The sequence below is a fragment of the Sturnus vulgaris genome, chromosome 5, assembly GCF_052056855.1.
Source record: "Sturnus vulgaris isolate bStuVul1 chromosome 5, bStuVul1.hap1, whole genome shotgun sequence".
NCBI classification, from domain to species: Eukaryota; Metazoa; Chordata; class Aves; order Passeriformes; family Sturnidae; genus Sturnus; species Sturnus vulgaris.
The window spans coordinates 66,671,944-66,816,122 of NC_142247.1; the positions used below are offsets into that span (position 1 = coordinate 66,671,944).

At 39.9% G+C, this 144,179-nt stretch overlaps 5 protein-coding genes and 1 long non-coding RNA gene across 6 annotated transcripts; all 6 read left to right on the forward strand.

Moving 5' to 3' along the window:
• Positions 1-227: 227 nt before the first annotated feature.
• Positions 228-97,995, forward strand: LOC148223745 (uncharacterized). The gene is made up of 3 exons (XR_015804200.1): positions 228-349; positions 59,204-59,275; positions 97,422-97,995. It is a non-coding gene; the product is annotated as an uncharacterized LOC148223745 (long non-coding RNA).
• Positions 63,307-65,076, forward strand: LOC148223746 (uncharacterized). Its single transcript, XM_088166036.1, has 2 exons — positions 63,307-65,015; positions 65,060-65,076. The coding sequence occupies exons 1-2, from the start codon at positions 63,764-63,766 to the stop codon at positions 65,074-65,076; spliced, it is 1,269 nt and encodes a 422-aa protein (XP_088022162.1). The 5' UTR covers positions 63,307-63,763.
• Positions 64,751-66,467, forward strand: LOC148223747 (inositol 1,4,5-trisphosphate receptor-interacting protein-like 1). The gene has a single exon (XM_088166147.1). It carries the CDS (start codon positions 65,156-65,158, stop codon positions 66,290-66,292), a length of 1,137 nt encoding a protein of 378 aa, XP_088022273.1. The 5' UTR covers positions 64,751-65,155; the 3' UTR covers positions 66,293-66,467.
• On the forward strand, positions 69,471-70,811 carry LOC148223748 (uncharacterized; the record flags this gene model as incomplete). Its single annotated transcript, XM_088166038.1, has 1 exon — positions 69,471-70,811. A coding segment is annotated over exon 1 (987 nt), but the record flags the coding sequence as incomplete, so codon positions are not given.
• On the forward strand, positions 70,812-72,353 carry LOC148223749 (inositol 1,4,5-trisphosphate receptor-interacting protein-like 1). The gene has a single exon (XM_088166039.1). The coding sequence runs from the start codon at positions 71,217-71,219 to the stop codon at positions 72,351-72,353; it is 1,137 nt and encodes a 378-aa protein (XP_088022165.1). The 5' UTR covers positions 70,812-71,216.
• Positions 76,126-79,166, forward strand: LOC148223750 (uncharacterized). Its single transcript, XM_088166148.1, has one exon. It carries the CDS (start codon positions 76,126-76,128, stop codon positions 78,637-78,639), a length of 2,514 nt encoding a protein of 837 aa, XP_088022274.1. The 3' UTR covers positions 78,640-79,166.
• Positions 97,996-144,179: the final 46,184 nt, after the last annotated feature.

The window sequence follows — 144,179 nt, forward strand, 5'->3', positions numbered from 1 at the left end:
GATGAGATGCCTTCCTCTGTTAAAAATATATGCAACTATATATTGTTGCTCATAATGCATATTAGCAATTCCTTTTCTGTAGGTGTAGAACAGGTGACCTTACCCCTGGTGAGTCACAGTTGTACTAATTACTGAAGTGGAATAGCTTTGTCCTCAATGGCTCATAGCTGTGACTAATAAAGGTAAATGTGATAAAAGGGGTGGGCTGGCTGATCATATGAATTTTGGAGGCATAGGGCCTGGAGAAAGAGGACCTTGAGGAGCTCTGAGGAAGAAGGAACAATCCAGAGAAACCCAAAGAAGAATGAAACAAGGAAGAGAGCTGCTGCTGTAAAAGATCTGCTGTGAGGTCAGTCTGGGTCTGATGGAGTCAGAGCCTGCTGCTGGAGCCTGCAGTCATAGCTGAGCTGGGTGAAAGCTGTGCTCAGAGTCTGCAAACCAATACTTGCAGTCCTATTCCAGCAGGAAGTAGCCAGCAGTCAGAATCTGCAGCTGGACCCTACAGTGGGAACTGGCTGTAGTCAGAGTCAGGATGGCAAAGCTGCAAAGAATAATAAATTAGAACCCTTTTCATGTTGTTGAGTGAGAGTCTGTGTCTTGGGTCATTTCTACCCCTAACAAGAGGTTGGCTGCAACACCTTTCCTTTGGTAGATATGTAAATTCAGCATATATTTGAGTTAAAATAAAAATAATGAAATTATTTAAGCTATTATATTAATACTGAAATTTTGCATGTCAGTACTTTTTTTGCAGCTTCATAAAAACTGTTATCTACATTATTATGAAGAGTTTCATCACCTTCAATTGTTTTAACCTTTTCTTGCTATTCCTAGTTATGGATTGAAATATAAAGTAATAGAAAAGGACTTCTGGGAAAGATTAAATAAGTAAAAAATTTTAAATCCTTTTTCTTTCTCCCCACTTAATTTGATAAAAAGCATGAGAAAACAAAACAATTCTGTGGGCTATAAAAAGTATTTGAATGTGCAAGCTGTCATTGTAGGAACATCAGCTAAAATTATCAAAGTTAGATGCAGAAATATGGGAGCTTACATTAGATTTCAAGCTGGCTAGCTCAGAAATCTGAGTCTAATGTCAAGGGGCTGTAATGTACTTTTAAGCATTTTTCACTATTCACAGAGGACTAGTTCTCTGCAATGTGTTTTGCTTCCACATAATAACAGTCAGCAGAACCACTCATATGTGTGAGAATTCAGAGAAAATGTTTTAAAAAATGATATATTTTGATATGAAAAGAAAATGGAAAAATAGTAATGCCCCATCTCCAACACAGTCAGATGTGAAGAAGTTGATCACCAAGATGTTCAACCAAGAAAACCTTTATTGTGGAATGATTTATTTTTAATAAATTACTTCTGCATAGGATTTCCTCTTACAAGTTGTAGAGGCTGCCCAAAAAGATTGAAACTGCAAGTAAGGCCAAGTTGTGCAAGCAGAACAAGGAGAAAAAGAAGTGTAAGGAATTGACTGTAAGCTCTTGTAAATCTGTTTAGTTCCACTCAGCTCAACTGACCCAAGTGAGTGTATGCCAGCCAAGGAAGTTGCTCTGTGGTTATAGAAAGTGTGAAGAGATAATGAAAGTCAATCTATCTGGTGTCTAAGTCTCTTTGTTACTCTTCAAAAATCCATCTGCTGCCTCTGTATGATGTCCCATTATGGTGGCTATTATGTGTTCTGCATGGCTAATTGATTAGCTCTAATCTAACACACCAGTTGCCCTAAAGCAGATTAATATAATCATTTTAGTTTTCACTGCAGCACTGCTTTTGTTCAGTTCTTAATTCTTGTATATGGCTCCTATGAAACCAAGGATCTGTATCTTCCACCCAGGTGACCTCATACCTGGCATCACACACATTTCAAGGGCAGCGAAGGTGGGTGACATCCTTAAATCCTTTCTGTCTTCCACTAAAATGGACTTCTATAACAAATCTTATTCCATATGAACAGTAATGGTTAGAATCAGAAATGAAGGATGATATTCATCTAATCTGGCTCTGGGATCCAAACAACTTAACAGGAGTTAAAATGGCCAGGAGTTTGTTGTACTCCTGATTCCTCAGTGCAAGAAGGCATGTGCTCTGCTCCCTAGAGCAGATCAGGAGAAAAACAAACTGAATAAATCAAAGTTACTCTTGGGATGGCTTGGAAAGTGCCTCTCTGGTCTGTTGTTTTATCTGTATCTGTCCTCAAGGTTTTGAGTGGACTTGAAGAACTGAATCAGAAGTTTTCTAAGAAAATAATTTAGGACAATTTGAGGGGAAAAAACACGGTTCTATATTGATCCCAAATTCTAGTGAGCATGTATCATTTTTAGCAATGTATTTATTAGGAGAGTGAAGTGTCTGATTAGAAGAATGCAGACTGTGATGGTTAGGGCATCCATCAGAAGTGATGGTCAAAAGTAATTCTGTAGTTAAATCATCTGTAGTTAAGTCCATCTGTGTAAACAGAAGTAAAAATATCACAAGTGGGCTTTATACTGTGTATTGTAAAAAGAGAATATCTGTGGTCTTCTTCTGAATGTAACATGCTCATCTTGCATTTTCATCAAAGCCCACATCTAATTTATGCCATCTTTTGCATCACTGCTGACAGTGATCTAAAGACTTCTTTTGTGACAGAGTTGACTACACAATTTCCAGTTTCCTATGACAAAAATCCTTCATCTTCAAATTCACTAACTACTGTGGTCTTTTGGGTTTTGTTAATTTATAATATCATTTTAGTCTTACTTATACCAAATGTAGATAGGAAATTCAGGAATGACTTATAACAGATATACACCAAGGCTAATGGAATCTAAGTCACAAAAAGAATTTGCTTTTCACCAAGGTTTCACATAAAGATTTGTTTTATTGATACCTTCTTAAAACAAGCTAGTTATCTGGGAATCCTCTGCTGTTAAAAAAAAGATAAGAAAAAGCCATTATACTCTTAATGGCATTAATGAAGGCTTGAAGAAAATTTTGAAGAAAAGGAGTAATAAATTCAAAATGAAACGAATTAAGGAAAAAAGTCAAATTAAAATAAGACAAAACCACAGATTGGCCCAGATGTTTCTATTAAAGATACTCAATCTCCCTTTGATAAAACACTCCAATTTCTCATGAGGAAAAATGCAGTAAATATCTGGACTTCAGTAAAGTATTTGAGACTGGGTCACAGGAAATTTCTTGGGCTGAAGACAACTAATACAAGAACTGGAACCTGGCTAAGGAATTGTTTAGATGGAAGATGACAAGCTGTACCTAACTGAGAAGCCTTGGATCACATGGATATTGCAGTGGGATTGCTCGAGGATCAAACCTGGACTAACTTAATGTAATGTTTTCATTATGACTTTGGCACAGAAACCCAGAAGTGAGCTAATAAAACATGACAACGCAGCATTTGAAGTCATTGTCACTGCAGTGAAAAATGGTGATGCCATAAAGAAAGAATTGGAAAGCCTTTTGTTAGAGAGATAGAAATGGGAGAAAATTCTGTGCCATGAAAAGTGAGAAGACTTATTTAGGCAGTAATAAAACTTTCTGCTGGAAGGGTTGGATGCTGAGGGTTTGAAAGCAACAAGGAAGAGAAGCAGAGTAGAAATCACAGCATGAGTGTGAACTGCTGGTGTTGCAGAGCTGTGAGAAGGCATTTGGGATCCATAGAGAATGAGGAAAAAAAGGCCTGGGTGCAAGGTCATGGCCAGATTTCATCTGGTGCAGTGCATGCATTCTGATACTCAGACAGTAGAAAGAGAGACTAAATTGGGGGACAATGCCAGGCAGCACCATAATATGGAAGTAATTTGAATGCTTCTAAGTACCAGTTATAGAAGAATAGAATCTTAGAAAGGTTTGGGTTGGAAGGTTTTTCTTAAAGATCATCTAGCTCCAACCCCCCTGACATGGGCAGGGACAATTCTGGTTTGTTCTTTATTGTCACTGCCTATGGTTCAGCCTTGCTGCCTCTGCAGAGCTATGGCCAGGTGAGAGCACTTCAATAGCACAGAAAGCCTGGCCAGCAGTGTTTCTTCAAAAAACCCACATTGTGCTGAAAAATAACCGGAGAAGGCCGAAAAAATAATGTTAGTGTTTGAATATCTTTCACTGGGAGATTTTCTGTATAAGCTACTTCACAACCTCATTGTGTCTGTGTTTTCTATATACAGCATCATTCTCTATTAGGATCTGATTCCAAAAAATTGAGTAAATTAGTGTGGTAGCAGTACATTCCAGTGTTGCCTGAAAGCTCAGTCCACTCTATGCTCCTATTAGAACTGCTTCTAGTTCATTTCCAAGCCAGACAGACAAATTCAAATATCTTACTTATCCTGTGAATGGAAAATGTTGAGAATCACCTTGCCCATTTTGGTTACAAAGACTGTAAAAGCTTTCCATTCCAAATGACCTGTTTTTTTCTATGATATAAAGAGTGAATAATTTTAAATTGAGCTGCTGATACATTATCTGCTCAATCCATCTATAAAACTCTACTCCCTGGATAAAGAAGTGAAAGCAGCCTAGTATTAAAAATAATAATAAAACAATACAGCAGAGGCTGTAATATAAAACTTTACTGTCTGAGAGAAGGCAGTGAACCAGGACTTCAGCATTGCTTACATCCCTCTTTTCACTAAAGGACACAAAGCCCTTAGTCAGCCTGATTATTAGATTAGGCTATTATGAGGAATTGATCTGTCTAATGAAGTCTATATTTTTTTCATATTTCTATTCCTCTTGCAGTAGGATGTTTGTTGGTTACTTTTCAGTGTTTTCTTTGAGAACATTTTTCATTATATTTCCTTCCAAAGGGATTTTCCAGTACTGGGTGAAAAACATCACCCAGATTAAAGTGCTGGCTGATGCTTTTCAGTAAATACTTTATTTCTAAAATTGCTTTAAAATAAATAAAATTTAAGAACCCCCAAACTTCAGCATTACCAAATTAGGAATCTGAAAGGTAGTTTCAACTAAAACAAAAAACTGGAGGGGAAAAAACCCATCAGTTTATCTTTTTGAGTCATAAGCAAATATGTTTCTAATTCCAGTTTGAAATTATATTCTACATTTCAAAAGTTGAATTAAATGTAAAGAAAACAAGCATGTTTTGAAAAGGACTCAAGAGCTAAACAGAACCTTCCTGGGTGCCACACTGTTGAGGTTTTTGATCTGGGTGCTTTTTTACTTAGCCTAAAATTCAGATCCTGGACATATATTTTGATTTCTCTTTAAGTTTGGCTACTAACACCAGGAGCCCAGAGTTAGTCTGGCTCCAGTGCTTGGAGGCTCTTCAGCTGAGCAGGGTCAGTAAATATCTGGGAGCATTTCAGCCTGGGGGATTACAGCCATGCCAGTGCTTCCCAGCAGAGCTGCTGCAAGGAGCTCGTTTAATACCTGCTGCCTGTAAAAAGAATTAAGCTCTAACTGGGGGCTTGCCACAGGACCTGTGCCCAGGTTTGCTGGAGAAGCAGAAGCTCAGACATTTTTCTTTCTTCAGGCACGTCTAAGCCCCTTAGCTGGAGTTAGCTGTTGCTGGGAAAAGAGGTGTTTAAGGGTTTTAAAGAGGGGAGGAGAAGAAAACCTGCTCACACCGCTGGTGTTTCTGTAACCTGTGCATGAACTTTTTAATCAAGTAGCTTTGTTCATAAGCCTTAGGTATCTGGCATAGAACAGCTTCATCACTAGTGCCAAAAGAACCCCATGTGGTTTAGAAAAAGTACTCCGTCCCCTCAGCTCCTCACAGCCCCTTAAATACACTAATCCAAGAAATAAATATATAGATGTGTTGTAAAAACTCATATTATCCAAAAATTTGTTTTTAAAGCCTCAATTGCTGAATAGTAAGATTTGAGGATCCGTTTCATCAAAATGTTTTGGAAGGATAAAAGAAAAACAGGTTTTGTGTGTAGAAAGTAAATACCAAGCAGGGTGTTTCAAAAAAGCTAAGTATTTTGGTTTTAATAAAAAACCTTTTGTGTTTTTTCTCAACTCAGAAATAACAGCAGGTCAGTTAAAAAGTCAGGCTACTTGCCTGATCAAAATAAAAGGCAGATCCATCTGCTACAACCCTACTGTCTTCTTAGGGGGGGGAAGTAATATTGCAGTTGAAACTCCAAGTGCAATCATAAGGAGATCTGTTTTTGTGGAAGGGAGGCAAAGAGTGAATTCCACCTGTTTGGGTTAGGAACAAGTGTGTGGTCTGGTGATGGCCCAGGTTCAACTCCTTTGAAGACTTGTCCAAGGTAATGGTCCTCTCTTTGGAGCAAGATTTTTATGGAACAGGTCTTAGGTTTTACAGTAACACATTTGGGTCTTTTGGGAAGGGAACCTCCAAGGGATCTCCAGATCACAGAAGCAAAATGCCATAAGGTGGTTTCTTACCTGTCTCTGTAACTCCAAATATCATCATATTATTTTAAGACTTGAAATAGCTGACAGATTTCTGGAAATTCAGCTCCAAGCCGTATGTCCATGTAAGATCAGTTTCCATTAAACATAGATAAAACATCAGCTTACAGGCTGTGGCAGAGAAAAGCTTGGAAATTCAAACCATAGCAACTTCAGCAATAAAAAGCAAATAGAAGATATTTGAAAACCATGCTTGGAAAATATTATAGATTTTGAGTCTCATGTAAGCCAATAACTGATTTTTCAAGTGTTTGGGAATGATAACAATTAATATTGCCTATAGAATTCCTGATAATATTACTCAATATCCTTAGTAACTCCTGAGGGATATCTTCTCATCCTTGGAATTTGTTCCTGTTCATTTTTAAAGAATTCTTCTTTGTTTCTCGGCCTTCACTGAGCAAAGCACGCATTAAATGAAGACTGTTTGAAAAAAGATTTATGCAGATGATGTTGCAACACCACTTAAATGAAATCCAAATATTCCTATTGAAAGCAATTGATGATACAGGAATATTTAGGTCAATCCAGCAAGAAGCTGGCAGGGTAGTTAATTTTCAGTCTGCATACAGGTGCCTATGATATTTTTCCTTTATTTGTTTTAGTGAGGTTCTTTCAAAAAATTGTTTAAATTCACATTCAAAAATAAACTTGGTTGTATTATTTTGGCTCCTACTTAAAAGATATGTCCCAGATTAATATCAGCCAGAAAAACTAACTTGTGACTTCAGGGAGAAAAACTGGTTGATGGCTGATAATCAACTTGAAATCTGCTGCCATAGACCTCTGCTAACACAGAGAATGGGAAATCACTGCATGCAAGGACTCAGCTGATCAAATCTTTTCTAGGAGTGGAGCAATCAGCTCATTGGTAATAGAATTTGCCCACAGATGATATAAATCCTGTAAATGTCTGAATTTAGAGTTAACAATGAAGCTTATACCTGTTACACCTCAAGAATGAGGAGAACTAAACAGAGAGGCTTAAGCCAGAGGCCAGTGTTGGAATGAGCATCCTTTTCTAACATACATGGTTTCCAGCCCTCTCTTGTCTTTTTTCATTTAGTACTTATGAGTAAATTGTTAAATCAATCCTTTTCCATTACAATTCATTATTTTTTTCATCAAAATATATTCTATAATTCAATTTGTGGGTAGTCTAAAAAAATTTCTAGCACTAATGAGCTTTTTTAGACTTGAAAATATTTCCCATTTTCTAAACTGAGGAGTTACATTTCCTTGACAGGATACTTGAACTGGGTGACTCATATGATCCAGAAACATTTTCATTATGAAAACTTAATTATGAAAATAAAATATAAAGTCTACATCTGTGTATGGCAAATATGAACAGATAAAAATCCATATCTGTCAGATATGTTGTTATAAGCTATGTAGTATGTTGCTAAATTTCTAAAGCCTGGACTTGGCTAAATTTAGGCTATGCTCCCACTTTTAAATGATTAAATTTTTGGCATGTAAAATGTCCTGTTGAGCTTCTCAGGTTTATGAAATTATGACATTTTTGAGGGAATATCTGATCCAAGCTTGTCCATTTAACTTTAACAGAATTTTTATTATTATACATCCATAACTAAAGACATGCATCAGTTCTCTTGTCATACAAAGTTACTAAGAGAGTGACCTGAAGTTTACATTTATTTGCTTTAATGAGACTTTACCATGCTTAAATTAGTATATTGAACAAAAAGTGAAGAGCTTTAATCTAAATAAAGTATATTGCAGTAAGTAAACAAGGGTGTCATGTAAGAGGGGAGAAAAGACAACAAGGGTTAAACATTACTTTGAATATTTGGATTGAAAATATGTTAACAAAGTGAGTTTGTTTTAAAAAGCAAGGATTTTCTGTCTGAGTGGGTCCTTTTGTGGCTGCAAAGATTTATATAGTTTTAAAGCTATTTTCTAGCATTAAATGCCTTCTTACTTAGCATGACAAGAAGCAAATAAAAGCTGTCTGATGTGCTCAGCAAGAACCTAATCCAGCTGGACAGAATGAGGTACAAATGCAATTAATATCTCTTTACCAGCAAATATATTATGTTTTATAGGGTCTTATTTTTCAGAAATTATTCAAGTAAAGCATCCTGATCAGTATCTAGCCTACAAGGCAAGATATCTTTTAACCATTAGGAATTCTCTGAGCAATTGAATTTGCATTTTGTAGGCTCAGCTGCTAAAACTAACTGGAGATTTTTGGTTCTACTTCTTAGATATCTCAGTTAGAAACTGATTTTCCCGGTTAGTGCTCACCACTCCTTCAAATTATGTCTCCATTAAAATTACACAAGCTGGACTGAAAACCTCCTTCTCTTATCATCTTGCTTTTAGCAGCTTTCTCTGCAGTAGGATAGCTCTTCTAAAGATAGTGAGGATGTTCTGGCCTTTCTTTGGCACTGTTTTGAACAGAACACAAGAATTGGCATGATTTCCACATCTGTGGATATGCCAGAGGATGCCAAAGACCAGCTCTCCATGAACAGTCTTCTATTTGTTATTCTTCTGCTGCTCATCCTGCCTCTATGGCCTCTGGAATAAGCTTTTTTGCTGTCTGGACTTTCTCTGTTCCTAATGCTACTTCCTGGAGGAAGAAGGTTAAAGTATTCTAAACGGCTTGAGAAGAAAGTTAATGCTGAAAAATAAAGAAAAAGGAGAGATGATCTCTACTCTAAAGCTTTGAGTATTTTCCACTTCTTTCAAAGGTCTGAATGAGACCTTGGCAAAGCTAAAAGGCCATGAAAGGACAAAAGCCATTTCGTTTTTGTACTGTTTCTCTGTGTGGGGTTTGGTTTTTTGTTTTTCATGTGTTTCAGACAATAGCCCCTGGACAGGAAAGGTTGATGGACTTTTTGTTTGGTTGGATTGTTCAGGTGCCAACTCCAGTACCTGTGGAGAAGGACAGTAATTTTTGAAAGTCAGCAGTGAATGCTTTTTTTTTTTTTTTTAAATACATTTTTAGCAGTGTGTCATATCTTCGGCAGATGTCAACAACAGAACTCCAGGAACAAATGCAACTTCAGGAATTTATATCAGACTAGATCAGGCATCTTTCCTTCTCCATCATTTTTTCAAAAGCATCTAGGCATGTGGCTATAAGCTAGGAGCCAGGGGAATAAGTATTAATTTTTACTCTTTTCCTCTGTAACTGTGGATGTTTGGAGGCAAGCAAGCCTCTAAAATCAGCAGTAACTTTCAGATGTTATTGCTCTGACACAGAATATCAAAAGATGATTTTTAGTTCCCATGCTGTTTAGTTATCAAGCAAACAAAGGAAACTATGTTATACAAGTTGTTATACCTTCCAGCCTGAATTTAACATTCATAAACTACAGATTACAACTGTACATGGGAAAAAAATTAATATCCACGCATTGTATGTTATATTCTGTGCACTTTCCATTTTTTCTGCCACTTGAGATAGGATTTCAAAGTCACGTCTCACCCTTCATTCACAGGGCTTATGCAAGCTTGCATTGATGGATGAAACTCATACTCACCATGTGTATGGGAAAAAGCACTTTGTGTAATCCTCATAAATCCTGTAGTGATGTGAGTGCAGTTTCAGCTGGGATATTCTGAAGGAAAATGGAAGATCAAATTCCAACTGCATGTGTTAATTAGATAATATTCCTTTCTGTGCAACTGTTATCTCAGGGGATTCTTATAATGATAGACAAATGTGTAGTTGATTGGGATATTCAGTGATTGTCTCTGGAGGCCCAAGTCCTACCAAGAGTCACATGGGTTAAGTTATCCCTCTTAATTTGCTATTAGACAAAACCATGACTTAATGTGGTAAAAGTGGTTCTTTTTGTTCACAGAGAGGTCACAGGCTGCACTGACAGAGATGCTGTGAGGTTTGTGAGGAGGAATCCAGCAGAGCTTCTTCTCCTACTATGCCTTGCTTAAGCAAATGCATCTCCATGGGGTAGTGAGGAGAAAAACTGGAAGAGCACCAGGAGCTATTTACACAACTGGAACCATTCCATCCTCAGTCAAGTGAAGCAAATAGCTGTAAAAGCCTTCTCTATTTCAGCCATCCAAGAACAACACCACAAAGTGGACATCACCAGAAGTCAGTTGCCATGGGCACACAAGTGTCTAACTGGGAGAACACCCACAGACACTGAACTTTGGTTCACAAACCCCAACTCTTTAGTGCAAGTGCTGCTGTCACTCAGCTTTGGAAGCAGCCTAGGAGCTTTGGAGGAAATATGTGGAGGCACTGCATCAGTCCAGTGACAGGTCCATGTCACCTCTGAGATGAGACAGGATAGAGGCAAATACAGCATGCAGTTTAGACAGAGGAAGGATGTCTTGTTTTCTCACCCCAGGCTCCACAGACACTGGTTTCAGATGAGCTCTTCAAGTCTGTATAGATAACCTAACACAGCCTGCCCAGTGTTCAAGTCCCAGGGAGGCTTTAGATGAATTCTGATAGGGATGCATAATTGTGGTAATTAATTTGAGAACCAGAACCAAAAACTGGAGTGACACAGTTTCTGGGAGCACATCTAACCTTTAAAATCTTATTCATATTTTTTCAGTTTTGAACATGGCTAGCAGATTTCTTCCTGTGCTTGACTAACCATAAAGCCCAAGGGCAACCAAACAGAATTTGACCAAACCAGCTGGACAGTAAGTTCATACTTTTACACTTTATTAAAGCTGGACTAAATTAAAGAGGCAATTTTTCTTGTAGATGCTCCTGCATGTTCCTTTTATTTTAGAAACAAATTGCTAATTTCTTTTTTTTTTCCATTTGAATGAGGCACAAACATAAATTCCTATAACGACACAGCCATTTGGTGCCAAATGCAATAAAATGTCATGACAACAAAAGAAATGATTATTCATAAGTCATTACTTAGTTCTGTTGCCTCCCTTACTTCCCTCTCTCTCTGCCTCCAGCCTTCCTTTCTACCCCTCATAAAAGAATTGATTGGAAGAGGGATTCTTAATCCATGGCCAATGCCTTTCCCCAGGCTTTTTTTCTTTTTCTTTCTCTTTTTATTTTTTTTTTTTTTGGGGCTTACATGGACTTTCTGAAGAATCCAAACCTTTACGAGCTGCCAAAGGAGAGGTTTTATCTCAGAGTCCAATGATCTAAACTGAAACACATTCACCTAAAGAACGTGCTCCACAATAGCCTCCCACAACAATTTTACGACCCAGCCAACAGAGGTCAAGACTGTTACTCTTTGGAAAACATGACCTGCATCTATGTTAGCTTGAGAAGTGATCTCCAAAATAAGCAGTTCAAGTATTTAGTCTAGGAACACCTACTTATTGTAGGTCATTTTTTTTTGTTCAGCTTCTCTCTAAGTGAATTCTACTTATATATTCAATTTTGGCTTTAGGAAACATCTTACCATGGGAGTTGTATTTCTTCAAATAAAGTATATCACAGTAGATTCAGTGCAGAACACGGTCTGACTTGATGTTACCAGGCAGTAAAAACAATATCCTCTACCCAATATATATTTTGTCATTCTCTGATTGGGCTTCCTTCAGATTTCTCCCTTCTTGCATTCCCAAAAAATGCTCGTGTGCTCGTGCATTCATCAGCAATTATTTTCTCACTGTATCAGGAAGCCCATACATCAATAGCTACAATAAGAATTAGAAGATTAAGAGAATTTTCACAATAAATAAACTGCAAAATACTGATGTGTGAACACAGTAATGAGACTCTGAGCTGTGTGGTACATCTGAGAAAATTGAGAAGCTTGGATTAGGCTAGGTTAGATTAAATCTAAGAATAAGATTTACTCTGAAAGCTGGGTAATTTCGAATGTTTTTTCTCTCCTTTTTTTTGGAAAATGGTAGCACTCTTGACTTCTCTGTCCAGGAAATTTTATGAGTTTGGAAGGAAAAAGGCTAGTCTCTTAAGTCTGCCTTAAAGAGAAACAGAAACAATGTCTTCATTTTTACTTAGTAATAATAGAATTCATGCAGAATTTGGAAAATACAGGATCAAATTTTGTTTCTAACAGCAAAAAATAATTTAAATTTTTCTCCTCCCACAGCAGTCCTTTCATCACTTGCAATCACTGTTCAGTGAAACAAAGTATGATTTCAAGTGAGTATGGCAATCTTATGTCAGAAATGTTGGAGGTTCCTCCAGTCTCTCCTTTGAGAACTTTGATTTAAATATATATCCTTCCATATAAAAATATCAGCACTGACTATCCCACACACTTTTTTTGAGGTGTTCACTTGGGAAGGGGTAGTTATGCTCCAACTTTTTGAATTTTAATCTATGGAAAGAGAAAGAGCTGAACCATAATGCTGCACTTATGACATTCTTCTGAGTGGGATGAAGTAGGTTCAAATGTCCTCAGCAGTGTTGCATTGAACCTCACCCTAAAATCCTGTAAAGTCCTAAATGCCTTGAATCTTGCCCAGGGTTTGATAGCTTACACTGGCAGGATATTGAGTCAGAATGGCATGAGGCTGTTTTCCAGGAGTAGCTTTTTTCAGGACTGTATTTTAGGTTGGGTTGCTGGACAAAGGAACAGGTTTTCAATTGTTAACCTTTCCAGACCTGAACTGATTTACCACTTGCAGCACATTGTCAACCACCACCTTCTTTTTCTCCCTCTCTCCTTTTTATCCAGTAGTGGAACTAAAATAAACAAATTTACAGGCCTGCTCTTTTCACAGTCCCCTCAAATCCATGCCATTTTAGTAATTGCTGTCAAGCTTTTTGTGAACCTCACACTTAAGACAACTGCAGGGAAGTCTGAAAGAAGGAGAAGACAAAGAGTAGCTGTGTCCATCAAGACACAGGGGTGGCACAGAGCACACCCTGGGCTGTGCCACTCAGGATTGGAGTGCCAGGCAGCAGAAACCCAAAGTGAGCAGGGATACAGGGATACAGCTGATGCTTTGACATCAGGAAAGAGATAACAGGCACAGGATGACCTGTCAGTGCTCAGCTTGGTGGGATGAATGGAGACCCCTCCACTGATGCCAGTCACATCACCTGCAAGACAGGGGCTGTCATTATTTTGTCAGTCATGTATAAAATAGGACTTTGGAGAAGCAGTCTGGTACCTCTGAAGAGGCTGCACTGTTCAAGAATTATATGTGATATATTTTATGGTTTGGATGCTCAGGGGTATGTCTGTAACTCAATTCCCCTCCAGTTTTTACGTAACATTACTGGCTGTTTTCCCTTTCCCAGAATGATTCACATGAAAAGGCCGGCCAATTTTTATCTATTAAAAAAGAATCAAGATTATAAGAACTGTAAAATTATGTAAAATGCTCAGCCAAAATGTCTCTCAGTGATCAGTTTAAAATCGTCCCCACAGTAGGAAAAGACATATCTTCAGTTCAAAGGAGGCAAGGGACCATCTTGTACAACTCCTTAAAGAGCTGCTGAATTAGACTGGGTTGTGATATTACCATAATGGTCACATTTAACACAGTATATGCTGCAGTAATTCCCATGAGTTGGCCTTTAAATTGCCTCAGCTACTGTAGCAGAACAAACTAGTGCAGAAACAATGATAAATTTTCACATATTACACTTCCAATGACTGTGGCAGTGGTCTCGTTGCAATAAACACAGCGAGGGTCACAGCCTCTGAACAAATTTGCTGGTTAACACCATTGCAGCTATCTCTGTCAGAGAAGATTGAATGGTTATTTTTAAATTTTATTTATTTTTTACATTTTATTTTATTTGGAAGTCACTGGGAAGACTGTGACAAGTCCTATCCCATTGTTACACTGCCATTAAGTCACACTAATTCCCCGGGGAATTTTTAAGAGCTTTGCTGATTCTGCATGCCCAGCTGTGTGAACAGAGCTTAGGAACTTGGGTTGCATGTGGAAAAAAATGCTTTTCTCCCATAGCTTTGTGGTAATTGACTTTGGGAAAAAGAGAACTTCAACTTTGCACATTTTAAGTCATATAAGGAGGCTGCAATAATTACATCGAGTAAAATTATCTGCTTCTGAAAGCTGCAATCTGGGCATGTTCCTAAAATACCCACAGACTGAGTAACTGTGCTGACCATGTATTAAAGCTGTGTGGAATCTTCAAGCTATGTTTACAATTTAATTGACAAAAAAGTCGATATTCACAATATATACAGTCAAGACTGTAATGAAATCATGCTGTACTTTCCCTGCTTCATTACAAAAGTCTCAAGACACGACAAAAAAAATTTAAAGATTCAGTGTATTATTCTTTTTTCTCAGAAAAAAGTATCTCTGGGGGAAGCCATATTGTATTGTTTTAAGGCCCAGCTTTAATGAGTGGTAGTTCAGGATATTTGGAGCCTACTGGGATTGTGCTGTTTGTTTGTGATCTTACCCCCATTGCTGGTTTGGAGCAGCAGGAGATGGTGCTGCAGACAGTTCTGGCATTCATGTTGCAGTTCACTTCTTCACCAGAGTAACTTAAAAAAAAAATAAGAAAAGGAAAGGAAACTTACTCTAGGTCCATGTTAAAAAAAAAAAAAAAAAAAAAAAAAAAAGAGAGAGAGAGAAAGAAAAATAAAAATATTAAAAACTATGCATTCACTTAGACATTTTTGGTCACAAGTCCCCAGTTTGTTTTGCATGTAAAATAATTAAGGTGGGACAGTTTTGATCTCTTTGCAGAAGAACATTGCAATACTAATATCACAAGGAAAGTGACTTTGCTGGAGGTGAATTTATTTCACATTTATTTTCACATTGAGGAGATCTGATCCTTCTCCTGAATGGTTTTGTCATTCAAGTTATTACTCTGTCGAGACCACTGGTCTAAATTCAAGTGACATATTTGACTTATTATTTTGTACTCTTTTTTTCTGGTTTTATTCCCTTTGTGGATGTCTTTTCAGAAGGACATCAACTTGCTTGTCCATATTTTCGAACTCTTGTAAGTCTTTTTCTACAGTTTCTCACATACCAAAGGAGATACCAATCTCAACTCCAGGGCTGTTATCTGGTAACCAATTTAACAGTAGTCATCTTTGCAAAATTACCTTTCAGGCATTTTATTTTTTTAGATTTTCCTAACCCATGGCAGAAAAATGAACATAATAGAGAGTATTGAACATTTTATGGGGTGTGTTTGAATGAGTGTCTGGGAAAAGTCAGGCTTCCACAGGGCAGATCAGCCACCACTGGAGTAGGAGAAATGTGCTCTGCTCCATTCATGTCCCACCTCATCACTCTTTTTTTTGGATGAGAGCAGAATTAGCTTGAGTGTCCTTTCTCCAAAGGAAATTGTGAAAGCCACCAGTATGGGCAGGGGATAATAACAGTGTGGCCAATGGTAATTTCTTTATAACTTTTAAAACTAACGTGTATTTCTGCCTAAAAAGCAAAACCTAACAATTCTACCCTATTATCTGCTCTCAGGGTTTAAGCCAGGCTTATTTCTTTCATCTTGACCAACACATTCTAGAAAAGCTCCTTTTAATACAGTTGAGGCTATGTCAGTATAGACAATGTTTCTCCAGGTGACACCTTACAAAATTTCCTTTCCCTGGGCTGATACTCCACTGTTCAGTTCCTCTGTTTCCACTTTCCTTGTGCTTCAGCTGCAGACTCTCTGGCTGTGTCTGAGTTGTAAAAATGGACAAAGGCCATTCTGTGCCCCTGACCCCCAATGCTATGGCATGGCCTGACTTCACACACTGGGTCTTGCTTCTCTCCAAAGAACACCTGGATGAAAATACCCAAACTTCCCATGGGAAACAGGCATGTGCAGTCTCTTGAAAGGTGCCCAGGTATTGTCTGGATAACACTAAATGGCACAAGGCAGAGCAGTGGCAGGGATCATGGCAACTGTTAAATAACAGTGTAATATTGGTATTACCAATACAAAACGTGCTCATGCTCTGACCTGTTCCCTGGTTCTGTACACTGCTAGTGTATAGCCATAATCTCTGGAGCTGGGGCCAGCTTTTATTTTTGTTGGTGAATCAGTGTTAGCCCAACAGGTTCTTTATTACTGACGAAAGCTCTTTGGAATGATGGAAAAGGTATCCTGTTACTATAGTACACTTCAGATTTTCCTGGGAAACTTAGCTTGTGAAATTAGAGTAAGATGAAAACGACTTTGCAGTGATATTTTTCTGCATTTTAAAAAATTATTATTTTTCTTTCTGTAACCTGAAACAAAAAGTCTTGAAGTCTTCTGAGTGAAACTACTAAAACCATCTGTAATATTTTCTGTTCAGCTGGAAAACAGAGAATCATTTTTCTTTCTGAGTACCATCGAAAGTGTGGCCGTCCACACAGCCCCTGTCAAGAAATAATATGGATGATCTAAGAGAAAGAAAAGCAAATCAGGAAACTGCCTGCAGAGATAAGAGGGAGGAGGATTTAAAAGGATAGTGTTTCCATAAATCAAGGCAACCGGTGACAGCTTTAAAGTAAGGGTCAAAAACATTGCGAGAGGTGTCACTTGGCTAAGAAGTTAATCCAAGTTTCCATCTCTCTGCCTTTAGTGCTTGTTCAAGTGGAAGTTAAAGATCTCATGGCATTATTTTGGGATCATAAGAGATTGATATCCTGCCCAAATTCTCTCTTTCAGGATCATCAGAGACCTTTGCACCAGTATCAATACACACAGATTTACGTGATTGCAATAAACAAAGGGCCACATTTGTCTGCATACCATTGCTACAGTTTATCCTGTTCACATGGCAGCAGAGAATTTTAAATTGGCACAAGAATTCTGGGTAGTATACACTGCAAAACTCATCAGGATGGGTTTGCAATAAGAAAAAAAAATATAACTCTATCACAGAGGATTCCAAGCAGCCATGAGAACTGACCATCAGGGAGTCTCCCAATCCCAACTGAACCAAATAAGAGGTTTGGCACAAATTTCTCAAAAATTCCCTGAGATACACTGTCTATGGAAAGATGCTGTCACATCTTAATAGAAATTACTATTTCCACCTCAGAAAGGTGGAAACAGCTCTTGGGAGTCTGAAACTAAAGAGCTGAAATGCCAACATTATAATTTAAGGACTGTGATTTTTTCATTGCTTTACAGAGTAAGTAGCCTTTACTCATGGGACATCCTTTCATGTAGGATTATTTCCTTGCAAATGAATTCAGTTGGTAGGTTTTGAAATGGAAAGTGCATGAGATAATTGGCCTGAGGATGTGGCAAATGGTTCTTGTGTGTCAATGAAGCAGAAGTCAAACACCTGTGCTGCTCCCACAGCATATCATCAACAGCAAAGATATGATGTAAAAGTGCAATTAAAAAAAAATCTTTAAAATAATATGCTGTAAGTCAACTAAACTCTAGCAAGTTTAGGTATGACCCAATCCTGAATCATCCTTCTTTAATTTTACTGGCAGTCAGTTAAAATGTTAAAGAGTTTAATAAACAAGAGATCTATCCAGTGAGTAATTTTGAAAGTAAAGACCTAATTTAATATTGCTCTGTTTAAAAATAGAAAAAAAAAATGGTTCCATGCTCAGAAAAAATAGATATATACAAACTCAGTAGGGAAGCATGGTGCTCAGGAAGAGGAAACTGAAGGCAGTGATAATATGATTGCATTGCTGTAATGCTGCCATGAGTGTTACCCTTCTACTTTCATTACCCAAATGGAAAAGGGGGGGAATGAAAAAGATTGAGGAAGTGACATTTTTCAGTATTAATAGCAAAAAAAGGAAATTAACCGAAAGGCACTTAATAGCTGGAAAAAATTGAAAATTCTGAGTCTGATTTTCCTCTTACCCCAGTCTTATACCAGTAGACTGCTGGAAAAGTCTCAGGGCTTGATTCCCAGAATGATGATGAAGTGGAAAGGAGTTTCTTTAGGTGGCTGAGTTCCTGTCTAAATGATTATTTGAATGCTAAAGAGATTTTGGTTTAAGTGGACTTTTGGTAATCTGCAGTCTTGCAGAGAAACCTTTATTATTCAAATCCAAATATAATAAGTCTTTTTTCGAAGACTCCTTTGGCTTCCACCAGCTATATTCTGACATATCCCTGTGGAGTGAAAGCAGTTCTTTCTAAAGGGAACAATATTGCAGGTGTAAGGTGGAATTTAAGTGGCTGCTCTAAGGGAGCACACAAGCTGGAGAGGTTGTGATGGGGGATGCCAATTCACACAATCCCTGGGGAGGCAACAAGGCGATTTGCATCTGCATGAGATGATTTCAGTTTTAAAGTGAAACACATGTGCTAGTGAGTTTGAGGCAAAGTGACAGTATCTTTGTAATAGAACTGGAAATTATGAGCAGCAGGAGTGGCCTGACCCTACAGAGCACTAATGTTTAATCTGCTTAGGGAGATAACAATCAAGGAAGAATCAATAACATAAAAACAGTGGGGTTTCTTCCTAGGTAACAAGCAAATAAAGGAGAAAAAAGGCTTCCTGATTGATGCCTCAGTGATTCCCCAGACCATGGCAACTGCCTTTGCTTTGATGGCTAATTCCTGGTGGGCACGGGGAGGTGGCTTTTCTAAAAAGGTGTTGAGGTAGCACAAGGGCTTAAACATTTGAAGAGTGTTCAGCTGCAGTCATGACAACTGAATGCAGATTCAAGGCTATGACTGAAATCTGTGCAATACTATGACATCAGTGATTTCTTACAGTGAGAAAGCTGTCAGGATTAATTCAGAAAGAAAGCAGAACACAGTCCAAAGGGTCATTACTGAAGTACTGCATGTTTGGAGTCATTAGGAGACAAATTAAGCATAAAATGGTATTTGAAAATATGCAAATCCCTGCCATTAATAACAATTTTGAATTGTAATGGAAAATTGTTAGTTTAGTCAGGGAACCTTTACATTGCATGGAGATTGTAACAGTCTGCTGTTACATGAGTATTGTTAATGATCTTTAAAATAGTCATGGGCAGCACAGCTGGAGAGAGTAGGCATCACAGCTGTTTGGGAATTTATTTAAGCTCATATGATTGCACTGAGTACCAGAGTGGCTATTGCCACCTCACTGATGAATGTCTCACTGTAAATAAATCCCCTGTAATTTCTTAAGTGTTGTTTCCTGTTATCCAAGAACAGAGGGAAGCAGAAGAGTGTCAAAATGTCAATGGGATGCCAGAAAGAAAATATTACCTCTCCTATCTAAAGAAATAAATTACTTTTTATAGAAATGCTGTGTTAAAATGTGACTCTTCAGATAAATTATATTTCTTTAAAAAGCTTTTGGAAAAGCATTGTAAAAGATTTAATAAGATGACTCATGTTTGAATACATTAAAATTAATAATATTTTTAAATTAAGTTTGTTTGAGATAGAGCAAAAACATTACTTAGGGATCTGAGAAAAAAAGTTTCATTCTTAAATGGAAGCAAGAGCTTCTTTGAGCAGGGAACAAAGCAATCAATAGCTCACAATTAGCTGCAGATTGCAGCGCACTTTGAACAAGAACTAGAATTCCGATATTGCAGGTAGGGTAAATTGACCTCATTGTGATTTTCTGTGAGTCCAGGATGAGGGTGGGAGCCGAGCTGGAACATGTTTGGTGTCTCCAGGAGAAAGAGGCCAAGCTGGCCTGACAAAGCTGCTGTCAGTGCCCCGAGGTGTCTGTCTGCTGTGACAGGGACATCGCAGGCTGCAGATCTCCCTTTACAGACTGAAGGTTCCCCATGGAAAACTACAGCTTCAAATCCTGGTGCTCCACTGTCTTCCCACACTGCTGCTCTGTGTGTTTTGTGCAAAAATTTTGGTTCTTGGTCATGAAGCTGTTCCATTTTCAGCTTTACACTTGAGTTTGTATCTCCTGCCTCACATTTGATGGGCACAGAGGACTCCTCTTGTCCTGCAGCAGGACACAGGTCACTGTCCCTCATGGGAACAATTGCATTTCTGGAAGATGTTCAGGCTCTGTGATGAGGGAAGGTCAAAATTTGCCTCCCTCATCCCCAGGTGGGTGGGAATGGATGGCAGGCAGCTCTCATCTCTTCTAGCCAGAGCTAAGCAGAAAGCAATCAATGCCTGTAATAAAGATGGCATCAATCATTTTCATGTTCTCAGGGAAAATGTGGACCAGTTTGATTCCTGCCCTGGGAGCAGCTATGCACTGCTCCCTGCTTAGGCTCACATTGGCTTTAAAACTGAGCTCAATTCAAACCTTTTTCTTTTTTTTTTTTGTTTTCTTTTTTTTTTTTTTTTTTCCCTTTAATAATATCTTTTGTAAAATTCAATCCAATTACTCCAGTTCCTGTTTTCCAGGACAGTTCAAGTGTTCTGGCTGCATTACTCAAGTCAGGCTTTGGCTGGTTGGCATTTCTGTCTCTGGGGCGTTTTGCTGGATTACTCCTCTAGTGTCTGTGCTGCTACACTGTGGGGACTGAAAAGTGCCAGAACAAATGCAGGAGGATGTGCCAGCTCTTGGTACACACCAAAGAATCCTGAAGCAACAACAACATTTGGCAGAAACAGAGACATTGTTAATAAAGCAAGCCACTAAAATCTGTGTTTAATCACCAGAGCACCATCTCCCCACTTGTAAGAGAATTTTCAAATGAGAGGAAAACTGAAAAGGCAGCTTAAAGAGTCACACAGAGTGGGAACAAAGTATGAGATCAGAGGTTTAACTCCTTAAAGCAGAATTTTGCTTCTTAAGCCACTTTCCTTCTACAAGTTGGAAAAGGATCATGCTCAGATGTGTATGCTTTTATCACAATGTGAGTGAAATGGTGAAATGGCCATATTTTAGTTAAGTCCCCAGATAACCACTAAACCATGCTTGTGTTGAAAGATTTTTTTAAAATATAGAAGTAAAAAAGAGCTATTAATGCTACTTCTGCTGGTTGCCAGCACAGATTTCTTTCCTACAGATCATTATCTAGTATTTTGGGTGGGATAGCAAAGTCACTGACAGCTCTGGTAAAGACAGCTCCTTCTTTTGCTGTGAATAATCCACACTAAGGTTCTGCCTCAGATTTGTATTTGTCTATAGGTCTAATTTATAACTTCCCACCACACACGCCACTGAAAAGGAAGTTTCATACTTAGAAATTGCTGCAATAGCATAGGAATGCAAACTAGTCAGCAAGATATGACAGATAGAAAGGCCATAGTGGCATGTTTCTAATCTTCCTCATTTCACAAGAGTGTTTTGTGGGTGTATTGTTTTGTTTTGCTTTATTCCTTCCAGGTTAGGTAAGTCAGTTGTTGATTTTAAGGTATGCAAAACACGAGACAACTGGAGATGTGAATGCACCACTCTAAACAGAAATGTGAGCCCTAGTTTTCCATCCCAGATCTGCAATGCTATGAACACAGCTTTTGAGAATCACATACTCATGTGGGATTAATCAGTGTTGCTCACTGAAGATTGGTGAATTTACAACTGAGAATGGAGACCCTCTTCTAAGCCATTGGCAGTACAATGATTACTTTCCACTGAAACACAGTGTGCAGTTGTGAAATGTTTGCCAGGTAAAGTTGAAAAGAGTAAATAAAGTTATATATGTGTAATCCTTCAGCTAGACAGTTTTATAGGCCAGGTTCGGTTTCTAGGATCACTAATAAAAACAAATTATATCTGCCAATGAGTATCTTGGTAAAATTATAGTGAACTGTCTAGGTGCTCCTGCAATCAAGGAGACAAATACACCATTTTTTGAATGTGGACTTAGAAATGCACAGCAATAAAAAATAGCATTATATACAATCAGAAGTTATTCTTTGTGCAAAGTACTTCCGAAAACATTTTAAGTCTTCTTTAATTTCTTGGGAAGCAACTGCCTGGGCAACTGGCTGCTTCCCAGACACTCTATATTAATGCTCCATTCACAATTTACAATTTCCAAGGCTTTGACAAGTCATGAAATTTAGTAAGGACACATCTAAGTTTCATCTGACCCAGAAATGTGAGCTGCCATTCACTGTGCTGAGTTCTCTTGCTCTACTAATCATCTTTATTTTCCAGTGATTTCTGCATTTTACTGAGAATGCATGTAGGATGCAGGACCACACACAGTTCTTCCTGCTAGGAGGAGACTTAATAGTCTCTTCTATGTTTCCTTATGGTTTGTGACTATTGCACCACTAAGCCACAAAATGTTGCCTTAAATTAGGGCAACACCTCAGCCCAGGCATGCCTAAACATAATTAGTTTGTTCAGATTTTCACAGATGAATATTATTAAAGCTGTAATTTCTTCCAGGTTACAACAAGCTAACTCAAACAGAAATGTTCCCAAACATTCCCAAGAAAAATCCAAATTGAACAAGATTCAAGGTTTCTCCTCAGACTCGTTAATGTAGTTCCCATCTTCATTATTATAGTCCAACAGAGAGTTCCTCCATGCTTTGTTTTCCATCTCTCTGAATGTGTTCTACTGTTGGCTTGTGGGTTTTTTGTTTTGTGTTTTTTGTTTGGTTTTATTACCATTCAGTTTTCAAATACTAGAAGTACATATATTGGAAATATCAAGCACTATTTCAAGGCAGACAGAAAGAGGCACAGAGTAACTCAAATCACATCAAGCATTTCCAAAAACCCCTCAATGTCCAAAAGTAAACACACTGTGCTCATGCTGCTCAAAGAAAAGCTTGTAGTTCCTAAATATTAAAAAACCAGAGGAGCAAGAAGAAATTCTTGGCCAATTTCTGTATTTTTTCCCTCAAGGATTCTGTGACCTTGCTGATTGAAAGCTGAGATTTTGGGGAATGGGGTAAAAAAAAAGTACAGAATCCTGACCCTTATAAGCACCCCATGCAGCTGTAAAAATGAGGCAGCAAGGGATAAATATTGTTCAGTTACAACAACAAGATTGTTCATTGGTTTTACTGAGTTACCTTGGTATTAAAAAAATCCAACTGGGCCTTGATGTGAACAGTTGTCTCCCAAATATACACCTTGCTTTCCAAAAGTTGCATTGTGTTCTTTTATATAATGTTAGCTTTTCTTTTCAATTGAATAAATGAACGTGAACAGAAAAGGTTTCATGCAAATGAAACTAAGAACACATGTTGTATTAGCACAAAAATGGTGCTGGCCCATTTTGTTTCCAAAGGGATCTCTCCACACCTGCTATTACTTCCATCAGACTAAGACCAGCCTCCCATCATGGCCTGGACAGCATTCCATTTGGAACTGCTGTCTAACCAAATCTTTAGGCAGCCAAACAGAGCACTTTTGGACTGAGCACCTTCAGGGATACTTTTTGACTGTGGAGCACAGAGCCAAAACCAGGGGTGAGCTGGCCTCAAGGGTGTTAGTGTGGAGTGCTACCAGCTACTGCTGTCCACTGCTGACTTACATGGATACACTCCCAGCTGTTCTCCTGCATCTGTGCATTTCAGCAAGAGTAGGTGGAAAGCCTGTCCCCCTGAAGGGCTATTTAGAACAATCAAAAGACTGGTATAAGTAAAATTTAATGTAGTGCAGATTTTGGTTGTATAAAATGTGTCTAAATTTAGGAATATATATGCAGACTTTTATATATTCAGTAGGTGTCTAAAATCATAATTATCAACAGATGTTTTGCTATGATACCATTGACAGCACGTGGAAAAGCCATTCAGCTGCTCTGAGAGCAGACACCTATGGCATGACTCGTTTGCAGGATGTATATGTATCACATATGTGTATGCATGTGCCACACATGACATGCTGCTTCTCAGATGATGCAGAACAATGGGGAGATGAATGACAGTGACAACTCAGCCTGGCTGAGATTCTATGAAATATTCCAAATGGGATTAGGTTAGATTAGATTAGATTAGATTAGATTAGATTAGGCAACCTGGCTTTTGGCCAGCTGTGATTTCTAGTTTGTATTGTATTCAATTAATTTATCTAAATGTAGGCATCTGACACTGTTGAAATGCTGTAGGGAGTTGGAGACTTTCACAGGACTGAGAGATTCAACAAAAGACTTACAGGGGAGGCACATCCTTCTCAATTGGCAGGGGGAGGCCAAGCAGCTGCCACAAGGAACCTGAAATGCCACCAGACATCAAACCAGATTAAATCCTGTGCTAGGTCTCCGTTGGCTTCTATGAGAGAGAGAACAATATTTCTCACTCACCTGAAGATATTTACATCATATTCTCCTAAATTTAGGGGTCCAGATTTAGATCTGAGCTCTACAAATTACTAACTGCTTAGTTGTTAAAAGTTTTTGTTTCCTCTCAGTTTTAAAATTCAAAGTAATTTTTTTTTGGAGGTTGCATGGCAGAACGCTATCCTGATTTAGGTCATGGAAGTAACAGTAAGGAAACTTCTCTGATTTATATTCAGAAAATCTATCTATTAATCCCTTTTAAAAGAATTCCTTCTTGTTCTGGTATATATATCTTCTTCTCTAGTTTTTCAGCTTTATATAAGTAATACAATTATTTTTAAGGTGCTAAGGTAAAAGGATAATATCAAGATAATCATTCAACATTCTAATTAAAAATGAATGATGGTAAAATGTGGGAGATGACAGCTGACAGATTGCCCATAAAAACCAGCAAACATTGTGATCATTGATAGTTTGGTTGGTGGACCTCATACACAGGGCTATGGATTAAGCCTAACAGAAGAATGAGATCTGGAAAGGAATGAAAGAGAATATTGGGCTTCTTGTCCCTAATATGATGAAGGATACTGGTTTAATAATTTCCCTGAACAGGTCATCACCAGTGGAAAGAGAGATCTAAAAACACGAACCCTTGCTCAGGATTTAGTAGTCTTAATGGCTACAAGCCAGAATGGTCTGAAATCACTTCATCTAATTACAAGAGAGAATGTGGCTTAAGTTTAAATTATTCTAATATTAGCTATAAACCTACTGTACATCCAGATGTTTGCTATGAATATTCTTTGCTTTGCTGAACCTCCATCACTTATTCCCTTATACATTCTAGTTACAAAGTAAAGTTTTCTGCTAAAGAGCTCTTTCTAGTTACAGTACTGTAAAACTGCTCTGAGTTTTTCTTTTGGCACAAAGTAAAAGTGTTGTTTACCACAGCAATTTCAGCTTTATAGAAATAATTTTCTATGTGTTTTTGCAGCAGATGGGTTTATGTCCATGATACAAAAATGAACACGAAATTATAGATGAGAGAAAAAGAAATTGGCTAAAGTTCTCAGCTCTTTATCTGAAATGTTCAGCATAGCAAGCCTGCAGATGCTGTACATCCCATGCAGTGCTTCTCCAATTCCCATTTGTTTGTTTCCATTTTTCTGAAGTTTCATTTGTTTTGTTTACCTTAGATTGGTTTGTATGGAGTTTTATCCATGTACCAGATAACAAAACTTTAGAGTGACCAGACAGAAAAAAGTCAGCCAAACTCTAGTCATCACTGCTGAGTGAAAAAAATTCTCCAAGTGAAAAGACCAGAATAATTGTTTCAGGCAAATGAAGCAAAAAGCTATTAGCTTGGCTTGCTGTGCTAGATTTCTGAGGAACATGTGAAACAATTTTAATTTAAGGAAAACAAGTCCTAGAGAGTGGAACTGCTTATCCAGTGACTGATAAGGGGCATTGGTTGACTCTAGGGATGTACAGTAAGATGCTGTGTTTGCAATACTTAGATCTCCAAGACTTTCAGGTGCCAGTGTTCATTAACTGTACACATTTCTCTGTGAATAGAAAATATTTCATAACAAAGTAAATTAATTGAAGTTTTCCAGAGCCTCCACACTCAGAGAACCATCATTAAAAATGTATCCCTTTATGTTTTAAAGACATTTGCAGCATTATCCAACTCCCTTTATATGTAACAGACTGCACTCAGTGGATGATATTGTAATGGGTGACTTGAGTCACTGTGCAGAGGGAGCCTAGACTACAGTACCTATAAAATTCCACTATGTATGTGAGGTGAACAAGGCAAACCTCACCTCCAGCCTGGAATTCAGGGTCTCTCACCTCTAAGGAAAGCCCTTCACACTTGATACTCCCTAAAAACGCTATTTTAAAAAAAAATTAGGCACAGAATAATAAAATACTGATTTTACTGTGGATGAATTTGTGGTGCAGATCCATACCCTTAGGATTGTGTATGGAGGCAATGTTCTACTGCCAGTGACTATGTTACCAGTGCTTAATATTTAAAAATACTAAGCTAAAAGTAAACAAAAATACAGAACTGTGATAGCCATCACAATATGCAAAAAGTAGGTTATACATTCACTCATAAAGGAGAAACTCTATCAATGATATTCTGTAAACATTTAGATAATGATAGACTCTAACCACAGAAGAGGAAAAATCAACTTCCAGATTAAAAAAAATCAAGTTCCAGTTAAATGGCTTACACATAGATTTCTATTAATGTGACCTTTGTAGGGTTTAATAGTTCAGGCTCTTCTCATTAAATTGTGTAGCTTTTTGTTGTTACAACAGAGAATTCAAACTCCTGAGTTGCCATTGGAAGTACCTAAAGAGGCATTACCATTTTTATTCCAAACATTTAAATAACCTCTGTAATGGGTCATTTGTTGGCTCACTGCTCAGATATCAGTCTGTTCCATGCTCTAGTTACAATGAGCAAGGATCTGCTTTCCAAGCTTTTTCTGAGGTTTTACTGGGCCTTTGCAATGTACAAATCTTGTGACCAACAAAGTGTTAAAAGCATTCACTTTACAAATAACCCATGACATATGCACCTGATCACATCATGTGGGGGGAAAAAAAAGATATTTTGTTTATTTTAGAATTATTTTATTAGACAAAAGTTTTGCTTTCAGTAAAGAAGTTTTTGTCTCATTATTTGGAAAAATCAGCTATTTTAGAACATTGAATTTTTCATTTAAGCCTGCTTTTCACATTCTTGAAGAAGTGCCAAATGGGCATCCCAGAGCCTGAAATATCCCTTTTATACACAATGTATACAGAAGCTTCCCAAGCACATGGTTTAGACTTGAGCCCTTCTCTATCTCAGATGTCCTATGGTGAAACAGAAATGTGTGACTGCTTTCTGGAAGTACTTTGGATGTCAGTGGTGGAATATCTCTGGTATCTTAGCACCATGCTCCTGAGGATTTACTCAGTGTGCTAGGCCAACTTATGTCAATTTGAAGCCAAGTTGGCTGCACTGATCCTTTTACTGGAGGTATTTAATTTAGGGCGTGTGTTGTTGTATTGAAATTGGCACTTTAGAGAAAAAAGTTCCATGACCCATTAAAATGTCTGCTAAAACAGTAGTGGGCCATCTGATTTTCACTGTTTTAAAATAGGGACACAAAGAGAGTGTGAGATATCAATGCTGCTAAACCTAGAACCTGAAATATCAGCTAGGTATGTGATGATTGCTTTGATAATTAGACAGAAGACAGTAAATTCTTGAAGCTGCTCAATCTCAGAGATCTTTTATCTAAATCAGTTAATTTCTATATATGGAACTGTGAAAATCTCACTAAAGTAACATAGATAAAGATTTTAATAATTCTGAAGAATTTGTAACAGCCTAAACATGTTCATCTAAATTCCTGACAATTGTTCCAAGCTCCAAACACTTTGTAGAAATTGTGTCATTGGCCAACCTGAAGAAAGGAAAGGATTGTAAAACTCCTCCACGATGATGGGAAGAGATAGGAATATTTCTAAATAGTTCTATAAATACAGAGTATTATCAGTGACCTTTATAATGAAGTGACTACTTCTGCTCATTACAGTAAAAGCACATCTCGTTGTATACATGAAGGAGAAAAAAAAGCAACTTTAGCCTTTAAGGTAATATTATTCAGTCACTGAACCTCTTCTCTGAGGCTTTTATAGTGCTTGGGGCACATTAAGACCCTTAACCTTTCTCCACTGATGATTATATGAGCATTGTCCTAAGTGATTAAGACTCACAATGATGCAGGGAAATGAACAAATAACATCTGACAGACTGGAAGAGAAAAAGTCTGGGTTGGAGGAAGTGCCTTATCACCCAGCTCACAATCCCTGCCTGAATACAGGCTTGGAGTGCCAACACCACATTCCAAAAGAGTTCTGCTTTGGGAGAAGCATCCTACTCAAGAAATGCATTGTGGTATTTTGTTGTTTTTTCCACTTCCAAGTGGTTTTTATACACTTGATATTTAGTCTGGCTTATGAAGAAAGACAAAGCAAGACCAAATGAAGTAACAAAGGAGCAAACTTCCCTCATTTGCCCCTACTTTCGGACACAAGTAATGTGTCTGGGACTCTACCTTGCTGGGCAGATCTGCATTTGCAAGTAAATGCACTGAGACAATGGGTGTTATTTGCCTTTTTTCTTTATGCAGAGCATCTTCAATCCCACATTGTACTAGACAGCCTTAAATTACATTTAATATTTGACATCATGGACATTCACAACCTACTTCTCCTGCAATATATGAAATTTTGCTCTGTGACCCCTCAATGTAAATAGGAGCTTTTTACCATTTATAGAAGATAACAAAGGATGAAACTGTTCCCGTTGATTAGAAATTCCATCAGTGGTTGAAAGAATGTCTAAAAGTAAAAATACCTTTTGATTCACAAAGCAACACAGTAGTGATGCTTTAGGCACTCAAACACTACAATACAACAATACAACTGCAATCAAACTAGAGCATTTGTAAGGGTTTTTTTTTATAATTCTTGTATTCTTTTTTAATATTTCCTACCAGTACTTTAGTGTGAAAACAGCATGCGTGCTTACTGTGGAATTGGACGTGTTTGAATGACAGAACAGGTTTTCCTCAATAAGCCTTTAGCGGGAAATATTTTAACACATTGCACTTTACGCTCACTTAAATGTGTGCAATTCTGTTTATTATTTGAAGATAAAAAAAGAGAGAGGTGGGTGATGATTTCAGGTCTGTATCAACTCAGGAATTCAAAGCAGTTGTCTTCTGTGTAAGTCCTCTGAGAGAAGGTAATCACCACCAAACCAACTCTCTAGGGCTGGATTGAGTAAGGTGGGAATCAAACTCATTTCCTCCATTTCTTTGGGGCAATTTCAATGAAGATAAGAGGATTAAGCAAGTTTACTAGCAGGCCCATCTTAGCAATATATGAAATAGAATTATTTTCCAAGAAAAAAAATTTAAATCATTCAGGTCAGACCAAATACATGTTGTAGTTCATTTATCAAAAGTAGTAAGTATTAATGCTATGTAAACAGTGACTATTTGGCAGCAGCATGGGAACCACTCGTATATTTTTCATCAGTTAGATTACAATTCAGTCATTGAACCAAAATTCAGGTTCAATTCAGAAACTATAGTAATCAATTTAAACACAGCAATTTAAACCGTGTTGTTTAAATCCCCTTCAACAATAAACTTTTGGAATTCATAGCTGGGACATTTTTGTTTCTCAGTGCACATGTTGCCATTCTTGGGAATCAGGCATCAAGGGCCCTTGCATCACAGGATGGAATTCACCTTGTCGAATTAATCTTCTGCACACCTTCACCTATATATTGTCACTTCTCCAGCTCCAGCTGCCTCGTTTTTTTCAATCCTAATCTTCCAGGTGCAGCAATTTTCAATGCAATGAGTACTTCAGGATTTATTTCCCTGGGACAGTGTGGTTCTAAGTCATGCCTTACCATCTAGGAGAAATTCCTATTTTCTTCAGAGCTTGATCTGAGCACTGGAATTTAGCAAGAACACACCATTGCTTTCAAACCCTTTATTCCTCTCAAAATATAGACTCTGCAATGAACTTACTTGCAACACTGATTTATTTGGGTTTTTTCTTGAACATGTGTTATGTACTCCCCCAGATTTATCTAATCACTTTGAGTTCTGGACTTAATAGGAAGATGAATTCTATTCCAGTTAAGCAAAAGAGTAAGTACTTAATTATGAAACTGGAAATACTTACAAAATAAATTGATAAAAATAAGGAAACAATTTTAAAATGTGTCATCCTAGCTGTCATATGAGAGGGTATTTCTAAACTAGTGAACTGAGGAGTTGCTGAATGAATTTATTCTTCCACTGCATTTTTGCTTTTCACGTACATTTGAGGAACTTCTGCTGAGTGCTGACAAAGTTACAATCTATGTCTTAGGAATCTTTTTATTTCTCTACTGTTTGAGAGCCCCAGGAACAGCATGGCCTTTCTTCAATTGCTTGCTGTCTATCAGAACACAGAAGGAATGTTCCTAAGCTTATTTGAGAATAAATCTCTTGAGGTACAGAGGAATCATGGAGTGCTGATTCTTCTGTTCTGTTTACCTTTTCCATCAGGAAATCAGCTGAACTGCAGTGATAAAAATGAGTTACAGTAGTAAACCTACAATGTACCATTCTGTAAGCTACATATCATGAGATGTTTCTGGCACAATGAGCTATTTTATTTCTGGTTTACTGGCACATTATAGAGACTGCATATAATACATTAATACACTTTTGGGGCTGGGTCATTGTGTCACAGTCCTATTCAGGGAAGCACTTAAGCATCTGTCTAATAAGAATCATGTGCCTAGGTCCCACAGGTGCCAATGGAAATTAAGCAACTACTCCAGTGCTGACTTGAACAGAGATTTATTCTTAAACCATGTTTCTATAATAAAATATTTTCCTTTAAACTAATCAAGGGTGGAATAAACGAAAATAAAATTCTTCCTATACAGGATTTTAGTTGGTTTTTCTGCTGTTTGTTTTGATTTTGAGGCTGGTTTTCTTTAAAGAAGCTTTTTCAGAGTATGTCAGGGTTTCCTATTAAATGCGTTTATGTACAATTATGCAAATATTAACATTTACTTAAAGTCTCTGAGATAGATAACAGTTGCTATTTGTACAGAGATTAATCTGATAATCTTTCACTGAAATATTTTCACCTTCATTTCTGAAAAACACTGATTATCAGCTCACAGCAAAGACACTCTAATTAGTATTACCAGGTGAAGGTGAAATATCTACACCTATCTGTATATCCATCTGTATATGTACAAATCATAATAGCATAGCCAAGGTCTCTAATTCAGATGCTCTTTAAAGCCTTACACAACCTCTTGCTTTTCTTTAAAATCCTGGGGCTTTTGGAGTTCACCTTATTCCTTGCTCAAGCCTGTCTCCACACTTGTCTCATCTCCACTGTGAAATTGTCTACAGCTCAGCCAAGCTGCTGTGAAAGGTTAGGCCAGAAATCATTGCTGCCTCTACTTGCTTTCCCAAACTAAGTCCTTTCAAAAAAAGAGCAAGTCCTCCTTTTCAGAACAAAATCCTGGAAGCAGAAACCCCAAAATTTTGCAGTTTCCACTCTACAGCTTTCTGTTTTCAGCTTCCTCTTTCAGTAATCTCCCTTATTCTCTTCTTGTTCTCCTGTCTCCCTCTCTCCTTAAGCCCATCTGTCCCCTCAGACTTACAGAACTTTTCCATGAGGTCTCCATCAAGGAACTGGTTTTCTTGTTCTCAAGAAACGAGCAGCATAAAGTTGGCATTCTCCTGTCATGTCACCTCCCAGTTTTAATAAAAAAAACCTTTCAAGAACGTAAAAATGAAAGGAAAAGGAATTATGTTTCCAACCAGAAGCCAGAATTAATTCAAGAAGTGTATTGGAGAAATAGGTGGTTCTTATTCCATTTCCAGGCTAGCCGGGAGCCTGGGTCTCATTTCAGAGCTGGTAATTTCTAATGCTTTTGGAAAAAACAGACAGCCTGCTGTTCCCAGTAATTTTTATAATATTTTCCAGCACTGGAAATTGTTGACTAGCATGGCCTTTGAACAAAAACATTCACTATGCTAAATTTAGGCTACAGTCCTGTTGAAAGTGTATTTTAAAAGAGCAATTACTAGATCAGAACCAGTTCAACCATCAGCTAGATCAGAATAAGTCTTTACTAGACTTTCAGAATGTGTTCTCTTCTGGAAGGACAGATACAAGCAATTTGTCCAGCTGGTACCTTTTATCTACACCACAGACTGAGTGCTTTGGAGGGAAATAGTTCTGAGAAGTGTCTTTCTCTTGGTCTTGGCATCAGGCATTAATCACAGGAATTGCATGGGTTTAGAAACAGAGAGTTTGCCAGACTGGGGAAGACCGAATAAACAAATGTACAACCCCAGGAAGGTGTCTACAGAAAAGAAGAATTTTTGATATATATCTGAATAGAGATAACATTTGATGGGCTCCAGCTAACTCGGCACTCAGACAAATTTCCCAGGCTTTTTTGCCACAGATACTTTGTCTCTCCTTCTTAATGACAGAATAAATTTACATAATCTAGATCACCTTCTACATGCCAAATGTGGAATTCAGACTGAGGATGCAATTTAGACCTCCAGTGTAGTTTGAAATGACCTGAAGTGCTGCTTCAGAAGATCATTGGTAGCATGTCACATTTGTCAGTATCTGTATCTTGTTACTCTCAGAATGGCTTTAGATGCCTAAATCTGAGCTACTGAGCTGAATTTATTTTGTCTCTATAGAAGTGAATTGTATGGCCTCAAATCCTATTGATGATGTTGACTATATTGCTAATAAATAAGAAAGGATATTAAATACAGCACAGGAAAATGTCTTCCTTGTAAATCTATTAATCTTGATCTAAATGCCATGCCAAGTCTGTTTTTATAAAATGTCACAGTATCTACACTGTATGAAGAGAGGATGCCTACTGGACCTTCAACCCATATAACCAGGGGCTGAAAAATAAATGTGGAGATGAAACTGTTATGTATAGGCAGCCAAGGGCTGTTAAGGAAATTAAATAATATTGGTCTACCTGGTGATCACTAATAGTGGTCAAAGGTCTTATCTTGATGCTAGCTTGCTTGTTTGTAAGCGACCCAGGGAACAATTATAATGCTTTGAAAGTTAAAGGGATAACCTTGTGGATGTGACATGAGAAGCAGCATGGAAGGGAATATGAATATAATCTTTCTGAAGCTGAGCAAGTGACCATATTTTGACATGTTGGAAAGGAAAGAATTTCTGTTCTTGTAAGGCTGAGGTTAGAGTCAGTTCCATTAAACAGAGCTACAAAAAGAAGCCTTTAAAAAATCATACAGTTTTCAAAAATGCATACATTCCAATCAGGCCTCTTCCATGGGATTTCTGGTATAAAGCTAGTAATTATATTGGAATTTCAGAAACAACTTGTAGAGCTCCCAAAACACAGGGAGGAGTCCCTCCCAGGGCTGGAATATTAAGTTGGCTGGAAGAGTTGTTGGCTTTACAAAACACCCAGGACCATATTGTGATCATATTGAGGCTTTTATACATTTTTTTAAGATTTACATTAGAGCTCTGGACGGATACAGGCCACTTATCAGATAACTCACAGGAAAATAACTTGTTTAGTGTGACAGGCTTTCTTGAGGCTGCCAGATATGTTCCATGAGCACACACAGTCTGACTTCTAAAAATGCAGTTTCTTAAAACCTCATTAGTGGCTGTAACTATGCAAAATATCATTGCATCATGAAAAATACAGCCATACTATCAATTATTTGTGCACAGATCTATGTTTAAAACACAAAGAATCAAGTTTCATTTACTGTGTTAATTTAAGACATTCATTTCATACATCAAGGTCTATGGAAAGAATTCAAAGTGAAACTATTTCTGACAAGTCAGTTTAATAGAATAAACCCTATCTAGTGTATACTTTATTCCAAGTTAGCTGTTAACAACCCTACCCCGCAGCCTCAGGTGTGAATTTTAATAGCACAAAGAAACTTCATGGGAAAAGAGTCCTTGACACTGAAGTTGTTTATGTGCTTTAAAGATATTAATGTTTCAGGTATGGATCCAACGCCTCCACAGTTCTCAATGATGAAATATTCGCTGCAGGTTACTGTAACTGGAACAGATTGCATCTTTTAATGATTCTTCTACAGGACGCCAAGCAGGCTCATGTTTAACTGTAGATTTAAAGGAAAAAACATAGCATGCTGATAATTGCATATAGGAAGTTAGCATGTTTCCTTTAGAAGTCCCACCTTTCATGAGAACCCAACACCAACACCAGAATTTTCTTTCAACAGATCACTTTTTGCTTTCCATTTAGACACAAGAGCAGTGTTTCAACACCAAGGAGACCCTGCTGGGAGCAGATAAGTCTGTTGACTGTTGAGCAATCAAAACTCCTTCTCATTTCTCTTTCTAAATGGACCCTTGTGTGTACACAAAATCTGGTTAATTTACATTGGAAAGAAATTTAAAAATTTGTTTTCCTTTCAGTTACTATCATTTGAAAGACCCAAAAGCTGAAATATTTCATGTTTTTCTTTAGAACTTGTTGGAAAATTTAATTTACATCATTAATTCAGGAGTGGTTTATTGAACTGAGATTGTTTTGAAGCATTTACAGTTCAATGACCATTTTGCTAACTCCAAGAAAGGGTTGAATGGAATTTTCCCTAAGCTCTCCTTCTCTGTAAAAAAACAGTTAAGCCACAGCTTCCATGGTCTCCCTTGGAAGTGTGATTCATCTGGTAGGCTGTAATTCCTGATTCAATGAGGTCCCAGAGCTTTAGCTGGGCTAAACTTTTAGGATCACAGTGAGGAGTCCACTGGTCCTGAACCTCAGTTTTCCACAACGGTCTGCATTTAATCAGTTTTTCATGATCTTTTATGGTTTTGTTGTTTTCAGGGACAGTCCTTCTTGAAGAGAGGTGCAAAAGACTCAGTTTTAGTGAAACTTCAAGACCTGTTTCCCTGTATGTCAGATTTTGTAAATAAGGAGAAAAGAAGCCCAAAACCAAACAAAAAAACCCATAAATGAACACTGCAAATTTCTGATCCATGTGATACTTTTGGAAGTCTGTGATTCTGATTAAATCCATTCCTGTAGTAAAATACAACTTCTCAGAAACTGGCCTGTCTGCCTTTTATGAATGCAGATTTCCTTTGCTGTCATCTTCAGAAATCATGTTGATTTGGAATAGGAAAATTGTCTTAGATGATTTACAAATTTGTTTCTGGGTGAAATCAAGGTTATTTTTTCCACAGACATGAAAGAAGTACTGCATGCTCCTAAGTGACTGAGTGTAGATCCAATGGCTCAGTGACTTGAGTACACAACCTAATTAGGATTTAAGAAAGTTATTGCACATATTTTCATATTTGAGCTCATATGTCTACATATTTGAGCTCATTCTGTTTCAGATGTGAGGCAGTTCAAAAATCTCACAAATATTTATAACCTCACAACTGGTGGTGGGCTAAAAATATCCATTATTTCCAGAAAACAGTGACAGACAGTAATGAGTTAAAAGATGATAATTGAGTCTTGTATTCCACGTACTGGTACTATGATTTTGAATATTGGATAAACAACATCCATGTATTTCTATTTTTGTCTGTCTTCCTTCCTTTCCTTTCTTTCTTCCTTTCTCATGTAGTTTAATAAATCACTTTTTTTCCTTACCCTGTGTTACACACCTGAAAATGTGCAGTGTTCCAGAGGCAATGGTTTAATTGCTGCTGGATCTAATCTCCATACATTTAGAGACTTTGCTCAAAACAAAGCATGATATGCATTGCCTCCTTAATGCAGGTAAATTATACCTCAGAATGATGGTTGTTCTATTTTTGTTATGTTTTGTTTCCAACCCCAGATTTTCCAAGGCTTTTGGGTATATAAATTAAAGCTTGCTGTCAGACACACCTTCTAAACTAAACACTGCCTTATTTTCTTATCGTATTTGGAAATCAGTCATTTTTCCACACCTTTCTTTCCTACTCTACAGAAATGAACTTGTTATCGTTTAAAAATACATACTGTTTTCATGAAGTGAGATAAGATACACTCATGAATCTCCCTCCAAGCTATTGGAGTTATCTTTATATCAAATATAGCAAGACTTTTGGTTTGAATCCAAGAACTGTCAATTATCAGCAACTACTCGGCCCTCTTTTGCTTGTGATTTTATCTTCTGTCATCCTATTGTGTTCTATGCTGCAACAATTAGTTTCTTTAACCTCTCTGATCAAAACTCTTTGTCTTTATCTTAACTGCTCTAAATATCAGGAGGTTTTTTTAATATTTTAAGGAGTTCTATCCTTTTTGAGTCCTACTGTTGCTTGCTTGCTTGCTTTCATGACTTTTCATGTGTCCTGGTTTGAAAGACAGGTGTCTTCCAAGAAAGGCAGGAGTCTCTTTTTAAAATGGAAAATGTAAACCCCCTTCCTCCAAATTATTATAATTTTGAAATTAAGGGACTCTCAGGCAAAGATATGGGAATAGGAATAACAGTTCTTTACTAGGAAAATTAAAATAGAAATACAGTATTACAGAGGACAAACTGAAAAAAATACTGCCAGAGTCAGGATACAACCTGACACCCCTTCAGTCAGTCAGGGTGTTGGTAGCAGCCCCATTAAATGGTGGCTGCATCCTCCTGGATGACAGATGTGGTTCTGTTGAAGCAGTGCTCCTGTAGAAGGGTGTAGTTTTCCTCCAAAGATCCAGTGATGCTGTGGAAAGGTTCAGTTTTTCCTCTGGGATCCAATGGAGAAAGGCTGCTCTGATGTTCCAGATCTCAGTTTTTATCTAGGTAGGAAAGGCTTGGCTCCTCCCCCTGGCTGGAGCATCTCCCAATGGGATGATGGAATTTTATCAGCCATGCAGTGGGACCCAGTGGCCCATTAACAGGAGATATCTCCCTGGAGGGAGGATGGGTTGAGGAAAAGATAAAGAGCACTGCCCCACCTGGTTTAACAGATGGTGGTAGAATACACAGCCCTGGTCACATTGCAACCCAAGACATCATGTCAGGCAGAATACTCATTATCATGTAGCATTTCTTTCACTGCTGAAACCAACCTGTACTACTAAAAGGTGAACTTGGTGCTCATTAGCTGTCATGCCAGGCTGCATTGCCTTCTCATGAAATTTGCAATCAGCACACATAAACCTGTGCCCCTGAATGTGCCACTGGAGTCCCAAAGTCAGAGAAAAATAAAATTATCATAGCTCCAAACTGATTTTTTTTTTTTTTTTAAATTCTCATTGTGGTATAAATACATCTCTTCAAAAGCTGGACAGATTTGGAGTAGAGGCCTCAGGAATGTTTCTCTGATCACTTCAGTGCTATTTGCAAGTTCCTAATCATATCTGACAATGAAAGTATAAACACTTGTGCTCGGATTTCTGCAGCTGACATCAAGAGCTGAGTTTGCAAATGTCAATAGACAGAAATAAGGACTTCCAGGATGTGATACACTTGACCTATTTTTGACATTTATTTTAAGATGTGATGAAATATATATCTGCTAACTAGCTCTGCTGTGTGCAAAGAGAGTCTCAGGTGACCAGCCACAGGTTTTGATGTCGAGATTTTGTCAGTTATAGCAAACACTTACTTACACTCTGCATGAATAATTTGAATCCTTAACACTTATAAAGGCAACACAAAGCAAACTATGTATGCAGAAGAGATCAAAAAATAAAAGTTACCAAGAACACAATGGTATTGATAATACTAATGAATCTAACTGGTGGTATCAATCCAGTGTAAGATCTAGAATTTGAACAAAAAGTCTCAGAATGCTCAGCCAAATACTAGAAATTTGGTAATTTTTCAACCAGAACAGAATTTCCTGGATTTCTTCAGAAGATTCATTGTTTTAAATCCCCAAATAACATCTAATAAACACAGTCTTATTTTATTTCATCAAATAAAATACCATTTCTTTACTACAAGTCCATTTTCATCTGACATACAGAAGATTATTTCAGAACTTTATTGTCTTCTCTAATAAGAAAAAATGAATGGTTTGTATAAAAAAATCCCATATTCTGCTCTCAACAAACAATGATCTATTTGTTTGTGCAAAAGTGAAATTATAAAGTCTGAGATGTATATTTATATGAACATAAGACGTTTAGAAATGTCTTCTTACAGATAAGATTCACTCAAAACATTTATTTGAAGTAATATATCATATTAGACACTGGCCAGATTTAAAGTACATATTAACCATGGTTCATTGTCATTTTTCTAGACCTGATAACAGCAATATAAAACCGAAGGACTGTAACAGTTTAACTATTATTTTTATTTTCTTCTTTTTGATCAAACATGCTGTATTACTTACATATCCCACCAAAGTTTGCATTTTAGTATTTCTACCCACAGCCGCAGGAACTCTAAAACATTTTGTGTAACTGAAAAATAAAAAAAAAATAGAAGGGCTTGTACACCTCAGTTTAACATAAATCTAGAAATATTGCATGAGATGAAATAAATGTTGGGCAGATAAAACTTGCAGAACCTGAAAGTTTTCTCCTAACCAAAACCAAGTGTCTCAATTTGTTAGACCTCCAGGATAATCATGATCTTTCCAGGCAGATTTATATTTATTGTGGTATTAGATAGCCCATTTCCACTAGCAAGATCTTTAATGTTTCCACTGGGACATGCTCTGAAAATTTAAGGACCTCTCTTGCCTGTGTTTGTGAGTGTGATTAAAGCATGGTCAGTGTTGGGAGTGCTGGATTGGTTTGAGTGGGTTTTTTACCCAACCTATTCAAAGCAATGACACACAGAGAAATTTATTCTTTACAGTGATAAAACCTAAAGATTTATTCTCACAAGCAAAATGAGGGTTAAACTGGGTTAAGTGCATCTGTATTAGACATTTCCTCCTTTTGTCCATGAAGATTTCAAATTGGCAGCATTTTAATGAGCTTAATTTAGTCATATAAGCACTTTCAGTCACGTTGAAAATGTCAAAATCTCAGTATTGTGTGTAATGACTGACAGTACAATTGTGCATGATTACACACAGAAGGTGGAGCTGGGGCTTGGTGGTTTTTATGGCTGGTCAAAATTATCATCCAGAAAGAGTACTTTTATGTCAAAGCATATGAATGTGTCTCAGTATTACAGCATTCACAATGAAGTTTATCATCCTCCAGTGGTCTCTTCTTGAAAGGTCAGCATATAAATTTTGTGTTATTTAAAGGTATAAGATTTTGTGGCTAAAGGTATGAATTTGCCTAGTAGAACTCTTTCCCCATCTGCTCACATTAAATGGATGAGAGATTCATTTGCTTTTCACAATTTTAAGAGTTTAAATAGATATAAAAATACCAATATGCTTTTTTATTATCATTATTATTTAATTATCTCAGGTCTTTAGTGGTACTGCACTTGCTAGTACTTAAATTTCAGGGAATGTATTTGTTCAGCTTATGAATTTTAATTGAATATCCTTTTCATAAAATGGTAATTCTACCTTCAAAAAAAAAAGTTAACTGGAACCAAGAAATAATTTAAGAAGTCAGGTGATATTATCTTAATTTCAGAATATGGACATGAGCATTCAAATGTTACCTTCTGTTTCAGCTAATTCTAATCTCTGCCAGGGCAAAGGCAACAGAAAACCAGCTTTACTCTGAACAAGCCTGCTTGGTCCATACCAATTATTGCAGTCAGCCAGGTAATTAATCCCAGAGAATTTTCCTCTTCTGCAGAATTCCTGCTTATCATCCTTCTCTGTATGTGAAGGCTTTCTGGCCAGGCACTGCAGTAGGCAAGCCAGTGTCTATAAGAGCACTACTTTTGTCAGGAAGGATGCAGAGAAGTTCTTGAAAAGACTGGCACATCTCATAAATACAGAATCATATTTATTTCCTTAAACTTTTTACTATATTTATCCGGAAGCATTTTTCAGTTGCTTCTGCTTCTTGACAATACTTGATCGCTTACTACAAATGCTTAAAATTTTGTGATTATTTGCTGATGGACTTGTTGAATTGCTCTCTGTACCAGGTCTGCCTAGGATGGCATTAATCCACCACACTGTTAATTATGTGGAGCAGGTAACACCTGATTAAGTGGAGGATTCATTTAAGAAAATAACTTTTCTGAGTCCAAAACAGGGTTCCCTGTGACTGCCTGGTTTAACTTACTGAGAATTGTTTCTCAAGACAGAGTAAAGAAGGAATCATCTTTGGTAAGTTTCTCCCCTTTTTCTTTAAGCTCTTGTCTTAAACTTTTTTGTAAACATTTCTATTTAATTCAAGAAGATCCTTTCCACTTTGATGGTATGTATTGCCTCTTAGTTAAGAGTCCAGCTTAGCCAAAACATCCATATCCCAAAAAAGTTCCATGTGTGTTTAGAACACCTGACAGTTTCAGCAAGGGGTGTAGCCATTCATGAGTAAATAAGTGATTTCTTGGCAAATAGAGATGCCATTCAGATCATGAGGTTACTTTTTAGAACACTGAATCTGTGCCAATGAAAAAGTATGACAGCATTGCAATGGTTTCTCTTAGCGTTAAAACAAGAGTAGTAAAGGTAACACAGAGAAATGAGAGAATAAAAAGGGGTTATTCCTTTCCTCCCCCACCCTCCCAAGCTGTCAATGTAATATCAGGAAGATGAGGGAGAATTTAAAAGACAAAAGGAGAGGGGAGAAATAAAGCAGACACTAGCAAAGCAAATAGGCTGAAATGATTCACCAGATCAACTCCAAAGTCCTTGAGGAAGTTGAAAGCCTCAGGAGACCAATTAATTTAAATTTGAATTAAAAAAAAAATATATATATATATATATATATATGTAAGCAAAACCTGTCTTAGGATCAGAGTTCTCAAACTAGAGACACAGAGAATGGAAAAGAAGAGCAGGCATATTGCCAGGCAGATTCCCACAAGAAGCAGTGGCAGTTTAGAGTCAAGAAGTTTCTATCTGTCCTAGAAGTAATTTTGATTAGGGGCACAGAGGGACCGCACACGCAGAAGCAGAAAATAGGGACTATAGTTCCTGTGAGCCATAGAGACAAATAATTATTACTGTGTCCTATCCCAAGGCCCCCCCGCTGAGAAGCAAAGGAAAAATAGTTTGAGAATCACTGACCTATCTAGAAAAAAATGTGTGTTATTGCTGCCTAAAGAATAATCCCTCCAGTACCCCCTGCTGCTGCCTCCAGGGAACTTGTTTGGTTGTGAAACTGGGTGGCCCAGAGCCTAATAAATTACTTAAAGCCAAGAGAAGAGGACTATATTTTCTTTGAGTTATGCCAAAACTATTAAACATTATGTGAATAAGTTACCTCGCCTACCAGTCATCATTCTTATCTCAGCAAGAACTATGCCATCAAACAAAAATTCTCTCCTTGTCACCATTACCAGTTATTACCAGTGTCTTAGTAAACACGTCCTAACCTCATGGCTTTCTTCTAAGCTGAGTATTTCCTTATTCACCTGTGACACATCCAGTCCTCTTTGTCTTCTGACATTTTCTCCTCTTCCAGCCGTGTATTTCTGGATGCTTCCTTAAGCCTCATGTCACACTGTAAATAAGCTGTCACTCTCTATAGTGCCTCCTAGGACAGATTCTGTAGGCAAAAGATCTTATTCATGGCAAAAGCAGGACTAAACCGAGGCTCTGAACACCTAGGGGTCAAAAGTATTTCCAGAGAAGCATATTAATGTGTCTGTAACTACTATGCACAGCAGCAGAGTATTATATTCAGTATTATATTCAGTGCTTCATTCAAGCTTCTTATTCCCCTTCCATCCTTGCCCAGGGCTTAAAAGATAGGCAAAGCTTTGACGATTTCCGCTGCTGCATGAGTGTTATCCAAAGTGTACAGCATAAATCAGGGCAGGGGATGAATAGTTGATTGTCTCTGTTCTAAATATTATCCTTTCAGCAGTACAGAAGAGGGCTCCAAGCCCTAGGGGACTCTTCAGCCATGATTGTTGCAAAGAGACATAGTTCTTTTGAGGAAACCAGAATGCTTCCATTAACTCGCCCATCTCTGAAACTGCATCTTTATCGAATTTCCAAAGTTACATAATATCCCTTTCTGCTACTAAAAAAAGAGATGTGAATGAAGTTTTTGTGCTTTTTTTTTTTGTTGGTTAGGCCAATATCCCAGGAAATACAAAGGTTGAGTGTATCTACCATCTGAGCTGTGTTCAGGAAACCATAATTATTTAAAGCCATACTTTTCCCAAGTTAGTCAGAACCCCTTTACTGCCATTGGTGAAAGGAAAACTAGATGAGGGCTGGTTATGAAGTGGTATAAAGCACAATGAGTTGAATTGTGTATTACGTACCTCCTCAAATAAGTGATGGGAGAACAAAAGAGGCTTTAAGTTACTTTGGTGCTTTTTATATACTAGACCCTGCCAGAGAGCTGATTAGTCAGTAATGAGTTAGAACCAAGTAGAAGAAGTTGTATGCAAGAGTAAAGTTAATGCACAGGTTTCTTGTCTGGAGTTGCTGTCAGTTTCTGTCAAAAGGGCATTACACAGCTGTGTTAATGTAGTTTGTGTGTGCAGAGAGAGAATATGATCTAAAATATTGCAATGTATTTAATATCTTTTTTCAGATATTTATTCTGAATTTGGCCAGTGAAAACACCTAAGAGATTCCATGGAAAGTTAATAAAACCTAATAATTCACTAAGGATTGTGGCATATGATATAAAGAAAATAAATTTAAATTATTCATTATACTATTAATGAAGTATATTTTATACTCAAATTTTCAAAATTCTTAACATGAATTCCTCTCCAATTTTAAGACATGGTCAGTGACCATTGTCTTGCATGAAGAACTGCATCAGAGACCAATTATATCATCTCTGCAGGCAGGGGAAAACCAAAGGAGAAAACACAGGTGACACAAACAGAGCTTCAAAGAGGAGTCTAATTTTCAGTGTGGAGCAGGAAATTCAGTTCAGCTATGGTGTTTGCTACAGGTAATCTTGGTTCATACATAAATTATAAGCTCCAGAAATAGTAAAGGAAGTTGAGGTCAAGCAAATGTGTCCTTCTGACTTATTTGTATGTTTTTCCTGCAACCTGCTTTGGAACAAACAGAGCAATCACAGGTCAAACAGAGGGCTTCTGCCTTCCAGGCACAGGTCTTGAGTTTATGGCCTGCCCAAAAACCTAAGTGCTGAAAAAGTAAGAAAACCCTGAACCCCTCTAGGTATAAGAGACCACTTTAATGGGTTGCCCATGGAAAAGGAAATTTTATATATCTTAAGGGTGACACATCATTTAAGCTGTCACATAGACCTGTAATGGTTCTGTAATCAGCAAAAACCAGGCTAAATTTAATTTCATATCTACTTGATGCCTATCAACACATACTTAGATTTGCTTCCAGCCATGAATATTTTCCCCCCTTTCAAATTCAGAAGCACTGACACATGGCTTGTCTAATATCTGGGAGGTTATAATAAAGAAATAATTGATGATTGATTCTTTGCAAATATTCCCTAAAGGCTGACTTGATTATATTGCAATCACCTGTTCCCCCCCTCAAATTCCTCCTCCTGATACTTCTGCTATGAATTGCAGGGAAATTCCCAGCCAGCAATGAACATCAGTGATTATGTGAGTAGGTTTAGGAATATCACAATTTATAAAATTCAGTCTTCTCAAGCCAGTTTCTTTGACTGTATATGTAATTAACAATCAATTAATAATGTGTGATTAAGTCCTCTAATTTCAGCAATTTCAAGATTAGAAATATAAGGTCATTCCAACCCGAAGATAACAAAATGACATCTCAGGGATGGATTCACCTTAGCATAAGAGAGGAATATAAGATGGATAAGAAGAAGCATCTTCTGGAAGTAGGTTTTCCTCCTTTGTCTATGAAGGTAGACTAAAGATTACAGCACCAAAGACAAGGTTGGGTGGGATGAATCTGATTCCACCTGACCATGTCAAGGCAGCACATGAGGTACCAGCAGTTTTATCCTCACTATCTATTGAAAAGGAAAGAGAATATGTCTCATAAAACAGAAGTATGTGCAGGTTTTGGCTGGGGTCAGGTTAATTCTCTTCACTGTGGCTGGTACAGGGCTGTGTTTCAGATTTGTCTTGGACACGGGGTTGATGATACAGAGATGTTTTTGTTATTGCTGAGCAGGACTTGCACAGAGCCAAGGTCTTTTCTGCTTCTTGTACAGCCACACTGGCAAGGAGGCTGGGAGGAGACACAGCTGGGACAGGTGACCCAAACTGACCAAAGGGATGTTCCAGACCATATGATATTGTGGGCAGCATATAAGATGAGGGGAAGAAGGAAGAATGGAGGGGCTCATTTGGAGTGATGGTGTTTTTCTTTCCATCCTGCTCTCCCTGCCTGCCCATGGGTAGAGGGGATTTAATTCCTTTTTTTGCTTGCATGTCCAGCTTTTGTGTCCTTTTATTAAAGTGTCTGTATCTCAACCCATGAGTTTTCTGGCTTTTATACCCTTCCAATTCTCTCTCTGATCTTGCTGGTGGGGAAAGAAGTGAGTGGCTGGGTGGGACCTGGTTGCAGCTGGGGTTAAACCACAGCAAGTAAAGGGGAGCTGACACAGAGAGTGAGCAGTTTTCAAAGATAATATAGAAAATCTCAGAATTAGAAACTGCATGTTTCTTAACCTTGAGCAATATTTTGGGGTTTTCCCTATCATTCCTAATTTCATGATGTACTATATTTTAGAAATATATTATGTATTAAAATTATCTATAACTTCTTTTGTACACTAAATCTAAAAGAAAACTGTCCATATATATATATATATATATATACATATAAGAATATTACATTGACACCAAATATCAAATGTACGGAGTCAAGAGTCTTATAAAAATAAATCAAAATTATGTTAAAAGTCAATTCCAGATTCCAACAAATAAAAGACAAATACCAATGTAACTGTAGATTCCAAAAATGAATAAATGAAACATCATTTTGACTGGAATTGCTCTGCCTTGCAAATGAATCCAAGTGATACATTCCTATTATGTCTTCCTGGAAAATATTTATTCTAATTTAATTAATTCAGAAAAAGGCATTAATCACTGAAAAAAAAGAGGCTGAGTAATTTATAGAAAAAGAATCAGAAGTACAGAGGAAATGTGGAAGAGAGAATTTCTCCAGCACATGAAAACATTTGAAACTTTTACAATTAAAATCTTCAGTTGAGGATTTAGTCCAGAATTAACTGGCATAACTCCACTGAAATCAAAGTAGCTATGGCAATTTGCATCAGCTGAGGACCTGACCCATGCTCATTCTGTAAAGTAAAATTCCTTCTGTCTTCTAGAAATCATTACTATGAATGTGTGATACTTTGTAGGTGGATAATTCTACTAGTGTACAAAGCCAGTTTCAAGATATGGATCTAAAGTATCCTCACTATATTTACGTGTCTTGATTTTGGTCCATCTGGAGTTTTATTTCGCTTAACACAGCAAAGCTGAGCAGTTGTTGATTTTTTTTAATTTAATATTTAAGTTTTCCTTATATGTTTTGTTATATCTCTTAATTTTTGTATATACTTGAGTTGTAATTTATTTAACTTTCCAAAGTGTCTGAATTTATTTCCATCTGTCTAGCCATCTAAAAGTGGTTCCAGTTGCCCTTCCTAATCTTCTGCTGCTACTTTTATGCTTCCTCACAAAACTGGCTGCTTCTCTACTACTGTTCAACCTACACCTAATACTTGCTGCTGCCAAAAGGAGAACTTCCATCAATCTGCAAATGAAATACCTGTTCATAAGTACGTGTCTAGTGATCCACAGCTGTTCTGGAAGGTATTTTAAGCAAAGATAGGTCAGCACTATCATCATATGAGATCTTTGTTTATGCCTTGGAATACGTGTTTTTTCTTGTTTCAAGTTCCAGGCACACAGATTGTATCTGAACTGAGTGAAAGTTTAGTGACTGATAAACCTTGGCAATAGCACTTTTACCCTGAGTCATATGTTAAAAAAACCCCAGCTATTGACATTTCATTTTGAAGAGTTCAGGCACCCGAAAGTTTTACTGCCAATGACTAAGTTGGATATTCCATTTGGAACAAGAAAACAAAACCTGTATTTTGGACGAGAGAAATTTTCAGAGGAGGCATCCACACACACAAACACAAGCATGCAGTGTCAAAGTCTGTGTTTACCTTAATCTCTCTGCAGGGAGTAGTCTTAAAACACATCCCAAGACCATTCAGTAAATACAGTTAATGAAATCCTTTTGGAGCCAAGGTTTCAAACTATGCTAATTTGTAGTAATATTTATCACACTGAGTTCCCTTCATGGATGCCAGATGGATATGCTTTAGCACACATGGAACTGCTCAGACAAAATATCTTCTCCAAAAGGTAAGAATTTGACTGTCTTCTTAGCCTGATGAGACAATAGAAGACTCAAACTGTCTTGGAGATAACTGAGGTAGTCTGGAAATACACTTCTCAATCAGCACAATAAAGAGCAAAGAACACTTATGATACAAGACTTATTAATTAACATCTGCTCTTGGATAGCACAGTTTGTGCTTTCACTCAAGTATCTTAGACTACCATATAAAATCTGAATTTTTACGACATATTTCAGTGTACTATGTCTGTAAAATGTCATTTGTACAGATGCTAAACCACTCTGGGATTTATTTGTCAGGGAAGTCTTGGAGCTGGATTCAAATGCTGAAATGGAAGTACAATTGCAATTGGAAAATGTAGGCTGATTGTAAAAGTGCAGTTGGATAGTGAGAGAAGACTTCATCAAGCCAGTGTCAGGATATGAAGGCCACTGCAAAGTCACTTGAAAGGTGATGGAGAAAACAGACATTCCTGAGTAACCATAAAATCATAGATCTCCTGAGTTAGGAGGGACCCAAAAGGATTATCAAGTCCAACTCCTGGTCCTGCACACCAATCACACCCAGTGCCTGAGAGCATTGTCCAAACACTTCTTAAGTTCTGCCAGGCTTGGTGCTGTGACCACTTCCCTGGGGAGCCTGTCCCAGTGCCCAGCCACCCTCTGGGTGAAAGAACCTTCTCCTGATATCCAGCCTAAACCTCCCCTGACACAACTTCCATCCATTCCCTCACGTCCTGTCAGTGGTCACCAGAGAAAAGAGATGAGTGCCTGCCCCTCTGCTTCCCCTCCTGAGGAAGTTACAGACCGTCATGAGGTCTCTCCTCAGTCTCCTCCAGGCTGAACAAGCCAAGTGACCTCAGCTGCTCCTTGTATGGCTTCTCCTGCAGGCCCTTCACCATCTTCACTTACCCTTATTCACAAAAAGGGTTTCAGACGCGAGGCACCAAAGCTTGAGGTTCCTGCATATTTATTAGATGGACCTAAAAAGTCATGGCAGGGTTCTGATTCAAGTCCACCTCACCCTTAGTATCTGACACTAATGCTGAAGCCTTTGTGCCTTATTCTTGTAAGAGCATACCGGTATATTTAATGACCCCTGTGCTCTAAGCATAACATCATCTCTGGCAGAACAAATTCCTGAGCATCCAACTCTGCTTTTGATTTGCTTCAGAGTGAAAAATGCAGTGTTTTTTTGACCTCTTTTACTAGTAAGTGAAAGAAAATCACTTTGAAAGAGCTCTTTTGAGGTCTAGAATTGCACTGTATATCCAATATGTATGCAATGACCTTCTGCAAGAGAACAATATGTTCTTAAGCGTTATACAAGACTGGGCACATAATCAACATCCAGAAGAGAATAAGAAAGAGCAGAAACATCCTGAACTAGCTGCTGTGTGTTGTTCAGACAATGACACAACATATCTATCACAGGCTCTAGTGCAAGGAACAGATCAGAGGTTATTTTTCTGAAAATCGCCTTGGCCTTCCTCTGGTTTGAAGGCCTGGTACACAGGAAGGTTTAGATTACTTATTAGGGAAAAAAATCTTCACTGAGAGGATGGTCAGGTGTTGGAATAAGCTGCCCAGGGCAGTGGTGGAAATGCCACTCCTGAAAATGTTCAATAAAAGCACATGGATGTGGCCCTTGGGGACACTGTTTAGTGGTGAACAGAGTGGTGCTGGGTTAAGGGCTGTACTGAATCACAGAGGTCTTTTTCAACCTTAATGATTCTAGGATTAGGATTCTAAGTGCATCAGTTTTGCTCTCTGTACTACCATTAGTGTTCAGGTGCCTGTAAAGATAGCAGTGGCCTGGAGTGAGCAAGCAACTGATTTACCTAACTCTAACACAGGGTCTGGAAGCACCTTGCTTCTGGAGATCAAGAAATCAGAAGGAGAAAAGGTGATCAGAAGGTCATGGAACAGGCAGTGAGCAGCAAGACTAAAGATGAAGAATGGCCAGGCACAAGGAGAAAACCTTCAGGATAAATGAATATGAGCTTTTCCACTTCAGGATATTCACAAGAGGACTGCACTGGAGTCTTCTTTCTATTATCAACTCAAGTCTCATAAAAAAGCTTTTGTAACCCTTGGTCAGCAAAATCATTTGTGTAGAAGCCATTTTTCCTGTGACAGTCTCCCAGTTCATAAGCCAAGATCGTGCTACTCTTTTAATGAGAGCAGAGAGAGTAATATTTAAAAGGAGTAAAAATGAAGGTGGAAACAACATTCAGGGGAGAAATTTTTCATTATTTGATATTTTGAAAGAAAGGAAATTGGAAGATGTGAGTGAACTTCTTATTAAACAAAAATCAGAAAGCATTAGAATAATTTTCTTTAGCCTGAAAAAGTATTGGAAAAAAGGAATCAAATTCTGTTTACCACAAAGTATCTTCAACAAAAAGAATTCAATAATACATCTTTTTTTTAAAAAAAACCAATTGGAACACACAGAAACAGAGAGCTGAATGAAGCCAGAAAATGAAATGAAACATTTTTTTAAAAGTTGTTTTGAAACACTAGCGTAATTTCCATTTCCTAAGTATTTCTGGGGGTTTTGGGTTTTTTCATTTAATGCTTGCCACAATGCATATTTTTCCCTTCTTAAACAGAGGCTTCTGGCCACTTAAACAAAACTATTACATTGCTCTGCTGATGCTAAAGATACTTATAAGCAGGCTGACCTGAAAAAACAAACAAACAAACAAAAAAAAACCCCAAAAACCCAAAACTGTTTTTTCACAGATTTTAGATTGTAAACAGTGTTTCTCTTCTGATGGCGAAGGAAGAGAAATCCACCCTGGCAAAACCTTTTCAGAGGTGGGGGAAGGAAGACAAGGAGTGTGGAGATAGAGGAAAAAGAGAGGCCTAGAGCAGAACTGCCAACAATGTGGAGGATAAGCTTTGCATCTGGCATGAAAAGAGCCAAGCCTTGTGTTCCTCTTCTGAATTGGGCAAATTTCCCCGAGTTCTGGCCTTTTTTGGGTTTGGCATTCCTACCTAAAAATTAAATCCTGAACCTGAGAAGTTTGTTCAACAAAAGTTTTGTCACTTCAGAGTAAGAGACAGACCAAATTATATACTTGTGTTTTGAGGATAATAATATTTATTTCAAGCTGTGTGGAAAATTGAGGTATTATCATTGAAATGGTAAGGAAAATCAGGACATCTGTTTCATAGCAGGACAGGTAGAGGACAGAGAATAAAGATGTGTTTAAACATTAGGAATATGACTTGAGACTTCTTCAATGGAAAGATTTACTTAATAGGCACTCTATAAATTCTGTTTATGGCTGCCTGGACAAATGTACGTCTTTTGGGAGAAATGTGTATTTTATACTCTGAATTATTTCTCCCCACTGAGCCTAAATGACTAGTTCAGGTGAAGATGTACCTATCAGGCACTGAAACCTGGTGAGCTGCATCCAATATTTAATTATCCTCTAGTCACTGACTAGTCAGCAAATACTCATTTGAAAGCCAGTTTCAAAGGAAAATCTAATTTTGAGATTCTAGAATGACCATTTGGAGCATGACAGTCTTCTCTGGGTTATGCAGATAACACAGGAAGACTTTTCATAAGTTATATTTAGATTTTTTTTTCTTTTATTTGGATATCTATAAAACCAACCAAATATTCTAATAACCATAAAAAACCCCAAACCCAAATGCCTACCCACTGACCCTACTGGTCAAAACAGTATATTTAAACACTTTTGATTATATCAATTATACTGGCTAAAACTGGTCACCATCTGAAACATTTTTAGCTAATTGATTAAGAATTGTGCTAAAGGCAAACAGGGAATACTCTTTCTAGTGTTTCAAATAATGTTTCAGCACCTTTTCCTGCACCTAAAATAGCTCTCTATGAAATCAGCTTATCAATCCAAGAGGTGTGCAAGTACTACAGTAATTTTACAAGTAGTTATTCAAAGGGAGAGAGAAACTGACCAGGCTTATTTCAGTGCCTAGTCCACCCTGATGATTTGTTTTTACCATACAACTGTCCTTTCACCCTGTATTACTTTACAACATGCATAGCTGGGCTCCTAGCTGGAGTTGAAGCTGCAATGAAATGCAGTTAAATGCAATCCCTATTCCTAAAGCTACACAAAGACTTCTCTGAGACCTCTTTCAGTTCAATTTACCTCTCTGTTTTAATTTTTCCATCTGGAATAGCTTGTTTCTTCTCAGTCCAAGTAGTACTCCAAAACGATTTTTTTCCCCAGAAAATCCAATCTTCAAAAATAAGGGATGGCATTTTGCATTATTAGGAAGGCTTACCACTGAATCTCAAAACACATCATGACTGAAGGATTTGGATGGCAGACACTTGAAATGTAATAGGCAGGTCAGAGCCTTACTGGCAAACAAGTGCAAACTTCATATATTTCACATCAGCCCAATTCTCAAGCCTGTCAAGGCCAAATGATAGCAATACTGGGGGATGTCAGACATTGCAGAGTTCTTCATAACAACACTGCAGGAAAGTTAACATATTTCCCTGTAGAAGATTTGTATTACCTGCAAGAAGAAAAGGCCTCCCCATTCTCCTGTGAATGAAAGTTGTAGTGGAAATGGAACAATTAGAGCACTGTTAGGATGGAGCAGCATTAGGGGAAAAGTCTGGGGCAGCTGCTCTGTCCCAGTGCAAGGAATCAGCAAACACCAGAAGTGGTAAAATCCCTTTTTCCCAAATATCTGCTTCCCTTCTTGTAGGACTGGCTAATGGAAGCAAAGTCCTTTGGCTGTGAAAAGCAGTATCTGGCACTGCAAGACACTTCCACCTATTTTGTCACAGTCTCAGTGTTGAATCATTGAATCAATTCTATTTTTTCATGGCTGTCCTTTCTCCAGACTACTGGTCAATATTTGCCCAGAAAATAGAGCTACAAAGTGGAATTTCTTCTTTCCTCTACCACTGCACAATTCAACATAACATCTCTGAGTCTGTCCCAGTGACACAGGGAAAGAACCATTAAATGCCAAAGTGATCTTAGCCCTGCTGTTGAGTTTTTGCTACATGAACCCACTGAGTCCCACAGTGCTCACAGGCAGTTCCTTGCTGAGCAGAGTGCCAAACTTAGCACTGTCCTGCAATGATGTTTGCTAGTCTTGGTATTATCACATTCATTGCAGAGACCACAAGGAATAGGAGTTTAAACCACCAAGAACAGAAGAGATTAATTGAATTAGGTCACTAGAGTGCACTCTGAGAGAGCTGGATATTTTTTGAGCCCTTGGCATTTGCTCCGTATATCATATAAAGAAGTGGTTTAATCTCTTCTTTCTCTGCCAAATGTGTATAACATTTTTTTGCACCAAACTGGGAGCTAAGGACAAGTTTGTTCTTGTTGAAGCTGTGCACAAATACTGTTGCAGTAAGAATCAGAGGGACACCAACAAATGAGATTCCTCTGTGGAAACTTCAGATAGTGTGGAGTAAATGAGGCATAGTGCTATACTGAAGGGTAACAAATGGAAAGGAATCCCAGCAGTCTCACTCATGGAATATTGCTCATCCTGTGCTCTGCTGGATGCAGCCATACTGCAGGAAAGAGAGGCTCACACAATTGCAATACACTTGTGCAAGGGGGCATGATCTGATTCTGAGTCTTGTTGACATGTCAAAGCAGGGACTTGGGATGGACTGTGTTATTTCATAGTTTTACTCTCTGCTCATGCCTACACCCCAGACCAGTTTAGTATTTAAGTTGGTTTATTATTTTTGCTCTCAGCCTATGAAAGGGTTTTGCAATATTATCCATTTGTCTTGCAAATAATGTCCATTTCCAGGTAATTATGAGTAGCTCTTTGAACGTAGTATATATGTCCAGATGGAAAGGTTTTCTTACAATGATTATTTCATATCATAACCAAATTTTGTTCTGTTTTACTCAATACAGAAATTAAGTAAAATACAGCATTCTTCTTACATCTGTGTTCATTGGCATGAATAAGAGTTTTCTACACACAGGTAGATCAGGAGTCAGACCTTGCAAAAATAATAACATGAGTACAAACCCCACAGGAATCTGCAGTGCTGTTGAGGTGTTTGCTTTCTGATTCATTGGCAATGTGGAAAACATAACCAGCTAGGCACTGGCTAAGGATTACAGGTCCTATTACAGGCCCTATTTCTAACCTACTGGAGTAATCTATGAATTTAAAATACTGCAAAGAACAGTTTGCTTCTTTTCTTTGCCAGCTTCAAGTTTCCAAGTGCTCAGTCTGCCAGTCAATAATTTATTTTCTTTTGAATTCTATGACTTCATTAAAGTGCTTATAATATTTTTTTTGTCTGGTTACATTTATTTTAATTCCTTAACTATTATTCTTGATCTAGCATAACCTTTGAGTCTAATCAAGCTTCTGTTGGTTTGTTTTTCAAAGGCAGTTGACCAAGGCCAGACTTCTTAAAAAAAACCCAAAACCATAATATGCAATTTATGCTAGGGTTTTTTCCAATTTTCTCATAAATATAAGAAAACTAAATTATTACCTTCTTACTCTGTACTTTCCTAAGTCAAAGCTGGAAAAATGGAGAAGAAAAAGGGTAAAATATTAAAAAAATCAAGTTGCAGCAAGTAGTTGCAGACACACACTTCAAAATTTTCAGTGAATCCAACACATTTTGGCATTAGCTCTGCTTTTCCTGTAATGCAGGAAAAAAGTCTTAGTGCCAGGTTACACTTGTATTTGAATTCAACTCAGGATATTACCCAGAAATCCAAACCAAGTGTGATTATTGATAGTCTCAGCATGTGTAGTGGAAGACAGCTGAGTGATAATGGATTTGTGTATATTATGGTATCTCATCAAGCAGTATGGTACCTCATCAACTCTTGGATGTATTTGTGCCTTGTACTACTTATCTCTGGCATGTCAAAAAGACATCTTGAGTACTTTAAGATGTGAAGCATGATGTGTGTATTTCCTCTCCAAGGAGCATGCTTTCCTCATTAGCATGAGGAGCACTTGCACATGCTTGGGGAGGGATTCTCGGGATCTAGGTCAGGTGGAGCTACACAGTTTTACACATTAACACTTACTGTACTGTACCATTCACATTATCTACTGCAAAATGATCACACTTCTCAGACAGATGAGGAGAAAGCACCACAAACCAGTGTTTGAAGCATTAAAATCTTTTCCTTTTGTAAATTAACAGCTTAAATGACCTATGAAGGTAACTGCAGCAAGAGATATGAGTAAGGATGAGTTCAAACAGCTACTTACTCATGTGCACTGCAATGCTTTAGACAACACAGGATGTGCAGTCTTGTCATAAGGATATTTCTCAAATGCTTACATGGTTCAATCAGTGTAGTGGGGATACTCATGCATTTGACAAAATTCAGAGCTGCCTTTTAGATCAGACCTCTGAGATTTTCAAGATCTGCCATCACAGTGGCTGTTGTGTACCCAAGCTACAAGAACATCACTAGAAACTTAGGGCCTTCATGCAGGAATACAACACTGCAAAGGGCTTATCATCCTCAGTCAGATCAGTGTAAATACCCTGAAGATTCCCATGATAATGTCATGGCAGATGTGTTGTTTTGGAGATGAACGTGTGGCTTCTGGAAGCTTCAAGAAACAGACAGCTGTGATCAATATGAATCCTATCTCTCGTGGAATATTACAGACGTAATGAAGAATGTGTTGGAAGAGGATGTATCTGAGGGATGAAAAGTTTTAGGGAAAGGATCCCAGGTTTAATTTGCTGTGCTAGTACTGTCCACGAGACCCTTTCAGAAAAGCCCAGAGTATTGGCCCTGTGACAGGCCTCAGCAGCACGTGCATGACCTCTGGTTTTCCATTCCCATACTATCACCTCTTTCCCCCAAGCAATGACTGTCCACACCATACCCTCCTCCCACCTTCCACCAGAATACTCTGGGGTAAAAATGAGAATCCAATATTTCTACCTGTCTGTAAATGTCTGTGGTTGGTACTGTGAACAGAGTAATAACAAAATGTTCCTACCAGCAGATCAGTGATGGAGCAGCCACACGTGGGGCAGCACAGTCTAAACCACAGTGTGTGTATGGAGCATGGAGGTGGCACCTGAGACTTGGAAATGTTTGGTTTAAAAGATAATGGATGGCATATAGAGGCTACATTCTCCTGCACAGCAGGGAACCAGCCTCATGGAAGTGATGGGGTTCTGCACAGCAAGGACAAAACCTGTTGGGAGAGGCAACAAAGATGATTTGTGGAACACATCTCCTATGAGGAAAAGCTGAGGGCATTGTTCACCCTGGAGAAAAGAAGGCTTCAAAGTGATCTTAGAGTGGCCTTCCAGAGCATAAAAGGTGTCTACAAGAAAGCTGGAGAGGGACTTTTTCCAAGGACATGTAGAGACAGGACAGGTGGGGACGGCTTTAAACTGAAAGAGGATAGATTTAGATAGGTATTAGGAAGTAAGTATTTTCTGTGAGAGTGGTTTGGCACTGGCACAGGTTGCCCAGAGAAGCTGTGGATGCCCCATCCCTGAAGTGTTCAAGCCCAGGCTGGATGGCATTTGGAGCAACCTGATCTAGTGGAAAGTGCCCCTGTCTGTGGCAGAAGGATTGAAACTAGGTGATCTGTAATGCCTCTTCCAGCCTCAACCACTCTATAATTCTGTGATTTTAAAGTGTAGCTACTCTGAAAACAGTCACCAGTTTCCTCTCTTATTCCTTGTTCACTAGGATAAAACATGGAACATCTTTGTCCATATTCACTTATCTTAGGGGGGTCAACAGTGCAGATATAAAGGCTACACAGCTTTCTTGGCCTCAGACTGAGAAGCATTAGTACAGAGAGCAAAGGAAATGATTCCTAGTTGAGAAGTGGGAACAGATTCTTATGTTCCTCTTCTGCTATCATACATAGGGAAAAAGTACATTTTGGTTTCTGGACCAATGTCTTCCCAGGAGTTTATACTGATTAAAAACAATCGCTTACAGCAAAAAGAAATCCAAATCAAAAGAATCCAGCCTATAAATATTTGTGTCAGAGTCAAAGCCACAGAAAGATGAGTATGAAACAAGTTTTTTTTAAAAAAAGGCTAGTACAATGGCTGGCACGTGAGGCAGACTGAGTTCTATAATGCACACACAACCCCACTAGGAGGATTCTGCAATAGGAAAAGGTGATGCAACAGAAGACTTTTGCAGAGATACCCAAAGGAAGAAGAGACCTTCTTTCTTTCTGTGTGCACAAAAAATTCTAGGTTGGGCTTTTTCCACCTGGATGGGAGAGGAGCCTCCTTGGGCCAAAGGTTCAAACAATACATGGCTGTTGGTGCAGAAGTGCTGTTCCCAGGAAAAAAACAGGATGTTTTCTCTGTTTTGCTGCAGGACTGTAACACTTTGTGTTTTATTGGATACAAATAAACTTATTTCAAATGTATTTAAGTCATAGGAAAGGAGACAACAGTCACAATTGACTTTCCACAGATCTTCCCTATTCATATTCTTCTAATCAAGGCAACATTCAGCTTTCTTTTCTCTTCCACTGAAAGCAGAGATGCAACTTGCACAAGTGCCTGCAAATTTCACTGATTTAAAGTCTTTACAGATGAACTTTGTATAAACTTTAAAAGGACTCCAGCTCACTTTCAATGTTCAGGGATAGGAGAGGGACAAAGCAACACAGCCCTGAGGTAGGCACTTCCAATGCATATTTTAAGTTTATTAATGGCATATGCTGCTCAGAAATAAGAATAAAATTCCATAATTTTGAATAAATGGTGGGGGGGGGGGGTTTCCTTCTTGAAGACACAGAATAATTGTCATAATTGTTCCACATTAGCTACAGCTGGACAAAACTTAAGATGTGTATTCAAAATTTATTTATGTGACATGATATTTGAATGTCAGGAGATTTCTGTAAGTCTAATTTTTAAAAGAATAAACATTATATATAATATTTACAGGCTCTAAAAAGGTATTTAAAATAAATTCTTTTTCAGCAAAAAAGAAACATTAAGAAAATTAATGTCCTATGTGACTAACCCAGTGCAGAGACACCCACATGATGCATCTCATATTTGGTGTTATTTGTAATTACACATATACAAACCACATTTTGGATACTCCATACAGTTTGAAAGAGTAACACATTTTAAAATATTCTAGATACAGTCTGCTTCTCAGATATTTCTGCACAATAGAGCAGTACTAATCAGCCTAACTCAAAGAATGCTTTTTTAAAAGCTGCTGTGGATTTCACGTTGTGATTAGAAAGGAATTCTCATCCCCTGCATCTTAATTAGTCACGGAGTTTTGAGACTCTCACACTGTGTGCAACCCTGTGCTGCAGAGAGATTTCCTTCAGCCTAAACAGAGGATTCAGAAAGAGGAAAAGGAAGAGGTTCTATGTCAATACATACAGGAGAGATTTCAGGCACCACATTGGTCTTGTATTCTTTAGGTCTTATTCCCAATCCCCTCACTTGTCTGTATTTACAGAGAAGTACTATGGTAGCCTGAAACTGTTGCAAGAAAATAAATATTCACCTTGAACAACTCTAAAACCAAAAGCCATTTCCTGGAATGCACTGGAAGTCAAGGAGCCAGTGGGGCATGTGCTCAGGAAGACTGGTGAGCTGAGGAAAGCTGGACTCGATGTAGAGGTATAAAAACCACATGAGAGGAAGAGGAAACTGAGCAGCTATGAGGGCAGTCACAATCCTGCCACACTTTGCCAGGACTGGCTGCAAACGTGCATCCTCCCCTCCTTCTAAACACAGGCTGAAGGATATCTGAGAAATCCCTGTATGCCTAAAGGAACAAAGCATCTTTCATTATGAGCTAAATGATACAGAGAGAGGTCCCAGAAGAACCGTGGTTGAAAACAGAGAAGTATTTGAACATTTATAATTCAAGGTCATATGAATGCTTGTCACATCATGTCCTGAAATCATACAATATTTTGTTGTCCAATTACTCCATTCTTACCTGAAGGCTTCTTGAGTTTGCTGTAGTCATGCAGTAAATCTCTGCTTTTGTGCTTCTTTTACAGTTCATTTCTTCTCCCTCATTGCTTCATTTCAGAAATGAGGAAGGAGAAGGGAGAGGGGAAATAAAAGCATAAAAGCATATCTGGAAAATGCATTCAATGATCAATTAAATCTGAGCAAGAAGCCTTCAGGAAGAGGGCAGACTGGAAAGTGAGGATCACCTCTTATGAATCACAGGTCAAATCTCATAAAGACAGACAGATAAAGGATGCATCTGCTCCATTGTCATTGTGTTTCATGGGTGTAAATGCAGAGAAAAATGTTCAGGCTAGCTGAGTCACACTCCTGGGCAGGAAGGATCACTGAGAAAGGGACATTGTGACAATGTGGATACCCATCCTTCATAACTTTGAGTCTCATATGGGCAAGATAGCCATGTTGAAGATCTCAACAATCAGAGGCCTTCAGATACTATCATGTCACACTTTTGAAAGGGATAGGAAGCATGACAGCAACTCAGTATTACACTTGCCATTTCCCAGCCTCCCTCATGCTCACTGTTGTACATTTTATCCAAGTAAGGAGGAAGAAGTCAAGACCAAATGGTTGATTTGGCTGCTTCAGATACTTGTTCAGAAAGATCTGAGGATAAAGAATATAGCAAATACATTCTTTTTCCATACTGTAATTCAGCCTTGTTTCATTCCCATCTCCAGTATGGCCTGGAAGTTCCCTAGCTCTCCTTTCAGGAAAGAACTTTTCCTCATAAGAACAGGCTGTTCAGAAATAGCAGAACAAAAGCCCATCATATTCAGGTTTAGTAGGGGCTGTTTCAGATCCTTTCTAAAGGAGCAGGTTTCTATCCCAAAAGCTGAAAATATATGAGCACAGATACAGGGTGGCTCTTCTCAGACTGTGAAGAAACATGCTGGCATTAGTTCAAAATAATGTCTCAGACTTCAGTTTCTTTAATCCTTAACCATGCAATTTTTTCATCGGTAAATTAAACCTTTTCTTATCACTTTACCCTTCCGGGCAACTGTTTACATGCAGCACACAACATCACTGATAAAAGAATGGAACAGTTCCTGGAACAAAAAATTTCACTGCATTCTCTCCTGAAAACCCTGAAGTATTTATTGCCCTTACATTCAGCAGGGAGGAATCAAGCTGCAAGAGAGCAAGATGTTCATGTAATGCTTCTCCTTAATGTTTTATTGGCTAGAATGGAATTCCCCCTTTTTCCTTCTCCCTTCCTCATCACTCAACACAGCTTCCTAGGAGCCAAATCACTTAATCCAGCAAACTCATACCATCCCTAACACCTCCTCCTTTCTCTTCACACATTTAAACTTTCACCTTCATATTACCTCATGAGAATAATTTTTAAAATTTTACTGTAGGTTTTGAGAGTGATGAAAGTTGCCATCATGTTTTGTTCCTACAGACTCTTTAATCTTTCAGGTCTTTTCCTTTCATATGCTGGTTTTATATTGTGGATTTACAAGCATTTTATTTTAGCTCTTCCATTACCATCATCTATTAAAATGCACAGACTTGAGGAGACCTTCAATGGCTTCATTGCAGCTCTGTAGCTGTTTGTATTTACCCTTAATGAAGTCAGATTTCAGGATCAGAGACTTCAAAACCTGTTGTTCAGGAAGCTGCATAGTGGTTTCCATGGAAGATTTTTCTGTAGAAGCAAAAGATGCATGTACAACTAAAGTAGAAATTCACAGCATTTCAGGAAAGCCCTGAAAGTGCAACTTGTGCTTTCCTGAGTAATTAGGAGATAAAACTGTCTTGTAATGTCTGCTGAACAACTGATGGCTATCAGAATTGTAAAAAAAAATTTTTATCTTTATCTTTTATCCAGGACTACTGAACTAAATAAACTGTTTCAGTTGTGTTGAGGAAGAGACAAAGGGAGAAAATAGAGAATAGAAATGTGAGTAATATTTTTCACTGATAATTTGTTTTCTGCTCATAACTTACAAGACATAAATAAAGATGAAAGGTGTTGTCATTAAGAATTAGAATAAGTGGGTTTCTTGGCAGAACCAAAGAAAAAATATATTAATATGCCCACCAATAAAATCTATAAGTAACAGTCAAATCACAATAAAACTAATTTGCCAAAATAGTAATAGATGTAATAGTAAAAACAATCCATGCTTTTTGATTTTTGACATCACTCTTCAGCCAAGTCATGCTGTCCATCTTTTCAATGTTTAAGGAATCTAATTTGAGAGTAACAATGGCTACAAAGTAACTGCAAATTCATGAGAAACATAAATATAAAACAATGATTTACATTTTCCTAGAAGGAAAAATTCACAATGAATATGACAAAAGAAAGCAAGTAGAGGAGCTGGTTTTAAATTGCATGTTACTGCAATGAAAGAAAACCATCCTTAACTGGGCTGTTATCTGTGCCTTTAACACAGTGATGCCTGTTATCATTCTTATAAAATAGTGTCTGGAAGCCTTTCCTTTACAAACTTGCTTGTCAGGTATATGCAACTGTGCTCTTAAATAGAATGTAAGCCCACAATAGATTTAACTTTTTTCATTTGGTAAAAATGCATTCCTTGAATTTTTTTTTCATTTTATCTCAAGGGCTGTGTCTCTGGCCACAGAGATGTGGGCTATAAGATGTATCAAAGTAATTTTCTTGCCTCAGTGTGCTGTGTTCATGTCCAGAGAATGGTCTGTTGTCAGAATCCTTTCTGAAGATGCAGTTAGTTGAAAATTGCAGGTGCAGGTTCTTGCAACTACTCTAACCATTTGTGCATCCTTCTGAGGGAAGCAAAGTCTGAAATGTAGGAGTGGCAGTATTTTGAAGGCAAGTGCAATATACTGAGGGTAATTTGTTTGGAAAGGTAGGGATAGCACGAGCCTATAATTTCGCAAAGCCTACTTTGAGAAAGGAAGAGCTGCATGCCTTAAGGTGCTAAATATGATCAGCATGTTCCATTCTGAACACCTGGACATGCTTGAAAAATGCAGGATGTGTCTCCATCCAGGCTGGAGAGAAGGAGCCCACTACTGCAGGGTGGAATGGGTTCCTTTGTGCAAGTCAGCACAAGTCCCAAATGCCTGAGGTGGTTTTGAAGGTATGCAGCTTCTAGACACAAACTATTTCCAGAGTGTTTGGTTAGTGCTGCCTGTTCCTCAGAGTATGGACTGATTTCCACACTTCATTCCTCACATCTATTTCTTTCATAAGACTGTCCTGGGGTGATTTTATGATGCTTGTGTCCCCATTTGTCTATTTAGTCCACAAATAAGTTGAAGACTGGTTGTGAGAGCGAAGGGTGGGAGAGAACAAGCACAGAGTTTGTTATCAGAAATTGCACTTGCTCCTCCACATCCTTCTCCTGGACTGTGTTTTCTGGAGTGGACAGTGGGAGAGAGCTCTCCTTTACTTTTGGTTAGTTTTTAACTAGCTGAGGCAGAGAAGTTCCTTAGACTGTTTTTTTTAAATTTTTTTCTTGGAACTGATTGAACCTGCTGTGGACTGAAAACCCAGAGGAGCACCAGGAGCTCACACCTGTGTCCCACCAGGCCTGGCCTGGGCCGTGGCATTCCCCAGCACAGGAGGGACTGAGAACAGCCTGAGTGAGCTGAGCAGTGCTGTGATCAGCATCAGAGGAACTCTTCCCAATAAACAGCTCCATCATATCCAGTCCCAAGGATCTTCAATCAGAAAAAAGCAAGGGAGGAGGCTGGTACTGAGGATGGCATCTGAATGCAGACATGTCTAAACAAAAAAGTTTCTCTCAGAATGGCTGTCATGCTAAAGAGTAGCCAGTTGCAGCAAGTGTCAGAAGGAGCATATCTTTATGTGTTGTTGGAGGGGAGCACATTAGAGTGGAATGAGCTAAGCTTCAGAAGTTCTCTATTTCAAGGACTTTCCTTTTTCCATTTTAAAGCTTGTATTTCTTTGTTAGAGTGGCTTGCCCATTCTTCAGGCTATTGATCAGCCATCTCTAGCATAAGAAGTAGTTTGTATGGGCCTGAGGATTTTTACGCTTCTGTGCAAACCATAAGTTGGTTGTGTGTGATCTTTTGTCAGTCAATAAACAGATCTTTGGAAGTGTTCCTAATTCAGGAGAGAAACCCTGCCATCTTTGTTTTCACAAAACATCTGTGAGGCAGGGCAGTGCTGGTGTAAAAAGAAGTGTAGGCCTTAAGACTGGATAATGTTAAATGTCCTGTGTATCATTTAAGCAGTGTGGATTTCTTTATTTCTCACTAAATCAGTAAATAAATATTAGCTGATATGACATGCTGCCCTGTCCTCATTTGAAAGACAGGTGTCTGCTGGGGAAAGCAGGGCCTTCCCTTGAAATGGAAAAAGTAAATCCTCTGAATTAGTATAATTTTGAAATTAAGGGCCTCTCAGACAAAGATACGGGGATAGGAATAACAGTTCTTTACTAGCATATCTAACAAGGCAAACAAAACAACAACAACTCTGAGATTAACAACAAACAGAACAGGAACCCAGGAACAGTTCTTTTGGTTGTGGGCACTTTTCCCTTTGGTGCAGTTACCGTCACAGCTGGCCATGAGCGCTGGCAGGTTCCTGGTGGACAGGGGCAGAGAGGCTGCAGGGGCACTGGGGTGATGGTGTTATAAGTAAAATTTGGTTGATGTTTCTTGTGGGTTAAGGTTTGTTAATTTCCTAAGTTAACTGTTATAATGCTGTAGTTCCAAAGAAAAAGTTCGTTGTTTTGGGGGGCTGGTCAAAGTGTTGTAATGAGTTGATTAATGTTTGTTCAAAGTTTAAAGGTGTCCAGGATGATGTGTGGGTCGTTCCCGAGGGGCGTGGTAACACCTTGAGAGTGAAGTCAGCGCAGTGACATCAGCGCCACGAGACGAGATTGGAAAAAGGAGCTGTCGAATCATTCGACGCCCCGAGAGAATGACTGGACAGGAATGAACAGTGCTAAGGACCAAGGAGAGCCCCAAAAATGGACCCATAACCAGGAGGATCCAAACCCCACAAATCCTGGACCCAAGGGGGATATAAAAGGGGGTGTCAGGCTGCTGCTGATGTTCTCCTGCAGAGCTCGTTTCCGAGGGAGCACCCGGTGTGTCAGCGGTTTGACACATTGTATCGTTTCTAGCTTGCTGAGAGGGGACTCGGGTTTATCCTGGGTCGTCTGTTTTCTACAGCTAATAAATGAGTGCCAGTTTTTACAAGAAAGTCTCTATTCTGTTTATAACAATCGGGTGACTTTCAGATAAATGCTCTGGTCTCGTTCATAACAATGGCAGCTGTGTCCCGGATGGGAAGGGATGGAGGAGAGGCAGGACGCTTGGAAACAGCAAGCTGAAGCGAAAATGCATCCTATCAGAGCAAGGGTGCAGGGTCCAACTGCAGGAGAAGAAAGCAGCTCCCAGTGCTGGGATGGTGGTGCTTGCAGCGACCTTTCTCCTCTGAAGCCAAGAGCGAGCGAGAGAGAACAAGTGCCCCCCACCGTCCTTTTACCGGCTTCTAATCTCACCATGTCATCCACCCTGCCGCCACCCTGAGAGAAAAATCCCAAGAAAACAAGGTTCCCCCTCCCCCCATCTCAACCAACCCCCAAAATGCCTCCAAAGTAATTGCAATGAATAGGTGTGCTTGAGATCGACCAAAAAAAGAAAGAGATGATCCCAGGTAGTGTTTCAAGGCCAAGGCCCAACAAGTATTTTTCAGATCACACTGCAGCCTGGAAGGGAGCAGGGGAAAGGACATGAACCACCACTACACTAATAAATATCAATAATAGTTTAAAAAGTTCCACCTAGATTAATAAATAAAAGCTTACACATGTATACCGAGAACATCCATGGGTCATGTTTATTTATATTTAACAAGAGTTGTGTGGCAGGGCGCTTGTGCCTGCTTTGTAAAGGGGAGCTCTGGGGTTCCCAGGTTCCCGAGTGATGGGTCTGCACTCGGTGTCTGTTGGGGCGTTGGGCACCCAGGGCCATGATGAGTTCCCTGAGCTGGGCTAGGGACGGCGGGCGGGGCTGGGTTGTGACAGCACAGGGGCTGTGACAGCACAGTGGCCGTGACAGCACAGGGGCTGTGACAGCACAGTGGCCGTGTCACAATGGGGGCCGCTATGTAAAAGGCCCCAGTGGGTGCCACTGCCCCAGTAGAGCCTGGGCAAGCGGTGAGTGCACACGCAGGGAGGAGAAGGGGCTGGAGGAGGGCTGGGGCAGCAGGGCCGGCCCTCGGGCCGTGTGTTCTGGCCCTGCAGCCAGGGCCCAGCCCCTGGCGGGAGCGCCTTGCCCAGGACACGGTGCTTGCTGGGGCAGCGGTGCAGGCCTGGCCGCCTGCCAGCTGCCGGGGCCCTCTCCTTCCTGACATCCCTGCGGCTCCTGCCCCACTGCCTGTCTCCATTCTGAACCCCTCCTGTGTGTCCTCCTGCAGACCATGGCTTTACTGTCATTGCTCTTCGTGCTCGTGCAAAGCCTGATCCAGTACCCCCAGCCAGCTGGGGATGGGCTGGATGAGGCCACGCACCGGCAAATGCGGGAGCGCCAGGAGCTGCTGGAGCGCGAGATGGCTCGGCTGCTGCAGGAGCTGGAGCAGGCGCCCCCGGAGCAGCAGGACGAGGGCTGGGGAGCCGTGCTCTTTGGTGCTCTGCAGCTGTGGCCATTCTGGGCTCTTGCTGGAGTCCTGCTCCTCTTGGGCCTGTGGTTTAGCTGCAGGACAAGGAGCCATGGGGCCAGCAGCAGTGCTAAGGACCAGAGCTCCTGCAAGACCTTGGGAGACGCGAGAGGAGAAGAACTGGAAGGAGACAGCGTCGATTCAAAGGACGATGGAGAAGACCTTGATGTGACCGTGGAGGGAGATGACAGCAGCAGTGGACATGCCAGAGACGGAAGTCCTGTGGCTGCAAATGAAGGCCGTGTTGACGATGTCATGGACGGCTACGATGATGTGAAGGCGAAGGGAGAAAGTGACGTTAAGAGTGACAGTGGCCTTGACGGAAGAAAAGATGAAGGATGGTGTGATGGGAATGTGCCAGCAGACGACAGTGCTGAAGGGAATGAAGAGGAATGTGGCAATGTTATTGGAAATGTGGAAGGCCTAGAGGAAGCAGATGAAGGAGTAAACATGGATGTGCAGGTGGATGAAGACAAGGATGCTGAAAAGGAAGAAGGAGAAGGAGATGGAAAAGAAGAAAAATCTCACGGTGCCAATATGAAGGCAGGCAACAGTGACAATGCAAATGAAGACAAACATGTCAATGTTGCTGGAAATCTGGAAGGCCTGGATGAGGCAAATGTAGGAGGAAACAAGGGTGTGCAGATGGAGCAAGACAAGGCCACTGGAAAGGAAGAAGGAGATGGAAATATAGAAAAATCCAACAGTGTAGAAATGAAGCCAGGCAAGAGTGATGTTGTAAATGAAGAGGAAGAGAGTGTAGAGGGAAAGGAAGAATACGCAGAGGTGAAGAAGGAGCAGGAAAGCAGTGATGCCAGTGTACAAAGAAACAGTGATTGGACTGGGCAGGAAGATAGCAGATACAGTGGGAATGAAGTAGACCGTAGTGGTTTTGCTGAGGAAGAAACTGAGGAAGAAAATAAGGAAGTTATAAAAGAGGATGACAGTGACAGAAAGAAGGATGGTGTAAATGTGGAGGGAAATGAGAACGAAAATAGGAAAAAAGATGAGCAAGGTAACGTGGCTTGCAGTGAAAAAGAATGCAGTAATGGTGGCAAGGCAGGAAGCAGCAGTGATGGCATTGAAGAGAGAGAAGACAGCCGAGATGATGAGAATAACCAAGGCATCCTTTTAGTGGATTGCTTACAGGGGCCTATGAAGGCCGTGGAGAGAGGTTGCTCAGTGACAGCTGAGCTGATGGAGAGCTTCACGCGTGTCTTTGTGGACAGCGTGAGCAATAGTTTCTACCCGGTGCCTGAGGAAGCCATTGGGGTGGGCAGTGCCTTTGAGGGTTGGAGTCCCTGTGAGTGGGATGGGGTGTATCGTGTGCTGGTGCCGCTGAATCCCCCACCAGGGCACACCTTCCACCTGGAAGTGAACAGTGCAGGGCAGATGGCAGCAAGGACCTTCAGTGTCCGTGTGGAGCTGGTGTGCACGTGCAGGAGGGAGCAGCTGGGTGAGAAGCTGTTGTGCTTGCTGCACCACTCGCAGGAGGAGCTGTGGCAGGAGCAGAAGCGCAGCCTCCTAGAGACACTGTGCACCGGCTCCTACCTGGACGTGGAGAAAACCTGCCGCTGGTTCCACCAGCTGGTGAGGTCCTCGTGGCTGCGTGTGCCTCAGTCATACTCGTGGCACTTGGTGTTTCAGCCCTGCAGCCGGTCTTGCCAATTCCAGCTGAGCAGAGGCAAGAAGAGCCTGACGGTGGAGATGCTCTTTGGGGTGCGCCAAGGGGACTCCGACATCTTTGTGGTGAGCCAGCCCCCAGAGGCCCAGGAAGGCGGCTCCAGCATCTTGTTGGTGAGCAGCAGCCAGCCCGCTGAGGCCAATTTCACTGCAAGCACAGCGTGGCCCGAGACGTACGCTGTGGCAGAGGTGAAATTCTTCCAGCGCGTGGCCAGACAGGTGCCATGTGAGAGCTTGCACCTGAAATGCCTGCAGGTCTTCACCTGCATCCTGAGGGGCACAGGTTTTTCCAGCTCTACCTGGAAGACTGTGGTCATGCACCTGCTGACCATCGTACCACTGTCCAGGTGGAGCAGGAGGGAATTTGTGGTCCACTTGTGGGACATGGTGGCGTACCTGGGCTGCTGCCTGCAGTTCAAACGCCTGGACCACTTTGTGCTGGGCAACGAGAGGCTTCCTGCAGAGATCAGCTTGCCACCGGCAATGCGAGGGGTTGAGCCGCTCAACCTCTTTGAGCACCTGGCCCGAGATCCGGCCGCCCACAGTGCGGCCATGCAAGCTTATGGTCAGCTGCAATTTCGCCTCTGGACGCTGCTCTCCGGCCACTGAGAGGAGTTCTCTGCACAGAGCTGTGCTGGGGGGGCTCCCACCCGATGGCAGCCACGTCAACACCTTGCAGTTGTCACTGGCAATGCTGAAGCTGCTTTCCTGCTCCTGCAGAAGGAAGATGCCGCTCCACGTGGATTCCTTGTGCACACCCATCTCTGCCTTGCCCTTCACCTTCCAGTTACACCCGGTGCTGTTGCCAAGTCTGTGAGACATAAACTGACTCCACCTGCACATCCTCACAGAAGAGAGTGAAGCTGATGGAGATGGCTTGGAACACATCAAAGACAGAAAGCTGGCCTGTTAGGGACTTAGTGAAGTTATTTAGGGAGCTGTAGATTTAATGATTTTGTAAGGATGTAGTTTATAGTATACAAAAGTACAACAGGTAGATTTAACTCAGTTTTCCATAGAAGAATAGGTAGTCCAAGTTTTCATAATGAGACTTGTTTTATTAGCATTTATTAGAATTCCTTCCAGAGTCACTTTAGTGTTGTCAGTGTATAACTGTTTGGCAGTTACCCTTAGTTTAGGCAATTGAACTACACTACTGGAGTTTTTGACCCGCTTTTCAATACTATTTGAATATCTATGTTTGAAAAATTAATAAAAGGAGAAAAGTTTCTCAAATGGCCTGAAATGTGTCATTCTTTGTGTTTAACCCTCTGCATCTTAGAGAATGTGCTTCCTATATCCCTACCTGAAATAATGACTTCTTGCAAACAGAGATGTTGGATATATTAAGCATGCTGTCTCTTGAGCATTCCTATAGAAATGCTTGAAGATTGAAGTGAAAATGCCCTGAAGCGCCTCAAATTTTCCAGCCGCGGGTTTTTTTTCTCCTTAATTTTTTAGGAATTTTTGTGACAATTTTCTTTACATAGTCACTCTTATGGGTTCCTGGGGAACAATTCAGTCCTAAAAGATGCACAGAGAACTCCCTAAGCACAAAACATGTGGCTTAAGACATAGTTCTTTTTTTGGCTTCTCATAACTAAGATTTTGACACAGAATTGTGACAACAGAAAGTCATGTTTTCTCTATTCCTGGTTCTCTGTATCCTTTTGGAGAGGCCCTGCTGTTCTATGAATATTACCTTTTCCACCAGGCCTAATAATATTGTATGGCAATGAGAGCCACTTTGCATGCACACCTTTGTCCACGGTGAGATGCAGCTAAACAAAATATAATTTACTTCTTGCAGTACATAGTAGAGATTGCTAGTAGTCTGGAAGTAGATTCTCTTTGCCTTTGTACCAAATCATCTGGGTTCACCTGGTGAATTTTAAATTCAGAATACCTTAGGATTTGGAGGAATTGCTTCAGTCATGCTAGAAATGCTATTGTTTATCTCAAAAATTTGGTTGATTATTTCTACAATGCCCACTCAAATCTTCATGTGTGTTCTGCAACATGAGAAAGGACTTGTTCCTACCTAAAGAAAAGTGATGCGGCCTTTGTTCATGGCTGCGTAAGAAAATTACACAGCTTTTAATTTCAGAGTCCTTCAAAGGTGTCATTAGGGGTAACTGTTTTGGAAGAGGTTGAGATGTTCCCTTTCTGCTGATTTAGGTGTGGCTTGTCATTTTAAAAAGTCTGTAAGTAGTTGCAAAGGGAATTCTGAATCTCAACCAAGTTGCTTCAAAATTGCTGCATTCTTACACCATGCTGGAGTTGAGGAATGGTAGCATGGTCACCACACATGTGACTTGATGCTAAGAAGTCTAACTATGTTTTATAGATGCAAATACGTATTACCAGAAGAAAATTATATTTTTGCTTTTGAAGGCTTTTTGCTGTGGCTCTGCTGCTGGAGATTTTAAGTAAGCAGTGACGATGCTGTTGTAAGCCAAGTCCACTGAGATACAGTGCTTAACTTAATAAAACCTGTGGTAACTGCGCTGCAAAGAGAGAGAAAGGACAGCAACACACACGGATCTCTTTGGGGAAAAAAGGCCAAATTTATTGTATGGACAGCCTGTATTTAAAGTGTGTTATGTGCAGCTAGGACAGGACAGTAGTTCATTGGACAATTGGGAAAAACATCCTTGAGACAGTACCTCAGGATGTATCCCACGGGAAAGACACCAGGTGTTAATCTTTATTATGAATTCCACTCTGTTTTTCATCATATTATCACCCTGGGAGACTTCCTCCCTAACTGAAGCCATAGTCAGCTTATCAGCCTGGGAATGGACCTGAGAGTCAGGATAAATCCAGGCCTAAAAAGAATTTCCAAGCTGTAATTCCCTAGCTCTCTAAATGTGTGTGTTCACAAAAACCTAGACCCCTTGTACACTAATGGGAGGGCATGATCCGCCTGACATCAGTGTCTGTCTATCAGTGGACACTGGTGGTCACTGTGCAAGTACTGGAGTCACATTCCCTTTCCTCCCTCTCCATTCCTGCAGTTCCATTTCTAGATGTGTTCCCCAAAGAAGGCCTGAATATAATCTCTCCCATTCTGACTGTCCTTTGGAGATAAATACATAAAGAGATAGCAGAAAGAGACACAAGTTCCTTTCTCAGTCAGAGAGATTGGCTTACTCTGTTTAAGGTAGACAATTCTGACGATGGTAGTAGTGGCCGAGGTACAACTTTGCACAAATTTATAAAAGACAGACCTTCTACTTTCTGAACAAAATCCTGGCTGTACCAGAACTTTGCACGCTGTTGACCATAGAGTTGGAGAGCTAAGAGGTTATTGAAGACACCGAAATTTTGCAATGAACTTATTTGGCCTTTTTAGGATGGTAGTAAATCTTCCTGTGCATCATCCAAGCAACCTGGATTTCTTTCAGAAAGATTCTTCACTAAATCTGTAACCAAACATTAGCTTACATGACATGCTGCCCCAAAAGTAGTAAGTATAAATAATACAAATAAACAATGTCTCCCTCCAGTATTGAATAAAAGCCTACAGGTGTATACCAAGAACATGCATGGGTCACGTTTATTTATATTTGACAAGAGTTGTGTGGCAGGGCGCTTGTGCCTGCTTTGTAAAGGGGAGCTCTGGGGTTCCCAGGTTCCCGAGTGATGGGTCTGCACTCGGTGTCTGTTGGGGCGTTGGGCACCCAGGGCCATGATGAGTTCTCTTAGCTGGACTGGGGACGGTGGGCGGGGCTGGGTTGTGACAGCACAGTGGCTCTGACAGCACAGGGGCCGTGACAGCACAGGGGCTGTGACAGCACAGTGGCCGTGTCACAATGGGGGCCGCTATGTAAAAGGCCCCAGCGGGTGCCACTGCCCCAGTAGAGCCTGGGCAAGCGGTGAGTGCACACGCAGGGAGGAGAAGGGGCTGGAGGAGGGCTGGGGCAGCAGGGCCGGCCCTCGGGCCGTGTGTTCTGGCCCTGCAGCCAGGGCCCAGCCCCTGGCGGGAGCGCCTTGCCCAGGGCACGGTGCTTGCTGGGGCAGCGGTGCAGGCCTGGCCGCCTGCCAGCTGCCGGGGCCCTCTCCTTCCTGACATCCCTGCGGCTCCTGCCCCACTGCCTGTCTCCATTGTGAACCCCTCCTGTGTGTCCTCCTGCAGACCATGGCTTTACTGTCATTGCTCTTCGTGCTCGTGCAAAGCCTGATCCAGTACCCCCAGCCAGCTGGGGATGGGCTGGATGAGGCCACGCACCGGCAAATGCGGGAGCGCCAGGAGCTGCTGGAGCGCGAGATGGCTCGGCTGCTGCAGGAGCTGGAGCAGGCGCCCCCGGAGCAGCAGGACGAGGGCTGGGGAGCCGTGCTCTTTGGTGCTCTGCAGCTGTGGCCATTCTGGGCTCTTGCTGGAGTCCTGCTCCTCTTGGGCCTGTGGTTTAGCTGCAGGACAAGGAGCCATGGGGCCAGCAGCAGTGCTAAGGACCAGAGCTCCTGCAAGACCTTGGGAGACGCGAGAGGAGAAGAACTGGAAGGAGACAGCGTCGATTCAAAGGACGATGGAGAAGACCTTGATGTGACCGTGGAGGGAGATGACAGCAGCAGTGGACATGCCAGAGACGGAAGTCCTGTGGCTGCAAATGAAGGCCGTGTTGACGATGTCATGGACGGCTACGATGATGTGAAGGCGAAGGGAGAAAGTGACGTTAAGAGTGACAGTGGCCTTGACGGAAGAAAAGATGAAGGATGGTGTGATGGGAATGTGCCAGCAGACGACAGTGCTGAAGGGAATGAAGAGGAATGTGGCAATGTTATTGGAAATGTGGAAGGCCTAGAGGAAGCAGATGAAGGAGTAAACATGGATGTGCAGGTGGATGAAGACAAGGATGCTGAAAAGGAAGAAGGAGAAGGAGATGGAAAAGAAGAAAAATCTCACGGTGCCAATATGAAGGCAGGCAACAGTGACAATGCAAATGAAGACAAACATGTCAATGTTGCTGGAAATCTGGAAGGCCTGGATGAGGCAAATGTAGGAGGAAACAAGGGTGTGCAGATGGAGCAAGACAAGGCCACTGGAAAGGAAGAAGGAGATGGAAATATAGAAAAATCCAACAGTGTAGAAATGAAGCCAGGCAAGAGTGATGTTGTAAATGAAGAGGAAGAGAGTGTAGAGGGAAAGGAAGAATACGCAGAGGTGAAGAAGGAGCAGGAAAGCAGTGATGCCAGTGTACAAAGAAACAGTGATTGGACTGGGCAGGAAGATAGCAGATACAGTGGGAATGAAGTAGACCGTAGTGGTTTTGCTGAGGAAGAAACTGAGGAAGAAAATAAGGAAGTTATAAAAGAGGATGACAGTGACAGAAAGAAGGATGGTGTAAATGTGGAGGGAAATGAGAACGAAAATAGGAAAAAAGATGAGCAAGGTAACGTGGCTTGCAGTGAAAAAGAATGCAGTAATGGTGGCAAGGCAGGAAGCAGCAGTGATGGCATTGAAGAGAGAGAAGACAGCCGAGATGATGAGAATAACCAAGGCATCCTTTTAGTGGATTGCTTACAGGGGCCTATGAAGGCCGTGGAGAGAGGTTGCTCAGTGACAGCTGAGCTGATGGAGAGCTTCACGCGTGTCTTTGTGGACAGCGTGAGCAATAGTTTCTACCCGGTGCCTGAGGAAGCCATTGGGGTGGGCAGTGCCTTTGAGGGTTGGAGTCCCTGTGAGTGGGATGGGGTGTATCGTGTGCTGGTGCCGCTGAATCCCCCACCAGGGCACACCTTCCACCTGGAAGTGAACAGTGCAGGGCAGATGGCAGCAAGGACCTTCAGTGTCCGTGTGGAGCTGGTGTGCACGTGCAGGAGGGAGCAGCTGGGTGAGAAGCTGTTGTGCTTGCTGCACCACTCGCAGGAGGAGCTGTGGCAGGAGCAGAAGCGCAGCCTCCTAGAGACACTGTGCACCGGCTCCTACCTGGACGTGGAGAAAACCTGCCGCTGGTTCCACCAGCTGGTGAGGTCCTCGTGGCTGCGTGTGCCTCAGTCATACTCGTGGCACTTGGTGTTTCAGCCCTGCAGCCGGTCTTGCCGATTCCAGCTGAGCAGAGGCAAGAAGAGCCTGACGGTGGAGATGCTCTTTGGGGTGCGCCAAGGGGACTCCGACATCTTTGTGGTGAGCCAGCCCCCAGAGGCCCAGGAAGGCGGCTCCAGCATCTTGTTGGTGAGCAGCAGCCAGCCCGCTGAGGCCAATTTCACTGCAAGCACAGCGTGGCCCGAGACGTACGCTGTGGCAGAGGTGAAATTCTTCCAGCGCGTGGCCAGACAGGTGCCATGTGAGAGCTTGCACCTGAAATGCCTGCAGGTCTTCACCTGCATCCTGAGGGGCACAGGTTTTTCCAGCTCTACCTGGAAGACTGTGGTCATGCACCTGCTGACCATCGTACCACTGTCCAGGTGGAGCAGGAGGGAATTTGTGGTCCACTTGTGGGACATGGTGGCGTACCTGGGCTGCTGCCTGCAGTTCAAACGCCTGGACCACTTTGTGCTGGGCAACGAGAGGCTTCCTGCAGAGATCAGCTTGCCACCGGCAATGCGAGGGGTTGAGCCGCTCAACCTCTTTGAGCACCTGGCCCGAGATCCGGCCGCCCACAGTGCGGCCATGCAAGCTTATGGTCAGCTGCAATTTCGCCTCTGGACGCTGCTCTACGGCCACTGAGAGGAGTTCTCTGCACAGAGCTGTGCTGGGGGGGCTCCCACCTGATGGCAGCCACGTCAACACCTTGCAGTTGTCACTGGCAATGCTGAAGCTGCTTTCCTGCTCCTGCAGAAGGAAGATGCCGCTCCACGTGGATTCCTTGTACACACCCATCTCTGCCTTGCCCTTCACCTTCCAGTTACACCCGGTGCTGTTGCCAAGTCTGTGAGACATAAACTGACTCCACCTGCACATCCTCACAGAAGAGAGTGAAGCTGATGGACATGGCTTGGAACACCTCAAAGACAGAAAGCTGGCCTGTTAGGGACTTAGTGAAGTTATTTAGGGAGCTGTAGATTTAACGGTTTTGTAAGGATGTAGTTCATAGTATATGAAAGTTCAACAGGTAGATTTAACTCAGTTTTCCATAGAAGAATAGGTAGTCCAAGTTTTCATAATGAGACTTGTTTTATTAGCATTTATTAGCATTCCTTCCAGAGTCACTTTAGTGTTGTCAGTGTATAACTGTTTGGCATTTACACTTAGTTTAGGCAATTGAATTACGCTACTGGAGGTGTTCACTTGCTTTTCCAATTATAGTTGAATATCTATGTTTGAAAAATTAATAAAAGGAGAAAAGTTTCTCAAATGGCCTGAAATGTGTCATTCTTTGTGTTTAACCCTCTGCATCTTAGAGAATGTGCTTCCTATACCCCTACCTGAAATAATGACTTCTTGCAAACAGAGGTGTTGGATATATTAAGTATGCCGTCTATTGAGCATTCCTACAGAAATGCTTGAAGCTTGAAGTGAAAATGCCCTGAAGTGCCTGAATTTAATTTTGCAGCCGTGTTTTGGTTTTTTTGTCCTCAAATTTTTAGGAATTTTTGTGACAATTTTCTTTACATAATCACTTTAATGGGCTCCTGGGGAACAATTCAGTCCTAAAAGATGAACATAGAAGTCCCTAACTGTAAAACATGTGGTTTAAGACATAGTTCTTTTTTTGGCTTTTCATAACTAAGGTTTAGACACAAAATTGTGACTACAGAAAGTCATGTTTTCTCTATTCCTGGTTCTCTGTATCCTTTTGGAGAGCCCCTGCTGTTCTATGAATATTACCTTTTCCACCAGGCCTAATAATATTGTTTGGCCATGAGAGCCACTTTGCATGCACAGCTCTGTCCATGGTGAGATGCAGCTAAACAAAATATAATTTACTTCTTGCAGTACATAGTAGAGATTGCTAGTAGTCTGGAAGTAGATTCTCTTTGCCTTTGTACCAAATCATCTGGGTTCACCTGGTGAATTTTAAACTCAGAATACCTTAGGATTTGGAGAAATTGCTTCAGTCATGCTAGAAATGCTATTGTTTATCTCAGAAAGTTTGGTTGACTATTTCTACAATGCCCACTCAAATCTTCATGTGTGTTCTGCAACATGAGAAAGGACTTGTTCCTACCTAAAGAAAAGTGATGCGGCCTTTGTTCATGGCTGCATAAGAAAATTACACAGCTTTTAATTTCAGAGTCCTTCAAAGGTGTCATTGGGTGTAACTGCTTTGGAAGAGGTTGAGATGTTCCCTTTCTGCTGATTTAGGTGTGGCTTGTCATTTTTAAGTCTGTAAGTAGTTGCAAAGGGAATTCTGAGTCTCAACCAAGTTGCTTCAAAATTGCTGCATTCTTACACCATGCTGGAGTTGGGGAATGGAAGCATGGTCACCACACATGTGACTTGATGCTAAGAAGTCTAACTATGTTTTATAGATGCAAATATGTATTATCAGAAGAAAATGATGTTTTTGCTTTTGAAGGCTTTTTGCTGTGGCTCTGCTCTGCTGCTCTACTTTTAAGTAAGCAGCCGTGATGTTACAAACGAGTCCAGAGCTTTTAGCTGAACGTTACCCCGTTGTTTAAAACAGAGCAGAAACTTGCTTGTAAAAACGGGCACTAGTTTATTAAAAGCAGCTGTAGAAAACCTGAGTCCCCTCGCAGCAAGCTGGAAAAACGATACAATGTGTCAAACCCCTGACACACCGGGTGCTGCCAGGGAAACGAGTTCTGCAGGAGAACCACACCAGTAGAAGCCCAACACCCCCTTTTATAACCCCTTGGGTCCAGGATTGGTGGGATTTGGATCCTCGTGGTGATGGGTCCATTTTTGGGGCTCTCCTTGGTCCTTAGCACTGTTCATTCCTGTCCAGTCATTCTCTCAGGCCGTCGAATAATTGGACAGCTCCTTTTTCCAATCTCGTCTCGTGGCACTGATGTCACTGCGCTGACTTCACTCTCAGGGTGTTACCACGCCCCTCGGGAACGACCCACACATCATCCTGGACCCCTTTAAACTTTGAACAAACATTAATTTCACTTCTTATAACATTTCAATTAACTTCAAACACAATGAACTTCTTTATAAAATCACAACAGGGCAACAATTAACTTAGAAAATTAACAACCTTTACTAGCAACAAACATTAACCAAATTTTACCCAGAACAATGATGCTGTTGTAGCCAAGTCCACTGAGATACAGTGCTTAAATGAATAAAACCCAGACCCTTGGTGCACTAATGGGAGGGCATGATCTGCCTGACATCAGTGTCTGTCTATCAGTGGACACTGGTGGTCACTGTGCAAGTACTGGAGTCACATTCCCTTTCCTCCCTCTCCATTCCTGCAGTTCCATTTCTAGATGTGTTCCCCAAAGAAGGCCTGAATATAATCTCTCCCATTCTGACTGTCCTTTGGAGATAAATACATAAAGAGATAGCAGAAAGAGACACAAGTTCCTTTCTCAGTCAGAGAGATTGGCTTACTCTGTTTAAGGTAGACAATTCTGACGATGGTAGTAGTGGCCGAGGTACAACTTTGCACAAATTTATAAAAGACAGACCTTCTACTTTCTGAACAAAATCCTGGCTGTACCAGAACTTTGCACGCTGTTGACCATAGAGTTGGAGAGCTAAGAGGTTATTGAAGACACCGAAATTTTGCAATGAACTTATTTGGCCTTTTTAGGATGGTAGTAAATCTTCCTGTGCATCATCCAAGCAACCTGGATTTCTTTCAGAAAGATTCTTCACTAAATCTGTAACCAAACATTAGCTTACATGACATGCTGCCCCAAAAGTAGTAAGTATAAATAATACGAATAAAAAATGTCCCCCTCCAGTATTAAATAAAAGCCTACAGGTGTATACCAAGAACATCCATGGGTCATGTCACTCAAATCTCTATTTGACAAGAGTTGTGTGGGAAGGCACTTGTGCCTGTTTTGTAAAGGGGAGCTCTGGGGTTCCCAGGTTCCCGAGTGATGGGTCTGCACTCGGTGTCTGTTGGGGCGTTGGGCACCCAGGGCCATGATGAGTTCCCTGAGCTGGGCTAGGGATGGCGGGTGGGGCTGGGCTGTGACAGCACAGTGGCTCTGACAGCACAGGGGCTGTGACAGCACAGGGGCCGTGTCACAATGGGGGCCGCTATGTAAAAGGCCCCAGTGGGTGCCACTGCCCCAGTAGAGCCTGGGCAAGCGGTGAGTGCACACGCAGGGAGGAGAAGGGGCTGGAGGAGGGCTGGGGCAGCAGGGCCAGCCCTCGGGCCGTGTGTTCTGGCCCTGCAGCCAGGGCCCAGCCCCTGGCGGGAGCGCCTTGCCCAGGGCACGGTGCTTGCTGGGGCAGCGGTGCAGGCCTGGCCGCCTGCCAGCTGCCGGGGCCCTCTCCTTCCTGACATCCCTGCGGCTCCTGCCCCACTGCCTGTCTCCATTGTGAACCCCTCCTGTGTGTCCTCCTGCAGACCATGGCTTTACTGTCATTGCTCTTCGTGCTCGTGCAAAGCCTGATCCAGTACCCCCAGCCAGCTGGGGATGGGCTGGATGAGGCCACGCACCGGCAAATGCGGGAGCGCCAGGAGCTGCTGGAGCGCGAGATGGCTCGGCTGCTGCAGGAGCTGGAGCAGGCGCCCCGGGAGCAGCAGGACGAGGGCTGGGGAGCCGTGCTCTTTGGTGCTCTGCAGCTGTGGCCATTCTGGGCTCTTGCTGGAGTCCTGCTCCTCTTGGGCCTGTGGTTTAGCTGCAGGACAAGGAGCCATGGGGCCAGCAGCAGCAGTGCCAAGGACCAGAGCTCCTGCAAGACCTTGGGAGACGCGAGAGGAGAAGAACTGGAAAGAGACAGCGTCGATTCAAAGGACGATGGAGAAGACCTTGATGTGACTGTGGAGGCAGACGACAGCAGCAGTGGACGTGACAGATACAGAAGTCCTGTGGCTGCAAATGAAGGCCGTGTCGATGATATCATTGAAGGCAGCGATGATGTGAAGGTGAAGGGAGAAAGTGATGTTAAGAGTGACAGTGGCCATGATGTAACAAAAGATGAAGGATGGTGTGATGGGAATGTGCAAGGAAACAGTATTGTAGAAGTAAATGAAGGTGAATGTGGCAACGTTGTTGGAACTGTGGAAGGCCTAGAGGAAGCAAATGAAGGAGAAAACCAGGATGTGCAGGTGGATGAAGACAAGGATGCTGAAAAGGAAGAAGAAGGGGATAGAAATGAAGAAAAATGTCGTTCTGCAAATATGAAGGCAAGCAACAATGATGATGTAAATGAAGACAAACATGTCAATGTTGCTGGAAATCTGGAAGGCCTAGATGAAGCAAAAGAAGGAGGAAACAAGGATGTGCAGATGGAGCAAGACAAGGCCACTGGAAAGGAAGAAGAAGGAGATGGAAACGAAAAATCTCATGGTGTAAATTTGAAGGCAGGCAATAGTGATGATGTAAATGTAGGGGAAGACAATGTAGAAGGAAAGGAAGAATATGCAGAGGTGAAGGAGCAGGAAAGCAGTGATGCCAGTGAAAAAAGAAACAGTGATTGGACCGGGCAGAAAGATAACAGATGCAGTGGGAATGAAGTAGACCATAGTGGTTTTGCTGAGGAAGAAAATAAGCAAGTTATAAAAGAGGATGACAGTGATAGAAAGAAGGATGGTGTAAATGTGGAGGGAAATGAGAATGAAGATAGGAAAGAAGATGAGCAAGGTAACGTGGCTTCCAGTGAAAAAGAAGGCAGTGATGGTGGCAAGGCAGGAAGCAGCAGTGGTGGAATTCAAGAGAGAGAAGACAGCCGAGTTGTTGAGAATAATCAAGGCATCCTTTTAGTAGATTGCATACAGGGGCCTATGAAGGCTGTGGAGAGAGGTTGCTCAGTGACAGCTGAGCTGATGGAGAGCTTCACGCGTGTCTTTGTGGACAGCGTGAGCAATAGTTTCTACCCGGTGCCTGAGGAAGCCATTGGGGTGGGCAGTGCCTTTGAGGGTTGGAGTCCCTGTGAGTGGGATGGGGTGTATCGTGTGCTGGTGCCGCTGAATCCCCCACCAGGGCACACCTTCCACCTGGAAGTGAACAGTGCAGGGCAGATGGCAGCAAGGACCTTCAGTGTCCGTGTGGAGCTGGTGTGCACGTGCAGGAGGGAGCAGCTGGGTGAGAAGCTGTTGTGCTTGCTGCACCACTCGCAGGAGGAGCTGTGGCAGGAGCAGAAGCGCAGCCTCCTAGAGACACTGTGCACCGGCTCCTACCTGGACGTGGAGAAAACCTGCCGCTGGTTCCACCAGCTGGTGAGGTCCTCGTGGCTGCGTGTGCCTCAGTCATACTCGTGGCACTTGGTGTTTCAGCCCTGCAGCCGGTCTTGCCGATTCCAGCTGAGCAGAGGCAAGAAGAGCCTGACGGTGGAGATGCTCTTTGGGGTGCGCCAAGGGGACTCCGACATCTTTGTGGTGAGCCAGCCCCCAGAGGCCCAGGAAGGCGGCTCCAGCATCTTGGTGGTGAGCAGCAGCCAGCCCACCGAGGCCAATTTCACTGCAAGCACAGCGTGGCCTGAGACGTACGCTGTGGCAGAGGTGAAATTCTTCCAGCGCGTGGCCAGACAGGTGCCATGTGAGAGCTTGCACCTGAAATGCCTGCAGGTCTTCACCTGCATCCTGAGGGGCACAGGTTTTTCCAGCTCTACCTGGAAGACTGTGGTCATGCACCTGCTGACCATCGTACCACTGTCCAGGTGGAGCAGGAGGGAATTTGTGGTCCACTTGTGGGACATGGTGGCGTACCTGGGCTGCTGCCTGCAGTTCAAACGCCTGGACCACTTTGTGCTGGGCAACGAGAGGCTTCCTGCAGAGATCAGCTTGCCACCGGCAATGCGAGGGGTTGAGCCGCTCAACCTCTTTGAGCAGCTGGCCCGAGATCCGGCCGCCCACAGTGCGGCCATGCAAGCTTATGGTCAGCTGCAATTTCGCCTCTGGACGCTGCTCTCCGGCCACTGAGAGGAGTTCTCTGCACAGAGCTGTGCTGGGGGGGCTCCCACCCGATGGCAGCCACGTCAACACCTTGCAGTTGTCACTGGCAATGCTGAAGCTGCTTTCCTGCTCCTGCAGAAGGAAGATGCTGCTGCACACAGATTCCTTGTGCACACCCATCTCTGCCTTGCCCTTCACCTTCCAGTTACAACGGTGCTGTTGTGATGTTGCCTGTATCTACAAGGCGGAAACTGGCTCCACCTGCACATCCTCATGGAAGACACTGAACCTGACAGATGTTGCTTGGCACACCTTGAAGACTGAAAAATCTAGCCTATTGGAGAATTCTTGTACTTATTCAGTAACCTGTAGTTTTAATGGTTTTTTCAAGATGTAGTTCATCTCAGTATATGAAAGTGTAGATAATTGTGTTAACTCACGTTATCATAGAACAGGTAGTCCAAGTTTTCATAATAGGAATTGTGTTCATTATCACTGCCTCAAGAGGTCCTTTAGGATTCTTACGGTAAAATTATTTTCCAGTTAATGATAGTTTAGGCAATTGAGCTACCCTGGTATAGTTGCCCTTCAGTAATATCTACATTAATATCTTATGCCCTTCAGTAATATCTATCTATATATATGTGTGAAGAAATAATAAAAGGAGAAAAGTTTCTCAAATTACCTGAAATGTGCCCTTCTTTTTATTTAACCCACCATTTCTTTAAGAATGCTCATCCAGGGCAGACACTGAAAAAATGACTAAGTGACTCAAACGGTGATTGTGTCCAGCAGTCTCTTCTCAGTATTCCACTTCTGTAGCACTTTAAAGCAGGGCTATTAATTTTGCCTCTTGAATTCATCCAGAAGTCATGATGGTCGAAGCAGCTAAAATATCAATATCCCACTGTCGTTATAAAAGTTACCCCTCCTCATTCGAAGCATGGAAAAGAAAGCTTCTGTGGCCCACATCAGAGATGGAAGCCTGCTGTGGGGACAGGAACAAGCAGCTCCCTGTGGGGACAACAAGCAGGAATCTCCCAAAGGACGACTGCTGCCAACAGCACAACTGAGAGGGAACTGTGCTCACTGAGGGCCCTGCCATTTGCTTCCTTTCCTGGGCAGGCACTGTCTCCACCACAGCCCCTTTGGCCCTGCTTGTGGAAGGAGGAGAACGCCATTGCCCCAAACACCCACACCCACTTAGCTCCCCTCTCCTCTGCCCCAGGTGCATAGACCTGCCCTTCCCCTTGCCCCAGATTCAGAGCTCATCAGCCCCTTCCACTGCTCTCAGTGGCAAAGACTCCATCTCTGTGTGTCATTGAGCCTCATGGCCTGACCACACTGCTTGTGTGGCCTCTGGAGCAATGCCTGGAGTCGGGGACAAGCACAGCCTCCATGGCTCCTTGCTGCACAATCCACCCAGGGCTAGATTTGCCAAGGCCAGAATTATTGCAGGTGGCTAAACTGCGTGTCTGGCTGTGAGTTTTGATCCAAGTGCAAGCGTGCTGTGTGTGTGAGTGCCATGCTGAGGGAGGGGAGCACTGGAACATATGGCTCTTCAGTGTTGTCACTGAAACACTGCAGTGTAACTCTTAATTGGTGGGCAGTATGCAGTAACACCAGGATAGAAATTGAAAGCAATCTTCAGTAACAGCAAGCATAGGCAAATGATCTGGATATTTTTCTGTTGCTGAGCTGTTCTTTTAGTCCTTGAAAACAAGAAGCAGTACTGATGACATAGCTGAGCAAATCCACCTGGTTGGTATTGCACTGTCAATTCCTTTGCACTGTCAATTCTCCTTTTTTGGGAGTACCTCACCCTGCTCTGTGTCTCCTAAGCTTAGTATCAATATCTCCTAAGTTAGTACCGATACTAGTGTGCTGATACTGGTATTGCACCAGAGATGTTCATGCCACTGCAGTTCAAAGTCTCTCATTTTTTGCACAAAAGTCTTGTCCCTTTTGTTATGGACATTGCACTCCTTAGGAAGCTGACAAATACACTTGAACATAGCGAGAAAAATGTTAAAATGGAAGTGTTGTGAAGATGTGTGACCAATTTAACAACATCTTTCCTGTGGAGCTGCTGCAGACGGAGTGGAGCAAGCGTAGCAATGGGGAACCAGGGCCCACAGACCTCACATACCTGAAGGAGTTCGTTTTATTGTAGCAAACCTTAACAGAACATAACGGAACTTTAACAGAACTTAACTGAAAGCTGAGCCAGGAAAGCACTCATTGGCTGCTGCAGCTGCAGGGTCGTCGCTCGTGCATCCCTGCATCCAATCAGCTCTCTGTTCACATGGCCCTCACACCTCCCCAGCCAATCGCTGCCTCGCTAACAACCGGCACTCACCCACATCCAACTGCCTCCCAACGGTGCCACCGCGCCCGGCCTGCAGCTGGGCCCTTCCCACAGCGCCCCGGCTGAGCAGAACGGAACCTTTTTCATTGATTAGTTAGCACAGGCTCAATGGAGCAAGGCCTGGTGTCAGATGTGCATTCGGAGAAATGAATCACAGCCAGAGATCTGCCAGTGTGTACCACCAGTGTCAGAAGAGCTCTTGAGTCACATCAGGGTTTCTGTAGGCAACTGCCCCTTGGATTTACTCAAGAAAATCCCTTATTTTCATATTTGTTCCAAGTGTGAAGCCAAATCCTTTCTCTTTCTGCTTTCTTCATCAGCGAAGCACAAACTGAGTTGGAATTTAAAACTGTGTTGTGTTCTGTAGAGCTGCCACAAGAGAGGATGAGCAGAAGCAGCAGGACAGCCTGCTGCTGTCTTCAAGTTGATTATGGAAATATGAAATGTCATAGAATCTTACTGATACAAAAAGATTATTTTTCAGGTTCACAAATACCTAATTTGAAATAAAACTAAATATGATCTCACTCTTAAGAACTAAACCTGTAAATCCACTGATTCGATGAGAGGGTGGGAGGACTCAGCCTTGGAGGGAAAAGAGAGTAACACAGGTTATGAAACTGAATCCTATTGAAATTATTCTTCATGATAAGATCACATCCAGCCCTTTGTGAATCTAAGCTGAAGTCTCCACCAAATCTGCAACAATTCTCAGGTTTAATTGCTTATGAAAATCTGAATCAGAACTATGGCTTCTATCATCGAAACCATAATTTCCAACAACCAATGTGACAAAACACTAAATTCACATAAAAGCAGAGGACTTTTTTTTTAACAACACTGACTTTTTCATCCATCATAGGGATCTCTATTAAGTGATGGTAATAAGCTCTAACTAAAGGATCAGTAAAAATATACAATGAACTTTGCTAATACCTAGTACAACAAATATTTTGTATTTTAACCTTACAGGGAAGCTCTATCAAAGGTTAATTCTTTTTTATTTATTCCCATCCTGTCACTCCACCCTTCCTGACCCACCTCCAAAAATATCTTGTACTCATCTTGCATAATGCCAGCAAAAAAATTACATGTGTTATTCCTGACTGCTAGTTCTTCTCAAGCAATTTTGGAGTGATCAGATTCAGGAAGCTTTTGGAAGCAGTCTTCACCTTGATCAATTTTAATAAGCCTATAAGCAGAATCATACAAACAGGGTAAAAATGGGACAAATAGAGACATTTGAACAACCAGGAGGTTTGACTGTATTTGTAACCATTTTCCAGACAATTTTAAAGTGCTGAGGGACACATTTAATGACTTGTACCTCTCTTAAAAACAATGAACTTCTGAACTCAGAATTCTGTATCTTTGAGCTTACATGACCAGGATCTAATTACATCCTTGCAGATTGCACCAAGAATCTGGGGAAGGAAACTCATTTCATGCCTCGTGGCATTGTGTCAGTGAAGAGAAAGACATTTTTAACTGGGGCATAACAAACACAAAGAGCCAGCTGGTGACATATTTTCCATTGGTTTGAGTGGAATGCCACATGGTCTGAAATTCTGAAGACCTAATAAAAAATAAAGTAAATTATTTTTAAAAAGTAATTCAATAACAGAATTCATAATGCCAAAAGTCACAGTGAAACCACAGTATATTTAGGTTTTCTTTTTTACATGTATTTTCCAGGCTAAACTTCAGGAGGGTGTTAATTTCTCAGTAATGAAATCACCCAGCAGAGCCAAGAATGACAGATCTGTTACCACATCTACCAAAGCTTTTCCTCTGGTCTTCTACTTTGGCTCTTTATTTTATATGTATTACCTTTTCTTCATATTCTTTTTAATAACTGGACAAAGCTCTAAAGTGATCTGAAAAATATTTTTCGTGGTACAGTGGTTTTCAGAAAAAAAAAGTTTTCTACAGGAGAAGAAAATTCAGACTGGATCAGAAAGAGCCAATAGTTAATTCAGTTTCCTAATTCGCAAATAGTAGAGATAAAGCATTCAGTCAATTGTTGTGATAATTGTACTCTCTGGATATTTACTTGTCCCTGATGAAAAGAACCACAGGAATTAAGTGCACATTAATATAAAATTCTATTTTTTTATAAACTGATTTTTTTAAAAATAGATTTATGGCAATATTTATTCACACGATGGAGAAGTGAACTTTATCAGATATAGAGATCTCCAGCTCATTACTGAAAATAGCCAGAAAAACATTTATCATCCTTTACACAAACACATTGTAAAAAACAGTATGAAAAGCACTACCACATTCTAATCCTCAAGTCCTACTTAATAGCACCTGAGCAAGTAAGAATTCTTTGAATTACTTTTATCATGTCTGCTTTTGTATATGTTCCATGTGATATTAAAATAAAAAAAATTATTTTCATCAGCAGAGAGAAAAATTAAAAATTCATAACTTCAGTTCTAAAAGTCTGTTCTCAGCTAGGAAGAATCAAGGAAACAAAAGAAGAGAAAAAGTCTGAAAAAGAAAACTTGCAGTAGAACTTTTCCATTTGGATTCTTGCAGAGACTTTTTCTTTCCAAGAGATTATATTGATTTCTATGAATCTTTGTTTATGTAATATGAATCTATCTATATATTTTTTCTTTGGTCAACAGAGGACTTGAATCAGAAGGATAGATTACCTAAACATGATCACAAGTGTATCCCACTTTCCTGATAATTTACCAGTATAATATTTTCCTGGTCCTAAGACTACTTGCTCAGGCATTTCTTGGGTTCACTAGACCTTGTACTCAGCAACTGTCTTGCTGTGCAGATAGATGGAAAATCTTCCAGGTCTGTCACAGATCTATGACTGTGGGAGAGCCCTATCTGGCTGTCTTAGTCTTCTGGGCTTCTTATCCAGATGCAGGGAAATCTCTCTTCCCCATGTTACCTACCAATGCTGATGTCCTTCAGCACTATCCAGGTCTTCCTGAGTCAGGGTAGCAGCTAAACCTCCAATGCCAGAATCTTCAGCAAAATTTTCAGGAATTTTGTTTTCCACAAGAAACTTCAGACTTTCTGGGTTTTGTTCAGATTTAGAATAAGATTTCTCTTGAAGTACTGGATTTTCCCACAGAACAGACTTTGATTTTGGGTCTTTTAAAATATACTAACACATCTCTATTAGTATTCTGATCTCATTTGCAAAGGAGGTTACACCCACTTAACACCTAGTAAAATCTTCTTTTAAGGTTATAAAAATCAAATAATCAGTTTTCTGCTGCACTGCAAACATATCTGTATTTCTACCAATTAGGAAAACTGATGACTGTTCATACCATAACAAAAGGTTGCCTAACGTAAAACTTGGAGACTATGGCTTCAACTTCCTTTAAAATGGTTTACTTTTGTGTGTGTTTTATCCTCTAAGGCAAGATATTTATTACTCTTTCAGAAGTGGGAGATTAGATCACCAGTAAAGAAGTAATCATGGTGTTTGCTGTGTTATTAAAATGTAGATCAGTAATGACATTATCTCATCAGTGGTGTGACATACCATCAGTTATTCTGTCATCATGGATTTGCAACTGCTTCACCAGGAGTAGGCTGACCCTAACTTATAACTCAACAGCAACTTCCAAACATTTAAACTCCATTTTCATGGCTATTCATGGTAAGAACACATGGTCTTGTGCTATGTGCCAATTGAAAAGTACTCCATGATTTGAATTACTTTTTTGAGCAAGGGATGATTTTGTAATGGACAAGTACAGACCAGCATAACAGAATTGGTTCCATCTGTCAGCTGAGTTATGATTCTATCACCCTATATATTAATCCTTTCAGCATTTCTGGAATTTCTTGCCAAAATTAGCCTGGCTTTGGACTCAGAAGTTATTCAAACCAATGTAAAGGCAAATTCATGTGAAAAAAATAGCAAGTCAGGTTAAGATCAGGGAATTTATTTGGCAGCCTTGCTGAACCCCTCTAAGGCATTTGATTGCAAGGAGCATACTCAATCTTTTATGGTACTCTTTATCTACAGCCTAAAGGAATATTTAGCTTTATCTCTTGGTGTGCCTTCTTTAGGCAATAAATACACAAAGGGTGCTGTTTTAAGTTAACATTTACCTCATGATATTTATTGGTTCCCATACTTATCTACTCATTTTCAGCAAAGTTCCCTCTCCAGATAAGGTGCATTTTTAAACTAAGTATTTACTATTTGTACTATTTTCTTCAATCATTAAATTCAGTTTGAAAGTTATAGAAATTATAGCTGAGCTGAATAATTTCATGTACATAAAAAGGAAAATGAAAGAAAAAGTAAGACTAGGAAGATAGTTTATATCAGTGTGTGTTTAACTAATTAATTTAATACTAATCCCTGAGTTTGCAACTTACCTGAATCTCCAAGAGAAACCAAATGAATCTTTATTGCACCTTTCAATGCTGAGCTGAATCATTTTTAGTTAAAACTAAAATAACTGCAGTTTCTAATAAACAAGGGCACAGTCTACCTTTGTCACCATCATCTAAAATTTTCATTCCATTAACTTCTGTGAGGTTTTTCTATGAAGTAGACATCTGTGAGCTAAATTTCCATACAGCTGAGTGAGCAGGACATTTGGAGTCCATTCCTCCCCCATGGTACAGCTGCTGCACAATGTCAGTCAGAGCTTACGACTTCACAATCGTTGCGTGCAACCGCAGCTCAGAGCATCAGTTGTGGGGTAGAAAAATGGGATAAACATGACACATGGCTCCAATACTGACTGTTTTGGAAATGAATTGTGGACTCATACTCAGCACATCTTTCTAAATTTGCTTAAAAACATTCCATATGACTCTGTTTTCCATTTGAATATTTATCCAAATTTTCAACAATTTCATCTCCTGAACATGGCAATAAATATCAATTACCAAATGCAACCTTGAATATTTGCAATACAGGCTGTATAAAATGAAACAGCTGGTTCAACTTTAAAGATAAGCCAGTAATCTCTTGCCTCCAAAATAACAACAGTCTCCCAATGGTGTTTGGCACATCTGATAAAGAAGAGTCAAGCAGTAGGTCCAGGAGCTGGAATGTGTAAGCAATCTTCATCCCATCTGTGGACGCATGCCATAGATGGGTTGGCCAAAGTTACAGATGTGATTGACTTGCTACCTAAATTGCTCTCCTTCAGAAGCTGATGATTATGGGATGTAGAGCTGCATGTTGAGAAAGTCCAGATTGGCTAATGGCAATTTCCTGCTGTGCCTTTGACACCGCTTGACTCTAAATCAACAAAAGGTTCCTTCTCTATAGCAAATGTCTACATTTTCATTTGACAATGCTAATTGAATACTTCCTTCTCAAAATTTGAACACTGACATAGAAGATGCAATTTTGTGTTGACTTCGAATAGTGAAGAGTTAATTAGCAAGCAACAGTTCAGGGCAGAATTAAGTTTCATGTGCACAAAAGCCAAAACAACCTTTTTCAATATCCTATTATTTAACATTAATTTCAGAAAATAATGAGAGGCCATGCAATAGACCAAGGTGTTATTGTCTTTAAGGTCAGGTTTGTTTGCTGAGAAGGGAAGGTTTAATTTGACTTGATCAGCTAAAACAGTGTCAGCTGTGTTTATTACTAAATGATGCAAGCATCTAGACAATGAACTCATAGATACTCTGACTAGACTGATTCCACAGTACGGGTAGGAAATAAGAAACCCTTCATTAGAAAGGATCACAGAACTTAAAGAGAAGGAAAATATAATCAAGCCAGGAAGGTATCTGGTGGTAGAAAACACAAATAACCTATTTCTTCCATGTGCAAATTAGTTCAGTGATTACACAACACTGCCATTCGAGTACTCCTTGTGTTCAATTATATACTAAACCTGCTACACCCTTCAAAAGCCACAGCTTTCCCTGGACAGGGAATTCTTTTTGTGCCAAACCATGCCGTGGTTTTATACTGCAAACAAATGAGAACTGGTGAGATCAACAGCTCATTTTGGGTTATGATCTAAGACAGTATGAACGGTGTTCCCCAGAGATGTATCACTGATGTTCCTTTCCATTGCAATGTGTAAAAAAGTCTTGTTTAACAAGTAGCTGTAACTACAGTCAGTGGAAAAGAAATACTCATCAAGCTAGAAGGTAGAATTGAGAGGATAACCCTTTTCTTCTACTCACAACAATTCATATTTCAACTGTTTGAGTACAGCAGAACTCCCTCCTTAAGGCAATTAAAGCTCTCAACTATTGGCCATATTAGTGTCCAAGTTCCAATGAGGATACATTTCTTTAAATCCTTCTTGTTAATTAAAGGGTTTCAGGGTTTGTGCACAGTTTCTGTCATGCTGGAAACGGAATTTATATTAATACTATCTTTGTGTTTGTAATCTACAAATAAGGGTATATTTTTTCCCTCTATTTGTCTTTCCCCCTCCTCTTTCCCCCTTATCACAGTTAAATAATGTTACTTAAGAAGGGAAATAAACCAAACCAAACATACAAACAAATCTCTTCTAGATCTCCAATAGCAGGATAAAAATGCCAATCACAGTATTCTTCCTCTGGTTCTTTTAGATTTACATAGATCAGGGTATGTTGCCACAAAAAAAAAAAAAAGTTCCACCAAAGTCAGGTTGTTTCTTGGTCATATTAGATGGAATTAGCTGTGTGGGTTCTAAAAATCAATCACTACATACAGTGTGTTCTAAGCACTTCTAAAATATGGACAAATTTAGAAAGAAAAATTATTAATATCATAATCCTTTTGCATTAATTAATTTTGACATCCCTAGAGCAAGTGGCTCCCTGTAACTCAATGGTCATGGTAAACTGAAATATAGTTTACAGTGAAAATTCTGTCATATTGAGGAGTATTGAACTGAGGAAAAGAAATAACTGTAATCTAATAGTTTGGATTTCCAGATCCTAATTTCTTGCCATGTAAACACTGCAGTATTTGGAAGAGTAGACCAGGTTTCACAGGAAATATCAACACTAAGGAGTCATAGACTGATGAGTTTATGGAAGAAAATTCTCCAACTGGAGTTGGTGGTAAAAAATAATGTTCTAAATCTCTTGCTCTGCTTCAAGGATTTAATATTTGATTCAGGATGTTTCAAGTCCCACATAACACTGGCTTATACATCAAAGAACATGTTGTAACATCACCTCTCCTCAGTGTGGAATCAGCCTTTTTCCTATACTTCTAATACTCAGAGGGAAAAGCATAATTAAAAAATAAATTGGACAAGAACCTGACAGTGACTGACACACTAATAGTGAAAAAATGTTTTGATCTCCAGGAGACATTGTAAGCAAGGTATGGACAAACACAGTATCTACACCTTCATAAAAAACTGAAAAGCTAAAGCCTACATTAATTGAAACAAAAGATAGTACAGGTGTGTGGCTGATTAAAAACAGAACAACAAAAGTTTGAAGAGAGAGAAGTTTGATGATATTGGACAAGAAGATGATAAAAATTACTGGAAGACTGAAAGCATGGGAGACAAGAAGACAAACTCAAATTACTTCAAGAACGTGAACATGGAGAAGTGAAACTTCCAACAACTGTGGAGAAAAGCAAGCAGAAGAGGTACCAGGAGGAAGTACTTCTATCTCCTTATACGCATTGAAGTTCAAACTGGCATTGGAACTTCAAAAGAGGGGAGATTAGACAAATAACTCCATATTGACTATCCAATCTGGAATTGCTGAGGTAAAAGAGTAAGTATGAGTGATTCCCTTAAAGGGAGTCATTCAGATCCTGAAGTCATTAAAGGGAGCAAAAGCAAGACAAAAAGAAATGGACTATATAAGATTTTGAGGCAGTGGAAGGAGAAGGCGAAGCTGGTTAAATAATGATCAGATTAGACAGAAAGAAAAAATATAGGTAAAAATAGGGCAAAAAGAAGGCTGATGTGAGGCTGTGTCAGAGATTCGAATAAAACAAAGAATAGTTTATTTATAAAGCATGAGAAATAATATGCAGAGCAATGCTTAGAAAGTTCAGCAAGGAGAATGAAATCTATCCAGGAACAAATCAGTCAGCTGAAAGAGAAAATGTGATTGCTCAGGTCCAATTCACAAAGGTTTGGATCTGAGTGATTAAATGTCCTTTCAGGCTTAACCTGCTGGATTAGGTTTTGGAGATGTAACTACAACAGCAGGAATACTTTGACTGAAAAACATGAGTGCAAAGGTAACATATTCGATATTGTTATTAAATGCAAAGCCAAAAGAATAAGGAAAGGGCCAGACTTAAGTACTCTTTCAATGTTGAAAATGTAAATCTCATTAGGTCATTATAGTCCATATCTGGTCCTTGATATCCCAAGCTAGAAAACAATGCTACCTTTTAACTGCTCCTATGCACATAGAGATTTTCCTTTAATTCATGCTCACAGGGGCAAAGTCAACAAAAATGCTCCTATGCTATGTTCCCCACTACTGCCTTTGTCAGGCAATTACTGTGAAAGGGGTAATATAATAGAAAGGACAAAACAACTACTGTGTCCCTGGCTTGAAGTGTAACTGCAGCTCCTTTAGCTGTTTAAAACATTTCCTAAGCACCCATGCTGAGAGTCAGCCTTGGCTGTGCTGACAAATCTGGACATTTTCAATGCAGTGCAACAGTAGGAATCTTTCAAAGCCACAACCGGGACTTCTTTATTTAGTTGTGTTTATTCCTGCTACCATGTTTTGGATTAGTTTGGATGTCAGAGTGATTTCATGCATTAAACCTGCAATATATTGAACAGTAAAGTGAGGTAACAGCTGTGTTGTATGGTTAACCAAAAATGTAACCCCATTACATTTCTGTTGATGTTAATGTTTTTGGACAGCAAGCTTCCCTTTGAAGAATAGGAATATCCATGAAACCTGCTTATTTCTTTCCTAATCACTGTCCCCTATTCCTCCCCTCTCTCTCCATCCACTTCCTTAAAAAAGGCTCCAAAAAGCTCTGGTCAGTGCCAAAGCCCTGAGGACTTTGATTTCAACCAGAATTTAAGTCTGTACCTCAACTCCTAGTCTAAAACCAGCTCCTTATCAAGTAAATCATTAAACTTCAATTCCAATTTGAAATTCCATGTGGATTCTAAAGCAAACTCATTTTAGGGTTTTATACAGTAATATTTGATAGTATTTTTCTCATTCACTTGGTAACAAGTGATCTAAGATTCCCAAGACTTGGAAATTTGGGCCAATTTCTATTCAGAAAATATTCAGCACTCACTTGAGCCCTTTCAATAGGTGAGACTTTTGTTTTCAAAGTCCTTTCCAAATAGAAGCTTCCCAGAAAATACTCCTGGCCCCAGTGTGTAAAAGGAGCTATGTAAATATTACCAGCCGACTGACAGGGATCCTTCCATTGCTTCCTTCAAACTCTTTCTCTGCCAACAAACTACTTGAAAACTACTAGACCAGGGAGCTCAAAGCCCCGTTCAGCCTGGCTTTGAACACTTCCAGGGATAAGGCAGACCCTTTGGGCAATCTGTGCCAGTGTCTTAACACCCTTACAGTGATTAATTTCTGCATAATATGTAGCTGAACCTACCCTCTTTCAGTTTAAAGTCATTTCCCCTTGTCCTATCACTACATGCCCTTGTAAAAAGCCCTTCTCCAGCTCTCCTGTAGCCCCTTTAGGCACTGCAAAATGCTCTAAGTTCCTTCCCTTCTCCAGGCTGAACAACCCCAGCTCTCAGCCTGTCTTCCCAGGAGAGGTGCTCCAGCTCTCAGAGTATCTTTGTGGCCTCCTTAGGACTCACTCCAGCAGTTCCATGCCTGTCTTGGACTGGGGGTCCCAGCGTGGACACAGTGTCCCAGGTGAGATCTCACAAGAACAGAGTAGAGGGGGAGAATGACATGGTTTGGTGCAGCCCAGGATACGGCTGGCTGATAATCACTGCTCACAGCCCTCTACTCCTGTCTTCCCCCGGGGAGCCACAACAAGCTTTGGTTTCCCAGGTCGGGCAGAGAGGTCATGGCCTTCCCGGTGCTCCCAGCACCTCCTGCCCTGCCCAGCTGTCTGTCTGCTGCAGTCACTGCTGGCTACAGCAAATCTCTCCTTGGTGTGACGGCACCGCCACACTGCAAACCAGGCTTCCAAGTGCTAAAGCAGCGCCATAAAAAAAAACCCGTATCTTGGAAGTTTATTCATATATTCTACCATCCCTCAAGTTTCCTGAGTATTTATTAAAGTCTTAAAAACAAACATCCAAGGAATCCTTTGTCACCCACTGCAGAGTGTCAGGAATCCTGCTCAGCTTCAGCCTGCAGATGTTCATTGCGACAGAGCAGGGACACTGCTGTTTGTTTTTAAATATTAGAGGAGACACTTTGACTATCATCTCACCAGATAAACATTTGGCCTTGTTTTGTACTGAAAGAAGAGTTTCCTTGATGCAACAGCAGATTATGTAGCTGTGCTCAAAGGCCCAGGGGGTGATAATGATTTAAAGTATCTGCCATAAACAATCACTTAGCCACAGCCAGGGGCAAGGGAGAAGAAAACATCAACGAAGTGAGAAGTGTCAGATTCCATCCTGGCAGGGGGTGGGAAAGAGATAACGTCCTCTAGGCCACAGCGTCTGCCCATAAACACCCCCTTTGAATTGGTCAAGTAAGCACAGAGTTGTGCCGTCCACCTTTGGCATGGCTTCAATAAATCAGATCTACAGAAAGATGTTTGACAGGCTTTTAAAGTCGATGGGGAGTGTTATGCTGGGGGAGAAGCTGTTTTTCTCAAACTGTAAGATTTAGACTTTTCAAAAAAGATAAACTAACAAATCAAGGAGCCCCTTTCACAGATCAGAATGAAAAGAGCAAATCTCTAACTTTTAATACCAGTAAACAAATGCAAATTGTCAAAGTGGAAATGCTCTGAAAATATCAGAAGTGTGTAATGTGATTACAACGCTAATTTTTCACCATCTGTTTTACTAGCTGAAATTCTAGTCCAGAAGTTAGTTATTCTAAAAGCCTTTTTTTTTCAGTTACAGAATGTTAAAAGAAAATTTTCTGAGAGACATTTCCTGAAATACACATTCATGGAAGAAACCCCAAACCAACAAAATTTTTCCCTTTGTGTGTTCTGCATCTGTAAGAAAAGGCCAAAACGGTCCATTAGAAATCTTTGACTAGATTCACTGCCCCTCTGTGCAGAGAGCTGCCACAGTGATGTCCTGGCTCCGGCTGACTCCTCCAGTCCAGCCCAGGTAGGTGACACAAGGATTTTCAGGATGAATGAGGTCAGGTAGGCACATACAATCATACAGCAGCTAATTCCATTTGGATGCCAGGAGCAGAGCTAATAGCTGACCTCCTGGAATTAAGTTAGTCAGTCATTTTTTTTTTTAACAAGCTTAAATTAGCAACGTGACCAGCACAGTGAGTAAACCCAAAACACAGACTATATTAGTGCTTTACTTCATATGATTGCAGAGTTTTTGATCATTAATAAAGTGTTATAAATATCGTCTCATGAAGTCACAGCCCTGGTCCTTTGAACCCAACAGCTTTTGCTGCCCCAAGTGAAGAAAGAATAGAGTTAACTATGTTAATTATGACAACTGATTGTAGCTGTTTCAGTTATTTACAAGGCAACTAATTACCTTTGATGGGAAATATTCTGTAGAAACTGAATTTACTTTGTCGAGCAGATGAATAAGAATCTACAGATTTAATAGTTTTGAGGTTCTCTACTGAAGGCAGGGAAATGAAAACACTCCCAAGTAAATTAATAGCCAGGATGTGTCTGTAGATATACTTGCTTTGATTATCAATGCAGAAGTCTAGCATAAAAACAAGATGAAATAATCTCTTTCTGCAGGGATTCCTTTACATATAGGCTTCCCCAGGAGTCATTGCAGGTTATTCAATAATTGCATAGCTATAAATTTTCTGCCTGTCTCCTGCAAAGAAAAATATGGCTGCAGGCCTACAGGAGGAAACTCAAAACTGCACCACACCTGCCCGGATTTACCCACAAGTAGCTGTAGATGGCTTAGATACTGACAAGTGAGTTCCTCTCCTTTACTGACAAGATTTATAGGGAAAGAGGTAGGCCCAGTGAAAGGCTTCATTGTCTGCAAGTTAATGCAAAAGTGCTTCCTTATCCCCTGGAATGGAAATCAGAAGTGTCTTATACAGACAGCAGTTTTCCAATAGAAAATTTGGGGAGAAAGAAGTACATTAAAAACCATCGTGTGCCAGGTGGGTCATTTACAACTACCTGATAGAAAAAGGAGCATAGGGTTGTATCCAGGGAAGTCTGATGCTTGACTGAAGACTGCATGCAGTCACCTTCTACTTCTTGCTGAAGTTTTTACCCAAAGCTCAGGACCTTCTCCTGAGAACAAGGATCTGCCATGCCAGCTCAGGAAACTGATCATGGCTGCAATTTTGCCTATCCAGAAAACCAGTTACCTTTGAACATGAAAATGAAAGACAAATTTGAAAAAGCTGGTAGGAAGAGAATAATTCTGAGGAGAGAAAAGTCCTGAAGGTTCCATAACTCTAGTATGTGCCAAGTTGAAGGGTGTCAAGAATGATTTAGTGACAGTAAGTACCTGGCCCATTTGCTCCTGTATTTTTATGCTATGAGCAGTACTGGCATTATTAGGGAGCCCTGTGGCTGGTAAGGTGTTACAAACATATCCTGGATACCTCATGTGAATGGCTCACGAGTCAGATGTTCTCAGCTCATGTAAGAAGCCAACAGGAGGTGTTATTGTTATCAGGGCTAACACAGCTGTCCTGGGTAATGAAATGAGTTTTGCCTGTGTGTGTTAAATCCTCTGAGAAACAAGCTGAGTCTCGCACAGATGCAAGGCGATTTTCTGTATAGGGAAAAAACACTGAGGTGTGAAGCTTGGGTGGTTTAGGGTGTTAATGGCCTGCATATTAGAATCTTTAGACTCTATGGAGAAAATGGGTGCTTAGGTAGTTCAAGGTGCCTGTGTCATTCTTCTTCTTAAGCATCCAGCTCTGGAATGCCCAGCACAGGAAAATTGATCTATTGGAACAAACCCAGAGGGAGACACCAAAATGAATAGAAGAATGGAGCACATCTCCTATGAGGAAAAGCTAAAACACTTGGGATTGTTCAGCCTGGAAAAGAGAAGGTGACCTTATTGCAGCCTGAAGGCAGCCGGCAGGAAAGATGGGGAGAGATATTTAAAAGAGCCTGTAGTAACAGAGCAAGGGGGAATAACTCCAAACTGAAAGAGTGTAGGTTTAGATTAAATATTGGAAAGAAATTCTTTATTGTGAGAGTGATGAAGTACTGGAACAGGTTGTCCAAAGAAGCTGTTGTTGCCCCATCCCTGGAAGTGAGGTTATGAGCAACATGGTCTAGTGAAATGTATCCCTGCCGACAGCAGGAGGGTTGGGTTAGGTGATTTTTATGGTCCCTTCCAACCCAAGTCATTGATTCTGTGATTCTTAGATTTAGCTTTGAAACAATATGAGGGTTATGGAAGAAATCCATAGCTACTAGAAAGTGCTTGGTATGTTGTTTTGTGCCATTAGTATTGTGAGAAATGATGCTCACTTTTAATAATTTCAAAGGTTTAGTAAAAAAAACTTAACAAAATACAACAAAAGACTGAGTAAGGAAAAACACACTAAGATTTGGTGACCCAGCAGCCATGAGCTCATCTATAAAATGGCTGCTCTCCCTTTTATACCTTTAGTATCCTGGCCCCTCCCAAAGTCTGTCAGTCAACCCTTTGCTGTCCATTGGTGGAGAGTATTTTCTTGTAACCTGATTGAAGATCAGGTGTTGTCATGCCATGCCTGCCAGTAACAAGCCTGCCCTCCTCCCAAATCCCCATTCAAAGGGCACAGGCACATGCCCTCCCTTCACATGTCCTGACTACCAAGGCTGTGCCTTGGCAACCATACAGGGGAAAGGGGACTATGGGGAGAACAGAGGACATCTAAACAACAAATCACAGTAACATAACTACACTATAGTTATATAAAACTTCTCTTAATATACACATAATATTCATCCCTGAATTGTGAGAGTCAATCATCCCAATACTCATCCATAACAGTATTGTTCTGAGGTCAACAAGAGCCTCGATCCCAAATATCCATTCCCACGACTGCATGAAGTGCTGGTAAACCTCATTCTCTTCACCCTCATTACCAGTGACAGGACAGAGGGAATGGCCTGAAGCTGAACTGGGGGAGGTTTAGGTTGGATGTCAGATAAAGGTACTTTCACCCAGAGGGTGCCTGGGCACTGGAACAGGCCTCCAGGGCAGTGGTCAGAAACCAAGCCTGACAGAGTTCAAGAATTTGGACAGTGCTCTTAGGCACACTGTGAGATTCCTGGAGTGTCCCATGCAGGACCAGGAGTTGGACTCAATGATCCTGATGGGTCCTTTCCAGTTCAGCATATCCTATCATTATTTTATTTCCATTCCTTCTATACTCTAAAAAGCTGACACATCAGAGCAGCAGCTTAGCACCTTCATCCTTCAAGTGGCAGTTATTGTGTGTCACATACTTTAATAGCAAGCTTGTCTCTTTTCATCATCCTCTCTTCTCTCATCCTTTGTAAGGAATTTTGGCCAGACATGTTCCAGTTCTGCTGTCAGAAAAGTAATTGTCCAAAACTAATGGAGAAGCCCATGCAAGGCTGTCCAGTGAATTAAGTATCAAATATTGATGTGTTTTTCTTATCAGGAGAGAATACAGCTTGATTTTTAAAAAATTGATTGCACATATTCTTCAGACCCCAGTTTGTTTGTCAGGTCACACAGCAGTACAATCACCTCTCATCTTCTGATAAAGTCACAGATTCATCTCCTTTATCATCAACTGTCTAAAGGTTAGGCATCTGGCCTTAGCTCATCATCTGGGCTCCCCCAGTAGTCTCTGATGAAAGACAGACTTCCTCTTCATCCTTCATATACATCTGTCCTTGGAGAAGATGAATTGTCCTTTGTAGGTGCCTGCCTTTTCATAAACTCCCGTGTACTGGTATGGCTGGCTTAAACTCCATGCCTAGCCCTTAGATAGCTGAAACGAGGTGAGGTGTATCTCACCTCCACACAGAGGACATGATTTCCTACTTCTATTTCTGTTCTTTCAATCTTTTGAAAGCCATGTCAAGACAGACATTTGCTCCCATGAATACTATTCAATTCAGTTGAAGAATCCTGATCCAAGCACATCAACCTGGGTTTAGGAAACTCTTGCTCTCCTTGTGTGTGGCACCTTCAGGTTTGGTGGGTTTCAGAGTCTCTGCAAATCTATTATTTTTGACACTGACAGAAAATCTTCTTAATCCCATGCATAATGAAAAGGAGCAACAGCAAAACCTTCAATATACCCTCAAAATTAAAGAAGATCGTTTCAATAGCACACTTTGAGATAATCCCATGAAAAGGGTCCTGCTGTATTCTGTCAACTCTCCTACCTTTTTATTCTCTTGGACAGAGGGAGTGTGGATATTCATGCATCCCATTGTCCAGGAATCTGTCATTCAGATAAGCATGGAACTACCCCCTCAGGGACAGTTTGAAGCAATCTCCCTTCCTGAGCTAAAGGGGGATTTAGGGAGGGATTTTTTTAGGTAAAAAATGCCTCAAGGGTCTGGAGAGCAGATGAAAGAATTCATAAACTTCCACATTTTCTTTCATTAACACCTGGACTTTTCTGCATGCCTGGTAAGTAAGGTGAAGTTTGAAATCTATTATCTCTTTCACAATCATAGATAACAAGATCACTAGGTATAAATAAATGCCATTTTTCTGTGAACCTACATACTGTTTCTTCAGTTTGCTGTTTTGCTACTTTAATGGCCTTCCTTATTTTTAATTGCAGTGATAAATGTATTTTTTAAGGTTATAGTCTGATGATCTGTTTAAATTAGATGGGTTATTGGTTGTTTGAGGTTTTTTTTTCTTTTTCTGGCAGAGTGACAAGCATTGATTCTGGTTGGGTTTTGTGTTTAATTTTCAGATTTCGACAGCACTGAAAGGTTCTCTGCACTTCTAATGAGCTAGCCACATATTTATTTTAGATACTTAACTTCTGGCATCTGACTTTGAATGCCTTGTTCAAAGATCAAAGTCTCTGAATTTGACAGCTCTTGTTAAATTCTATTTTTTTTAACTGTTTTATGCTATTATGCAATTTATGTGCCCTACATATTAAAGCTGTATTGGTGAGACAGGTAAAAACATGTTTTTATAGAGAAAATTGATCAGAGTAAAACTTTGGCTGCTGGGGAGGCAGGAAGTGATCCAGGACTCTCAGTTCTAGTTTTGATCCAAATCTGGTGGCTCCTGCTGCTCCTTCAACTCAGTTCCCAGAGGGAAGGGGAGTTTCCTGCCCCCTCCTGATCTCACTCCCTGCTCCCAGCACATATGTCACCACAGTATGTGAGGCCATGCAGTTCAGGGCTTAGCCTGAGTCTTGCCCTGTCCTTGTGTCCCTGTAGGTCCTGGAGCAGACTCATCCCTGCAAAAGCAGTATGGAATAGATGAACAAGACTTGCCTGATGAGAATGCCCCACAAAGCCACTTCAGACTCAAGAAGCTGAACATGATGGTAAATGTTCTCCATTCTTCTGCCTCCAGAAGAAACAGAAAAGAGGAGATAAGCTAAGTTAGCTGCAGTTGCCTCTGAGGAAAGTTAGTTCCAGGAAGATCAGAGCATTGGAGAAAGCAGAGGAAGGGAAAGGTGAGTGAGCAAAGCAATAAACAAAAAAAGAGAACATTATGGGGACACTTCAGAAGAGAGAGAAGTAAAAAGGGACAGCAAGCAGTTTTTCAGTTAAAACTCTCCCCCTGTTGGACACCAGAATTTTCAACAGAAAAAAACCAAAACAACAAACCCAAATGCCCATTTTCACATCATTCTTGATTTAAGTATCAGCTTAAATCAAGCAGGATAAAACCTCTGCTCAATGTAAGCCACGAAGCAAGCTGTGGTTAAAGCACTCCACTGAACTGAAATGGAAAGAGCTTTGATCACAGTGTCTGTTGGAATTGTTTTCTGAGCATTCACCTTCTCTTCCCATGTAGATCAAACATAAGGATATAATTCTGTGTTTGAGATAATAAAGATCTGGCTGGAAGGCAGACATCAGCTCAAACAAATCTCTTCATTAAGATGGTTACCATACTTCTGCTCTGGGGCTGCCTCTGTCAGCTCAAAGGACAAGATGAACCAGATCACAGCAAACTACACCCATCTCTGTATACACACTACTGCATATTTCACATAAACTTCTTATCTGTACTACTGCATCTCCTCTACAGTAAAATTTATAACTAAATAAACCTGTTTTCTTATTGATGGATCCTTCACAGCTGGGGTCTCTAGGGTGAGCTTTAACAGAAATTCTCCCTTTAATGGGCACCTTCCTTATGTCTCATCCTATCTGGTGAATCTAAGCCTCCAATGAAGCCTTTCACTCAGTGGAAAACAAATACTGTCTCTGTGGTTAGTCAGCTGCTTCAGTACATGAAGGGACAAAATATCTTTGAGAACTTCAGATCTCTGTCAAAATGTAGTGAATTTGACAAATAGATTCCAAAAGTATTGTGAGGAAGGGCATAAGGCAAAATATGTAGGTATACATAAGTGATCCCATAAACTCTTTTTTCTTAAGAGATTAAGCTAAAACGTCAATTTGCTACTGTCTGAAGCTTTCTTCTCTCTAGTACAGGGATCTTCTTTGGAGTTGAGAGAATAACCTTCTGACCTTGAGCCACCTCCCTGACTAACAGCTGGCCCGTACAGCTAATCCTTCAATTTCATGAGCTGACCAAAATAAAGCTATAATTATGCTATTTGTATTTTCTCTGTTCTACAATTTTAGGCCATCCCTAAAAGACATTTGCCAGATGTTTGAGAAAGACACAGTGTGCTTATAGACAAAGCAGTTTTCCAAAAGGTGAAAAATAAAGGAGAAAAAATTCACCTTTTTAAAGTGAATACTTTTACTTATAAAACAGTATATTATTTGATATGTCCCTGAATTTCCAAGGATTCACAGCTTTTGTCTTCTGTTAGATTTACTTTTACAGTCAATGTTGTAGTTACATTACTAGAAGCTGTGCAAACAAATGAGAAATCAAATCTTAGACTAACAGTTAAGATAATTTCCCTGCACATCCCAGGAGCATAAACGAGGTATTTATTTCCATGTGATCAGCTAATTAATAATATATCCCAACATTATGTTCAAAAGAGTAGAGCAAAAGACAAGTCATGAGATCTTGTTGGGCTTTTAAACAATGATTGCTAAGTGTTTGTGGTTGGACCAAACTGGTAAAATCTGCCAAGAATTAAGGCATGCATGCTGGACATCCTCCCAAGAAAATCTATTCACCTGCAGCCTATGGCATGGCACTGTGTACACCAGCCTGGTACAGCAGCAACACTGATGCTTTACCATCCTATCCAAGCAGCTCTGATGCTCAGCAGGGATGAGATCGGCAATGCTGAGCTAACACAGACCTGCTGAATCTGCCTCTGGACCCAGCTCTGGGGGCTTTGGCATCGTTCTCGTTCAAAGAGGAACAAATCCTCTCCATCCAATCTAAGTGAAATGACCTCAGAATAGGGAAACAGATGTTGCTTTTGTAGAAGATGAGTGCTGGGGTCCTCACAGACTTCCTGGCAAACAGTGTGGGGAGCACTGCTAAACTCTTCTTTGTACTTCAGCATGTAATTAGAATAAATGCAGTTCTTTGAAACGAACTGGCATCTTGTATGTTGTTCATTACACATCTAAAAGCCTCATACATTTAGCTCAGAAGAATAGTAAATAAGTTAAAAAATTGCCCATGGCATACCATCACTGTAAACATTAGGTACCAATGGTTTACAGATTAAAAATATCACTGAAATGTCAGCTGTGAGGAGAATCAGTTTCCTTCACATAGTATAAATGACATTTTTACCCCAAAGAAGAAAGGACTTATTGTTCTGCTATTACAAAGTAGCCATGGGAGGAGGGGGAAGAAAGCATGTTTGGGAAAAATAAGGTTAAGGGACATAGAACTGGCCAAGGGGACGCTAATATCCATTTTATTGTGATTTTTCATGAAAGGCTTCTGTCTTGTGTCATTCCTCCCTTTCTGTGAGGCATAATCTCTCCGTTTCATTGCTTTTGCAGAAGATCTGTTCCCTCAGGGGTTGTCCTGGTAACACACTGGCAGGTTATCTAAAAGACAACCAGAAGTATAGAAATGAAGAAGTATGCCTAGAAATTATAATTTATAACTTACAACTATAATCATAGTAACAATAATGTGTTTGTGGCCATTTCTATTTTCTTTCTGTCTCTGTGCCAAAAACTGGAAATTTGAAACGTCTTTGCATAAAATAATAATGTTTCTATATTTGTTCCATTAATGTCAGTGATGATTTCTCTTTGGTTTCTATGAGAAGAAAGTCATAAAATTGTACACTTTTAAAAATGCCTCTAAATATTTCTTGATGCATTTTTAACTTATGGAAAAGAATAGAAGCTAGAAATAGGAAAACTCTGAATTGAAATAGTTATGTCTTTTCCTGTCACTCTAGAGTCATATATTTCCAATGTTTTGTCTAGTTTAAAACAAACACCTTTCTAGTTTCAAGGCAGTTTCCAGCAGAAGCCCAAAATAAGCAATGTAGAAGGCAGAAAGAACACAGAAGCAATTGTAGGCTGAGCAGATGGGAAGAGAAAGCACCTAAAAGACAGAGGTAAAGGAAATGCCTAAGATAGTCTCCTATTTCAATTTTCAGAGGGTTTTCCAAGCTTCCCCACAGTGTTAGTCAGTACCCCATCATTTCCCTTCTACATATGGTAACAGTGGGTGAGCTAACTCCAAAAAAACACATTTTCTCCCCCAGTTAGTGAGAGGCTACTCCAAGGCCCTGCTTGGCGACATTAAATGTCACACACGCCTGCACTCCCATGTGCTCTGCCCAGCCTTACAGGAAGGGAGCCAAATGGGAAGGTTTGCTCCAGCAAATATGTGACAAGGACAAGCAAGACAAGAAACTCAGTCTTTTTAGGAGTGTCCCCATTGCTTTTCATCCTCAGGGAAAAAAAGTAAACAACTTAAAAATAAGAACATAGGAGACATGGTTATTATTTGACCCATTTGGCAAAATGATGCAAGGGATGTCAGAGGCTTACTGTGTTTGTTATGTTTGATCAGCTTTGGCATTGCTGTCCTATGGGATATTAATATTAATTATAAAATTTATTTATTCTAAGGCAGCAGGTGTTAAGATGCAAGTTCACAGCAAGTACTACAATCATGTTGATTTTCCCCTCAGTGGTGGAGTTTCCTTAAGAGTAATTTCCAATACCTTAAGGGGCTTAAACAAAAAGAGCTAACTGGAGATGAGAGCACTGCCCTACCTATGTGACAGATTCAGCACCAGAAAGAAAGGGAAGTAATTTGGGCTTCATTTTCTCGCCTGTAAAAAGCTTTTATTTAGCTTGACACACAGTGCAGTGTGGAGTCTCTGTAGATGGAGGGAAGGATCTGAATTTGGCTGGGATCTTCCCTGAGCCACAGGGCTGCAATCACTCTGGTCTTGAAGAGGCTTGAGCAATCTCAAGTGTATCTTGTATTAGGTAGCACAGTCCTTTTGGTAATTTTTGTGTCTGTTGGCTGGAGACTACTGTTGTATCATTTCCCAGTTTCAAAAGACTTTATCTGCTGCTTGTAATCCCTTGTAGAGCTAGCTGGCCTGTAGGGCAAAATTGTCAGGGGTCAAACCTGAAACTTTTTCAATTTATTTTGAGTACGTATAATGAGGAAAAAGTAATTTCTATTTGAAAATTTCACATAGTAGGACCTGTATCATACTTTGTTCACTTATGTGACACCTTCACAAATTTTAGGGCTTTATAGTGCTGCAACCTTCACACACAGCTTCTGAAGATAGATATGAAACACATGTACCCTTAGATGTTAATTTATACTGTATGAGAAGCAGGCTATATATGTTAGACCAATTAGTGACGTTTTAGTCAGCTGTGCTTAGTTAACATGTCATTAAATGGCCAACAACAACCACATAAGTGCAGATTGTCAGGGTTTGATTATACTTCTCTTTGGTCAAATAAAGTTTTGTCAGACCTTTGATGTATCCCTAACTCTCTGATGGTTTCCATATTTACACCAGCAGGCACAGCAATTCTCCAACTGCTGCTCAGTTCCCTAAGGGAACCCTATTTGCCTCTTTGGACACCTGCAGTGTTCTCCAGTGGGTTTATCCTTTCACCAGCGACTGACTCTAAGTGAAACTACATCAGTAGGGGTTGAATTGAGCATGAACATATGCTAAGAAATGTATATCAAAGAGATAACACTCCTGCTATTGTAACCTAAGCCATGGCATAAGAGATTTTTTTCCCTGGTTTAGGGATACAGTACACAAAGTATAGAAAAAGTCCACTTTTTTTTTCCTCCCAGACAGCTAAAACGTTGATCATCTGCTGAAGCAAACAAAAGCAGCTCCTTTCAAGAGACTAGAATCTAAAAATCTAGTGTTTGACAGGTATTTAGTACAATTCAACACGGTGTTTTTCAGAACTGTCAATCAAAATATATCTCTTTTGTGTCTTTATGTCTTTTGTCAGCTGAAAAGTTTAGATTTTCATGGAATGATATTTTTTCTTTAGCAGGAAAAAAAAAAAAAAGAAAAAGTAAAAAACCAAAGAAATCCACCAAAACAAAATCCTCCAGGAAATCAGAGATGTAACTTTCAGGTATCAACACGGTGTTCCTTATCCTAAATCCAGCCCAAGACAGGGGGATCTGTAGGATAAAACTTCAAACTAGTTGTAATCTGCCAGGAGGCCCTTTGGCACTGGAACATTCCCAGACCTTATCTACTGCTTTAGGAAAACAGTTGTGGCTTAGTGAAAAGAAACAGTTTGTGTGCCTTGGGACTAGTTCTTTAAGCAAATCAAAAGCACAATATTTAGGGACAATAGACGTCTCACTTCAAATTCACACTTCTGATGTGAATTAAAACACTAATGAAGATCTACTTAGAGGGGTCATGAGGCCACACAAAACAGTTTCTGTGAGAAAACATCCCACTAGTCAGCTGTTGATGGAAAAAGGACAGCACTCTTTGTGGGGGAGTATTTTAAAATAAAATATCATCAATTTTGGTTTGCCTTAAACTTCTGCTCTGTAAATTGTGATCCCTGAGCAGCTGTGTCATGAGCAGTCCCTCTGCCTGGGTGCCCACTGCTCCAGGACAGGATGGTGGGGCTTGGCCAACCCAGAGGCAAAAATGCTCTCCTCTGCTTGCTGTCACTTACATGTGAACTAGAATGCTTCCAGGCTGGGAGATAGGAGGGTGGGATAGACCCTGAGGACATTTGGGATCTGAGGGAAGGAGGAGAGCATTGGCTCCCATTCCCTCCATGTGCCTCCCATGTTGGGCTGAGCCAGCCAAATCTCTCTCCCCTGCTTTTTTTGCCCGTGTTGATAATTTCTGTAATGTAAAGGCTAGCAGCTCCACACAACTTCTGGGTACATTTCTCCATATGAGGTCCCACTGTAGCAGCTGTTCCGTGTGTGTACTTTCATTTCAACTCCCAGATTTGCACAGCTGAATCCTGTATGTTTGAAATGTGAAGTTTTTACTGGAAACACTGTCATAACCTTAAGCATAGCAGCATGAATGATGCTTCTATAGCACTGAGGTAATTTTTATAAGGTAAATAAATTCCAGTTATTGATGTTACAGCGGGTGCCTCACAAAAGGGATGAATTACTTTGGAGATATTCTGGCTGCTGCTGCTCAAAATGGCAACTTTTACTGTAAGTGAAGAAAAGTGTATATTTATTCTCTTTGTGTGTCTCTTTCCACATTACTCATGTTCTTGATGGGGGATGACAGTAATAGGACCTGTTGTTAATATTGCAGCTATATGTTAGCTGACTTCCACAGCCTGCTCAGCCGGTGAGTCACACATCCTCCCAGCAGGTGCACTGTGAAACACGTATTTTCCCCACTGTTTTAGAGACCATTGCATTAAAATACTGAAATGAGCTGGAACGACAGAACCAAGTTACTCAAACTGCCCTGCATTTCGGCTGCGAATCTGTTCTGGGATGTTAAAGAGATGCAATCATGTGGGTTCAGGAATAAAATCTTTTTAATTATTGCTATAGTAACATTAGGTTGGGTTTCATTACAATATGGAGAGAAAACACAAATTAAGTCTTTTTCTTTGTGCTTCTGTACAGAAAAATGTTGCAAAGACTTGCAGTGTAGCAACATTGCAGATTTAGTTTCCAAGTAATAAGTTCTTAAATGGTCTTAATACAAACCTAAATATTTAAATAAATGCTGCCTGAGGATGTTTATCAATCCAGTTTAATATTAGCTATAGACAGGCTCTGATACAATCTCACAGCTTCTTCATAAATTGTTTGCATACAAACAGTTTGGCTTATTAAATTAGTAGATGACATGCCTACTCTTCAGGAAAGCACAGAGCCCATGGAAAACCATGTACTTTATATGATGTCCGTGTTGAACATGCGTGTGTAAATGAGAGCAGCTCAAATTTTTCTGTTTTCATAACTCTGTGTCTTTGTCCATACTATGTATTTGTCATAAAAATGAGCTGGGCATTACATCATACCATGTCTCCAGCTCACATTTTTAAAAACTTCTGCCTGAGCTATGTTGATCTCTGGTTAAGATTTGGAAAGGTTTGGTGGCCCAGAATAAAGGCATGCTGGTCCATGTTAGGATGGGCAATACAGCTGTCATAGCTGTTTAGAATGCTATTTCTGAGTGCCTTACAGATACTGGCAGCTGCTTTCTTCCTCACTGAATACTTAGGTGGCAAACACATTCTTCCTCCCTTGTTTTGGGAGATAAAAGGACCAAGTTTCAGAGGGAAATTTGCCTACATATGATCATGCTCCAGCTTGGTAGGACAGTACTGGAGAGTCCCAGGACTGCTGATGAGAAATAAAACAAGTGGGAAAAATCCTCCTCAATGCTTTGATGCTGCAAATGTACTTTTGAAAATGATAAATATATTAACTGTTTCCAGTAGCCATACAAAGCATACAGCAAACCCAGCTGGCTTGAGAGAAATAAGACCTACTGCATATACAAATTGATTATATGTCACACAGATAGACTAAGGAAGGATGACAGCCTTTTCTTGCCTCCAGAATATGTTGTGTGGCCTGTCCAGAAAGGCTGAGCAAAACATTTGAGCTGGAGTTATGAAAGGCCTTCTAAAAACTTGAAGGCTGAATGTTGAATCATTAGTTTGAGGTTTTTCCATGGATTTTTAATACCTAATTACTCAAATGTAAAAATACGTCGTGCTGACAGGATTCATAGATAGGACTCCCTTTTCTCATCTAAATATCCTAACCAATCTATGAACAGATGTTCCTTTCTTAATACAAAAAATTTTATCTTCTTCATGAACAGTGTCACAGACTCCTCAGGTAAGATTTAGAGTGCCATTGTCAAGCCATCTGTGTAAGATGCACTAGCAAAGTAGCAGGTATTGCTGTGAATCCCTGGAGATTGAGCAGAAAACTAAACCCAGAGGTCTCATTAGAGCTAAGAATTCAACCACACATTTTACAAGAAAATCAGGCTCCCCTAAACAATATGAAAACAAAGCTGGAGGTGTGCAAAACTTTCAGGTGAAAGAAGAGCTGTGGTTCCAAGTATGTACAGGAATGACTGATTTAATTTTCTTTGCTCTATCATCTTTCCCATAGAATTTTTTATGTAGCTGTTATCTCCCAACTTTTTCTGGAAAAAAAGTGTATTTATTGACAAGGGACCACATGTTTGCACCATACATCACATCTTATAATATCCTCTGCCTGCATGTGCTGTACAGGGTCACCCTTAATTCCACACCATATTAGCAGACTATTCAGCTAACTCTGAGGGCCTTTGCACCTCCTGAACAGATGTAGCCAGTGATTTTTATCTACACCTCAGGTATAACCGTGGCCTCAAGCCAATGTACACACAAAATACATAAAAATTAATGTGGGCTTGATCCTGGTGTTGGCAGCAAAGAGGCAGCTCCTCTTGGCTCTTATTTGGAAATATTCAGCTAGGCATCAGTGTATGCTCCAATGTAAGCTTCCCAGAGTTACTGTAAGAATTCTGTTAACCACAAGCAGGTCTGGTTCCCTACTCACAGTTCCGCCTGGTCTTGCAACATACAGGCAGAACCATTTATTGGATTTATACCTGACAGTGCTGGGTTGTGAACTCCTAAAGGCCTGGACTGTGTGCTGTTTGTGGTCCCCACACCTACAACAGCCTGCCCATGAACATTTATGTGCAACCCCTAGATTTCATTGGAGTTTTACATGGGGCCCTTTCACCGTATTGATTTACTTGACATTCTGTGACCCCTTTTAGAATGAAACAAATACTTGTGATGTGATCGAGCTGCCTAAGTCTGTGTATTTTACCACGAGGTGCTAGATGTTGCTTAAAGCAGGAGCAGAAAGGACATGGGCCCCTAAGGGACACCTGGCAACCTCCTGAAGGGACAGTAGGTGAACAGGGAGGATCCCTGGAGCACTACAGATGACATCAGCTTCCTGTGAGTAGCTAACTGACCAAGCCAAGGTCCTAGTTGCTTAGTGATGCCTGAGGTCACCAGGTGACTAAAAAGGTGTGCACTTTATGGAGAGCTTCATGGCTCCTTGGTCAATGTGTACTAGATCACTAGTGGTGGGAGGGAAGTGTCTAAAACCTGCACAGACATCAAAATTGAGTATCTTTATCTGTGAGTGGGACCTGTTTCCTGAAGTTTCTTCTCTTCGTAATCCACACCTACATTAGATGAACACCACACATCCCATAGGAATGAAGTTAATGATGCAGTATAACACTAATTATGCACTGTCTTCATGATTTCCAAGTGTAAAACATCACTTCTAAAGACATGACTAAAATATTTTGCGACCTCTTGGATTTATGTTGTGGATATGGACATCTCTCAACCCCAGTAGACTATATTTTTCATCCAGGACAGGTAAGGTCCTGCAATTTTGTCCTGATTTTGAGGCATATTCAGATATCCTTTGGTAGATCTAGCAAATACACTGAAGCTGTCTAACAAATACCTTGAACTGCCTGTGACTGCCCATGACCTAGTGTTCATCGTGTCTGTAACTGAGATGTGGTAAAAGATCAGGTAGGAGCAAAACGGGCCGAGTGGCTTTGAGGGTTGTAATAAGCAGTGTAAGCGATGTTTGTGTGGCATTTACTGATGTGGGAAGGATAGCCAGCTTGATGAGAGAGTTCATAAAAAACAGAAAAAGGCAGTGGTATCCTAAACTACCGTTGCAGCATCCAAAAAGGCAGGACTGATTATAGTCTGCACTTCTGACCAGATCAGGGCATGAACCACCTTTTCACTCTAAGTTTGTGCAGCAGTTAACACAAAGGCATACTGGCCTCTTACCAGGAATCCCAGTAACTCTTACCAAAGCAATGAACAGCCTTTGGAGTGATTGAAAGACTGGGCCATCTAGGCTGGTGTTCTATTACAGTTTTCCTCTGCTAACCCCATGGCTTCAGTACTTGCTCCCCTTTTCCTGGCACTGCTTGCTTCTGCCCATGCTTCACCCACTCATTTTCTCATGCATCTACTTGAGTGGATGAATTATGAACAAGAGGAAGGAACACATCCAGGTTAAAAACAGGATATTTATTTATTTATTGTTCAGAGACAACAGGTAAAGGTATGGCAAAGGATAGGGAGCAAATCGTGAACTGGGAAGGAGGAAAGAAGCAGTATTTGTTCAATACCCGTTCAACCACTGCTGTCATGCTCACAGGCTGCTCTCCATGAAGCTGAAAGCTACACCAGCCAGTCTCTGCCTTTGTGTGGCTCATTTAATGATTTAAACTCTGGGTTTTCACATCTCTCTGCACTTGCCAAAAAAAAAAAAAAAAAAAGAAGCTTGTAAACAGGCTGGAAAAGCTCTGCACACTACAGGGTTTACAATTTGTAATAGCTCTGGTATGTTTGTGTTCAGAGATTAATTTTACAAAGCAAACCGGAGCACGTTTTGTGTGTTTGTGCTTACTACTCCCCTGGCATGCATTTCCCCCACAGTAACTGCTTGAAGTAAAGTAATGCATCTCTAATCCTACTGGTGATTTCTGCCCTCCTTGTTTGTGTTGCACAGAGGGTTTGTGCTGGCTGGAGGAGCCTCCTCCTGTGGTTTCACTCGGGACCCCTTCTTCCAGCTTTTTGCTGAGACTCAGCACTCTGGGGGTGTGCAAAGCCCATGCCACGGGCTGACTCCTGACTCAGCATTATGGCTGGGTGGACACAGGGCTTTGTGGTCACCCACCCTGTCCTGGTGACTCAGAGATAAAAAATCATTCCCTGCCTTAATTCTGGTGTTTACTGCCTGCCAAACTCCGGCCTGGAGGATGCTGTAAATCTCGGAGAGCACACCATAAACAAAAAAATGCAGCCCAGTACCAGTCCAAGCAGGGTTCCTAATATTATACTGCTCTTTCTCAGAGTATGGAGAATGTGTGAGTAAGAAAATCAGATTACATCAATCATACTATCCATCTCTCAGCTAGAAACCCTTTTTTTTCCCTATAGTAGCCACCACCACAGGCATAAAGTATTTATAGAGGTTTTGATTTGATATTAGGAAAAATTTCTTCACTGAAAGGATTATCAAGAACTAGAAGAGGCTGCCCAAGGCAGTGGTTGAGTCATCGTCCCTGGAGTTATTTAAAATATGTGTAGTCATGGCACTTGGGGACATGGTTTAGAGGTGAACTTGGAAGTTCTGGGTTAACAGTTGGACCCGATGGCCTCAGAGGTCTGTTCCAAGCTAAATAATTTTATGATTCTCCTGCACAGCAGACTGCATTTGCAGGGCAATGCTGCCACTGGGCTTTGGCAATGATTCCAGTCTCCCATTGCAACTGGGAAAGCATCTCTAAGCACAGAAGCAAACTTACTGTCTTTTCGTTTGGGAAAGTCTTGGTTGTTTTATTTTCACTGTAATTAGACTTTTTTTGATTACTACTAATATGAAAATAACATTTGTCAGCTGTGCTGAGGATCTCATTGTATTAGGAAATATCTGTATATTGGAAATAAGATCCCATTATGCCAAGTACTCTCTGAGTAAAAGTTGAGGAGCATTGACTATCTAAATATAACAACAGACAACTGAAAAGAAAAAGGATATTGCATCAATAAAAGAACAACAGGAAAAAAGTAAAGCAAAAACTGCAGTACTCCCACAATCTGAATTCTGAGTTACTGTAGAAAAAGTTTGTCTGATCCACAGATTATCCACAAACCAGTAAATTAGGTGGCTCCAAGGAGAATTGCCTGTATCACCACAATTTGCTTGAAAGCAGAGCAGCTCTGCTCTCTCTCACACTAAAAATTATTTATTCACTCAGTATGTGGGTTTGGGGAACTAATGCAGTTTGTAAATTGGACTTTGTTCATTCAAGAAATAGTAATAAATTTGGAGATGCTGAAAGCAAGTACTTTGTTAAGTGCTAGTCACAAAAAGAAAATTCCGAAACTTGAGGAAGGGGAAGAGGTTTTATCCCCTTGTAGGTGAGTGCAATAGTTCAGTAATCAGGATGCTCACCTAAAATTGTAGGACATTTTACCTTGGATGAGAACAAAACCCAGATGTCTGGCTCCTGTGTACATATTTAATCATCAGCTTATAGGTATCTTCAGGCTCTGGTCCAGTGATAAGGAAATCCAGCTGCATTTGTAGAGATCACTGTGAGATCTGTGATCCAGTCTGCTGTGCAGTCCATGGATCCAGACTGATGGCTCTCTGGACGCTGCCTTAAAAAAGTGAAAAGCGTGTACAACAAATGGACACACTGGTCAAGCATAGCTATATCTGATGGGTTGCCTTGAGTTCCCAGCAGGCCTTCAGAATCTAAATTGGTTGCAGATGGTGACAATAGGCAGATTTGCTCTAGCTATGGTCTGGCTCCATCAAGTTTTTGGGTTACTTCTTCAAGTCTCTGCAATCAGGCATTTTCTCTCAGCTGCCCACTATTTTCTGATCTCCACCCAGTCCTGGCCATCCCTGACCATTCTCATGAACACAATGCTTCACTGAAGGCTGATCGTGCAGAGAGTCTTTAGAAGAGAGTCCGAGTCAACATTTTTTTGTGTTCTAAGAGATACAGAAAGAGATGCTACCAAACCCTTCCACAAAATGCCAGCAGAGTCCCTCACCACCTCTAGTATTCTCCATGTACAACCTAAAAGCTGTACTCACAGGAAGGCTGCTGCCTTGTTTTTCTCCTTTCTCATTTGGTTTGCACTATAAACACGATGAGGTCACTGCCTGGTTTTGTGGATCGTGGTGGGTGCCCTTCCTTCCGTCCCTGTCTTGGATTGCTCAGGGCACATCTGGCCCCTCATCCCACCGGGGCCAGCACTTCCCTGTCATTCAGCCACCACCAGTGGGCACAGATCCCTCAGTGGTTGTGGTCAGCCCTCACAGGGCTGTGGGCTCACCCTGTGCTGCTGCTCTTCAGCTGAGCCAAGGACCTCTGAGTGCTCTATGGGCCTGGACAGATCCGAGATGGAAAGTTAAATGAACCTTAATAATGGCAAATTATCGATGGATCACTCAGTTATGCTGCAGCCAGAAATTTCAGGGTTCCCACGACCCTCCCTAGTGCACTTACAATGCTGGCACTTTAAAATGTCACAGCTGACAACCAGAAAGCAAGAGTTTTAGGCTTGCTGGACTTGTTCCCTATATTTTCATTTGAGAGTGCCAATCACTGTGGTATCTAAGTACTAGTTGTCCTGTGAACAGCCTGTATCACGTAAAAAGGGATCCATCACGCTTATAATCAGCTTTCTAAAAGCTGCCTGGCTCCCAAGTTCACCAGGCTCCCTCTGCAGATGAGGTGAGGAGAAAAACATGTCCAGAGGGTTAATTTTCACACTCGCTTCTTTTTGCCTCTATCTTGTATTGGAAATCAGTGAAGGTACAAGGCTAATGAGAGCTGCTGTTCATATACAGATTTGGCTGGAAAGGTTTCAGACTGCTGAATGAAGATAGGAAGGAAAATCAGCCTGCAAGGTACATGTACCACAAACAGTAAAAGAACCCTTTTCCTTTGGTATTTTGCTGTTTTGAGATCTGGTATTGCAAGGTGCTGTGGAGGGAGACAATTCTGACACTATGTATTTCACGGATCAGAAATAGCATGTGTGAGATCTAACAGCCAGCAGCAAATTCAGACTAGAAATTCACATTTTAACAATATAAATAATTCATCATTGCAAAAGTTTGATGAAAGATGTGGCAAATTATCCAACATGTGAAATCTTCAACATATGAGCAATATCCAAGTGAAATTTTTGTTGTAACTAACACAGGAATTACAACATGGATGTCACTGGGAGAGGTTCACTGCTCTATACAATACAGAGAATTACACTTTAAAAACAATGTTTCTTTCTAAACCCATCGGTGCCCAAACATAGCAGCCAGAGTGGGAATACACAGAGAATTTGAAGAATTAGGAATCTAAATCTCCTGGAGTAGAGATGTACTTGGTATGTCTTTTCTATCAAGCTGTGCATTTATGGCATTGTGTGTTTTGTTGTCTATTTTTCCCTTCACAATTTTGCCCTCATTCTAACTGCAAGAAAATTCATTGTTGTAGCAATTACAGAATAGCTCACTCAGGTTACAGGCTGAGTGGAACCAGTGAATTGTCTGTCGCTTTCTGTTTTTGCTATCCCCCAACAAGTCTGATCCTGTTGGGAAATCTGGCTGCAGTGATAGCTGCAATGCAAACTCGGGCTACACTTGATGGCAGTTGAAAGATGTTTAGTAGTGACTGAATGACAGGAGAGTCCTCAATTCTGAATGGAATCCTGCCAAAAATGCAAACATTTCCATGCACACAAAGTGCAAGTTCCTCTCCAAACTTGAAAGGGGTGCAAACCCCTGTCTAGCTGCTATTTTACCTACACTCATCCCCAGCAATCCAGAGGGAAAAATCCACAAACCTTGTAGTGGACTCTGGGTTTTCCTTTGGAGCTGATGATGTTATTCCCTTATCCTGATGCCTTTGCTCGCTGTCTGTAGTTGCCTATGCCTGAACATCCCCCATCTGGTGTGTACCAGTCCCCAGAGTCCCTGGAGTCCCTCTTTCCTTGGTATTCCCCATGGCACATTGCCACAGACCCAGAGACACAATACTTCCAGCAGCCCAAGGTCCTGGATCGATTCCCTGCTAAAGACATCCATGCCTGGAGCTCTGTCAGCCACTGGATGCAGCAGATGGCAAGAAGTCAACACACTGTGTTTGGTGGAAGATGTTCAACAAATGTTGTGACCAGAAGATTTCAGATTTAGCTTTCTAAAGGAACAGAGCTGTACCACAACATTTACAAACAGCTCCAGTTACAACTGCGTAACACCAGCCAGTATTCAGAAGCTGTGCCAGGAAGCTCTCCACGTTGCTACACTCCCTCATTAATAGCATTTTACCAAGCTGCCCTCTGGGACAAAATTACTGTAGAGTGGTTAAATGTCTGCTTGTGGAGGAAAGCTTTATTTTACCGTTTAACCGCAGTCTGACTCGAATTCCAGCGCACAAACCAGGAGGTACCTGGGATGCATTATGGCTGCATCTGGCTACATTTTCTGGCCCTGCAAAAGACCACAGACATGAGTGAGATTGATTTATTGATCTCTTCTCTCTCCCACAGCTTACACAAGCAGTGGCAACAAGCTACTCCCACACAGACACACACCTGCGTCTCGATTTACCACATAGGTGTTACAACAAGCAACACTAAGATCACATCCACCTTTTCTCTAGCCTTCCAGAGCTCCTAACCAAAACAGTTTCATGAAGACAAGATATTTCTCTGATAAGAAAATCCTGATATGAAGTATATTTATTGGAGCAGAAGAGGGAATATCTAAGAGAAGATCATTCTTTTATATGCTGGGAATGGGAGAGTGGCCTCAGTGTCTCACTGCTGACCTCTTTTGTGCAATGATCTCCTTTTGTAAAGTAGGTCTGCAACTGCTTTATATTTTTCTGTCTAAATATTCAGTAGTCATTACTGTGAGAAGGGGAAAATAAACAAAGCCCAAACTGACACAGTGAAACACCAGCCAGCCAGAGAGGAGTTTCTCCTAATGGCACAAACCAGAATGGGCAATAAAGACCAGGCTGTCTGCATCCAATACAGATCCCATGTGTGTTTTAATAACAAAGGATAAAAATCACTGCATTTCCCTCCTGTATTGAAATACTAGATTATAAAAAATAATGACTAGAGCAACAAGATGTAGCCAGGGGGAAGTTCTAGGAGAGGTTTCTGTTGAAATGAGACAGACATCATACAATGAGACAGAGCCCTTGTCTGAACCTTTTAAAAGATGATTTTTATCTTGTTCATACACTCAAACTACTGAGCAAATGAATTGGACTAATTAGAAACTACTATCCTTTAGTGTTTGGCTGTTCTACAAATATAGCGATGTTTTTAAGCCAAAAAAATCTCATGACATATGCTTAGTGAATTCCAGTTCTTTGTGTTTTTCATTTCAATTATATGAAAGCAAGGAGCACCTCGCTTATGAGGGAAGGCTGAGAGGGCTGGGACTGCTCAGCCTTGAGAAAAGAAGGCTCAGGGGGATCCTACTGATGTGTGTAAATAACTGCAGGGAGGATACAAAGGGAACAGAGCCAGGCTGTTTTCGGTGGTGCCCAGTGACAGTACCAGAGAATAAGGGCACAAAATGAAACACTGGAGGGGTCATCTGAACATCAGGAAACATTTATATTTATTGTAAGGGTAATCAAACAGTGAAATAGGTTGCCCAGGGAGGTTGTAGAATATCCATCCTTGGAGATAATACAAAAAACTGTCCTGGGCAACTGGGTGGCCCTGCTTGAACAGGAGGGAGTGGAGAAGATGAACTCCAGAAGTCTCTTCAATCCTCAACCATCCTGTGATTCTGTGACCTGCCATTCTGTGAAGATGGTTGCAATGCATCAGGGAGTTTGCTTCATGATTCTGGTGCTGCAAAAGGGGAGACTAAAGATGTATCTGCACTGATAAACTGATTCACACCTTCAGCTCACCAACAGCATCGTTGTTGTCTTAGCACCCACACACACCACAAGAGTATGCAAATAGTGTTGGAGCAAATGTGGTTTTCTTAGAAAATTAGACAAGATATATGTGAGTGGCCTATGCCAGGGCTCATATTCATGTATTCCACCTGCACCAGGTGTGACTTTCAGAGTGCTCTGGTGTAATGAGGGACTCCCTTGTGCTCTCCCAGATCAGTCAGGAGTGTGAAATGTGCTGAAAATTCTAATGTTTTAGCAAAAGAAAAGCAGGTGTTTCTTGCACTATTGTGATTGGCTGCACATTTGGCTTCTGACAAGCAAGACAATGAGAGTCTCAGTGCCCAAGGACTCGCACACAGGAATAGATGTTCACAAGTTGGGTCACAGCAGCTCCAAGGGAGCTCTTTGGTGTGACTGCCTGCATGCACATGAGCGAGAGAAAGTGACCATTACAGTTCCTTCTTTTTTTACACATGTAGATTTATGTCATAACCTTTTTGCTTGTAGGGAACATATGTGAAAGTGAAGAATGACTTTTACAATGGGTGAATATTCCAACTACTCTCCCATTCCTCCATCCTGGACACCAAGCATGTGGCAGTTTGAGAAAGGAAAAACAAAATCCACTCAACACATAACATATGGACTTGCAGAACAGTACTGCCATTAGTACAGTTTGCACAAATGTATGAGATTTTCCTATGAATGGGAAACCACGATATGCAAATTATGAAGCTCTCACAACCAAAGTAGGAAACTCAGCAAGTCCATAAAAAAGGTTTGAGTTCAAGTTTTTCTGAAGGACAATAACTGATTTTGAGACTTAGCTCTACTTTTCCCTTTCACTCCCACTGTTAATTTGTTTTGCCCAAGTCCTAACTGTTGAATGGGACCAAAGTAAGGAAAATAATGCAAGTAAATATGTAAGAAAAATATGGTTGGATGTATCATCAACATGGTGGAGGACAGACTGGGACACTCTTCGGTTTCTTCTGTTTCTGCAAATTTCCCTCATTTGCTGTTAATGCACAGAACTGATGCTTCCTAGTTAGGCAGTTTCACTTCTGTCACTTGTATAATTAACAAAATGGATGCAGAAAGTGCAAAGAGCTCTTGTGATTTTTGCAAGCAGGCTTCTGGAAACATGAGGAGATGTGATCAAACAAGCACTGGAGTAATAGTAGGGTTGTCACTTCACACAAGCCAAATGCCAGGAAGAGGAGAGCAGTGTTCAATATATTGAATTCTTACCCATTGCTAATTTTATTTCAGCTAAATCAGGTTTTAAGGCTGAACAGAAGAAAATGAGATGATTTCTGAACTCTGATGTTCCTCACTCTGTGTAGGAGATCAGACCATGCTAATAAAAAAAGCTTAAAAAAAAATCAGGGAACAATAGAGAAGTGTTTACTTCAATTTTACTTGTCAAGATTTTTGTTAATCAGAATATAATTGTCAATATACATGTCTAAACTTTTTGAAATTAAAATTAGAACAATGCAGGTACATCCATGTAGCACTGACTACATGTTCTGGTTACAGAGTTAAGCATAGTTCTAAAATAAATAGAATATTATGGAATAGTAGGAAAAAAAATCCCCAACAAGTTGAACAATGAGGTTTTTGCTTTTTCTGTCTCATCTCTCTCTATGAGCCATACATACATTGGAAAGATTTCAAGATTTCAGTTCTCATGTTTTGTTTTTGCATGACTTAACTCTGAGCACCCAGAATGCTTTAGAAACAGCAATAAATAACGTAATCTTTACCCCAGGTGAAACTAGATTATGTACATATCCACCACAAATAACAGGGAAACTTATCAGACACGACAGTGATTTGGCCCCATGGAGCACTAACAAGAACCTAAATTAGCATAAACCAAGCCACAATTCCCAGACAAAATTCTCTTAGGGAGTAGAATTTGCAGGAGCTTCCAATGAACCAGATGGGAAGGAAATTTCATATTTCCCAATAATATCAGGTTAAACTGGCACTTGGTATAGGTGCTACTATCCATACTTGAAGAATATATTTTGCATACAAAATGTAAAGCCATTGAAAAAATTAACTGTTTTGTAAATGAAATGTCTATGGGTTTAAGTGAAGCAGTTAATTTTGTTTGGAATTTTGACATAACTGGAGTCTTAATACCTGGATTCCCACATGCACCAGACATTTTGCCACATTACCACAGACAACCATGAAAACTCAAGAAAATAATTTCCCAGAAGACATTTTAATGGTAAGCTTTAACTATTAAAATTGTTTCTGTTGGCTTTTTCAGACCAATACAACAGTTTCCATGGATGTAATTTAGGAACAATTAAATCAATGAATAGTGCTGTAGCAAATAGTTCCAGTCACAAGAAAGGATGAAAAATATTTCATTTGATTCTTTCTGAGGTTATGGTTATGTTTGCTTTTACCCTTTTTCCCCCAAAAAGTTCTTTAAGCTTGACAACTTCCTTGAAAAACCAGTGTATTTATCCTTTTCCTTCTCTTTTTCGCAGTAGATAGGAAAGAAGAAAAAAAGCCTACATTCTCTGAATGCGTTTTTAATTGAAACAATTGATTTCGACCACCCTAAAAAAAGAAAAGAAATTGCCATATTTTAGGCCAATTTGGGTGCATGTTGAAGTGTGCATTGCTGCCTTGGTCTGCCAAGGAGCACCTATGGTGGAAACTAAACCAGTTCAAACTCTGTGCTGTAGCTACAAATAGTGTTTCATTTCTCACATCCTTGATAAGCATTTGATTTGTGTCAATTCCCACTCTTTCAGAAATCCCTTGACGTGATTCAAACATGGCACGAGTCAGGACTGCTCCTGACAGATAGCATGAGTAAATTAATTTTGAATGTGGCTGAGCTCCTTCAGTTTGTGCAGCGACTGCTGCAGTGTGGTCCAGAGCTGCATCCCTCCAAGTCACACCTGTGGGTCTTGGAGGCACTGTAGGACCTTGAGGTCCTGATCTTCTCCCAGCTCTGACCTCTCAGTTCAGCTCCTCTCTGCAGCATCACCTCAGCTCTGCAGAGAGCTGATGTGGCAGGAAAACAAGTGAAAAGACAGAGAGGTGGTAGCAGTAGCTAAGGGGGTGTTGCCATCTTCATGTGTGGGCACATCCAGTCTGCTGCAAAACCCTCTCTACATTGCATCACGACTTGGCAAGACATCTGGGGTAGCAGATAACAGAGAAAGGGAGCAAAGTTGCATGAAAAATATCAGTGAAGACAACTTAACAAAAGTAAAAACAAAGGTGACATCCTTTCCTCTTCACCCCTTTGACTGTATTGACTAGATCATCATGGACTTCAGCAGTGGCTTAGATCCCTCACTTCATATATAGAAGTCAAGCTGTAACAAATTTGTGGCCAACTCCTACCCCAAATGCAGAAAATCTTCAAATCAGAATCTTTGTTTACTTTCCAAAAACAGCAGAAATCATTCCTATTTTTATTTCAAAGAAAGAAAGAGTGTTTCTTTTGGTTCATGTTTCCTGTATACATATCTAACCATGATCACAATACTTATTATCATTGTAACTGGAGGATTGCCATGCACAGATAAACATGATCAGAATCAAACTGCAGAACCACACAGTGATACTGAAGCAGGAAGATGCATACATAGGAAGATAACAAAGAATGAAAAAGGAGAATGGATCCAACCATAGGTGCTCCAATTCATGAAAAGGAGAATATTTTCAACTTCATAATAGCAAAGCATTAACAAACAAACCTTCATGGGGGTAAGCTAGTATTCAGATTGTGGTCAGAAAATACACAGAATATTTTAATTTCAGTAATTGATATAAAATATGGAAATGGCACACTAAGCAGACAGTTGGTGCAATGGTCTTAAGCCATTCAAACACTACAGTTCTAAAGAAATGGAGGAGAAGGAAAAAAGTGTGTCTGTTTCTTTGGTTTGAAGTTGCAGCGCAAATCACATTTTTCAAATAACTTTGCTGTGGCAAGAAAAGGGCATTTAGAAAAGTCATTACTAGAAGAAAGTAATCATTTTGTTTCAGTAAAACTCTCCACAATATGGATTGCTAAAGTACACGACTCTTATAATGGATATCCAGAGCTTTTAATAACAACAGCAGGAGCTATGCAAGCAAGCCTGAATACAAAGCTCTGTGCCAATGCATATTAACTTGTCCCATGTAACTTCTACTCTTCCAGCCACTGGCCCATGTCCATCCAATTTACATGTTGAATACAGAAGGGAAAATTGTAAACCTTCTGTACTTACACACTGCATATTTTTTTTCCTTTCACTGAATTTTTACCCAGGGAAGAATAGATCAGAGTTATATGCTTCATCGAGTCTGCTTGATAGGAACTTTTTAAAGGTTTTACTTTAATCCTGTACACCTGGTATTTCTTGGGGTTCAAGCAGATTTATATTTCTTCCCTACCAGCTCTCCTATGACTTTACAAGAACAAAGCCAATAAATTCCACAGCATCAAAGACAAAAGCAATTGGAAGCTGTTTTCTAATCCAGACCTACACAGCAGTGTGTCTTTCCCCATATTTCACATCCCTAATGACTGGATTCTCTCTATATATAGATATAAAACAGTCTATCATTTGTATTTGAATCCCTTTCTTTAATATTATTAGACTACATAGGCACATATTTAAAGAGGTCAGATGGCTTGTTAACACAGTGTATATTGGTATTGTGCAGCTCTCAGCAAGCAGATTTGGAAGAACAGATTTTTTTAAGACTAACATGAGAACTTACATAAGTTAAAGAGAAAAATAAAAAGTTACTTTCTATTCTTAATAAACTCAATCTACCCTATGAAATAACCTCATTGAAAGAGAACCAGCCAGTGCTTTGCCATGTCTCAGCATCACTACTGGATTACAGCTTTATTACTCACCTGACTCTTTGCTGGGAAGTTTTAGCAGCACAATATGTACCCTTTCCTGAAGGTAACTTTGCTTTCTTGCTTGATTCATAACACTTAATTGATCCAGCAAAAGGGAAATACATTTCAGTCCTCAATGTAGGACCCTACATATCTTCAGGAAGACTAAATTTATGGAAGCACTCTATTCCCAGAATGACCTAAAAGGGAAAAACAGAATCCTCCAGAAGTCAAGTAAAATTTAACTCTCTTCTGTTCTTTAGATAAGCCTTTCCCTCCTGAAGGAGACCTGGGAAGCCTATAATCATTGAACTAGGCTGGTTTTTGTTACCCTGTGTATCTGGGGATAACACTGGGCTCTTTGCCCTGTTATTGTCTCTGTGCAGTGAGGCTGGGATACAGGTTCCTTAAGCATTTCCTTCACTCGTGTTGTCTCTGCACGGTGGTAACACAGTGGGGACTTTACCTCCTCAAATAGCTTCCCTCTGTTCCAGTGAGCTAATCATAGAGCATATGGTCTGCAGTACAGCCTGGTTTGCTAGTGATTTCCCTCTGAAAAGCAATACAGATATTTGAGAGGATTAAACCAACAATTTGGTTCTAGGTATGCATGAAAATAATTATCCTTTTAATCCTAGGAAACAAAAGCAATTCATTTTTTTTTGATGCTGTTAAGGGTGTTTTGAGGTTAAACATTCAGAGGCTCTTTATACACCCAAAGGTTTTCGCTGTAGTTGTAATTTCCTTTCTTATGACAGTCCAGATTTCCCAGAAATTCCATCTTACCCCAGAGAGAGAAAGAGAGACAGAAAAAGAGGATTGGAAAAGACATCCCACTTGCAGACTGTTAGGGTGGGATTTGTCTCACCTAACTCTAAGCATTTATATTAATAGGTGTCAATAGCTGAGCTGGTCACTCCAGGCTCTACTTGCAGTCAGTGGGGAAAAATTTTAACATAATTTGTCTAAACTCTTCCATGTATTTGCTTTAGACTGAACAGAACTTTAGAAATGCCTTATTCTTTCCTCTTTCTACAAAGGCACATCAGCTTTAATAGATTACAAGTGAATGCCTGTTGTCACGCTATTAGATGAATCATGTTTTTTCTCTCTCATATTGTTTTTGATGCACTTTCTTTTTCGCTTTTTGTTTTTCATATGTCATTTTTTACTCTTCCTAGGACAGCTTGTCTTCTAAATATCAGTCAGTTCACCAGTGTAGTATGCTTTTCACAAAAAACCCCATGACTACAAAAAAGCAACACATGCAAGATTTAGCTCTCAAAACATAACAATACCCCTCAAAATTTCTGCAGCATGTCCACTACTGACTGAATTCTGTGAGGATACAAATATTTCTAAGACTTTCTCAGTACCTACTAGATTAATGAACCTTGCTTCTGTATTACAGGAAAAGAGTTCAGGATTGCAAAAATAAAGAAAAAGTAAAATTATTTCATTCCAACTGCACCCTTTCTCTTGCTAGTGCATTACTAATAAAACCCAAAGCAGAGAGTTTAAAACTAATTTTTGAGCATTGGCAGTAGCTGCAGCCATTTCTCTGAATATAATTACCAAAGGAGTAATTATTCCTACCAAATTGCATTAAAATAATTAAATTAGAGAACATCTAAAACAAAACTATAGGTATTTTAGGTTGCCCAGAGACACTACAGAGTGTTCACTCTTAGACATATTTAAAATTGGACTGGGCACAATCAAGCACAACCTGTTCTATTTATCCCTGCTCTGAGCAGGGGTGTGGGCATGAAGATCTCCAGAGGTCCAATTTTACAAAATTCCAAATTCTGTTTTTCTATGAGTCTATGCATGAAGCCACATTTAATTTTGGCTTAACTGAGATATTTAAGGTACGTGCAACCTCATACCTGTGCATGGGTTCTGATTTCCAGAATTATGTTCCAAAAGATGGGAGCACACATCCAGTGTTACACTCAGAACTGAGCATGTTAATGTCTTTGTTTCTGAAGTCCATAAAGTCTTCAGGAATATCTCATTGATACATAAAATATTGAAACTTGTGAACAGAAACACACAAAGACACTTAGAAATCTTTCTTTTCTTATTCAGGGTAGGATTCATTTTGCCAGTACTTTTGTGGCTTAAAATAGATTTCTAGACTAAATTAACCACTAAAGCTTGCTTTTTAATCAGTCCAAAGATACAGGCAGTGCTAAGAGATTATTTGATCTGTCTGAAGACAGGTTTTGAGACTACACAAGATATAAGAGAATGTCCCAGTGGAGTTCTCCATTTATTTTCCTGCACTATGGAATGAGCCTGCCCTGCTGACTGAGGCTGCATACATAAATTTTAGTGCTGAAACTTGACAAGCTCAATCTGAATCTCAGCATGGTTTAAATAGAGTGCACCCCTGGTTCTAGCACTGTTCATAAGCAATTAAAACCTTCTCTTTTCTAAAGTCTTTTGTCTTCAAAAACCATCCTAGAGAAGTTTTCATATAAATGGTGGCCTGAAAAACTTAACAAAAACCCCAGAACTACTATGAACACTCTTCTGAAATCCATTTAATGATTCCTTACTGATCAAAAAAAATATGGAGGGGAAACAGTTACTAGGTAATTCTGTGAGCCAAGCATGAATAAAACACTATGGACAATTAGCTGCCCATAAAGCTGTGCTTCACTTATTGAATTTGCTTTTAAAAAATTCGCAATGCTAGCCTTAAAGAAAAAAAAAAAACAAAAACCAAACTAACACTAACCCCCCCTCAAAAAAACCAACAAAAAAAATCCAAACCCAGTAAAATTGGCAATATGACTTGTGAGAATTCCATATTATTTCAGTCTCCAGTAGCTGCAATGCAAAAGGACCAGTTAATTAACTGTTTATTATTCTTACTTCAATAGTTTATTTTCATATAGACTGGAAAGCCTTGCAGAGATTCCCCAGAGCATATCATGGTGATGATTTTTCAGAAAAACAGCATATTCCGACATGAATTCCATTTCACTTCAATAAAAATATGTTTTCTGTTGAGTTTTACACTTCAATATCATTATAGCAGCAGTTTTACTAGATGGGTTTATCCAACCCACAGGAAGTGCACGTACACAGGGATGTTTAAAGGGATGTTGGACATTTGTATCTGACAATAAACCCTTGCTTGCTTGTGTTTCACATCCCTGGGATGCCATGGAATAACAGCAGAGTAAACTGAGCTTTATTTATTATGATTGTAATTCTTGATTATGGGAAGGAAAAATAAATGTTAAGTATCTGGAACTAGATGATAGTTTTATAGCTGAACTCGGTGATTTGCACATAAGGCTGGGGAAGTAGAATACTTAATTTACCATTATGTCATGATTTATTTTACAAAAGCTGAGTGAGCATTGAGTAGAGCTAACCTTGTTAGAGTTCTAGGCAGATGTTATGAACTCTCTTGGGACTTTCATGGTTCAAACATAAGGATACCACAGAGCTTTCTTGGCTAACATTAGCTACTACCTTACAGCCTTCTCTTTAGATCCATGAATTACCAGCACTCAGAGTAGCTCATTCAAGTCAAGACATTTCTAAGAAACCCTGGGGAATCTGTGAAAGTGCCCTGATTGCTTTGAAAGTGTTTCAGTTTCCTGCTCTTAAAAATCACTGCCCTGAACAAGAGCTGTCTTTGGAGCAGAAACATTATTCACAATCAGCTTCATCAAAAAAGTCTTTGAAATTTAAAAAGATATGTTAACTTAAAAATTCTGATTTCAGTAATAGCGCAACATTTAATAAATATCAGAAAATTCAATTCTATTTGGATCATACTTAAAAGGCTTTACTCTAGCATTCCTTAGCTGTTCAGTGCAGATAGCTAATTGCAGCTGGCATATCCTGGAAAGTCCTTAAATGAAAATCTCTTCTCTACCATTTTTTTCCAGGAAGTTTATAACAAGTTACATTTCAACTTTTCATTTCTAAGATGAATGAATATTTCTTTGTAATTTGGAAATGGGACTTCACATAGTATTGCTGAAATTTATCTATCGTGTTTTTCCCTTCTTTTTATAATTGCTGCTGAAATTTGAATAATAAAAGAATGCTATAAAATTCAACTTACTAAGATTTTTTCTTAGAACAAGAGTATAACATAAGAACACAAAGAAGATTAATTTATAGATTTTATCTTCCCAACTCACTGGTGAATTTAGATGAATCCATCACATTGAACTATCATATACCTAAGAGTTATGTCCAAAAATAATTTACATCTCTTTTTTATCAGCATTGTCCTTGGTGCATCAGGACCTAGATGGTTATTTTTCCCCATGATTCCTGCATCATATGAATATCCAGTCCTAACTGGATATTTAAGTGGCAGACCCACAAGGGAAATGGTTGTGAAACATCAGCAGTTGGGTGGCAGTGAGATTCTTGAAACTTCTGGATTTTGTTTCAAGGCATTGTCCCCAGCCCAGTGCAGGTTAATGCTGCTGTACCTCAGCTAAAGCCAGTCATCTTTGTGGTTTTTTTTTTTTTCTTCTTTCTGTATTAGTGTCTGCACAGTGATATATTCTCAGCAGAAGGAGTAAATAATGCCTGCAATCTCAGTTATGGGTGATTATGTTACTTTTCAGAGAAATGAGCTGTAGTTTTCCAGACCAAGGAAGGAGCAGGATCCAAGCAGCTGCTTGCCAAAGAGCATAACCAGAATTCAGAATTGACACAGTCACTGAAATGTTTACACTGGGGAGGATGCTTCGGAAGTAGGACTACTCTGGAGGCTGGATTCCTTCCTCTCCAGGTGCCAGTCAATAGTCAAGAGCAAGCTGTGCATCTCAGAGGGTGTTTCAGCTCCACATATATGTCAGGTTTTTTTCAATCTACTTAACACCCAATTCTCCCTCTGCAGGTCTTTATCTGTCCTCATTAACAAAGAGTCTATGATGACCAAACTCCTTTCTTAAAATGTCTCATTGAAATGCTTAAATCGAGGCAAAATCTATCTGGTCCTAAGACTCTCTAGAGCCTTTTGCTAAAGATATGCCCTGACAATTGCATCTGCACAAGACATTTTAAATTAGGCATCACTGTGAAGTCTCTCATGAACTCTAGGCCATAGCCATTAAACTTCACACTTTTGGGTTTTGTTGATGACTGCAAAATTTTTTCTGTTGAAAAGTCATGTTAAATCTCAATGTGACATCCAAGGTTACACTGCAAACTGAGTGGAATTCACATTGAGAAATACCAGGAGCAAAATTTCAACCTATACAAATATAACAATTTGTACCTCAGTTTTTACTTTACATTCCCTAAATTTATATTAGGAACATTTGTGTTCTGTAGTGTGGAAAAACATAATCTCCATAAAGTCCAATTTCCGTAAAATTTTCTATTGCTTTTAGCCATAGCTTACTAGATTTCATTTTTTTAAGACTATTTTTATTTTCATTGACATGATCTGTCAGGCTTGGATGGATGTGAGTTCCAAATGGCAAACACACATATGTGCACAGATCCTAATGAACCTGTGGTGTAATTATGCAGAAGTATGTGCATGTTGGTTACTGTCAGCAAATAACAAAAGCATAGAACTGTAATTAAGAAGTGGGAATGTGATACTGCTGGATGGTATTATTCCTTTTTCTGGGAAGAATTATTGCATCTTTAATCACATACAAGGTTCTCAGAAAATCATTTGCCTCAAGCAATTGAGAAACTGGAAGAAGAAATGAGCATAAAGAAGACTTCCAGCAATCTATTTTTCCAATGTGACTAAACAGAAATGTTTGGATGCAATAAATGTAGTTTAAATAAATGTATTGTGACACCAAATATTCTATGGCACTAGAAGACTCACTCAAGTACAGGAACTGCATCCACTGCTGCTAAACTAAATTTTAGAGACGCCACAACATCCCAAGAATTTCTCTGCCAGAACTATCTCACCAACACTCCTGCCATCTCATAAACACTTAACCAACATTACTGCTGAGTCCTTTTCCTTAAGTCTTAATATTATTTTATTGTAACATTCTTCAGTGACAGAGCAATTACATTAACAATTCCCTTTCTCTATTGCTTCTTTCTACACATGGATGAAGCCAGGCAGAAGTCAGGAGCATGACCACAATGCATAAAAGCAATATTGATGGCTTTAATATTTATTTGCTACTGAACTGGATTAAAACAAATGTTTTAAGAAGGATAGACTGCTAAGCGTGGTAGAGATTTTTTTTTTTTTTTTTTTTTTTGCATAAATGTTGATTAAAGCACAGAAATGTATAAGTTGGAAGATTTTATGGATCCAGGCTGGCCTTTGTTCATGTGATAGTTGTATAAGTTCTTTGAATGATAATATTTATAAATTAATACTTATAGCAATGAATTCCACTATTTTGTTTCACAAAGATGTGTCTAAATCACCAATAAAATGGAATTAAGAATTTCCAATGGCAGAAGTCCAACACAGAAATTATTACTGAGCAGATCTCTTCTGATAAGCAGTTCAGCTACAGAACCTGCCCTTCTGCTCTAACTGTATAAGATCAGAGGGAAAAGGGCATTCTGCATTCCTTGACTTTTGAGCATGGATAGCACAATAGATGGCAGAGTCTATTAAATGCCATTTTAAGTTATATGAGCATGACTTAGAGAAAAAAAATGCAGTTTCTCCTTAACATCACTGTAGACACACGAAAAGATCCAGAAAAGCTCGAAGTGCTGATCCACAGCCACTGAGTTGTGCAGGAGCAATGCTCACCTCTCCCCTTGGGGGAAAATGTGAGCTGTTGCCATCCAGTGTCCATTCTGGGGCATTCTGAGAGGGATCTCTTTAAAGACAAATAATCTGCATCGTGGTCAAGGAGGTGTCAAGTCCTCAAGTATATCCACAGGGTCAGCAGCCCTTCTCCTTCCTCATAGGGCTTTAACAGCCTGTCTTCAGGGTCAGGTCTGATATGGTGGAGGCACAAAACCATGGATCAAACTTTGTAAACACAGCCAGGTGTGTGGGGAAACAGTGAGAAGCCTCACCTGCTGCTTCCTTTCCCAGGAGCTGCACTTCAGTCATGCCCTTGGTCTTGGTCTTGGTGCATGCCTTCACATTCCCATGCTGTTTAAAGTCAGAAGGAAAAGGATGCTGCAGGAAGTATTCAAATTTTTTTTCAAAAATGCTGGTGGCTTCGGGGTGGGGACAGCAAAGGAGCTGAAAACACAGCACTTCCTCATGCTCCAACAGCACACAACATCCCTGCAGATGCCTGGAATAAGAAGTGCAGGAAAGCTTTCAGAGAGATCCTTCAAATGAAAAATAATGATTTACAGGGGTTCTGACAGAGAAAGATAAGTCTTGGGACCTGGCTGGTGGGATTTGCGGGGAAGATTCAATTCTGCCAAGCAAAACACACATAACTTCACATTTGTTCTGGAAGCCATAAGAAACAATAGGGTGTCATTGAACTCATTGAGTGGTTTGATTGATTTGTTGGAAAGAAAATAGAGTTGTTTTATTTACTCTGAATTGGAGAGCAAGGAATGACATATTGTCTTTATTAACCATACATTTCTACCCTTTCCCTCATTTAAATGCATATACATTGTCTTTTATTTTTTTGCTATATACTCCTCTCCTAACTCTGATTCCATGCTTCAGTTAATCTAGTCACATGCAGGATTAACAGTAAAAAAGGTTGTTTTTTATTTTGCATACACTTCATCATGCATGGTATGCCCATTTATCTGAATGCCTTTCTTATGCACCCATGAAGCAAACACAGCAATTCCATCCCAGAAGAGACTGGGTAAAGATGCACATAACAGTAAGGTTAAGTTTTATTCAATTTGGGCTGTTTTCAGCGAGTCATCTGGATTTGTACCCATTACTGCTCATATTGGTATTTCTACATCCTGTGAGATCAGAGCAGAGATGGATCATACTTCTAATCCAATTCTTTCTAAAATGCATGGAAAATTCTCAGTTCCCTCCACATGAATTTAATGCTCACCTGTATAGGAGTAGGCAACTTGTTTCTCAGGAGTAAAGTCACACCTGTTGGAGGAACACACTTTGGCTTGTGAAGTCTGCTGCATACATTAAATCATTTCTATAAATCTGCTCAACACTCTCCTCCTGAGACCCAGCCTGAATGGATTTCCTCCCCATATATCTGACACAAGTGCTTCTGAGGTTGATGAAACTTCTTTGGACACAAAAAAAGAGATAGACGTACTTCCAAAATTCCTAATCACTGGCAGGAAATAACAGCTATATCATGATCTGACAATTAGTGATAAACAATGATGCTGATGTAATCATATCTATAATGAAAAGTATGTAGTCATGGCAAAATGGGTTTATAACTAAACAAAACACTTAACCTTATTTTGACCCACCAGAAAATGTTATATTTTCAATTTATACTGAACATAGCAAACCTGCCAATCTCCCAGAAACTTCGGTGTTGTAGCAACTTCTTGTTTGTGCTCAGGCATTTTGTAGAAAGGATATCCAGGCAAATGTTCCAGGCAGGAACTTCGGTATGCAAAAGAGAAACCTGATGTTGATAGCTGAGGAGTGAGAACCCAGAAATGTGTCAGTGAAGTCTGTGGTCAGTTTTTCTTGTAACTTGAACTGTTGTAGGTACCTGAGCCCTGGCATTTCTAGAAACTTGAAAAGAGACTGGATTCTGTGTCACAGCTCCAGGAGAGAAATGCCAGGTAGAGCTAAATCCCAAAGAACTTGGATTGATAGCAGTCGGAGCCTGTAATCCACCTGCTGTATTTTCTCAAGAGCTAAGATCAAGTGTTTTACATCATCTTAACTGTGGAGGCACATCAGGACTCTGTTTTGATAACAGGGGTTTGTTCCCTCATGCAAATGCAGTGTTTTGGGGAATTAAAATGAATGTGCTGTAAATGTGATTGCTGATAGAAGTAGGACTTGTGAAATCAAAGGCAGGGACTAGAAGAGGAAGCTGTTTTTCTCACACAATGTTCTGTATATGCTTGGGATCTTTTTATGGCCAGGCACTTATTTGAGAAAATGACATGCTCCATTTAGTGAAAGCAATGGAGCTGCTTTAGTGTGAGACAGATGTAATGAATGCACCGTGGGGATGGAAACCTTCCATCCTAAATATGGCTTTGGACAAGAACAGATTCAGTGTCAATGGGGCTGTGTCTATTTACAGCAGGACTCAGTTTACTGCAGTGCTTTGTCTTTTCATCATCATTCATTAAGTTACTTAATCCCCTATTTGCCTCTGGAGAAGGAACTATATGAATATCCACTCTGTTCTCATTTATTTTTATATGGCATTGCTCATATATAGATGCCTTCAGTGTGTTATGATGATTTGATCATTATAATGATCCATAATACAAACATTACACTCTGTAAGCTTTACATCCACTAGAAAAATCCTCTCTGTTGTTATGTGGGAAATATGGAACTGTTCATTGCTCATGGGAGCATTGGGTCAAAATAAATTTTATCTCTGAAGTTGCTACCATTTCCAAAATTTTTAACACACATTTTTGTTCATTCATAGATTTCCACCTTTGGTAATCTTTGTTATTCTCTGAAGTTTGAGTCATTTAGGAAATACATTGTCATCTTATCATTAAACCCTCATTTTAAAGTTTGTTTTGTGCATATTAGTAGTTTCTCAAATCGTATTCATAGGCAGTGGTTAGGTTGTGCAACTCTTAGATGAGCATTCTGTGTTTACAAATATATCCTATTTTCTTTGCAAGTTTATTTCTCTAATGCATTCCCTCCAGCCACTCACACGTGCAGGGGATTGTTTTGCAACAGCAACATGACACTCTCTATCTCTCACAGATAATCTGCTCCTTGGCTGGTCAGCTGCATTGGCCTGTGTTTTATGTTCTGCCAAACCTTGAAGGTGGAGAGATCATAATATTTTGATTATATCTAATCCATTCTGAAAGCATTTTCATTAATGGGCAAAATAAACAGAGTGGTGGAATAATATAGGACATGAAAGTGCAGAGTGTTTTCCAGCTGGGTAGAGCGGCTTAATAGATCAGGCAGACAAAGTAGTTTTCTGACAAACTAAAATAAGATATTTAAACTCTTGCAAGATTGCAGACCTATTCCTTTTCACAGCAATGATGAAAGATACTCAGATGTAAATGTCTTAAGTGTCTTTCTGGACCCCAGCCTCGATAAATTACAAGTTTAGGAAACTCATTTGTCCTGTGGGTTCCCTCTGGAGCCCACCAGGTGTCATGTGTACATACATCCCTTCAGTAACTGTGGAAATGGATTTTCTGCTACACAGTTTTCCATTACAAGGACTTATGCTTAGCCAGATACTTGCTGGATTTTCTTCAACTAGAGATTTGACCCCGTGTTCTCTGTTCTTATTTGTTCTGAGTGTATAAGTTTACCGTGATAGCTCAGGATGGATATTTCAAAGACAGGCTTATGTCAATAATCCAGCCAGGTTAGCTGCTTAAATGACCCTCTAAGAGAAGGTTAGAGGTTAAGGTTAGAACCTTAAACTCCTGAGATCCCCATGTATTAGTTCCACTCTCATTTCCACATCCTCAATTTCAAAGCTGAGTGGGAGTGCTGTGTCCACAGTATGGAAAACTGATGCCTTCTCTTTTGCAAGGATTCCTGGTATTGAATCACAGAATACATCTAGAAGGTACTCTTAAGTAGGGACATAAATGACAGGATTAACTTCCCCTAACATTAAATGTGAGATATAGCTCCCAATTCAGAGATATATGGGATATATAGGTATCCTGTGCCATTTGAGGAGCCCTGGGTTGTCTCTGGTATTTGCTGAGGGATGTGAATTATAGGAGACCTGTGCTTAGGCCAGTCCTAAGGCATCTCAAACAACACTGCTGATCTACATGTGGGCAGCTTCTCACCACCACAGCCAGAGACTGTGAGATTCTTTCCTTGAAAGACCTCCTCTCCCCTAAAAAGAGCATAGGCATACAGGTATGATTAATTTGCTTCAACTTTGGTACCCACTGCCATTTGAGGTGCTCTATAGCATCCCAAAAATGCATCTGGAGCTGGAAAAAACGACATAGGACTCCCAGAAAATCTGTGACCTTCTGCATCAGACAGGATTTCAGGTGTCAACAGAAATGGCTCTAGGTGCCAGTTACTAGACCCCTGAATTAAAACCTTACCTAAAAATCTCAGGTTATAAACACCTAAAGTTAGGGAAAATTAATCCTATTTTTAAATAACAGCATCTGGACGTTTCACTTTCCTTCCTATCAGGGCAGCTATACCTTATCATACATTCATGGGTCCTTCCTCCAGTTTTACATTTCTTCCAATTTCATTTGATACACTTCCAGTAATTTTTCCAATGAATTTGCCAACAAATGCATTTCTGTGTCAATAAGCATTTCCAGGATATAAATCTAAGTACTGGAGATAAGGGAACAGTTCAGATTTAAGGCTCATTTGTTTTGGGGCCATTGAGCTGACATTATCAATTACCATTTCAATTAGTGCTAATTGAATTGCTGAGGTTTCTAGATGGTCGTCTGATAGCAGTAACTCATTTCATCTAGGCCGAAAATTGCCAGGATCTTTCAATCACAAACTCTCATTTGTGATTATCATATATAGATACTAAAAGGTGGACTGGATAGGTTAAAAAAAGCAGCTAAAACCCCTAAAACAGACTGGAATATCTTGAACACGTGTGCGACTTTTTTAAAAGCTCAAAGCAATAAAAGGAGTACAATTTATTGTAAAAGCCTGAAAAAAAATGGCCATGAGAGTTTAGGAGGTTTCTGGGGTGATAGGTGTTGTGGCCATAAAATACAATTTCACTTGAACTTTGCAAGGAAATGTTCCTCTGATTTCTGGATATCAGGGAGATTGATGATGACAATATAGATGGGCATACTTGTATGGGCTCTTCAAAAATATTTTTCCAATAATCTGACAAATGTATATCCAACATATGATTAATTCAGACATCCCAGAAGTAGTTCTGGTGTTTCTGTGACTGTCAGAAATTATGTTTGAAAGAACATCAGTAAAATAAAAAGATTTCTTTGGTAGTGAATCTATAGCTCCTTTCTATCCCACAGGTTTTTATGTTTGACAGCCACCATCAAAGATTTTAAGTAGGTGATGTCACATTCATTCATGGGCTCCCTAGAGCCTTCCTGAAGCAATGCCAGGGTGCATCCAAAGGGCTTGATAGCTAATCTGGAGCCCAGGGAGCTGTGTCTAGCCCATACCACAGCATTCTTTAGGCCTGATGCTCAGATATCTGTGATATCTGAGTGTACTGTGCTGGTATTGTTTTTTTCTGTTTATAGAAGCCTAGTAAAAATAATCTTCAACAACATCCTCAACAAGAACACTAAGGGAGTGTACACTTGGCAAAACACACTCAAACCTCAGCTTTTCAATGGTATTTTCACTGTTCTGTTCCCTGCTCCAGTATCAGGAAGTACCATTGAAGCAGATGAAGCAAATAAAAGGAGTGTACTAAACTTTTTCAAACCTCAGAAGGGCTTTGAGGTTTGAGGAAGGATTTCAGCCAATTCTTATTTTATCTGAATCTGGTCTTCTTTATTCCTAATGTTAATATGACTCTTTGACCTCCTCATCCTCCCAAATGCATAAAAACTTGTGGCTGAAAAACACCTAAGAGGAAGAATTGTCCAGCAATTAATGAATCCACATAACATTGAGAAGATTTAGCCTTAATTTCCTTTTCAGACATATGCATTCTATATGACCATTCCTCTCTATGCCTCAAATCTCTTTTTTAGGAAAAAAAAAAGAAAGAATGAAAGAAGAGAATTTGCTTTAGTCACAGTAGTGCTGAGAGGCTAAAGCCATTAAAATGATAGAGTGGAACAAATACTCTGCTAAGGGGCAACCATAAGTTCCTCAGGACATGTTCACAAGTTTCCAAGTGAATAATTTATCACAGCTTAATGCATTGTTGCTTTCCAGCCCAATTGTGATTGCTGACCATGGCATTCTGGATAGCTGCAAATATGCATTAACTGTTGTAGCATAAACCATTATGCAGGAGATTAAGGACATAGCACATTGCTTTGCAAGTAGGAAGGGACAGGAAATCACATAGAAAGTGACTACTAGTCGAGTCACTGGCAAAAGTAATTCCACTCATGAGAAATCAACCCTTTGGTGAAAACACTTTACCTGGGTTTACTAAAATTCTGTCAGAAATGTGTAATCATCCACTGAATGCAGATATACACAATTTCAAATTTTCTTCAGTGTTCAGAGCTTCTTGGCATCCTAGTTTTGATTCAAGCTCATTCCTAATTGATTATATTGTAATGAAGGGTACAGAAAGGGAGCAGGAAGAAGAAGAAAGCTCAAAATTGCCTTCCAGTCATAAAATGTGTTTTGATTTACAGTTAATGAAACTTTTTTATTATTCAAATTACACCTTAGTATCGTGGTTGGATTTACTCTGGAATGAGGTTATCACACACATATGTCCCATTGGTCTCCATCTCAGCAGCTGGGGTGGGTTTATTTTGGCCAGCTGGAAACAATGTCAGTGGTTCCCTTTTTATTCAAAGCAGCATTTGGCACACTTGCAGAGTGCTTAGTGGTTTGTGTTCAGAGAAAAGGAACTTGGTATAAGTTGGGAAAATATTTTTTTAATCTTAGATATGTAGATGTAGATTTATATATGCATATATACACATGCTATCTGTATGTAATGTATTTATATACACATGCTATATATATATGTGTATGTATATACACATATACATTTCAGAAGCTATTGAACATCTAAAATTGCCTCCTTCTTTTCTTAAGACTAAAATTGTTTTATCCAATATTCAACCCCAGTCAGACTTCCCCTCTTTTCATCTCCCAGTGAACAGCAGTAAGAACCAATCCTAACAAACTGCAGTTGTGGATGTTTTTGAAAGGCAGCTCCAGTGTAGTAGTTATTTGCCAAGGAGATTTTAGCAATGTCTCATTTTAGTGACTGAGTAGACTTAACAGCAGCTTTTGCCAGATGAATCATAACTGAAACTCAAGAGCTTTGGTTTGGTCCTGCTAGGCCTGCAGAAGTTCAAATATACATCTGGGGGCCACTGAAACCACAGGAAGCTTTGCTGTTGACTTTGCCTGTTGGTTTCAGAATTTGCATCAAGTCCCCAACATGTTTGGGCTCCTCCTTTCCCTCTTGGCCCCACATGACCTCCATCCTTAGCATGACACCATCACAAACCCAGGTCCCATTACAGAAGTGCAGTTACACCATAAACGGGACTTCAACCATTAAGGTTGAACTCTACTGTTTAGTATTTTTAGTGGATGAATTTCTAAAGCCTTACACCATTTCCAGCTTCAGCTGAAAATGTGATTGTTAGGTGCATCCCGACTCCTGCTGCCTGAGGCTGTTCACATGCACAAGTGTCCCTTCACAGGCAGCTCAGCCCAGGCAGAATGCAAACAGATCAGCAGCACAGCATGGCTTCCTCACATGGGATATTCCAGATGGGAATGCCATTGGGGTTTTTTCCAGTTTACTATAAATGTCATTAATGCAAAACAATATTTTAGGTTCAGTTTAAAAACATTAGGTTGAAATTTAAATTAGAGTAACTTTGTTTGATTAATTTCAAGATATATTTGACAAATCTTCAGGTTTGTCAGGCTTCATAATCTTCAAATAGTTTTATTGCTTTCTCCTTAATCTCATAATTCTTTCCTTTTTAATTAATTGGTAAAACACAGATTTTTATACTCTCTAGGTCTGATAGTGATGGATTCTTCCTTTGTAATTTGATCTTGCCATATTATATTTAAATCCTTCAGAACAGCCAATAGACATGTCCCAAACAAGATCCCATAGACTTGCCTACCTAACTTTCTAACACACAAGCAGAGTATAAAAACCACAGATGTCTGATAATCTCTAACAGTATGATTATTTAAATTTAAATTAAATGAGCACTTATTTTGAGAAAGCTTTCTTGCAGTCATATGCTTTCATTAGCTTAGTCCCTGCTTTCTTTGAATCCCAGCTTCTCTCTCCTAGAGAATGATTTACTAAGTCTATATTGCTTAAAGAGACTGAGGCTCTGTGCTGCTGAATTGATCAAGTACTATTTTAAACCAGTATCATATGCAATACAATATTTTTCAGCCATTTGCAATTCATGCCTCTAGCATGTTAGATTTAAAAAAAAAAAAAAAAAGATATTTTTGTTCACATTTACTCTGTCCAGCTTCATCCTAAACTTCCGGAAGAACAATCATATATTTACTTTTATTCATCAAGTTATTCCTGCTATTTTTCACTTATGGACTATATTATTCTCACTTGGAATATAAATTTCAAGCAGAAATTTTTCATGTAGGCGAAGGAATTAGACAACATATTGTAAAATATAGTTGCAAATCTAATCCAAATTGCTATGGCTTTTGCCTCTGCTTAATTACCTGTCCTAAAAATGATTTATAAAGGAGTTTAATGCTGTATTTCAACAACTTCTTTTTGGAATTTGTACTCTCGTGCTGTGTTGTAAATTTATAGAGGGTGATCTGCCTTTAGCCTTCCTTGGAGGCTACTTGCTCAGTGCTTGATATAATCAGTTTATTCTTTGTGCTTTCTAAACACGGTAATTGTGATCAATAGGAGGAAAATCCTGACAGCTTTTGAAAATTTTTGTGGTACTTTCTGGGAAATTATTTTCTACACAAAAGTTGTGACTGACTCTTTTGTTTCGTGCTAGCTTTCTTCCATTTTTTTCGGTGTTAAAATTTTTTTGGTGAAGCTGAGAATTCTGTCTGGGGTGTTTTTTTTTTTTTTTTTTTTTTTTTTTTGTTTGTTTGTTTGTTTGTTTGTTTTTCTTGTTGTTGTTATTGTTGTTGTTGTTGATGTTCTATTAAATCAAAAAGCTGGTTTCTGGCAAAGGAGAGAACGTTTCAATGGAATTTAATACACAAGTATGTTGATTCTAAAAAACAGCACTGAAGCACTTGTATCTGTGCAAGATGATTGACCAAGGGACCAAGAGCAGACCAGAAGTGATATCAGCTTTTGGATAATTTATCCAGAGACCAGAAATGGGCATTTGATAGGGTACAACCCCATACCCGTGGTCAAAGATACAGTGCACATAAATTGTGTTTTGGGGAGTGAGTTTACTCACATGGAGAAACATTATCTTAAAAAATTGCAAATTTCACTTTATGTCCACGAACAAGGAGATGCTGCATTTATCACCTTGACCTTACTGTGTGCCTCTCTTCTAAGTAATGTTTTACTGAATCTTCCCTACTGAAGAATCAGCAATCCTAGCTCTGAGCTAAGACATTGAGGAGAAAGACTCTCTTACTCCAGTATCTTTGCTATATCAATATGATAAACAAATGGAAAAATATGTCTTAGGATAAATGTCATTTTAATAAAAAGCACTGGTGGGATACTTTACTTTATAAAGTATTGCTGTCTTCTAATCACAACTAGTAAAATTACCATACCTAACTCTCCATGAATGGCATTTTTAATCCAGAAGTACTCCCAGTAATCTGCATGGGAATCTGCAATGTGAATACCATTGTCATGATCTGGATCCAATCTATTTTGTTAAATAATATAGAAAACTAATATATCCTAGCCAAAAGGAGAAAATGTGGCGCTACTACTTTGTGTGCCTGAGGACTGAAGTATCCATTTATTTGTTTTTTAATAACTGACTCATGCTATAGTGGAGTTTTGGGTCTCAGATAACTCTTCTAATATTTTTCCTAACATCATGGCATTTCTGGCATGTCCATGGTAAAATAAATCTTCCTTACTTAGAGGAATCCTTTGAAAAACAGTATTTGAATAGATTTTCTCTTGCTGAAGACAGCTGTCATTTTTGCTTCACTTATCTCCTGGGTATCCAGGGTTGGAAAGGTCTTTTGAATTTATTTTATCATTCTATATTTGTTGCTCATATGGTAGACATTTGCTGACTCTATGGCATATGTGTTATGCAAACCCCAGTGACCAGAGTGTTTTGAACAGCCATGAGCTGTAATTCCAAACATATTAAGAGATTAAAATAATTGCACTGTTTACTTTTACAAGCTTTCCACAACAAATATAGCCACCCACTTCTGTAGTAAGAGAAAACGAAGTGGTGACAAGGTCTACACTATTTTCCAAGGTTAGCTGTGAAATGACTTTCTTAAGCTGCATAAATTCAAATAATGGCCTTGCTGCCCTTGCACACCCAAGCCTTCCAGTAGGGCTGGTTATTACATAAATAAATTACCTCTGATCTTCACCTACAGCTCTTTTTAATAACATTGTCAGGAAGTACAGGAGTCTGAGCTGCTACTGCCTGTCAGAAAAGCTCATAAATACTTTAGTGGTGCATGATCAGGGCTACTCTTCTCTGTAGTGTGCTAGACCAGGCTTTGGCTTGGTTTTGATCCATGCCTTCACTAGAAAATGCTTAGATAGTGTCTAGAAGACCTTTTTCCTCAGGGGAATGTGGATGTGAGTCAGTGTCCCCCTTTCTTTGTTTCTTTATTCTTTTGTTTCCTTGTTTTTTGTGCAAAGAGTTCATGTACCCTCATGCCAAAACAGTCTGTAGCTATAAGACCATTATCTTATTGAGACTGTTACTGGTCATCTGCTGGACACAGGATAAGATACATGGAATACAGATCACAATCAATAAAAACCCATCAAATACAACCATGCCACTGACAAAGAGACCCACAGCACAGGAGAACAAAAAGATAATGCCAATGTCCCCAGGAAGTGGGAAGCTCCTTTCTGACTGGGATCTCCATCAATATGACCAACATGATGTGCCACCACTTCTCAAAGCCAGAGGAATAGCCACAGCAAATTTCTTTCTGTGTATCTATTTTGCAGACTTATTACATATAAAATGCAAAGTTATACCTAGATATAAAAGCAAAAACCTTCTAGTAATGCATGTTTATCTGGCTGAGAGTTACATTCTGCATCTGGAGGAAGGTCTGGGAGCTCTGGGGATTTGGCTTCCAGAATATAAGAGTCAGGGCCATGGAAGGAATTTTGACTCCCATCCGCTTGGAAAGGCAGGTCCTACAATAATTTGCATGTCAACACAAGGAAAAAACACAACTATGTCTGATATATGCATGTGTACTACCTACATCCTTTCATCACAGTGGCCTCATGTCCCCAGTGTTTATCTATAAATAAATAAATACATATGTACATAATCTATTATTCCACATAAATAACAGTAGAGTAATACCTTGGTATAAAGCTTGATCCCTTTATTATTTCTTCTTATCTTAATTTAATCTAATCTGGAATTCTTATTAGAGTAAGAGTAAACTTTGTCCTTTAGAAATGAACTGTCTAAGAAAAGTACAAAGTACCTGACTCTTATTACAAATGAAGGAAAAAAATCTCACAAGAAAAATTTTTCCTGTGAGATTTCTAATAATTCCTTCTTGCAGTAAGGTGGGCACTGCTCCAAACAGCACATTCTTTTTATATATATATATATATATATATACATATATAAATTTGAAGTACTTCAGCTTCTGCTAAAAACCTGAAATTACAGAGATTTGCAAGGGAGTGCATTCCTGTGACATATCATAAGTCACAGGAGAGAAATATCTATGCTTTCCATGATCAAGTACAAAAAAATTGTGTGCATATTTCCAATAGTTTGAGGGATTGTGAAATGTATTTAAAAAAAAAAAAAAAGGAAAAAATGGGGGGGGTGGGGGGGTGGAGGGAAGCTGGATCCAATCATTATAAATTTTGGACTTGTTTCTGTAATGTTCCCAAAACCACAAGGTTACAATTTCTGGCAAAGAAAGTCCTGGAGCTGGGAGATATCCCTGGAAGCTGGAGGACCATAATTGCAAAGTGTCACTAAATCCTTCCCCTGCTCATACCGTGTCCTCCCCCCACATGGCCACTGGCTGACATGTCAGAGACAGGACATGGGACTGGATAAACATTTAATCCTGACCCTGCATATTTCCTCTTCTATAAAACTCATAACCCAAATGACTCAAGGTTTGCAGAGGAATAACTTTGTATGAAATCTTCTTCTCCAAGTTGATGCCAGACATTTCATGGCAGATATTCAAAATACCAAACAGCCCCCCAAACTCTTTGGGAACATCCAGCTCTGAATTAAAGCATTAACCTGGTCACATTTTTGATATATCTCTGAGTAGAATATCAAATTATTTCTCCTTTCACCACAATTTTGCATCAACACATTCAGCTGCAATACTTATCTCCTTGAAGTTATAACTGGGTTGATGCCATCCAGTATAAATACGCTGTTTAGCTTCAGTCATGCTTGTAAAATGTTGATGAAAGTTTCTGGCCTTAATGTTAGGGAAGCATTCAAAAGGGAAGTGGTTTTCCAAGTATAAATAAATGCTGATTAAAAAGATATGGAGAAAGCCAACTAAATTCAACTTATTTTTATCTGTTTCTTGCATTATCCATTTCTCTACTTGAAGAGAACACTCAAATTTCAGTTTTTGTCAGAATGTATTACATTTCCGAGAGGATTTCTGGTAAGAAGAGAAGGAATTAGGGTGTAAGAAGGAAGTAGTTACTTGTACTTTACTTGTACTTTTTTAGTTATGTTCTTGACAGAGATCTGGGGAGTTTTTAAGTGGATTTCCATGCAAACTAAATGAGAGGATGTTAATAGAGATTTCCTTTATCTCAAAGGAAAAATAATTTAAAAGAACTAATAGTTTTCACAAAGGCAGAAATAGGTTTTGAAGTCAGAACTAATAAAAGCATTACTGTGTAATTTGGTCAGAGAAGAACATGATGCAATCACCACCCCACTGGAAGAAGGCTCAAAGCTTCAGTAAATGAACAATCAGCCATCACCAAGCAAAGGATCTAAATGCGATGAATATATAAGCTACAACATTCAAATTAATGACATTTGTAAAATGAGGTGCATTTGTGAACCCCATCCTGGTCCATGCCTGTGGTTTGTTTGCACAGTAATCAGAAAGTTTCAGGAGCCAAGAGGCAGAGGGAAACCAGCTGACTAAGAAGAAAATAACCATAAAAGGGGCACAAGACCTCTCTACTTTTAGAAAACTGCCAAACTGCCCACCCAGGTTCAAGAAAAGTGCCTGGATTTCTGATTAGGTTACAGTGAATACCGAATACCGAATTTTAGTCTCCAAAGGGTGCTGAGAGTAACTCCAGAGCAGGCCTCAAAAGCTCATGGAAAAACACCTTATTAGCCATGCCTCTAAATATTACTCACCATTTCCTTCATATTTAGCCACACTTTTCTCATTTCACAGTGCTTTCATCCCATAAGCTGAGTTTTATGTTAAGGTTTCTATCTGTGTTATTAAGTGACAATCATCTTTTCAAGTTAAATCTGTTTCTGATCTCACTGCTAGAAAAAGACCTTCTCTTGGACAGACCATGGCTCCAAGTGAAACAACCATCTCAAATGTGGTGAGAGAAAATAATATTTCAGCAGAACAGAAATCATGTGTGGAAGCTTCAGGAACAGCTTCTAAATCTGACATATATACCCTTATTTCAGCCTTCTCCCTAACATTGGTAATGAGACTTAGATTGGCTGGTGACAGTAAAAATTTAAAGTAGTACTCAGGAGCTGAATCACACCATCCTTCATCATGGTGCTCTCCTCTAGAGAGGTCTGTTGCAGATTCAGAAGGTGTCAAATCTATTCCTTAGATGGTTCTGAGATTTTTCCCTTCATTCTGCAGTTGCTCCTGTCACATCAATTTTGTTCTGTCCCATTTCTCCTGCTCACTGCTCACCGATACAAACTCTGCTTAACATCTGGGAAAATTCTCCAAACCAATTCCTCAACCTACAGATGCTGGTAGTAGTAGTAATAGCAACAATAATGAAACATTTATGTATATATTACTTCTGTTTCTAAAACACATGAGGCTCTGTGCAAAAACAAATGACACCCAATCAAAATAAATAGGATAAAAACACAATAAATACACTGAATAAAATGCAAAGAGATTTGCAGGTGTTTGGACCCAAGGTCACCCAGACACATGTGTTTTAGCTCAGGGTAGATTGTAGCAGTCTGCATAGCCACTAATTGAGTTAATCTTATTGCAGCAGTTTCTACAGTAAAATTCAGGCTCTCACACAAGTATGTGTTTATTTTGTACACAAGCACGAACCTAGCAGTAAATCCATTTGAGCAGACATGTGTTCAATATACCTGCTATTCACAGATCACAGAATCACAGAATCTGCTGAGTTGGAAGAGATCCACCAGGATTGTCAAGTCCAACCCCTGGCCTTGCACAGGACAAACCCAAGAATCACAGCATGTGCCAGAGAGCATTGTCCAAATGCTTCTTGAACTCTGGAAGCCTTCCTGCTGTTACTACTTCCCCTGGGAAGCCTTTTCTGTTGACAAGGTTTCATTCCCACTTCTATAGATAATATGCCAAAGACAATTAAGTTGATTACCTTAACTTTTGAACTGAGGTGAGATTCTCTGTGCTACTGCTGATGTGTATTTCTATCTATTTATATCTATCTATCTATCTATCTATCTCTATCTCTATCTCTATCTCTATCTCTATCTCTATCTCTATCTCTATCTCATCTCTATCTCATCTCTATCTCTATCTCTATCTCTATCTCTATCTCTATCTCTATCTCTATCTCTATCTCTATCTCTATCTATCTCATCTATATCTATATCTAATCTATATCTATATCTATCTATATCTATATCTATATCATCTATATCTATATCTATATATCTATATAATCTATCTCTATCTCTATATATCTATCTATATCTAATCTATATCTATATCTATATCTATCTATATCTATATCTATATCTATATCTATATCTATATCTATATCTATATCTATATCTATATCTATATCTATATCTATCTATATCTAATCTATCTCTATATCTATATTCATATCTCCTGGTGTTCATGAGTCTTGATATATTGATAAACCATCAAAATTGGTATAGTAGCATAATACAGGCATGATATTCAGGCTGATATAAATATCCACTGGCAGACCATTGCTGTTGCAACATTCCTCAGCAATCTGTGCCTCTCCTGTTTATCTCTTTACATCTCATACAGTCACTACCCAGTGTGTTCTCCCCCAAGCTGTGCTATCACCTTTCTTCCCTCAGTGGCAGCCCAGTCCTGGTCATCATGTCAAGAATGCTCTTTTGCTACATTATTGGGTAGACTTGTGTTTTCCTCTGCTGATGTGATTAAATAAATAGTCTGCACTCAGATCTCAGCAAAATCCAGTGGGACTATATGTCCAAGTTACTGGGATATATTTTTTCAAATATCCACACTACATGATTGTTCTTGCTTCAGCACTTGAAGGGCAGCCATCCAACTCACTTCTGAAAGAAACAATGATGAATAATCTACCAAATATCTTAAAGTCTCCTTTCTGCCTCTGTAGTTTTGCATGGATATTATCCACCCCGGGGAAATGTGCTGTTCCTCAACTTCATGACGGCCCATTTTCATTTCAGATTGCATAGAGCTGTTTTCCTTGGCATTGGGACTGCCTGAATGAATCATCCCCATCATGCACAGCAGGGCTGTCTGGGACAGGGTGGTTGAATAAATCGCCCAAGTGTTGTTCCTTCTTGCTTTTCCCTTCTTTCATCAAGACCTTACCATCTCTGGGCTGTCTGTGGCTTCATAAGCTTGTCTCACATTTCCTTCATAAATGTGTAGGTGGCATTTAACTCTCCCTAATTTTAGCCATTCAGATGTTAGTAACTTTGCCTTAACTTATCATCTGGTCTTCCTCTATAGTCAGCACAGAAACACTGGCAGCTTCAGCAGATTCATTGCACCTAAAAGGGTCCAAAACAGTTACATTATACATCTGTTTTTAATCTTATTATCTGCTTTATAAGTCAGGGATTTTTTTGTCACTAATTTTCACTTTTTCTATTTCATCACGTCCAGGACTCTTGATTAACTCCTTTGTAGGATGAACTGCAATTGCACTGAATTCTTAGAGACCTGGAGAGGTACTCAAGGCACAGTGAGATATACTGGTGAAAATCTTACCAATAGAACTGTCTTAATTCACAGAATCACAGAACCAGCTAGGATGGGAAAGACCTCTGAGATCTTCAAGTCCAGCCTATGACTGAACACCTTGACAGCCAGACCATGGCACTGAGAGCCACATCCAGGCTTTTCTTGAACATCTCCAGGGATGGTCACTCCATCACCTCCCTGGGCAGTCATTCAAACATCTAGTAACCCTTTCTGTGAAGTATCTCTTTCTATTGTCCAACCTACACGTGTCCTGGCACAGCTCAAGACCATGTCATCTTGTCCTGTCATAGGCTGGGAGAAGGGCCCAGCCCTCACCTGGCTGCACCCTCCTGGAGACATTGTAGGGGTCTTGTGGAACCTCATGCTGTTGGTCTCAGTCCATGTATGCAGCTTGTCCAGGTCCCTCTACAGAGCCCTGCACCCTCCAGCAGGATGACACTCTGACCTAACTTGGTGTCACCCACAGATTTGCTAATGGAAGACTCAATCCCCTCAGCCAGATCATCAGTAAAGATATTAAACAGAGCTGGGCCCAACACTGTGGGACACCCCCAGTAACCTGATGCCAACTGGATGCAGCACCATTACAGCTGCACAGAAGTCTCTTCTTATTTCTTTTCTTTAATATACATTCTACATGATAGAAAATATACATTTTTGTTGCATTACTCATCTACTATCATCAGAAATTGCCACTTTTGTGTGCAAAAATAAGACTAAATACAAGAGCCACGCAACAGAGTTGAATATCGTGCTAATCAGTTGCCTTTTATAAAACTAATAAAAGACTCATGGAAGTCACTGGAGTCTCCCTTTGAAGTCACTAAGCTGTGAATGGTGCTTTCAGGCAGCCAGTAAAAGGAACAAAATCACTGCAGCTCAGTCCAGTGTCTTACTGATTTCTGAAGCAGAAGTTGCCTTTGAGAAGTGGAGAACACCACAGCCATAACTGCTGCATGTGCTTTCCAAATATTTTAATTAATGAGAGTTGAGAATTCAACTCAAAAACTGACTGTAAATTAGGAATGGAAAAAATCTGGGTGAAATCATAAGAAAATAATAAAGCCTATATGTGAAAATTTCGAATGACATTGGAATGATTAAATTGTTGGGTGGTTCCACAAGTGTCTGAATGAGATTATCTCAGAGGTCATGTGTAGCTACTTTGAGGTTATGACGAATGAAGAAGCTAACAAACAAAAATGTCATGTCATTAAAAAATTCCTTTCTTTTTAAGCCTGTATCTATTAATTTATAATTCAAGAAGTATTAACAGATAAATACAAACCTTTTTCACATTTCACATTTCAGAGTTCTAACCTGGACAGAAAGAAGCTGAGCCCCAGAAACACAACAAAATTCAGAAATGGTGGAACAGTAACAGGAATTCTGGCTTCATGTACTAAAGTTAGGGTTTTATGTCTCTCTGACAAATAAGGGGCAAGGCTTCATCTCATACAGCCCAACACCCTGTGCTTATAAACTAGATTAATATAATATTTTATGACATAAGTCATATAATGTACACAAGAGTGTATTATTAATGTTTGACCAACTGAAAATGCACTGAAATCTGCACTGAAAAACTTACCTAAAGTGATCTGCTTGCTGTGGCAGGAAAGTGGCCTCTGTCCTCCTCTCTAACACCTCTTTTAGGAAAGACTGGCATAAAATGAGACATTTCACAGTAGGCATGACTAGGTCAAAACCACTTTAAGTTAGAGTAACTTTTCTGACCTAGAGGAACAGATTTATACATATTAACAGTTATTTACATTCTGGTTTAAAATATGCTTGTCTGATATTAAACTTTCTGGTATTCTGCATTTTCTACAGCTGTAGATTTTGGCAATAGTGCTTTCAGTCACATATTCTCTCAGCAGTCATGATGGATGTGTAGGGAAGAATTTAAAGACAGAATGGAAATCGAGGGCTGCTTCTAAAAAGCATTCCTTTATAACAATTGGTTAACTTCCAGAGTTTTTCTGTTTGCAGATTTCTTATGCAGGAGAAAATATCTTCAAAATTATTAGCCTTTAATCAAGTTTTATTTATTAATTTTTATCTGAGTTTTGAACACATTTTCTTGAAGGATATTTTACTGA

Excerpts from the sequence above, each read along its gene's own strand:
- LOC148223746 (XM_088166036.1), top strand. The coding sequence starts at position 63,764 with ATGGCTTTACTGTCATTGCTCTTCGTGCTCGTGCAAAGCCTGATCCAG.
- LOC148223747 (XM_088166147.1), top strand. The coding sequence starts at position 65,156 with ATGAAGGCCGTGGAGAGAGGTTGCTCAGTGACAGCTGAGCTGATGGAG.
- LOC148223749 (XM_088166039.1), top strand. The coding sequence starts at position 71,217 with ATGAAGGCCGTGGAGAGAGGTTGCTCAGTGACAGCTGAGCTGATGGAG.
- LOC148223750 (XM_088166148.1), top strand. The coding sequence starts at position 76,126 with ATGGCTTTACTGTCATTGCTCTTCGTGCTCGTGCAAAGCCTGATCCAG.